Source organism: Nylanderia fulva, unplaced genomic scaffold (assembly GCF_048542155.1).
Source record: "Nylanderia fulva isolate GAGA-0341 unplaced genomic scaffold, ASM4854215v1 Scaffold199, whole genome shotgun sequence".
NCBI lineage: Eukaryota > Metazoa > Arthropoda > Insecta > Hymenoptera > Formicidae > Nylanderia > Nylanderia fulva.
In genome coordinates this window covers 26,003-144,803 of record NW_028190259.1, presented here as the reverse complement: position 1 = coordinate 144,803, position 118,801 = coordinate 26,003, and the positions used below count along the sequence as shown (strand labels likewise).

Sequence of the window (118,801 nt, the reverse complement as noted above, 5' to 3'; positions counted from 1 at the left end):
ACATTATATCCGTCATACAATCAAAGGTACTATAGCTATGCAATGTAGATGTGCGAATTGAGTGTTAAACTTAGTCAGGGACAGTTTAGAAATTCATTCCTGACACAAACTCTCTATCAATTTACGTATAACTATGCAATGTAAATGTAAATTGATAAGTTTTAACTGTCCAATGCATTTTATTTCAAATCGCAAATTCTAAGAGATAATACCTAAATATCGTTTATTAAGTAGTACACTATAATGATGAGATAATTAGGTATGAAACACGCTTTATTATGTGAATTCGGCTTTACTCTCAAGAAACATCTAAAAGATTCTAGAAGGTTCTAGAAAGACGGTTGAGAACCGTTACATTCCAGAAGCATGATGCAATGCATGATGCAACGCTGAAACACGTTGCAACCTGCAAACCATTATAGAAGGACCGTTAAGAAATATCACTACCAAGAAGAAGATAAGATAAGTCGGAGCGCATAGCCAACAAAGACATACCACCATCGCTACCGAGAATAGGATAAGGAAAGTCGGAGCGCCCGGCGATGAGTCATCAAAGGAACACCGCTATCGCTACTAAGAAGCCATCTGTCCGGGACTTAACCGTCGCAATCTCTACCAGGAACAGATTGTCTCCGGTACTTCCCCGGCACATCTCTCTTGCCATTGGCTAAGCCGCATCGCCCGATGGAAGGAGCGAGCCACATTTTACGGTATATAAACCCTGCACCCGGCACGGAACGGCAGTGATTTCGTCGCGTGGTTCCAGTCAACAACAGAGTGCTGGATTGTTGTTGACTGGAACCACGCGACGAAATCACTGCCGTTCCGTGCCGGGTGCAGGGTTTATATACCGTAAAATGTGGCTCGCTCCTTCCATCGGGCGATGCGGCTTAGCCAATGGCAAGAGAGATGTGCCGGGGAAGTACCGGAGACAATCTGTTCCTGGTAGAGATTGCGACGGTTAAGTCCCGGACAGATGGCTTCTTAGTAGCGATAGCGGTGTTCCTTTGATGACTCATCGCCGGGCGCTCCGACTTTCCTTATCCTATTCTCGGTAGCGATGGTGGTATGCCTTTGTTGGCTATGCGCTCCGACTTATCTTATCTTCTTCTTGGTAGTAATATTTCTTAACGGTCCTTCTATAATGGTTTGCAGGTTGCAACGTGTTTCAGCGTTGCATCATGCATTGCATCATGCTTCTGGAATGTAACGGTTCTCAACCGTCTTTCTAGAACCTTCTAGAATCTTTTAGATGTTTCTTGAGAGTAAAGCCGAATTCACATAATAAAGCGTGTTTCATACCTAATTATCTCATCATTATAGTGTACTACTTAATAAACGATATTTAGGTATTATCCCTTAGAATTTGCGATTTGAAATAAAATGCATTGGACAGTTAAAACTTATCAATTTACATTTACATTGCATAGTTATACGTAAATTGATAGAGAGTTTGTGTCAGGAATGAATTTCTAAACTGTCCCTGACTAAGTTTAACACTCAATTCGCACATCTACATTGCATAGCTATAGTACCTTCGATTGTATGACGGATATAATGTTATTATGCATATTGCATATGATTTTTGTCTCCTAATTTATAAATGAGAGTTTTAAGGTTAATAATATATTTGTTATAGGCATTCTTATTGGCTGGTAATGTTAGACCTCATATTTGTCGTTGGTCGGTAAGGTAGTTTTCTACCTTATCATTAGTGGGCAAGTTTCTGTTTTATCATTGGTCGGTAATGTTGATTTCTCTATAGTCGTGTGTTGGTTAGTGAAGTGCCGTCTAAAGAAAAGTTCTACATATTCGTGACTGTATGAAGTGTGTAAGACACTCAGGGGTTAGAGCGTACGACGGGTATAGTATAATTAGGGGTTATGGACATACAATGTGTACGGTGCCTAGGGGCTCGCAAGTATAAATGATGTAGAGTATACAGGGGTATTAGTAGCATGCAATATGTACGGTGTTTCAGGGGTTAGAACATACATTCGTTGTCTGATTTAGGCGCGCTTATTCTCTAACTTTTGTTTCCTAACGAATGATCTAGAGCGGAGCACCCTTGTTAATTATGCCTTTTATGATAGAAATATTATTTAAAAGTGGGTTGCTGCTCCCATTGTCATTGGTGAGAAAACATGTTTTAACTTATGAGTAATTATATGTGTAATTAAATATTCGTTAATACTGGTCTTACATGTAGGTTAGAGATTGTCATGACTAATATGTTAAAGGATAAATTTTTGAAAAAGATTGAAATTTTGAAATTCGTCTGGACGTTACACAACCCTTTCAATCATGTCTTTCGGGAAACATTTATTGAAATGCTTTTCACTATATTAATATTAGCATTTTGAAACCGATTATCAGATAATAACACCGCATAGTCCACCAAATTAATTATTGTGTTCATTTTATAATTATTGAAAGGATAGCCAGAAAAATAGTTGATATACCGTCCAGAATATGTCGACTTACGGTACCAATTAGTGTATAATAAATTGTACTCTCTGTGAACCGAAACATTTAGGAAATTCAAAGTACAATTCGATTCAATTTTGTATGTAAAATGTAACCGAGGATGATAACTATTAAACAAGCCCAAAACTTCTACTAATCAATATTTTCTTTAAAAAAGGCATATTAAGTCGATTCTCGAATGTATCGGTTTATCTCGACAATCTCGAAGTATTGTTGCTCTTTTCTGCGATGCCAATTGGTTCTGTTACAGCGTTTACTTCGTGAGCGGCTGTCATTGCATATTTTGACAGTTGTATGTATGAGGGGTTAGTGTAGTGATAGTAACGTATATTAAAGGATTTGGAGTATATAATAGTTAAAATCTGATAAATAATTGTTTATTAATTTTGTGATTGAGTGGTTTCGACTTCAGTTTTTTGTCAGTTAGAAAGAGAAATAGAAATTCGGTGATTTAAAATTATGTATATATAAAAATTCAGTTAATTTATACATAATAGAAATGCAACAAATTGAAATTATTTACACAATAGAAATTCGGCGAATTAAAACTATATACATAATAATAATAAAGAATTAATTTTATGTACAAAATAAAAATTCGACGAATTTCCGTATTTACATCGTATGTATATATATTTATATCATATATATATATATATATATGATAGAAATTCAGCAAAAATCTATTATATATAATAGCAAATTTCTATTGCAGTACATTTCTATTATATACATAATTTTAATTTGTCAAATTTCCATTATGTACATAATTTTAATTTGCTGAATTTCTATATTTTTAATTTTGATTCACCGAATTTCTACTATGTACAATACATAAGTATTCTTGAATTTCTTTTATATATATTATATTCAATTGGCCAAATTTCTATTAGGAACAATTAGTTATTTACATAATATGTAGAAATAGGGTGAATTAAACTTATGTGCATAATAGAAATTCAAGACTTAAAATTATGTATATAATGGAAAATCAAAAATTAAAATTATTTACGTAAAAGAAATACAGCAAATTAAAATTATGTTTGTGATAGAAATTAGGCGAATTAAAATTATGTAGAAGTTCTAGAATTAAAGTTAAAACCTTAGTATATAGATGTAATAATATCGTCAAGATTTTAAAATTATTAAGTCAAAAAACCCTTAGATCCAAATTCGGTCGTTATCAAGCGACGAATTTGTTGGTCAGGAATGGACTGTTTTTGTCAAAAAGAAAAAAATTCAATAATTCCCTAGTGTCCTTAGTTGTTAAATTAGTCTTCAAATTAAAAATGCTTACCATCATGATGGAAATATCAAAACATTGTCAAAGCAATCACACAAGATCCAATAGGTAGTTAAAAAAACAATATATTGAAAGTGCGACGAAACATGTATCTATTTATATAGTTGTTTATCTGTTAGAAATTTCTTCTAGAATATCAAAGTATGGCTCATCAAGAAGTTCAGTATAAATTTAAACCGTTTTTTTTTGTTCTTTTATGTGTAGCATTTCTGAAACCGTTTTTTTATGATAATTAGATTCGGAGTCCAAAATTTTTACATTATCCCATGCAAAAGAATGATGTGTATTCATGTGTATTATATGTTCAGAAATGACTGAGAGTCTAGATGAGTCAGCTTTGATATTATTAACATGTTCTTTAATTCTAGTACTTAGTTTTCTTTTTGTTTGGTCAACATATGTGGCATCACAGTCGTTGCACATATGACTTTATAAATGACATTTGAGTTCGAGACATGTTCGTTTCTATCTTTATGAACCCTTATGAAACGATTAAGTTTGTTAATACCACGATATCCTATTGTCATATCTGATTTTTTGATCAAAGATGCAACTCTGTTTGAAATTATGTCTATATATGGTATGCCAAAGAAATTTTTCCTTTCATCATTATTTTCTACAGAATTTTCAAATTGCACCATTGATTTATTATTGTTTAAAGCCACTGATTTCTTATTTTTGAGATGTTTTATCCTGCGATTGATAAAAGTAAAAATAAAATCTAGAGGATATCCATTGTTAAGAAGTAAATTAATAATTAAAATTAAAATCTTTTTATGAAATACAGAGTGTGATAAAAGAAATGCTCTATCAACTATTTTTATTTTATCTTATTTTTATGTGTCAATAAATACCTAAGTTCGTAATAAATATTAAATGTTTTTACTTGCTCGTTACGTTGGCCCAGTTCTTTAATTATTTTTAGTCATTTTTCAATAATTCCTGGCATTTTGAGAGGATTTTTGTCTAATTAATTTAATATCTAAATAAGAATTAAATAAAATTAAAAGGCTATAGCCGGATAAGGGGATGAAAAGTGCTCCCGCGCGAAATAACTTAAAAGCATTTGCGCTGTTTGTATACCAAGAGAAAGTTTTTTAGCGCCGTTTATAACCCCCTATTATTCTCTTCTTCTCCTATACATAGTAAAAAACTGCTTTTTAAATTTAATTTTTTTTAATATCTGTGTTTATAAATTCTTCATATAAAAATTATATTAATAAAAAAAATGCTTTTTCTTTACAAAAGTAATTTCTTTAATTGTTTTACTGTCACATTTTAATTTAAAAAAATGCATGTGAAAGATAATATATTATTGCTGCTAAATGAGAGCAACATCCTACGTTCGTCTGCGATAAACATTTAAAAATAAAAATATTCAGATATAATAAATAATCGTATTATTAATGTGTTTTTCTGTATTTGTACATTTATTTATTTTTATATTTTATATTATATTTATTCTTGATCGTAAGTTTAATTCTGCAAAAATGTAACTTTATCTTACTTTACTTTTTCGCATTAAATGATTTTTTAAATAATGATTTAGTATTTTTTATTAGATAGTAGTAATACAAAAGCTAATGTTAATATTATTATATAAATAAAAATGATAGATACAATACGTTGATTTAATAAAATAAAAATCGGGATATATTGAGTTAATATGAATATATATTGAGTTAAGGGGATGCTGCAGGTATGTTTTACCGACCGAATGCAAATATTTAGTTTTTTTATATATTTTTCTATTGACTATACTGATCAATAAATCCTTTTCCATGATTAAAGTACTTATAAAAACGGACCGCGCTTATTGTAATACACTCATCGAATAAGGTAACAAATTACCTACAAGGTAACGATCCCGGGATCAATCTCTTATCTGATCCATATATATCTCGAGATATAGTTCATTGATTCATATTTGTTGTACTGTATATGTGCTTGCGTGTTGGACATCTTTCATAAAATACGTTGAGATAATATTCCTTGATATTATATACATACTGACTTTTGATTGAGATAATAATTACATTTCCTTTGATATTCATATAATTTGTACGTATCCACCTGTTTTATTGTCATATAGAATAAAGAGGACATAACTAGACACGTCACACGCATACACATGTGTTCGCGAACGCGCTGCGTAAGAAAGGGTCGCGCGGCACGAAGGATGAGTCACTTTTCTATCAAAAGAATTTAATTCTCTAACACACTTAATGACAAATACACTTTAACAAACTTCTTACAAATGTTAATTATTTTACATTGAAATCGTAATCAAAAATCAAAGTGCGGAATAAGCGGCGGTCGTCAACGAATTTTTAGCGGTTTTACAAGTATGCGGTTTGCGTTATGCGGTTCACGGCGGAAAAGCGATAAGGCTGCTAAGCCGGGTGTGAGCTCTTCTTTTATAATTTGTAGGATGGAGCCCACCTTCGCGTGAAGCGCCAATAGTTTTGCGGATTTCAAACGTTGCGTGAGGTGACCTGAGCGCATTACGCGTAATTGGCCGCTGTCAAAATTAACGGGACGACGGCTGGCAGAAAGCATGCGCGAGCGGGCGATCGCGATAATTATTGGTGAAAAGAGGCGCCCGTGATAAGCCGCGCATGCTTACTGAAAATAATTATTCGGCAGAACGGTTGTGGTACCGTTAATTGTTGATGTTTTGAGAGGTTTTTTCCGAAACAGAATGATTTATGTCGCGGTGTTTTTTACTCGAAAAACATATAAAAACGATTTGCTGAAAATATCGATTGGTCTAAAATCTTCTAAAGTATTCTGTTTGAATATAATATTTTATTATACTGATAATATTTTCTGATGCGTTTTGAACATTCCTGCCCGCCTTGTCGCGCAGTGACAACAAGTTGTCGAATTTCGGCCGCGGAATCTCAAGTCGATGATGTGGTGCGGAGCGATCAGCCGCGAGAGTGAAAACGCGTGTTTGATTTGCAATAAATTGTGTGTAGTGCAATGCGGTGATGATGAGACGAATGAGATGCGACAAATGTTACAGCGCATGTGATGATTATGTGGTGAATGAGTGTCGCAAGATGAGAGATGAATTACGTGCCGGCGGGCGGCGTGTCCGCGTTATTCATGCCCGGAATACGATCCGCGCCCGGAAGCATGACCAATTTAACGATCGGGCGCACGAGTTCTGATGTGGCGGTGCGGACTGAGACCACGCGGATGATACCGTCGTCCCCGGGATGCAGTCTCGTGATCCGCGCGAGAGGCCATCGGGTCGGAGGGGTGAGCTCTGAGCGGATGATGCAGAGGTCCCCGACGTGAGGTTGTGACCGAACGGCATGAGGGAATAGCCCTCCACTCGACTTACCAGCCAACAGACGCCCCGCTTTCACCTTAATGGTCGCCACTTACTTTGACCTGGATAAGTAAGAAGATGTATGATGTCGATATGTTTCCTTTATGGTAGGTACGATCACAGACGCCGCTGTGACTTTGTCGTCCTTGATGTGTGCCGCGCCGCTCATTGAAGGTGGCCGCCGCTGCGACGCAAGTCGGAATTGCGTCAGATGATTGCGAACAATGAGATGTCGCAGGAAATCGACTAATCCTTTCTCTCCTTTATTTTCAGGTAACCGCTGGACTTGTTCTTCGCCCAAGATACGGATTCACACCCGATGGAGGATCGACGTGGGAAACGGATACGTGGGTAAGTATAGATCACTGTTTTTTAGGTTTCACAAAGAAGTTTATTCTATAGCGTCCTCAGCTTTTACTCTATACAACTTTCGACGATTTACACTCGTTGTTAGTCCGCACGACGGATTTCTTTTCACGCTTTATTTTACACTAGGCGTTACTAGTTGTACCGCATACAAACACTCGCGATTCTATTCGCTCGCAGCACATCTCATGCCGCCTATGAGTTTGCGCATTTGAATTACGGCAACAATTCGGCGACGTGACTATTTATCGCGGACTAGATCGGCCGAAGCTATTCTAGCAGTTTTCACGCGACTGCACGTTATAACCGAATGTTAATAACGAGACAAAGGGTTGTCCCGGACGGGTCGCACTTACGTGACGGTTAAATCCTATAAGTCCAACTGTGTCGAGCGATCTTTGCTCGCGACTCTTATAGTTGTCGGCTGCCGCACGCTCGCCCTTCCCTTGGCCCACCGGCCAATCAGAGGACGCTGCCCCACCGCTGGACTCGGGGCGAATCGCCGCGCTGTTGTGCACTGCTGGTTTATCGAGAGTTCTTATTTTCGCTTGTTCGGCTATAAGGTCTACTCAACTAGAGTTCCTTTTTCTTTGAATAAACTTTCAAACTACAAATGATGGTCGTAGGATGTTCTTGATCATCATTTGAAGTTGTACAATAGTTTTTAATAAATAAAAGTTAATAAATAAAATAAATACCAACTTATTAATCGTTAGACAACTGATTTTAACTTAACCGATCGTTAGTACTTTTATAAACTCATTTGACCTTGATTTGGGAATCGTTTGAACATAAAATGAATTGACTTAAGTCGACTCCACAAATCTGTCGTAACTTAAAAATTTAACTTAGCTAATATCGCATATCGATTCTGACTGAAACTAAAATTATTCGCACTCGAAAAGGATGAGCTAATTGAATCGATCACAACGAAACTAATCTTGGATAAATTATCCACATCACATGCTTAACTTATCTATTATGTTATTTTTGTTGTTCGTCATAACGGGTGTTCGAATTATAATTGTTCTGATCCTTTTAGGTTAGAAGGTTTGGATCATGCTACATTTATTTGACTTCATTGATCGTTCGTAATTTCATTATTTATCAAAGTCCAATGACTCTGGGTCTGATCTACCTTCCTTAACTTTGGACTTAAGTTCAAAGTTATCCTGGAGGTGATTTCTCTTTTGAGATGTTTTTTCTTACGTTTGAAAACTAAGTTACGATTGATTTTGTAACCCCAAGTGTATTATCACGATCGAAGTCTTTAGCAACCCTCGAACGCTCGTTAGGACTAAACAGAGTTTAGGTTTTGTGTTTTTTATTATTTTTACGTATTTTGTGATAACAATACAAAATCTAATCCTAATTCACGTCCAAGTAATATTTGACTAAAATAATAAAAAATAAGTAATTCTGCCGCTTAACGCGCTGGAACAGTCTCCGCCTCGGGTCCGCACTCGCGCTCTCCTGGATGATAAGTTCCCGTCATGTCTGACTCCCCATCCCTGTTGGATAGTTTGCCGAAATCAGCTTTCGTGCTGATTGAGCTGGGATATTATTTAGCCCTCTGACTTACTTGCATGTTGATCACGAGTGCGAACCCGATGCAACGACCTGCTCAAGCTAGATACGAAATAAAAGAAGTTTGGCGCTTTAACCTAACCTTTTTTTTTTTTTTTTTTTACGCAGTGGGAATCCTCATAGATACCACCGCTCTCCGGGAAGAGAGCGGATGGTTATGTGGGACTTCTTGCTCCCCTTGGCCGATCCACGAATGGATCGGTCAGGGGGCTCAAGACATTGTTACGTCCCGTTCGCAGTCGCGGCGTGTTATTCGCGAGTGTATGATTCGCGTTGCACGTGCTCGAACTATTGCGCGAGACAACGTCGTATTACGGAAATTTTTCCGGGGATACCCACGACGAAGGGTTTTCCGACAAAGGTTGCACGATGCGGTGGGAGGGGGAAGAATGTATTACCCTTAAGGTAGCAGTTACGACATGGAGCCTAACTGTAATTCTACAGTTATGATTGTGGTTCCGTCTTCTATTCTCGCCGGAACGCTATCTGGGTTACGCGAGTAGTCTTCGTATATAGACTCGCAAAGTTCGCATAAATCACCCGCCCGTGAGAGGGTGAGGCGGTTGCTGCAAGTTCCGCAAACTATCCCAACCAGTAATCCACCTATGGTTAGGCTATGTTTCCGGATCCGCGTCCAGAACAATTTAGAAGTTCGAGGTAACGCGGCGAAGCATGAAAGACAAACAGCGGCTTTAGTTTCAAAATGAATGTACCCGATACCGACTTGACAGTAATACGGAGGCTCGAGAGGTATTAGGAGATTAACTCCTGGGAGAGGGGTTACACCTCTAAAGGGGATTGGGCACATCTATAGCTGCCACGTAAGTTGTATTTTAAAAGATCATGCGTTGTTCGCTCGTAGATGGTTGATGAGACCGGACGTTGTCGAGAAGTCGATAAATGTCGGTAAAATGAGTCGATGTGGCGTCGATACAACGTCGGCAGATGTCGGTAACGAACGTCGGTAGAGACCGTCGATAAGTGGTCGGTAATCGTTGGTAACGAACGTACGTCGGTATAATGTCGGTAACGTCGGTAAAAGAACGTACGCCTGGTATAATGTCGGTAATGTCGGTAAAAGAACGTATGTTGGTATAATGTCGGTAATGTCGGTAAAAGAACGTGTGTCGGTATATTGTCGGTAAATCAAGAGTGTTCTCAATTGATTATTGTTTAAGTGACTATTTTGTTGTACGGATTTTACGAGTTATTTCTTGAGCCACGAAGATTTTTAAGAGATTGAATTATTTGCGTTTTTCCGTGTTAGAAGTTCGAGAGTTGCACCGCGTTGTAATAGACGACCCTAGTTTTATAGCCTGACCCTTTTTTTATAGCTTCCGCAGTGACGATGGAAAAGAGGAAAAATGCGTCGGAGATTTTTCTAGAATGTTCTCTTCTACGTGGTAAAAGCGTCTCTGAATTTGCTAACACGCGCGATTCCTTAGGTTAACATGAATTTCACTTACCTTTAGTAGCACTTTCTTGATCGTGTCGGCTCGTACTTGGAGGTAGTGCGTGCGGCGAGGGTCGTTCACTGGGATGTTTGGCGGCGGCAGGCGTCGTGGTTGGAACGTTATTGGTATGCACTTCCACTTTAGGAGTTTGTCGTTGTTATTATTTTTAATGTTGAAAATGTCCTCGTATTCAGGATCGGCCTGATACTCCACTCCGAGGAATTGAGAATATTCCTCGGTCGCTGATTCACGATAAAGTCGGTTTAGTTTTCGTAATTGATTCTTCCTTCCCGCGCGTCGCGTCTTAAGCATATTGAATTTGATGCATCCTCTGAATGATTACTCAAATAAGGAGGGTTGATATGCGGCGGACCTCACTATCAATTCCTTATTTTGGCAAATGCTGAGAATGTTAATTCTAACTGTGATGAGCGGTGGTCCGCTCCAAACACAGTTTGAATTATTCTGAATTCAAACGCCGTATGACAAATTTAAACGCTATCGTATTTTATCACGGGAGTGGAAGTTTTGAAGAATACTGAACACTAGTTTTCACACATGAATACACTGATTTATTCGTATAGTAGTACAAAATTCGAGACTAAAACTTAGAATTAGAATTTAGATTTAGACTTAGAACTTAGAGTTAGAATATTATACTTAGAGTTAGAATTTTAGAATTAGAGTTAGGATTTAGAATTTGGACTTAGAATTTAGAAGTGCGACTATACTGTTCGGTGTCGCGCAGAGAACTGCCGAAATTCAAGACTGCTCTGAGGTCCTTCGTTTCGGCGGCTCGGGCCTGCGGCGGCCTGGAGAGAGGGAACTCTCCGGAGTAGGGGCTCTCACTGTGGTGGGAGATCCTTAGGCGCTACGAAGCGCCACGCTTAGTTTCTAGGCGGAGTTGAGCGTCATGGCCGGCTTTGGCGCGCTTTTCAAATGATGTTTGATAGTTTTAGGATTTATTCCTTATAGATGGAAAAAAATTTACATACCCGGACATAGTAATAAGGCCGGACGTGACAACATACCTCACTAAACCCACTGCGGATACCTTCTCGGGCGTTTAAGGGGGACGGCGAGGATGCTGGGATCCCATGCCGTCTCGCCGCCCCACCGCCTTATCCCTCCTTGGGAGAGTGTTGCGGAAGGCAATACTCTCCCCCCCGCGAATTGCATCGTGCGGGGTCCTCGCGGTTGCGACGCAGGGCGGTATCAACCCCACGTTGCGCCCTCCCAAAAAGTTTGGGGGGCGGGGTCACGGCTCGAGTGTCCCGCTCGAGCCGCCACCCCCCGCCTCCAGAGTGGTGCTCCCTCCTCCTCCCGAAGGGAGTGGGGGATTCGGCATTCACTCCGAAGGCCCTCACCAGGGGGTCCCTCTCAGAAGGAGAGAAACCCGCTCCGTGGACGACGTTGCCCTCCCACCGGTGCCATGTGGCTTCCGGTGAGAGGGCCCCGTGCATCACGTCTTCGTCAAAGAGGGGGACCCAGGCGCCCCGAGCGGGAGAGCAATGCCCACCCGCCGGGGACACGTGGCCCCCCCTCGGTCCCCCCGGCTGCGACTCCTTCCGCTCCCTTAGGAGTTGGGATTCGGTCGCAACCGGGGGGATTTTCCTTCCGGGTGCGTAGACCCACCCCCTTGGTTCTCGTGAGGCTCCAGGGGGGGGCATTAGGGACTTAGTTGTCTCCGCCCCCCCCCGCGGGAACTTCATCCTGCGTCAAAAGTTGACGCAGGTGTGTTGGGGGCGGACCCCCCCCGATCCGCGCCGCCGCAAACGAGCGAGCTCGCCGACGGCGCGAAAAGGGAGGGCCCGGCCCCGCCCTCCACGTCTGCTCTCCTTTTTCGGAGGTTGTACCTCCCCCGACCCCCGCCACCACCGACGGGCAAGCCCGCCGAGGGCGGGGAAGGAGGCACACCTCCCCCCTCCGTGTCTTCTCCTTCTTTTTTTCCTCCGCTGGGGGCGCGCCCCCCCCGATCCCCGACACCACAAACGGGCAGGCCCGCCGGTGCCGGGGAAAGTTGGGGCACGTCCCCTTCGCTTTAACCTAACCTTTTTTTTTGTTACTCTGGGGAAACCTTATGGTACCACTCACCTCCGGGTAGAGGTGAGGGTTATGTGGGACTCCCTGCCCCGCCTGGCTGGTCCGCCGTAGCGGGCCGGAGAGCCGGGACAGGACCTACCGCACTAAAACCCCAATCCTACCCGGGGCGTTGGATGGGGGGTGCCGAGGATGCTGGTAACCCATGCCGTCTCGGAAACCACCCCCCCCCCCGCCCATTAATCTCCGGGGAGCCGCCTCAACCTTGCGGCCGAGACACCTCCCCGACCGCACAGTCAATGACTGTGCGGTGTCGACGCGGTTGCGGCACGAGGCGACATCGACCTCATGCCGCGCCCTCCCAAAGAGTTTAAGGGGCGGAGCCATGGCTCGAGAACTCCCGCTCGAGCCATCGCCCCTCGCCCCCCCAGTGTCGTAACCCCCAGACCCTCAAGAGGGTGATCCGGTTCGGCGGTTCACTGAGGGAGCCCTCATCAGGGGGTTCCTCTCAGAAGGAGAGAAGCTTCCTTCCGTGGACGGTGTTGCCCTCCCACCGGTGCCTTATGGCTCCCGGTGAGAGGGCCCCACGCGTCACGTTTCCGTCCTTGAGAGGGGCCTAGGCGCCCCAGGCGGGAGGGTAATGCCCGCCCGCCAGGGACACGTGGCCCCCCTCGGCCCCCCAGTTGCGACTCCCACCGCTCCCGTAGGAGTTAGGATTCGACCGCAACCAGGGGGGTTCCCCCTCTGGGAGGACGAGCGCCTAAGCGCGGGAAGGACGGCCGCCCCCCCTCAAGAGGCTGCCGGGGGGCAGAACGCGAGCCTATGCCCGCGCACCCCCCCCCCCCCGACACCCTCATCCGGCGTCGAACGTCGACGCCGGGATTTTTTGGGCGCCCCTCCCCCGATCCCCGCCGCCGCAAACAGCCGCACTTCGGGGTACGGCTGCCGACGGCCGGGAAAGGGGAGACACGCCCCCGCCCCTCGACCACGTCGGAGGTGCCCTACAGCACCCCTGTCCTCACAGGACATGCCCCGCCGGCCGTCGCAGATCCACACAAAGTGAACAGCGCGGGCCGGCGCGGCAGGCCCGTGCGATGTGGCCAGGAGCCCCGCAGCGATAGCAACGGGAACTCCTGTCCACGGCCGAGGTGCACCGCCGCCACATGTATCCAGGGCATAGGCACCGGTAACACCTCGGCTGCACCTCCCTCCTCTCTCCCGTCCGGTCCTTCTTGTCTGTCTCGGTCGCAGGCTTCCTTGGCGTTGTTGTAATCGCCTCCTCCTTTCGCCTGCGACGACCGACGACCCTGGACCACGCCTCCCCTCGGACTTCGGTCTCCATCTCCGAGCCCGGTGACAAGGTGTCGAGGGTTGGAGAGGCCTCTCCTCCTTCATCACTCTCCTCCCCCCGACCCTTCTTCCCCACCTTCGAAGCATCCGGGATCCGAGCTGCCCTCACCGTGCTCTTTACCCCTCTCGCTCCTCTTCCGTCCGCAGCGTCCTTCCTCCCCTTCTCTCCTTCCGCTTGCGGGCGTTTTTCCCCCGTTTTCTCCGCGAGGTATTTTCTCCACTGAGAGTTCCTCTCCATCTCCTTCTTCATGGCGCATCGCAGGTCCTTCATCTCCTCCTGCAACTCCTTCGCCCATGGGGGAGGATGTTCCTGCCTTGTCTTTTACAAGGCCCGCTACCTCTGTATTGGTTCCCCTGGTGCTGGTGGTCGGCAGCCAGGGGTCCAAGCCGATATCCCTCCTCTCTACCAGAGTGGAGTTGCCCTTCAGGTGAATATATGCATCCTTCAGGGCCGCTTTGTCCCGCTCCATTCTCTCCACTCTCAGCTCTATGAGGTCCATGTACCTTTTCACTCTTGTGAGCCGGGTCTTCCAATCCGTCAGGTCCTCATTAAGCACCTCGATTAGTTCCTCCTCCTCCATATCTTCCTGCTCTATTTTGATTCTCCGGAGAATCTCAGAGCAGTCCGTACTGCATCGGTGCAACATGCGTGTTATTAGCATGCCACCTGCTTCTTCTTCGCCCTCCGTTTCGCATGAATCCCCCGACTCGTATAAATCGGAAGATTCATACGAAACCTCCATAGCCTTTGCAGGCTCTGTCATCTGCCCGTCGTGTGATGACGACGGGGTGGGGGCCGGGACTATACCCCCCTCCTCGCCGGGCCCTGGGGCATCCGACTCCCCTGGGCCGGTAACGGTCTTTTTTGATCGTCGTCCGTCCATATTGTTTGGTTTGGTTTTTTTACTTGGTGGCCTTCCAAGGGTGGCGGGCCAAAGCCCTATGGCCCCACCAGGCCAGGTGTACCTCCATAGGAGGTACAGACCACTCTTAGCACCTCTCGCAAGGCTATTCCCTTGCGAAGGGTGAGCCCCCCCACCACAACAAGGTGGTGGTCCACGGGGGGGGGCTTTAACCTTGCAACCGACAGGTGAAGTTCCGATGAGCGGACCTTTATCTGAGGTAGCAGGCGCATCAACGTCAAAGAAAAAGCAGACCAGCGGGGACATCGGTGAGCAGCAGCAGGAAGCGATCAACCGAGAGGAAGCCGCAACAATCAAATAAGCGAAAAACGGTAATCGGAATACAGTTCCGACACCAAAAGACACCTACACGTGCAGTGAAACAAAGGTGATAACGCGATTTGCCAAAATTATTAGTTTACGCGGAAATGCGGTTAGAATTAAGTTAAAAGACTCAACGATTGCGTAAGATACACAAAAAGCGCAAGCAAATTAAGTTAAATAATTTATTTAGTTATTTTAGAATATTTTATTATTAGGCAAAAACGAGAAAACATATTTAAGTTAATTTATATCATTAAATTTCAAATATTATTCATGTTACTAGTTCATGTAATAAGTTATAAAGATAATCTCATTTATTATATTAGATTAATTATAAAGTAACTCAAACAATTAAATAACAAATGGTTTTTGATTTTATGTTTGCACATAAGCATATAAAGATAAGTTTATTTACTAATTAAATAATAATATTAACTTAATTGTAAGAGCATTAAAATAATTAAATTACAAATAAAAGCTTATTTTGATTTCACACACAAAAGATCAAGTTAGTTTATTTAAGAATTAAACGAAAACATTAATTTGGTTGCACAGTTATTTTTATTGATTGAATTACAAATATTATTTTATATTACTAAGTTTGATTCATGATTAATCAATTAATAATGTTCATTTAATTTAGTTACAATATCAACTTAAGTTAATCTAATATTATATCAAGGATAAGATAAAAATAAATAAAAACATAAAAATAAACAAAGGGCAAAGATTGCACAATAAAAATAATTAAAAATATTTAGGTAAACACAAAAAAGAAAAATATAACAATTAGGGTAAGTTTGTTAATTGAACAAAATTAAACAATCATATATAGTAGGCCAACTAAACGAGCAAATAAATAAGATGTAAAAATTTTTTTATTAATAGTTAAATCATTAAATTAACATTCCGTTACAGAATCGATATAAATTGTAAACGTTTCGACTGCACTACAGTCTTTATCAATACATAAAAATTAAATATTAAAATATAAAGTTAGATGTTAAAAATACAAAGTTAGTTAAATATTAAAATATAAAATTGAAACGATTCTTCGCTGTTGACCAATAGATATGCAAGGCGATTGGTCTGAGATGCCAAGTTATGCGACATTTGAGCATGCTACGGATATAATACGCGAATTAAATCAATGTCAGAAAAAATTAAAAAATCTTTCAACTTACATTATCGTTTTAACAAGTCCTTTTCCCCGATATTTCAAGTGTGTGTTGCGAAGTCTGAATACCAAATGTCAAAATAGAGAGCGTGATGTATTTATTTATTACCAATGTTTTTTCTAAATTATGATTCAGCAAATTTTTTAAGTATGTCAAAATAACTACTGTCTAACAATTCGGTGTCTGTATTTAAATTAATTCCATTTTTCTGTTCTTTAATGTGGATCATTTCAGATATTAGTCTTTTTTGGTAATTCTTTTCATGATCCATAATTTTAATATTGTCCCAGTCAAATGTATGTTGTTCGTTTAGAATGTGTTCCGTGATAACCGAATGTCTAGCAGAGTCTAATTTAATATTATTTTTATGTTCTTTAAGTCTCGTTCCTAACTGTCTTTTTGTCTGTCCGACATATGTGGCGTCACAATCGTTGCAATTCAATTTGTAAATAACGTTAGAATTCGTGGGGCAATTATTTTTGTCCTTTTGAACTCTTATGAAGTCATTTAATTTTTTAATGCAACGATATCCTACCACTACGTCAGGTCTTCTTATTGCTGAAGCAACTTTCTCAGATATTGATTCTATATATGGTATGACAAAATATTTAATGTTAGTATTAGTATTATTAGTATCTGTTATATTGTTATTATTAGGCTTGTTAAATTTCTTAGTTGAGAGATTTTTTAATCTGCGTTTTATTTCTGTGAAAATTAGATCAAGAGGATAACCGTTGGATAGCAAAATGTTAATAGCTTTCTCTATATTTTTTTTGTGAAATTGCGGATGTGATAGTAATAAAGCTCTATCTACCAAGTTATAAATTGTTCCTATTTTATGACAAGTCGGATGATTTGAAAAAAATGAAAGTAATCTACCTGAGAATGTCTTTTTGTGATACCAATCTAAATAAATTTTGTTATCTATTACTTTGATCATTATGTCTAAAAAGCTTATACAACGATTATCCTCCTTTTCCAATGTAAATTGTAGTCTATCGTTATAATTGTTGAATTCGTTCAAAACATATGTAATATTGTCAGCGGAAGTGCATAAAATAATGTCGTCTACATAACGGAAATAGAAAAAGACCTCAATATTTGTTTAAAAAAATGGTTGAAAAAAGACTTCATCAACAAAAAAGAATATTATTATTTATTTTCAAGCGACTCTCTTCTTCCTAAAGCTTATGGGCTCCCCAAGATCCACAAGGAAAATATTCCTTTTAGATTAATAGTTTCCTCAATAAATACTTCTCTATATAATATTGCTTCTTTCTTTCATAAAATTTTAAAAGATAGCCTTCCTAGAGCGGACAGTTTTGTAAATAACAGTTTTGATATATGCAACATTCTATCAGGGAAAACAATACAAGATACCGACATAATAGCTTCGTTGGACGTTGTTTCATTATTTACTAATGTTTCCGTAGATCTTGCATTAAACGGTATCAATAATAGATGGCATTTTATAGAGTCACACACAAAGATTCCCAAAAATGAATTTTACGATAATGAAAAAAATTATATATTGCCAACATTACACTGACAGATAAGAAAATGGCATCGAGCGTTAGATCATGTACATTTTCCAATATTTCACCTAAATTGGTTACATTGGTAAATTTAGTAGAAGGCCTTCCCAATAAATTAGAAAATAATCTCATGAAATGTGCACACGGTATCCCAAGTACAATGGCTAATGTACCGTTTGAAAATAAGAAGACTTTACAAGGAGATGACGCCAATTAGAAAATTGCTGTTTCCAACGAGTCATAGTGCTTTGATAAGTTTACATGTACTATAAAACCTAAAGGCGTATTGTGCCTGGGCCGTCTTTTAGGAGAAATTACAAAAAAAGTTTAGGGCAGCGCAACTATGTCCCATGTAAAGAAGAACATTCCAACCCTTTTTCGAGTACGCGTGCTTAGTTGAACCGACTAAGGCTCCGTTCCATAAGTTTTTGCGCCGTCGTCGTGCGTTCGAGTCCGGCGCCGACGACTGCTCGCTTTTTTTTTCAATTTGGATATATAAAAGACCTACATTAATCATTCTTTATTTTTTTAAATTTATTTTGTTTTTCTATTACAAATAAGGACACTTTCGGATTTTGAACGCATACGAATAAAAAACATTTTTTAAAGTCATGAACTGCATTTATTTCTCATCATGTACGGTGTTATTTTGTCAAGACATATTTGTACAATATAAACTTCTTTTATAATTTATATTTATTTACATACGAATAAAGGTTTTCCATCGCTTCGCAATGTTGTGGTAAGTTGATGTTAAACCTGGAAACATAAAATTTTTTCTCACCACAACAATGATAAATGAATTATGTTTTTTCATCTACACATGTTTAATTATAAATGTTTTAAGGAACGCATAATTGATGTCACATTTAAAAATATTTCCTCTCGTCAGCTAATTTTGGATTCATACCATTCCTTATTGAAGCTACATTTAATTTCGTCGCTGATAACGATAATGAGTTAAAGTTGTATACGAATCGCATCAGCACGAGTATTGAATTGTTGGGCTTCGTCATCTGTTGTGAAATTCTCTGGACAGTTTTGTATTTCCTTAATTATAATTTCACTTGTCGATAAAAATCAACGTCGCCGGCGACTATCGAGTACATTTTGGCAATATAATTTGTAATTACATGTTGGTTTATTATTTTTGTCGCAAAATTTTCGTTATACATTGGAATGTTTTTTTTGTTCTCCGCCAGAATCAACAATAAGAAAAAATTATCCCCGACATACGGCTTAACAACATTTTCTACATACTGTGCGTATAATGATGTTGTTTACTGTGCCCGATGTAGAACATGTAATAACATTTTTACATAATTCTAAATAATTTATCTACATCTTTTTGTACGCGTACTCCAAAATATCAGAAAATTCTTGCAACACAACAAATACTTAGTTAATAACTTCCCTATTTCGTCAGCAAATACTTGTGCGTGTATGACTGCTAAAACTCATTTAAATCGCCTATTGTACAATTGAACTAATTTTTCTCCAGTTACGTGTAAGTTCGCGAACATAACTCCATGCTCACATCCTGTTTTGTCTGTATTATTACAAAATCGATCGTAATCTGGCTAAATTGCTTGATTAATGTTTGAATTTTCCGCTGATTTTATGACACTTTTTGGTGTAATTGCTTCTTTTTTTGGAAACTATCGAACAACGCGACGATTTTGATACCGATAATCGTGTAAAATTGGTTAACCATTTGCGGAGCTACGAAATAAAAACATTTGTATGTTCTTCGCTGTCTTGTTCTTCTTTTGGCTTGTGATATTGTGCGGCTTGCAGCAATAGCCGCACTGTTGAAGCAAACGTCCGCGTAACTAATTGATTCTTATTTCTTGCTTCTGTGAACGATCGTACACATTATTTTTATTTGTATTTTAATTTGTCTCTAAGTACCCCTGACAAAACATCTTTTTTTATTTCGTAACATCAGAAGGATTGTTTTAAATATTTTCTAAATGATGCTATGTTTTGAAAGATCACTGTGGATGTTCTTGAGCTGGTCAGTAACATCTTTAATTTTGTATCGTATGGCACGACTTTATGCGTAGATTTTTTTTTGGATTTTTTGAATATGTTAGTAAGTAAGAAACCAAATACTGTATGCGAATTAAAAACACTGATATATGAATTTAATGCAAAAACGAAAATTGGCCACAATACTACTATGTAATTGCTACATTGTCTCCGCCGCTTCTCGGGCCGTTCTTTGTCGGCTCTCCCTATGAATCGTGTGCAACGCGCATTGACCTGCCGACGCTGCGTTCACTGCGAATTCTCGCACAAAATACTACTAATAAAAACGATAACGTAACCGATCGCACCTCCCCGAATGAGGGCGCTCAGCTCCCCGCGTCCTACCCGACGGTTTGTTGCCCTTGTGACGGCGCTCCAACAAGCACGTCACAAATAATGATTTTAGTTTTCGCGAACGCCCTTCGTAGAAAGGGTCGCGCGGCACAAATGATCCACTTTTCTGTCAAAAAAAGAGTTTAATTCTCTAACACAATCAACACGTAGCACTTAACACAAACCTAAAAAACTTCATACAATGTTTAATTATTTACACTGAAATCGTAATCAAAACTCCAGTGCGGAATAAGCGGCGTTCGTCACGAAATTTTAGCGTTTTACAAGCATGCGGTTTGCGTTGATGCGTTCACGGCGAAAAGCGATAATGCTGCTAAGCCGGGTGTGGAGCTCGTCTTTTATAATCTTTAGGATGGACTCACCTTCGCGAAGCGCAATGATTTGCTGATTTCGAACGGTGCGCGAGTGCCTGAGAACCTTACGGTAAGTGGCCGCTGCAAAATTAACGGAAGAGGCTGCAGACAGCTGCGTCCGCGCGGGCGATCGCGATAATTATTGGTTAAAAGAAGCGCCCGTGTTACGCCGGCATGCTCCCTGAAAATAATTATTCCGGCGGAACTGTTGTGGTACCGTTAATTGTTTGATGTTTTAGGAATGTTTTTTCGAGACAGATTGATTTATTCGCTGTGTTTTTCTCCTCGAAAAACATACAAAAACGATTTGCTGTAAATATCGATTACTCTAGAATCTTATAAAATATTATTCGAACAGAATATTTTATTTTATTATACTGCTAATATTTTCTGATGCGTTTTGAACATTCCCGCCCGCCTTGTCGCGTAGTGACAACAAGTTGTCGAATTTCGGCTGCGGGTTCAAGTCGATATGAGTGTCAATCGAGCGATGAGTCCGAGATGAGAGATGATTTACGCGCCGGCAGGCGGCGTGTCCGCGTCATTCATGCCCGGAATATGATCCGCGCCCGGAAGCAATGACCAATTTGACGATCGGGCGCACGAGTTCTGATGTGGCGGTGCGGACTGAGACCACGTGGACGATACCGTCGTCCCCGGGATGCAGTTTCGTGATCCGCGCAAGAGGCCATCGGGTCGGAGGGGTGAGCTCCGAGCGGGATGATGCAGAGGTCCCCGACGTGAGGTACGGACTCGGCCTTGAACCATTTGGTGCGGGGGTTGAGACCGTGCACATACTCAGCCGACCACCGCTGCCAAAAATGGTCTCGCATCAGCTGCAGGTGAACGCCAGCGTGACAGCGTGGAGGTTGATTGACCCGTCAACGATGGCTCAGGTACCGCGAGTAACGGTGCTCCGATGATGAAGTAGGCCTGGTGTGAGCGCCGAAGTGTCGTCTGGATCGTCTGACAGAGCCTGTAACGGACGAGAATTAAGACACGCCTCTATTTGTGTGAGGAGTGTACTAAGCTCCTCAAACGTAAGTGTAGTTTCGCCGATTACTCGACGAGATGAAATTTCGAGAATTTTACGGCAGCCTCCCAAAGACCACCGAAGTGAGGGGCCGCTGGCGGATTAAAGTGCCAGCGGATCCCTTGAGTGCTGGCGACGCGGGGCGATGTGATGGCCCTCGGAGGTCGACGCCTTGAAGAGCTCACGCAGCGTGCGATCGGCGCCAATGAATGTCGTACCACAGTCGCTGTAGATGTCCGTGCATAGACCTCTGCGCGACACGAAGCGGCGTAAGGCGGCAATGAAGGCCTCGGAGCTGTAATCCGAGACAACCTCGAGGTGGATAGCCTTTGACCAGAAACATATGAAGACTGCGATGTATCCCTTCTGTGAGCGGTGTCCGCGCTTCTTGCTGGTCCGGATAGAAATGGGTCCCGCGTAGTCCAGGCCAGTACTCAGGAATGACCGAGTCGGCGTCACTCGGTCACGAGGAAGATTGCCATAGGAGGTTGTGGAGTGGCAGCTCGCTAGCGAAGCAAGTGACGCACCGATGCAACTGCTGCTTGACGACGGTCCTTTCACGTGGCACCCAGAATCGAAGGCGAAGTAAGCTGAGTCATTTGGACGCCGCCATGCAGAGACCGACGATGGCAGGACTCGATTAGCAGTCGCGTCATCCAGGAGGCCGGCGGGACGATCACCGGGTGCTTTTCGTCGTAGGGCAGCAGAGCGTGCTTGAGGCGTCCTCCGACGCGAAGCACACCTTGGTCGTCGAGGAATGGGTTCAGCTCGACCAGTGAACTGCGTGGTGGACCAGGCCGTCCTGCGGTGGCAGCAGCTACCTTGTCAGGGAAGTGGAGCGCCTGCACCACTCGAAGCCACTGGAAGTAGAGCGGCGTCTAGCTCGTCAGGATGCAGCGGGCGACCAGATGTGACCTCCCGGCTTCGCCAGGTTGAGCCACCGACGACACCAAGCCGTAACGTGCAGTAGCTGATGGAGTGCGGAGAACCAAAGCAGGAGGTCCGGTTCGATGATGACGGAACTCCTGGTTATCAGGCTGGTGGTGCGTTGTTCTGGCAGGTCGTGTGATGTCGGCAGCTCTGAGATGTCGACCTCTGAGTTGGGCCACGCCGTTTCGTCCAGTGCTAACCAGGCAGGTCCTGTCCACCATAACGCGTGGTTGATTAATTCATCAGGAGTAATTCCTCTTGATGCGCAATCTGCAGGATTGTTCTTTCCCGGCTACGTGCTTCCACAGAGCGTCGGGAGCTGTGTCTGGATATGAGCTACCCGGTTGGCGACGAAAGTTTTCCAGCGGGTGGCGTGTCCCTGGATCCAACGGAGGGTGACCTTGGAATCGGACCACAGGTACACTGGAGTAGACGCCAAGCCGAGCGTGTTGCGGACATGCAGCGTGAGCGTGGTGAGTAGATCAGCAGCGCACAACTCCAGGCGAGGCAGTGAGAATTGCTTGACGGGTGCGACCTTGGATTTCGCCATGAGCAAATTAGCTGATGTTGTCCTTTTTTAGAGTTGCGGAGGTAAACCGCTGCGGCGTATCCTCGTTCGGAAGCGTCAGCGAAGCCGTGGAGCTGCAGCCTTGAGTGATCGATCGTCGGTGCTGAGCCAGCGGTTAACTCGTAAGGTGCTGAGCAGAGGTAGCTGGTTCAGCAGCTGTTGCCAACGGTGAACATCCTTGACAGGACAGTGGAGCGTCCCAGTCCAGCTGCTGAAGCCATGTGGTCTGGATCAGGATCTTCGCCCGAATCACGACAGGCGCGAGCCAGCTCATCGGGTCGAATAGCCGTGCAGTCTCGGCGAGGACTCGTAGCTTCGTGAACTCTGTGACTGAACGTGGATTGTATTGCGAAAGGCAAACCAGTCATCTTAGGATGCCATCACAAGGCCCAAGGTCGAATGGCTCTCTCCGTCCCATGAATGCGGTCCTTGTTGCAGCCGATGCTCTTGAGGGACTCCTGCAAGGACCTTGGAGTTGTTTGAGGCCCACTTCCTCAGTGGAAATCCGCCCGCCGTGCACAGGTGGCGTAGCTCTGTCTGGAGGTTGATGGCATCGTCGAGGTCGTCTGCGCCGGTGACCACGTCGTCGACGTAGCAGTCTCGCCGAAGTGCTGCGGCCCCTAGAGGAAATTGCGTCCCCTCGTCTGCACAGAGTTGTCGCAGCGTCCGTATGGCCAGGAACGGTGCACAAGCCATGCCGTAGGTTACTGTCCGCAGCTCGTATTCTTGGATTTCGTCCGTCTTGTTGTGACGCCACAGGATTGTTTGAAGACGGCAATCCTCAGGATGTACGAGGATTTGGCGGTACATTTTTTCTACGTCGGTGACAAATACGTACCGGTGCCAACGCCATCGCAGCAACACGTCGTTGAGCGCTGGTAGAAGATTCGCCCCTGTCAGCAGATGAGAGTTCAACGAAGTACCGGCCCGTGTGCGTTGAGAGCCGTTGAAGACGACTCGGAGTTTTGTCGTCGTGCTCGACTCCTTCAGGACCCCGTGATGCGGTAAGTAACATCTGCGATCATCCGCTGTCGTTGCAATGTTGACTCTCTTTATGTGTTGTAGGTCTTCGAACTCCTGCATGAAGTTACGATAGAGGTCGCCAAATCGAGGATCTCGGCTGCCTTTGACCTCCATGGCTCTCAGGAGGCGCTCCGCTGGTCGGCGAGTCTCGTGAAGATTCGTCGGCGGTGACGAAATTGGCAGCCTCACCATGTACCTCCCTGTGGACGTGCGTGTGACGGTGCGCACATATAATTCCTCGCACGTAGCTTCCTCGGGAGTAAGTGGGGCCCGAGTTATTGGCTTGCTCTCCTGCTCCCAAAAGCGCCGAACGAGGTCGGCGAGGTCGTGATCGGCGGTGCACCGGAATGTGCGGCGATGTCCGTTGATTGTTGTTGCGTCGTAGCCGCCGGACAGGATCCATCCCAGGCTGGTCTGCTGGGCGATCGGCATCCTTGAGTCACCCTTGCGGAGACCTTCCTCGAGGATCAAGAGTAGACCTCGGCTCCCAGCAGTAGCTCAGCTGGGTCGTCGTCCAGGAAGCGAAGATCGGCCAGCTGGAGTCCGTTGAGATGAGGCCAGCTGCGTTCTTCTCGCGAGACTGAGCCTTGCTGCAATGAAATGCGTGGCAGCACAAAAGCCACCACGCGGAGCTCGGCGTTGGTCACGTCTGACGTGACGTGCAGCGTGACCTTGCCACGAGCTGATCCTGAGCGGGTCCCTCCGATGCCGAAGATCGAGAGATCCGTCGAGACTCGAGGCAGGCGGAGACGTTGCGCCAAGGCCTCAGAAATGATCGACACCTCAGAGCATTGGTCGATCAAGGCGCGTACGACGTGTGGTGAGCCATACCGATCGGCGATGTTAAGTCGAGCTGTAGCAAGAAGAACAGCCTTATGATCTCGATCTTGAAGAGTCGTGGTCAGTGTAGTGGCGCGTGTGGTGACCTCGGCTGCCGGTGAAGACGTGGTCGCTTCCGTGCAACGTAGTGTGGTGTCGTGCGTCGCACGTAAGGCAATTCTTCTTTGACTGACAGCGAGATACGAGGTGGTTTCCTAAGCAGTTGTAGCAGAGCTTGTTCGTCTCTACAAATGCTTTACGCTCGTTGACGGTCTTGGCCTTGAAGTCTCGGCAGGTCATCAAGGTGTGCCTTTCACGACACAGTGTACAGTGCGGCGGCTCAGCTCCTTGCTGTTTAGTGAAGTGAGTTCTTGGCAATCCGTGAAGTCTCTCCGGGCGGTTTGCTGATGCTCTTCGGTCGTGCGGCATTGAGCGTCAGGATCCGTCGGCTGATAAAATCCACGAGTGCCTCGTTTTGTGCCGGCTCTGATGAATCTGACGTGGACGACTCCCATTCCAGCCGCGTGCGTGCGTCAAACAATTCGGTGACTAAGAAGTTGAAGATGTCCATTCCGTGGGTGTTAATTGGACGTCCAATGCTCTGACCATTGACGGCAGCAGTAACGGCGTTGTGAATGCGTCTCAACTCTTCTGCGGTATCTCCCTTCATCTTTGGCACGGCGATGAACGTGGCAAAGTTGGAGCGGATCAATTCCTTTTTATTGTTATAATGTTTGTCCAGGATTGCCCAAGCGCGATCATAATTGTCACTGGTGACAGGTAACGACTTGATTAATTTTTCAGCCGGCCCTGTCAAGCATGAGCGGAGGTGATGAAAGCGCTCGATGTTGGAGATCGCATTGCCACTCACGACGGAGAGGAAGAGATCTCTGAACGACGGCCAATCTGCGTAGGCACCAGAGAATGGCGGTACTTTGATGCGCGGCAGTGACGACCTTGGTGTGGCGTCGGCAGAAGGAGGTACGTTCGCTGCACGAAAGTGTTCGGCGTAGCCGTCAAGTATGCTTCTTTGATTGACATACAGATTCTCCGTATCAGCGTGCAATTCTGACTTAAAATAATCGCTCTCGCTGAACTTTTCTTTTAAGGCTGCTCGGATAAGGTCGTGCTGCGCTTCGAATTTTGTCCACAGCTGATCCAGAATTCTGGTGCGTGTGGCGATAGCACTGGTAGTGATATTAGAGCTGCCCAGCTTCTTCAAATACTCCACGGAACGTGAGATGCGGATTTGAATCTCACGCTGACAGTCGACCAGCGTGGGTACATCCATGATGGCTGCACACACAGATGCTCACTTTCTCCACTCACATGAAAAGTCACGCTCGCGAACTTGCGGTTGCCGGTGCGAGATCCGGCTCGAAGGACCAAAAATATGTTCGCAAACGCGCTGCGTAAGAAAGGGTCGCGCGGCACAAAGGATGAGTCACTTTTGTATCAAAAGAATTTAATTCTCTAACACACTTAATGACAAATACACTTTAACAAACTTCTTACAAATGTTAATTATTTTACAGTGAAAATCGTAATCAAAAATCAAAGTGCGGAATAAGCGGCGGTCGTCAACGAATTTTTAGCGGTTTAACGGGTATGTGGTTTGCGTTATGCGGTTCACGGCGGAAAAGCGATAAGGCTGGTAAGCCGGGTGTGAGCTCTTCTTTTATAATTTTTAGGATGGAGCCCACCTTCGCGTGAAGCGCCAATAGTTTTGCGGATTTCAAACGTTGCGCGAGGTGACCTGAGCGCATTACGAGTAATTGGCCGCTGTCAAAATTAACGGGACGACGGCTGGAAGAAAGCATGCGCGAGCGGGCGATCGCGATAATTATTGGTGAAACGAAGCACCCGTGATAAGCCGCGCATGCTCACTGAAAATAATATTCGGCGGAACGGTTGTGGTACCGTTAATTGTTGATATTTTGAGAGATTTTTTTCCGAAACAGATTGATTTATGTCGCGGTGTTTTCTCCTCGAAAAACATACAAAAACGATTTGCTGAAAATATCGATTGGTCTAGAATATTCTAAAATATTCTATTCGAATATAATATTTTATTATGCGGATAATGTTTTCTGATGCGTTTTGAACATATACGTTTCTATGTAAATTTATGATTCTATTACTTATGGATTTTAAATACAAAATCTGCATATTAAATTGACAAGTTATAGAACAACACAAATCTTTAATTAAAAGAAACACAATATATTGTTCAATTTGTTAGATTAATTAAATTTAATGTACCTCTTATATGGCAATGCTGTTAAAAATACAGCATGCTCTGCAGCCAGTGCGATTTTTTTGTATGTTTTGATGCCTTTTTGTTGTAGTAATATTAAGTCCAGTTTAATAATGTAAGTACCGTCAATAGTATCTTCAAACCAATAAAGACTGCCATCAATTCAATCAATGCACAGAGAAGATGCATTGTCCCCGATTTCTGCTATTATTGTATACTTTTGATTTGTTTGGATTGCATTCGGATTAAATTCCAATGTTATTAACTCTGACTTGAAAGTAATCCCATAAATCTTATGTTCCAAGGCTGAGTAAACGTATTCAGTACAATATTTATTTATATCACGTGGAAAGCCCGATCTGTAAATTTATATCCAGTACATACAATCGTGTATTATAGACGAGTAATAAAGTACTGGATCTCATGTGTGGTCCGACACGTGATGGAACTTAGTATAAAACCAGCACCCACATTTGTTATGCGCTTGTCCTTGAAATAGTACACTGAAATAGTATCAAGTTTTACTAATTTGTACGGTTTATATTGCCAATATTGGTGATATTTGAGATTATAAACAACTCTTTTTTGGATCATTTGATTCTCGATAACCAATATTGAACTGTATATTTTTGTATCACCTTCCATTTGTAAATTCTGTTCGTTCCACCTGTAGAAAATATATAAATATCAATTTTTTTATTTTTAACAAATTTCTGAAAATCATGTTAACAAACAACTACTACTATTTACACGAGACCTATACAAATAGTTTCATTTTAAAAAAATCGGGTTTTGACCTTGAAACTGATCTTCAAACGCTATCTAAAATCAAACTGATAAATATAATTTTTGAGATATTCGTCGTTCTGATTCTTTTGGTAACACACTCCATATACAAGGTATATCATATGTGGTGGACAAAATTTCAGGAATGGATTTCTTATGCTTATAGAGAAGAAAGAAATGTTATACACCCATAGGTCCGAAAATGATTAGTTTCTGGTCCGTTTCAGGTTCGGAAATTATTAGTTTTTGAGTTTTAAGATTCATGTAACAAATAATTTTTGTCTCATTTCTCGTCTTAGGAAACTTTGCTTAAAGGTATCAACGATGTTTTTCAAGTTCGCTGGCCTATGTTTACAGGAGGTGGACATTTTGAACATTTTCTCTAATTGCAAGACGAGAAATGGGACAAAAATTTTGTATTACATATATGAATCTAAGTAACTAAAAAACTGATCTTTTTCGGACCTATGTTCATATGTATACCTTTTTATCTTTTCTATAAGCATGAGGAATCCATTTCTCAAATTTTGAACACCACTTGAGAAACACCCGTATATACACTGTATATACATATTGTATTTATATACAATAAAACTTAAAACAATGAAAGTACCAGATTTAAGAAAGCAAGTATTCATTATTTATCTGAATGTCAAAAATGTCTTTCTGATTTATTTGTCGTTAAATTCCACAAATGCTCTAGGAAATGTTGCTCGCTTGGATGCTTTCTGAAGATGGTGTAGTATGTCTCCCTTGAAGCAAAATTCATACTCAATTATATGCAAGGTCCAGTATGTATGTAAATTGTTCTAGTTTTTAAAATCATGCATATATATATATATATATATATATATATATATATATATCATAGGCGATCAAATTAGTCAAAATTCATAATTTTGACTACTTTGATCGCTTATATCTCTGAAACCAATTTTTGGCTCAACTTAAAAATTAATTGTGATTGATTTTTCATCATAAAGTATCATTTGGTAAACAATACAATTCCAAATTCGAGATACCCAAAATAGTCGATTTTTGCAAAAGCTCAATTTTCCGTTTTTTGTTTTGCCCGCCATTTTGAGTCTTGCAGTTCCGAATTTGCCACACGGCATTTAAAAGTAGAAGGTTTAATGAAAATTTTAAGCACTTAAAAAGATATTTATCTCAAGAAATAAATTGTGCAGGGAAGTGGCCGTTTTGAGAAAGAATGCCCCATATATATATATATATATATATGGGGCATATAAAATTATGAATTTTGACTAATTTGATCGCCTATGATCAAAACGCTTCCCATGAGGCGTTCTTTGTGAAAAAGGCCACCCTCCTTACACATTTTATTTCTTGAGATAATAAATTTTTAAGTGCTGAAATTTTTGTTGTCCCTTGTACTTTTGAATGCTTGTGGGTCATGAGACATGTAAATGCATATATTATTTTGTCGCGGCCGTCGTGAAGGGTAACACATTACGCCCGCAGCTTTGTGCAAGCGCTCCACTGGGATTATTCTGATCCATCGAAAATCGATGTAAAAGATTTTAATGTAGTGCAAACAGTAGTTAGGATAACTACTGGAGGAAAATAGCTTGTATTCAACTCGTAATCAGCTCGTAATCATAGGCGATTAAATTAGTCAAAATTCATAATTCTGACTACTTTGATCGCTCATATCTCTGAAACCAATTGTCGGTTCAACTTAAAAATTAATTGTGATTAATTTCTTGTCATAAAGTATCATTTGGTAAACAAATCAATTCCAAATTCGCAAAACCCAAAATAGTCAATTTTGGCGGAAGCTCAATTTCTTTTTTTTTGCTTTGCCCGCCATTTTGAGTCTTGCAGTTCCGCATTTGCCACACGGCATTTAATAGTAGATTTAACGAAAATTTTAAGCACTTTAAAAGCTATTTATCTGAAGAAATAAAATGTGCAGGGGGGACCGTTTTGAGAAAGAATGCCCCATATATATAATATATATATATATATATATATAGACATATGTGGTCTGTCAAAAAAGAAATTAAATTAAATATGTACCGCATATTATGGTAACGTTGTAAAAATTATAATCATGTGCGGAATGTAAAATATAATCTTTCCTTCAAAAACTACAAGTTTTAATTCATTCAGTTGTATTTACATATGTCTCATTATAACATTTTTTGTAAGTATAAACCTCGCCTCGTTATTGTTTTCATGAATCGTTATTCAGAGAAAAATATTAAACAAATATAAGCGATAAAAGTTAATAATTAGTACTTATATTTTAACGCATGCTTAGATTATATTATTTGATAATAAATTTTGATGATTTGAAATAAATGTACATACACAACACAACATTTTGGATACATTTATATGCATATTTTTTGAAACTTATTAGATTTTGAAATATTTACAAATGGAAGCCTTTAAAAATACTTTATGAACTCTTACTGATTTCATTTCTTTCTCTCACAGTGTCGTTTTCAAAATAATAATGAAGTGATTCGATATTTGATGACACGTACTCATGGACATCGATGAGTCTGAAGGATGCGTTATCCTAGTAATAAATATGCATCATATAACTTATAAAAATCTACTATTCCATTGAATCACATGATAAACAGTACATAATGTGAGATTAGATTAAAACTTATTTCGCAAATAATTTAATAAATAAGTCATTGTAGTAATGAATGCAAAATTCCAAATAGTTAAATTAATAGATAGATAGATATATTTATTGCCGCCCCAATTGGGGATTACAAGGCGCTTTTTTTTAAAGGAGCGTTCCCAAACCTTTATTCCTTTCTTTACCCTTTTTCCTTAACCTAAACTTATACATATAACTTAACCTAATTACATATTATCCAATTTTCGCCACGCCTCTCCTCTTCGCCGCCTTTTTCATCTTTTCTCGCATTTCTGCCCTACCTACACACACACACGTTCGCCTTTCCCTAACCTTTCTTATCCTAACTTAACTTAACCTACGCAATCTTATATTCTACTTAGCCTATGTTGGACCTCCGCTTCCGGTTACCGTTATTCTTCCACTCCTTTTCTCCCCCTCCCCTCTCTCTCTCTCTCACACTCACTCTCACACTCACTCTCCCCCTCTCTCTCTCCCCTCATCTCCTACCCTCTCTCATCCCTCTGTCCTCCTTTTTCCTCCTTCTCATTCTCCCCCCTCCCCTTTCCCTCTTGCTTTCTCTAACCTTTTTAACCAATTTCCCCTTCTCCTTCCTCTCCTAATATCTTCTTTACCATTTCCTGCCAGCTCTCTTCCCTTCCCCAATCCATACATCCTCCCACACATGCTCCACGTCTCTAACCCTCTCCCACATATCCTGCACTTCCTATCCTCCTCCTTTTCCCAATACCTATTTCCCTTCATTTTATTCCCCAGTCTATACCTTGCCATCCTCCTCCATCTACCTTCCGCCACCCTTTTTTCAAATAGCCCGGAATCCCCTCCCCTTTAATCTGTTTTGTACCACTTATTGTATTCCGATTTTATCATTTTTCTCTACTTCTCTTCCCTCTGTTCCTTTCCTTCCCATCCTCAACTTCTTCCCATCTGAACTCCCCCTTTCTCTTCTTTCCTCTATCTCCCTTAATACCACACCCCTTACCCTCAAAAATTCCCTCTTTTCTCTTTCCCACTCTGACAATTCCCCTCCTTTCTTTGCCCTTTCTTTAATCTCCCCCAAACATATTCGCCAACCATCCTCCCTTACCCTCCTCTAGCCTTCTCTCATATCCCCATGCTCTTCTCCTTGTCCTTATCTTTTCCATTTGCAATTCCTCCCCTTACCATATATCCAGGCGTTTCCCCAATCCACTCCTAACATCCATCTCAGATACCTTTCTTGTATCCTTTTCAATCCCTCTCTTTCTTACCATCCCCATATCTCCACCCCGTATCCTAAAACCGTCCATACTAAACGCATTGAAGAGCCACAACCTCCTCCCCCAATTATCCCAAATTCCTCTTACCTATTCCCCATACCTGTCCCAATTGCTGCCCCTCTCTTTATTCTGTCCCTTACCTGTCCCTCTTGCCCCCCATTCTTGAATCACATATCCTAAGTATTGTACTCCTTACCTCTTTAATTTTTTTCCCTTTCAAAACCAACTAGCCTTTTTTAACCTCCCTCCCCCCCTTTCCTGCACCTCATCACCTGACACTTCTCCTTCTTCTCATTCAATCCACCCGTCCCCTTCCCCCCTCCAGATATCTCCCTAACCTCCTCCATCATACACCTCATCCCCCCCTCATTCTTGCTGCCAACAGCACTACAACGTCATCCGCGTACGCTCAACGTATAAACCTTGCCCTCTCCTAACCTTACACCCCCCCATTCCCTTTCTTCATTTCCTCCTCCAAGTCCGCCATCAACATATTAAACAGAAGTGGGCTCAGTGGGCATTCCGTCGTCCATCACCCCCCTCCCCGTCCAAAACTTCTCCCCCACCCTCCTCCCCTATTCTAACCTTGAACCCTATCTCTCCTAGCACTTCTCTCGCACCTCCTCACCGTCTCTTCCTTTACCCCCCTCCCTCTTAAACGCCGCCATCAACTTCACTCTGTCCACCGAATCAAACGCTGCTCTCAGGTCCAAAACAGTAGCACCATTTGCTTTCCTTTCCTACTTATTTGTCTGTTTATTAGATAATTAGTACATAAATATATCCACCGTTCCTATCCCTTTCTGAACCCCGTTTGATTCGGTGGTAACATCCCCTTTTTCCTCTATCTCTCCTTCATCTCTCTGCCAACACCGTCGCATATACTTTGTATAACGACGGTGTCAGAGTTACCCCCCTGTACTCCGAAACCTCCTTTCCCTCACCCTTCTCTTCAAGATTGGCACCACTAGCCCCTCACTCCCACTCTCTATCCACCCCTCCCCCTTCCATATCCTATTGCATATCTCCCATACCCACTTCTCTATTCCCTCTCCTCCAATTTCCACACTTCTCCCGGAATCCCATCCACTCCACCGCCTTTCTTTCCTTTATCCTACCTATCGCCCTCCTAATTTCTTTCCCTTTTATATCTGATCTTCTCCTCTCTCTTCTCTATCCTACTTCCTCCCATTATCACTCTCGACTCTACCCCTCCTAATAGATCTCTAAAATATCTGTTCCATTCTTCCATCTCAATCCCCTCACCCCTTCCTCCTTTTCCTTTTCCTCTTTCCCTCCTAACCACCTCCCAAACCTGCCCCTCCGTCCTAGCTTCCATTGCTTTCTTCGTCCACTCCTCATTCTCCTCCTCCTTCTTCTTTCTACATAATCTCTCATACTCCTTTTTTCTTTTCCTGTATTCTTCTCCTTTCCCCCCCCCATCTCCTCCACCTTTTTAACACCTTTGCCACCTCCCCCTTCTCTCTTCTACACTCCCTATCAAACCACCCTCTCCTTTTTCTTTTCTTTCTTCCTTTCCTTCTCTCTCATTCACCTTATCTAACCTTCCTGTATCTTCTTTTTCTTCTCCTCCCACTCCCCCTCTACACCCTCCTCTTCTCGCTCATTCCTCTGCTTCCCCCATATATTTCCCCTATCTTCTCCCTAATTCCTCCTTCCCCCTCTTCCGTCCAGTTCCATCTCCTCCTCTTTTTCCTTTTCCTTTCCCCATCCCTCTCCTTCTTTCCCTTCGAACCACACTATTAACGGCATGTGATCCGCGTCCACCCTTTTACCTATCTCTAACTTCCTGATTTCCTCTCTTACCTCCTCATTACCGATTATATAGTCTATTACCGATTTCCCCATTCGGCCCCATATACGTTCACCACCCCTTCCTCATCCCCTGCTATTCCTACCAGTCATTATCGGCCCACCCCGTTTTCCTCCAACTTCTTTATCAACCTTCTCCCTTTCCATTTACTTTTGTATTTCTTGATTTTCTCCCCTTCCCTTCCCCTCCTTCCTCCTCTCCTATCTCCACTCTTCCTCCTAAATTTTCAGTTCTTGCATTAAAGTCCCCCCCTATTATCGTTCTTATTCTGTCTCCCTCCTCCTCCATCCACTCACTCATCTCCCCTAGCTTCTTCTCCATCTCCTCATTTATGTACACTCCCACCAACATCCAACTCTCCCCTCCTTTTCCTATCATTACCTCCACCATTCCCTCTTTATCCGCCTTACACTTTCCTTCTATTCCTACCCCTTTTCTCACCCCCACTATAATTCCACCCATAGCCCTTCCTTTTTTACTCTTCCTCCTCGCATATTGCACCTCCATTTATATCCTCCCGGCATCCTCCCTTTCATCTTTTCCCACCTTTTTCATCTACTTATTGTCTCTAGAAAAAACATTACATCCCATTCTCTTACCGCTTTCCAGAAGTCCGCGTCCTTGTTCTTAACCCCGCCCAATTCCAGAATGCCACCTTCCATCCTTCCTCCCTTCTCCTTCCTCCTTTCCTTCTTTCCCTTCCCTCCTCCCCTTTGCCCTTTATCTCCCCACTTCCCTCCTCTCTCTCTTTCTCTTTTTCAACGTCTTCCTTCCCCATTCTTTCCCTCCCCTCCTTTCCCGTCTCCTGTATTGTTTCCATCCCCTTTCCTTCTATTCCCTCCTCTCTCCTCTTTTCCCTCCTCTCATCCCCTGCTCCTTCACTCCTTAGTTCTCTTCAACCTCGTCCCATCTCCACCATTTAACCTCTCATCCAAATTCCTCCATACTTCCCAACCTGACCCATTATACCGTCCTTCCTCTCTTTCTCTTATCTTCCCTCCATCGCCAACTCGTCCTAATCTCCACATCAGCCCAGCCTTCGTTCCTTTTCCACTTAGATCACTCTTCAATCCGTCTCCTCCCGGCCCTCTAACCTCCCCTTTTCTTTTCCATTATCTCCCTTTTAACCTCCATCTCTCCCAACCCTTACTAATGCTATACTTGTCCCGTCCCTTCTCCACTTCCCTATTTCCTCCTCACTTCCTCTACTTGCCCCCTACCCCTATCATCTTTTAATAATTTCTCCACCTCCCCTTCACCACCCTTCTCCTCCTTAATTCCTTTATTTATCACAATTCTTTCTCTTTTCTTCTCTTTCCTTTCTCTCCCATTCCATTCCATCCTCTTAATCCTATCTTCCATCTCCTCAATCTCCTTTCCCTTCTCCCCTTTCTCTCTCTCCCCCCTTTTTCCTATCTCTAATTCTTCCATTTTCTTTCCCCATACTCCTTAATCCTTCCATAAATTCCTCCCTTTCTCTCTCCACCTTTCTCCCTCTCCTCCATTCCTTTTTTAGCCCCCTTACCTCCTCCCTTAATTCCTCCTGCCCTCTTACTCCCTCCTTAATCTCTTCTCTAATCTCTCTTCTTATCTCTCTCATCTCCTGAATTATCTCCTCCTTCCATTCCCTCCCCATCTCTTTTAATATCTCTCCTATCCCTTCTGCCTCCTCCCTCCTTTCAACCTCTGGCGACCTTATCACCTTTTTACTTCTCCTGAACGCCCACTCCAAATCCCCTTTTTCCTCTCTCTCCTTTCTCAACCCTACTTCCTCTAATTCCTCCCTTTTCCTTTTCAAAACCTCCTCTGCCGTCCCTGTGCTCCCTCTTCTCTCCCATTTCTCCGTCTTCTTTAATCTTTCAATCTCCTCTATTTCTTTTCTTTCCATCTGTATCTCCTTTACTCTATGTCTAGTGACTTTCCCTATACCCTATTTCAGTTACTTTCTCCTCTGCTAGTGACTTTCCCTATATCCTCGACTGGTTCCTCTGTCACTAGAGACTTTCCCCGCACCTACACCTATCCCCTATCTCTCCTCTCCTTTTACACCTGCACTCCTCTTTCCTAGTACCTTCCCTCTCCCCTCGTGCCCCTGATCTATCTTCCAAACTGCCAACTCACTCTACCTGCATCACTTCTCTTCCTTCTCACTGCTCTATTCCCTTCTCACCCCACTTGCCTGCACTCCCCTTGCATTCGCCACCTCCAACTTCTCACTCTCTCACTCTTTCTCCCCCTTTCTCTCCCTCACACCTCAAATACTCCACTCAAATACACACACTGACAGCACCTCAACCTTCTCACACGCAACCGGAAACGGAAGTCTAGTTAAATTAATATATATGTGATAAATGTCCCAACTTTCAAATCAATGTTCAACTTTATTACGAGTAGAAATAGCCCTTGTTTTTCTTTCGAGATGACTGTTTTTGATTTTTTATAATTACAGAAATGACATGTATAGAGGTAAATTAAACTATTATAAAATATCCAACTAGATACATATGTAGATATACCACTACTGTGCAATATATAAAATACTGTATAATATATAAAATACTGTGTAAAACACCGTTTAAAGAAACTGTTTTTATTGTGTTTCTGATCAAAATATCTTTTTAAATTTCAAAGATTTTTCTTTGCATTAAAGAGAAAGTTGCAAAAGGAACGCAAGATTAGATTTATAAAAGTTATAAAGAATTTATAACTGTTTGTCTTACAAGCCTGGTTCTTTTTAATTGTTGAAATAGTTTTGTCTAATAATTGGGTTTTTATATGAGTTTATGTACATATGTTAACGTATACTTTAAGTGATAAATTGTATATTAATTAGAACATATAAAGAATAATAGCTGTTGTGTATATTATTGGCTTCGAAACTGTTTGATTGAGAACGCAATTTATTGTATGGAAGTTCATTATACCGATTTTCTATTTCAACATTTAGTAGTTTTGTACGCATGCAATTTATTTTTACTAAAAAATTCTAATTTTCTATATTGCTTACTTTAAATAACAAATAACTTACTAAAAATTTTATACAAAAATCAATAAATATAAATATTTAAAGAAAGTTTTAGAAATCACAAAAGAATAATGTGAAAATATATCTGTGCATAAAAAATATGATATACATACGTATGTCATGAAAACAGAAGATGAATCCCATACAGCACAAAACATTTCAGAGACTTTCGCAGAATTTATTCAAAATATTTTATATACGTCTTAAATACGTGAAAATGTCCTATTTTATAGAGCTATTTTTACACACAAATATGTTTATGAAAGATCGTATAAACATTTCAAATGTTACGTTTTCTATGTTATGTTTCTTAGATGTTATAATGATGTTTCAGTGTTACTTGAAACGTTGAAATGTTTCTGCAACATTTCTGTTGAGTTTTGTGCTGTGGGATGGAATAAATAACAAAATCATTAATATTAAAATACTTTTTCATAAACAAAACAATTATTTCAACATATGTTAAGTTTAAATATTCATCACAATTAAATTTAAATGTAAAACAATATAATCTTTAAATATATGACGTAAAATTAAACTTTACTTTTTTTATATCATTAATTTTTCATAAATAGTGACAGAGTATAAAATATTAATATCACAAACAATTAATTGTCTGAAGTGTATATAACATTTAATTTAATCGCGGGGTTTAATATTGGTTCTGTCTTACTGCGCTAAAGTTGAACATGTCCAACTTTAACGCTCTCGTTAAGGGAATAACTGAGCGACTTTAGCAGCAGCATCAAAAAACGTTCCATGTAAAGATGGTAGCAAATAAATAACTAAGCGAATAGCTAATAATTCGGTATCATGCGCATGTGCGAGACAAATTTTTGCCAAAACGCTTGCAACTTTTTTTTTATCAGCAACGTGTAAATGATTTAACGCTAGCGACTTTGTCAGCCAGAAATTCGTTTTGCAAGAGCGAAAAGCTTGCGATAAAAAAAATCAGTGACAAGCGTCAAAAGTAGCATTGTGTAGAGCACCCTTTAAAATGCTCTTATGAAGTTGCAACCGTTTTAGCAAAAATTTGTTTCGCACATGCGCAGGATACCGAATTATTCGCTACTCACCTGGTTATTCTTTCGCTACTATCTTTACATGGAGCGTTTTTTGTCGCTGCTGCTAAAATCGCCCAGTTATTCGCTTGACAAGAGCGTTAAATTTGGACATGTTCAACTTTAGCGCAGCCAGACGCAGCAAACATTAGACGCCGCGAATTCAAAATTTTAGACGCTAGCAAATAAAAAATGTGGGTCTAGAAAAAATTTTTATCAGCGAATACGCTGGCGAATTAAGAAGTTGGCTCAAAGCGAATAAAAGCAACATTGTGTAATGCACCCTTTACACGCCGCGATTTCACAATTTTATAGCGTTTTCGATTGGGAAAAAGTTAGTGCGCACCAGTGCGCACTCAGTTCACACGAACACTGGACAAGTTCCATGGGTTGCACTGAATAGTGCAGGTGAAAAAGAACACGCCGAAATTTTCAGTGCCACTTGAGTTGACTAGATTCCGGGAAGAACGAAAAAGTAACCTCGACATCTTGTGTTCAGTTAAGTAATGATTTTTATTATATGTAATTAAATATAGAAGATGATCAAGAATATCATGTATGACAAATATAAAAATTATTATTATTTAGTATAAAAATGCTATTACATTAATACATTAATTATATTTTAAAAAAGGGTATAGGTTTGATGTTTATATATAAAGATATAACACTTACGGTGTCATTATCCATTTTTTTCACACATTCTACATAATTTACAGTTTTTGGAATTATTCTTCTAGTTCGAAGAGTTGTAATTATTTTTTCTTGCTCGCTTAAACTAGAAGAAGATTCCAAAAATGTCTCCAAAATATTAAAGAGAGCCAAATCCGAATTGCTCATTATGTCGAATTTTCGTTCAAAAGAATGCCCTACTGCTTGCATGCATCCAGTGCACTGAACTGGCACCGTCAAAATATCTCGTGCCACTTAGTGCGCACTGAGTGCGCACTATGCGAGTGTTGTGCGTTCAAACGAACACGCAACACTAGCCAAGTGCGCATTGGCACTACCAATCGAACATGCGCCTGACATTCAGTGCAGCCAGTGCACCCCAATCGAAAACGCTATTAGACGCTAGCGAATAAAAAACGAGCATCTAGAAAAAAATTTTTATCAGCGGATTCGCTGACAAATTAAGAAATTTGCTCAGAGCAAATAAAAGCAGTATCGTGTAAAGCACACTTTAAGTGTAGATCAAAGTGTATAAAATAATGAATTTTCGGGAAACTGACCTGAGTTATACAATCTTCCTGATCCTTCGAAGAAGACATGAGAGCCGTCCTCATTAGCATAAATACTTTTAGTAAAACACATAATATTTTTATCGTTTTTACCATAGTAAGTTTTCTCCTCTTATAGATGTTTGCACTCGATTGGCTTTCATTCTTGACTGGTGACCAACCGCTATTAAATACCATAGAATTTTCTCAATGATTTAAATATATTAATCAAATCAATATCCCATCAATGTTTTTCGCAGAGTCGGATCTAGAGCGAGCTAAGCACTCGTCTCGGATGAAAGACATGAGAGGGCATAGAAATGAACAATAAATTAAACAATGTTTTTAAAAAAAGTTTTTTTATAAAAATGCGAAAATGATATTAACATGTAGTAGTTCAAGTATCTACCAAGCGTATGTTATTTTGACATGCGTTTGTGCGTATGTAGAGAAAGGAGACGTCAATTGCTAATAGTGCCTCGAATGAGAAAATATCTCGATCCGGCACTGATCATTCGTATAAATTAGAAATTGTTAGCTGGCGCTTCCCAGTGAGAAATGATTGGTCGAATCGTCATCGATTCGACGAATTTCTCACTGAGTTGTTTCTTACGCGCTCCGCGCACTCGGTATGTAGTTGCGGATTTATGAGTAAATAACAATTATTCGAATTTAAAATCGAAAGACTCGGGTTCAGTTTTTGATTCAACGACTTGCGGACCAACATTATTCTCGTCTTTTTTTTTACAGAAGGGTTTTCTACAGAAGGGTAGGAAGAAATAAGCGAATTTACACGTAAAAAAAATTAGCTACCATAGCTAAATTTTAGCTGTCCATATATTACACATGAAATTTAGTTATTATGCTTAAATTTTAGCTATGACAATTAATATTTTTTAGTTATAACATTCTCCGTTAAACTATGGCTAAAAAATATTAGTTACCATAGCTAAAATTTAGGCACGATAACTAAAATTCAGGTTGTTATATATGAACAGCTAAAATTTAGTAATGGCAGCTAATTCTTTTTTTCCGTGTAGTAATTTTGTATTGAGATACATTTCCTGAAATAAATCTTAGTAGTATGCTAAGAAAATATATGTGTTGGCGCACATTATTTATTTACAGCGAAAAATTAATTCTCGGTGTAATTAACTTCATCCGCGTTTGGCTCTTATAGCTTATTTATTCTTAATATACTTTCGTTTTTAGTATGTTAAAGCTTTTGTTTTTATTTATTTAAAGAATTGCGATATTATTTTTTTACACTTTAATACTTTTAAACTTGAACTAATAATCTACATATGTTAGTTTTTTAAAAATTTTTCTTTTATTTTTAATGTTTTTTAAAATTTAAATTTTGTTTTTTATGTGTTTTCTTTATTTTATTTTATGATTTGCTTTATAATTTTATATTTTTACGTGGCAAGGGGCGAGTAGATTCTAAGCCAAAGTCCTATACTTACTTACTTATCTATACTTCTATCTATATCTAGACTAATATACATATAAAGACGTAAAGTTTGTTTGTTTCATTGTGTGGGATAATTTGAGAAACTAATAAATTTTTTACTGGTGTATATCCTTCTGAGTAACATAGGCGTACAATCGTCTTGCAACTTCTAAAAATGTGCGCGTTGTACAAAAAATGCGTTCTTTGTTCTTCATATTTTCCAATAATTTAATAATTTAGCGTAAAAACTACACGATCGATTTTGATAAAATTTTCACTAGTACATTTGTATAAATATAATATGAATTATTTACGCTGCAACGTTAAATTATAAAATTGTTGGAAAAATATAAAGCGTAAAAATTTTTTTTGTATAATACGCGCACATTTTTAGAAGTTTGCAATACGATTGCATGTAGCCTACGTTACTCAGAAAGATCTAAGCTATCCACCAGTAAAAGATTTTTTCTTTATATTTGTTGCATGAAAATTTATCATGAATAATATAGATAATATATTTTAAACCACAATATTCATCTCGACTAAAGAGCCAAACGCGATGTTATTGCGACAAATTAAGATAAGAAAATTTGGAAACTAAGGAATTTGAATCCTATGGTTGGGATCTCAGAAATTCCCCCATGTTTTAATGTCAACTCTCGTAAGCGGATAACTTTGCTCAGCATTCTAGCGTGCGCTAGTAATACTCCGGAGCTTATTTTCGCTTTTCTCACCATTAGGCTTGCATCGAGTATACGAATTTTCGACGTGCAATTAGTTTCTATGAAACAAAACGTATCTTTCGAACGCACGAGTCTCAACCGCACCTCGAAGCCATTAATTAAGAATTTATTCTGATTGAAAACGTCGCAATGGAGGTGACCTATAAAATCTAGCGCGCGCCCTCCGCGTATGTAACAAGCTCGTCTCGCTATAGCGGTATTGCCTTCCGTTCCTACCGTATCGTCCATGTGCCCGGGTGTATCCGCATCTCATAAGCACGAGGTTAGATGGGAAGTTTTTGCGGGTGATGAATAATTTAACAACGCTTTGATGTACGCGCGGTACGCATAAGCGTTGTTTGGAGGCGACACGAGCTTTTAATTGAAATACACGTCGATTTGATTGAAGATGGAATGAAGAAAATGATTTACGGGGCCCATGTTGACGGCGGATGCGGCGGCGAGACCGGGTAGCGGCTCGGTTTCTACGCGTACCCGAAGACTTAGTAACGTGTGTGTGAGATCTAAATATTCTTCTCCGTGACCCGGGATGACGAATTCTAGCGGGGAGTCGTCCGAAAGCGAGGTCACGGGTTTGTAATGAATCCATTGCGAACTTTCGATGTTAGTTTGTGTGGGCGGTAAAGAGAAGAGGTCGAGCTCACTCTTTAAAGACTCGCTCGAGTGTGTGTGAAGAAATGACATTCTTTTTTATCGCCGCCCGCTCTACCAACGTTATTGTCACGGACAAACGTATTTAGAATAATGGCGATTAAGAAAATATATCGTATACTGTGCGCTTTTTACCGCTATTAGCTTTACGCCGTTTCGCGGACGACTTGAGTCTTTTTACAGTCGAGCGATTTTTCCTCGTATTATTTTTAGTTTCTTTTGTATTTGTTTTTTTTTCCCACGCGACTTGATTTTCGATAAACTTTTTTTCTTATTTGTCTTATGCCGTTTACGCGACGCGGTTACCGAGGATTTAGCGACGTGAGTCTTAAGCCTGCCGAAAGGAAACTGTGCTACATGAATTTTTTCATCTGATTTATATCCCGTACCTTTTATTAGACTACTTATTTTTTCCCTAGCTTTTCTCTTAAGATTGTTACGCGATTGTTCAAAATGATGTTTGACAGCTACCTTTAACGGCATTTTATTTTCAACATCTTCGAATATATTAACCCCGGCCCGCAAAGCTTCTTTACCCATTGCCCCTAGACCTCTAGTTAAATAAGGCAATACACGTCTGAACATTCTTCCGAGAAAACTACCTATTCCATGACCTCGCTGATAGGGTGAACCGACAAAAACTCGTGGAATTCCACCGCCGCAAGTTCCACCGTTTTGTAATTTGTTATAATACTCCGAATAATAATCCATATTAATGAACAAATTTCTTCTTTCTTATCAAAAAAATCTTTACAGAGTATTTTTGAAAATCTAATCGATACGTTTAAAATGTAAAGTCACCGTTAACGTGCCGGTTCAAATGGTATTTTTTTCCAGTATCGTCTTTTATATCGATTTCAATCCGTCGGAAATTTGTTAGGCGCACCGAGATATAATGCGGAGATGAGAAATGTTTCACTTGATTCGTTCCAAATTCGTAATCGCCTCCCCCCCCCCCCCCCCCGTGACAGGCACTATTCGGAGAAGAGGAGTTTGCACATCGCCTGTTATGTAAGGCTCGCAAATATCACAATAAACGAACAGTTTATCGAGAATACCTCGCGCCAAACTACACGCTTCGTAACTATAGAATCCCTTGCAACGTACTCCATTTTCGTCAAGAGAACCGAGTTTAAGAAAAATTGAAGTAGATTTTTCTTTGGAATTAAATTTAGATGTCGTGAGCATAGAACAAAAGTGACTTTTCCCCTTAGGAGCGTTATAAAGAAAATCAGCTAAACCGAGCATTTGCAAAAGTCTATCGGAAAAATGCATATAATGAATCAGATTGCAACCAGCAGGACACGCGAAAGAAAACAAAATACTACCGCCTGTAAATTTTTCTTGCTCTAAACGAAAATGGGAACCGACTTCTTTGCATGACGAATTAATCATGGAGACGAGCTCTTCCATGTTATTATAAACGCCACACGGTATTACGGCTTCCTTCGAAGTTAACACCTCATTTTTTTTATTTTTCTCTTTAACTTGAGGGTCGATATCGACGAAACTGACAAGGGACATGTCACAACTGTCCGGAACCGATTTGATTCTCCTTGAAATATGTTGTTAAATACACAAATCTAAAAGACACGTATTTTTTTATACGTGCGCAATTTGAGTTTTAAGGGGTGAAACACCCCTTTAAAGAATAACGGTATTTTTCTTTAGGATCAAATATCTGCTAAACTATAAGAGATATAAAGAAAAAACGTACAACAAATTTTAATGGCTTGAAGAGTACTTTAAAGTTATATGAACAAAAATTTTTTTTTTTTTTTTTTTTTTTAAAAACCCTCACCACCTAATTTTTTTTTTCAAAATTAAAAATTTTGTTTTACCTAATTTAAAGCTTATTTTTTTCCAAATTCAACCATGTGTAATAAAGTTATGTTACGAAATATCATTTTCGAAAATTAATTATAAACGCTCCCGTATATACGCTCATCCGTGCTATGTGCGTAAGTAATTACCGTCGAACAATAAAATATATAAAAAATGTTTTTGTATAATTCTTATTTATGTTTTCTATGTATTTATAACTGCGTATTGTGTATATTTAGATTTAAAAAAAAATTTTTAAATATAATTAATAAGAATTTTTTAAATATATCCCCTGCTTTCTTATTATTTCTTTAATATTTAATTTCTTCTATAAAAATTAAAAACAATTATATTTTATAATAAAATTATTTTTTAATTGAATCTTGCGAATACCAATGTCGCAATATTTGGCATAAACAAATTTTATATCTTACGTTAAATGAATCATAAGATAAGATTATGTGTACGTGTTCCAGATAAGTTATAATTTTTACAATAAAATCTTTAATACGTTAAAATAAATAATAAAATAAGATTATGTGATGACGTATTTCTGATAAGTTAATATAAATTGTTCATGTAGCAGCATAATTCTCACAGTCGGTGTAGTCTTTTCGTTGTAATAATATCTGTGTAAACTGTTCTTTTATTGCAATAGAAAGCAAAATATAACATCTTTGAATATGATTATCAATCCGCTTAACGTTGTTAGACTTTTATTGGTGTCAATAAATTCAATATATTTAACAGAAACGCCAGTAACTGAAGCAGAAGTGGAATTAAAGGAAAACATTAAAAAAATATTACTGGATAGCGTTTTTCATTATAATGGGGTGGAAGTAACGGAAGAAATATATCTCGATTATGAAGAACCTTATAAATTACATAGTTTTGAAATAATTGAAGATGACGAAGAAGCATGGCATGAAGATAGTTTAAATTCTCATCCTCATTGTTCAAATGATGATACAAATTTTGATAGTTCTTATAAAAGACGAGCTGTTGAGTATTGGCGATTTCGGGACACTGATGAAAACAGTAATGACAGAAAAAGGAATCGTCCTCTAAGAGTAGTACAAAATAAATTTAGAAGAGTTTCATCTGAACGTCAGTTAAGGCGATGGGAAGAACAAATACAATCAGGTGGAAGTCGTACAGAAAAATTATCTTACATCTCCAAATTTACACATGATAAATTTACTGCAGCTGTCGAATCAGGATTCATGGTTCATGATATTGATTTAAAAAGATGGGCTTTACAAGCTCAAGAAGAAATAGGAAATTTAAATCCTATATTTAAAGCATCTCACAGTTGGATAGCAAGATTTAAGAAGTCTCACCGAATTGTTTCAAGAAAAGTTACGAAGTTTGTCACTAGAAGAACATTAGAAGATTCTGCTGATTTGCAAAAATCAGCTGATGATTTTCTGGAAACAGTAAAACCTCTTATTGAACAGTTTGGATCTGAAAATATTTACAATTCAGATCAAAGTGGTTTCCAATTGGAACTTCACTCTGGAAGATCATTGTCTAACCAGGGAGAAAAGAAAGTAGAACGTGTCGTGCAATCCATATCATCAACAACCCATTCATATACGATACAACCAATAATATCCTGTAATGGCAATTTGTTGTCCCCTTTATTTATTGTATTAAAAGAAGCTAATGGTAAATTTGGACCAAGAGTACAAGAAAATTTATTTAAAGCAGAAAATGTTATTGTAAAAGCATCGAAATCTGGTAAAATGACATCAGGTATTTTCCTTTTATAATTACTTTTTTTAACAACCTTATTTTATTTAACAATTTAATAAGAGTCATAAAAAAACTATTAAATTAACATTTATATTTTGTACAGATCATTTTAAAATGTGGTTAGAAGAAGCTTATTTCGCAAACATTGGTCCTAATAGCGTTCTTCTTATCGATTCATGGACTGGACATTGCCCCAATATGATTTCGGATTTAACACCTCCTGGAACACATATTACTACTATGATAATACCGAAAGGAACTACAGGGAAAATACAACCATTAGATGTTTATGGATTCAGAATTTGGAAAAATTTTGCTAAAAGATTTTCAGATGCGGTTTTACTGTTGGAAAGTAATATAAACTTACATGAACGAAATAATATAATAAAATTGCAATCTTTGATACATAATCAATTGTCATCCCCACGATATCAAAACTTATTTAAATATTCGTGGTTTAAAAGTGGTTATACGAATGAAAGACCAGACGAATTCGAAAATCCAGTACACTTTAGTTTAGACGAAACTTTAACAAAATGTGATATCGAAGGTTGCAATAATATAGCTGTAGTAAGATGTTCTTGGTGCAAGAAGTCATTATGTTTGAAACATTTTTTTGTCGAATATCATTATTGTAATGTGTATAATGAGTGAATAATATAAAATGCAAATACATTTTTAAAAAAATCTAAATATACACAATACACAGTTATAAATACATAGAAAACATAAATAAGAATTATACAAAAACATTTTTTATATATTTTATTGTTCGACGGTAATTACTTACGCACATAGCACGGATGAGCGTATATACGGGAGCGTTTATAATTAATTTTCGAAAATGATATTTCGTAACATAACTTTATTACACATGGTTGAATTTGGAAAAAAATAAGCTTTAAATTAGGTAAAACAAAATTTTTAATTTTAAAAAAAAAATTAGGTGGTGAGGGTTTTTTAAAAAAAAAAAAAAAAAAAAAAATTTTTGTTCATATAACTTTAAAGTACTCTTCAAGCCATTAAAATTTGTTGTACGTTTTTTCTTTATATCTCTTATAGTTTAGCAGATATTTGATCCTAAAGAAAAATACCGTTATTCTTTAAAGGGGTGTTTCACCCCTTAAAACTCAAATTGCGCACGTATAAAAAAATACGTGTCTTTTAGATTTGTGTATTTAACAACATATTTCAAGGAGAATCAAATCGGTTCCGGACAGTTGTGACATGTCCCTTGTTAGATTACTTAATATCTAGATAGGAATCATCTTTGGCTAGTGCGCATGTGTGCGGTATAAAGTTACTAGAGAGGTAGATTACTTAATATCTAGATAGGAATCATCTTTGGCTAGTGCGCATGTGCGCGGTATAAAGTTACTAGAGAGGTGCCATACAAGGGAGAGCAGGAAGAACACGTGAGAGAAAGGAATTTGCACGCGCATTGTCACGCATGATACGCAAGTACGCACATGGTCAGAATAAAGAAAGGCAAAAATGTAGGAGATAAGGATTAAACAAAAGGCAGAGGTGAGGAAGGCTGAAGGAAGGAGAAGTAAGAAGTGAAGGGTAAAAGGAGGGAGAGAAGAGGAAAAGAGGAAACGACAGAAGAGGAAGAAAGAAGACAGGAAAGGACGAAGAGGAGATAAAAGGTGGTTAGATACAGAGAAGAAAGAGAAGGGGACAGGGAGGCTGGAGAAAGGAAGAGAAAAGAGAAAAGTGCAATACAGGAAGGTGAAGGAAAGAGTGAATGAAAAAGAAGAATGGAGGAGAGCAGGACCGGCGGGTGCAAAGAAGAAATAAGGGAGCTGAAGAGAAAGATGGACAGAGTGGAAATGATGATGAAGGAGATAGTGAGGTGGGTGAGAGAAAGAAAGAGAGAGAGTAAGGAGAAAGAAGAGAAAAGAGACAAGGAGGCAGAAGGGATAAGATAGAAGAGGAGACCCAGGGGGGAACAGAGGAGGAAATGGAAGAGAGGATCAAAGGAGGAATGCAAAAGAGGGAATGAAAAGGGAAAGAAAGAAGATTGGAAGAACAGGAAAAGCTAGAAGAAAGAGGAGAAGACTGGTGGAAAATAGTGAAGAAGGAAGAGGAAAAGAGAGAGGAAGAGGGAGAAGGGTGAAGAGAGAGGAGGATGGGAAGAAAAGAAAAAAGAGGAGAGAGAAAGAGGAAAAAGAAGGAGCCTGGGGAGCTGAAGAGGGAGAGAAACAGCAAAAAAGGAAAGAGGAAAGAAATGAGAGAACGGAGAAGAAAGATGAAAAAGGGAAGACAGGAGGAAAGGCAGAGCGGAGGGAAGGAAGAGAGGAAAAGATGGAGGTAAAAAGAAAAAGGATGCAGGAAGAAGAAAGAGAAGACAGAAGAAGTGAAGAGGAGAATATATGGAAAAAGGGAGAAGAAATGTGGAGAAAGAAGGAAAGAGTAGGGAGAAGGAGTAGAGAGAGAGAGAGAGAGAAAGAGAAAGAAGAGGGAGAAAATAGAAAGAAGAGCTGAGAAGATGGAAAGAAGATGGAGGAGGAGAAAAATATTGCATGGAGGACTGGATGGAGAAGACCAGGAGGAAAGGAGGATACTGCTGGAGAGGATGATAGAGGTGGTGCTGGATAAAAAAGCAGATATAACAAGGTCATGGGAAGTAAGAGAGGATGATGGGAGAATGATAGTGATGGTAGAGATGGAGAATGAAAAGGATAAAAGGGAGCTCTTGCAGAATGGGAGAATGATGTGGAGGAAATGGGAAATAGGAATTGAGGAGAATTTAACAAGAGAGGAAAGAAGAATTAGATGGATGATGATAAAAAGAGCGAGGAGAGAGAGAGCTAGAGGAAAAGAGGCGATGGTAAATGGTAAAAGGTTGTGGATAGAGAGGGAGGAATAGGAATGGAAAGAGGAGGAACAGAGGTTAGAGAGGAAAGGAGAATAGAAGGAGGAAGGGGAAAGGGAAAGGGGGAAGGGACTCAGAAAATTGTAAGGTCGCAAAATGGCCAGGCGAGGAAGGAGAGGAAGATCATGTTTGTAATAGGAAAAGGTGAGGAGGGAAGGAAAAAGCAGGTTTTGTATGTTAAAGGTGGAGAGAGAGGCAGGACAAAGAGAACCGAGGACCGGGACAGAAAATGTAGCTGAGCGGAGAACAGAGAGGAGGGAACAGAGGAGTAGCAAGGGAGAGGAGAGGACAAAAAGAGGAGGGACGAAGAGGGCCTAAGTATCGATGGAGGCCCAGAAGCGGAAAGAGAAAGAAAGGAGGCGAAAAAGGAGAGGAGAGAATGGAATAATTGTTCAGTGAAAAAATGTATTGTACAATGTATTATATGGAGAAAGGAGAGAAAGGAGATTGTAAAGGGTTTGGCGCATCCTTGAAAACGCCCCGGAAATCCCAAGAGAACTCGAAATAAACATTGAACTAAACATTTATATATTTGCTAACATAAACTATTACAAAAAATTATTTTACAATCAGGAGACGCGGTAGTGTCTCCGGCCATGTTTAAACCCTAAAAGACCTTAAAAGACACTACAAGTCTCCTTATCCTGCACCATCAAAGTCCATTTTTTGGGGGTGTAGAACTACTAAAATATAAAAAATTTTAAATTGCACGTAACATAACCTGAAAGGCGGCATCGCCACGAGTAATTTGAGCCAAGAAAAAATAAAATCGGTCAAGCCGTTCCGGAGATACAAGCGGTCAAAAAGTGACGTTTTTCATGAAAAATTAAGAAACGTCGTCTTCTTCTTCTTCTTCTTCTCTGTCCGCGTCCGCTGACGTCATCAGGATTATATATATATAAATCTCTTCTCACCTTTCACTCACACCTCCCTCAACTTCCACCCACCCCTTTCCCTCCCACATCCCGCCCCCACCCCCACCCCCACTCCCACCCCTCTTTCGCCCTAACTCACCCTCTTTCGTCCTATTTTTTCAGTCTTTTTGTTCTCTCTCACCCTCTGTTGTCCTCTTTCACCCTCTTTCACCCTCTTTCGTCCTCTTTCACCATCTTTCGCCTCTTTCACCCTCTTTCGTCCTCTTTCGTCCTCTTTCGTCCTTTTTCACCATCTGTCGCCTCTTTCATCCTCTTTCGTCCTCTCTCACCCTCTTTCATTCTCTCTCACTCTTTCATCCTCTTTCACTCTCTTTCGTCCTCTTTCACCCTCTTTCGCCCTCTTTCACCCTCTTTCGTCCTCTTTCACCCTCTTTCGTCCTCTCTCACCCTCTTTCGTCCTCTTTCACCCTCTTTCGTCCTTTTTCACCATCTTTCGCCTCTTTCACCTTCTTTCGTCCTCTCTCACCCTCTTTCATTCTCTCTCACTCTTTCATCCTCTTTCACTCTCTTTCGTCCTCTTTCACCCTTTTTCGCCCTCTTTCACCCTCTTTCGTCCTCTTTCGTCCTCTCACCCTCTTTTACCCTCTTTCGTCCTCTCTCACCCTCTTTCGTCCTCTTTCACCCTATTTCGCCCTCTTTCACCCTCTTTCGTCCTCTTTCGTCCTCTTTCACCCTCTTTCGTCCTCTCTCACCTTTTTTCGACCTCTTTCACCCTCTTTCGTCTTCTTTCACTCTCCTTTGTCTTCTCTCACTCTCTTTCATTTTTTTTCACCCTATTTCATTCTCTTTCACCCTCTTTCGTCCTCTTTCACTCTCCTTCGTCCTCTCTCACCCTCTTTCATTCTGTCTCACCCTCTTTCATTCTGTCTCACCCTCTTTCATTCTGTCTCACCCTCTTTCATTCCCTCTCACCCTCTTTCGCCCTCTTTCACCCTCTTTCGTCCTCTTTCACCCTCTTTCGTCCTCTCTCACCCTTTTTCGACCTCTTTCACCCTCTTTCGTCCTCTTTCACTCTCCTTTGTCTTCTCTCACTCTCTTTTATTTTTTTTCACCCTATTTCATTCTCTTTCACCCTCTTTCGTCCTCTTTCACTCTCCTTCGTCCTCTCACCCTCTTTTATTCTCTTTCACCCTCTTTCGTCCTCTCTCACTCTCTCTCACCTCTTTCACCCTCGTACGTCCTTTCTCACCCTCTTTCGTCCTCTTTCACCCTTTTTCGTCCTCTTTCACCCTCTTTCGCCCTCTTTCGTCCTCTTTCACCCTCTTTCGTCCTCCCTCACCCTTTTTCATTCCCTCTCACCCTCTTTCACCCTGTTTCGTCGTCTTTCACCCTCTTTCATTCCCTCTCACCCTCTTTCGTCCTCTTTCACTTTCTTTCGTCCTCTCTAACCCTCTTTCATTCTTTCTCCCCTCTTTTAATTGCAATGAGTTTAAAAGTAACAATTTAATTTTAATATCATTAGAATATTATTTAGCAGCGCGCCCAGTTTTTTTAACTAAAATTTTATTCAGAAATAAATATTTTTATCGGCTCTCAATATAAATAATATAAGTATGCTGTCTTCTAAGCTGGGCAATAGAGCCAAGGAAACGAAACAAAAAATTAATTAAACGGAACTGTATCTCAATTTGAGATCCCAAAGTTCCACATATAAATATTTATTTCTGAGTTTATTCACGCCTTGGGCTAATCACGGCGGTATTTACTAACATCTACTAAAAAGGCAAATGAAAAATATAGGATCGAAATGGTCTGAATAGCTTAGTTGGTAAGAGCAGTCGCCCGGAAAGTGAAAGACGCGGGTTCGATTCCCGCTTCAGCGACTTTTCGGACCTATATTTTTCTCGCTTATTTCTCCATATGTAAGTTTCGAAATTAATTTATATGTGGAACTTTGGGATCTCAAATTGAGATACAGTTCCGTTTAATTAATTTTTCGTTTCGTTTCCTTGGCTCTATTGCCCAGCTTAGAAGACAGCATATTTATATTAAAATTTTATTATTTCTTTTTATTTTATATTAATTTTAAATTTGCATAAGTTTTTAAATTTTAATTTTTGACTTGGCATCTTGCATTTTAGAGCAGATAAATTTTCCAATTTTTGCTGTATCAAATAATTTTACTTTTTTTTTTAACTTTATCGGTGTGTACACACAAAACATTTCTTTGAGTAACATAATTTTATATTATTTAATTTTCTTTCTAAAATATTTATAGCTGATTTCATAAAAATTTTAGATCAGCTTTGACATAGCTTATACATCTTTTTTCGGACAATGATTTATAAATCGCTTTTTTTATTTACTCTTATTAAAAGTACATTTATTTTAGTAGTAATAAGAAACTACAAATTAAGTAGAATATAAAAGTGGCCTCCTCTGATATTATTAATGAAGAATAATCATGTTTCTCTTGTTACATAACATGTCAAAATATCAAAATTGATAATTTATATATGCCTCCTTAAATGTGTAATAGAGCATATTATAACTTCTACATACATTTCTAAATATAAGAATTAATATTTTAATGAGAAAAACTGCTGGTCAAAAATAAACTCTTCAAGTTTTTTTGCATTACTTACAATAAATTGATATACATCTCGTTCAAAGTCAACATTTGGTAAATCTGACATCATGTGAACTATCATCACTTTGAAGACTTTAAATATTCTGATGTATTCGTATATTATGTGATATATTTTTTTATATTATATATAGTTACATATATGCAGTATTGCATATCACATGTTTAGTATATCATAAACATATTCTTTTATAAATATATATTTATATAATGATATTTGCAACTTTTTGATATTTATTAAATACTTTTATTATGTTACGTTATCATTTTATTTATACTATTTTTTCATAATAATTTTCTGCAACGCTATCCACATGTGGATAGTCCGCGACACGGGGACTAAGTTAAAACATTTAATGAAATTAAAGCTCTCGATGAAAATTCTACGAATATTTACTGTTCGTCACTCATCGATGATTACTATCCAAATAGACCTCAGGAATTAGAATCATTAAATTTGTACGATTTTGCCAAATTCTGGGAAATTACGAAACAGATGTCAAATAATGACGAAGTCAAGTGTTACAAACTGGCATCGGGTTTATTTTTAAAAAAACGAAATAAGGGTTATTTAATTAACCATTATCGATTTAATATAAAAACTGAGCCCGAAAAATACTTTTACTCGCTGCTTCTTCTGTTCAAACCATGGAGAGATTTGAGTGAAGTCAAAGATACATTCGAGACTTACACGGATGCCTTTAAGAATTCAGAGTCTGTTTTAACGAAGGCAATGAAATATCACGAAAGGCTCGAAGAAATACAGAAAGCTTTTGAGAACGTTGCTGAATTAATCGAGAAGCGCGAAAATGATCTGAAAACAGCAGACAGAGACAAATCCGATGACGATGAACTGGATTGTAATCCGATAGAAGCTGACGACGCGATGAAAGATCTGGAAGATTTTGGTAAGATTGACGACCCGATTGATTTATCGAAAATGATGTCGCAATTGAACAAAGACCAGAAAAGAGTCTTTGATGGAGTATGCCAAGTTTTACAAGATAAGAATCAGATTCTGCGACTGTACGTAAGTGGCGAGGGTGGTACAGGGAAAAGTTTTCTAATTGAAACGATTAAACATTGGATCAGAATAAATTTGGAAAAAACGACTGCCATATCTGCTCCCACGGGTATCGCAGCATTTAATATTGATGGCTTGACAATCGATAGAATGTTTCAACTACCCGTTAGTCATGAATCTACACCAAAATATACGCAATTGTCAGACATGGTCTTGAAAACTTTGAGAGACAAGTTAAAGAATGTCGAATTATTTATAATCGATGAAGTATCCATGATTTCAAATGTGACACTTATGTTTATTAATCTACGATTATGTGAAATCTTTGATACGACAGATACAGATGATGGTTTCTTTGGCAGAAAACACATTCTCCTGTTTGGGGACTTGTTGCAGCTTCCTCCTGTAAAAGGACAATTTTCGTTTGTTAAAATGTCTCGATCAGAGATTCAAAAGTATTTAGGTACCATGGGTGGATGTGATTTGTGGAGATTGTTCGAGTACGACGAACTTTTGATTAATATGCGACAAAGATGCGATAATACATATCGTGATATACTTTCTAGAATACGAATAGGTTTAGTAACGGATTCTGACATCAATGTTCTTCAGTCTAGAAGAATCAATTTTAAAGAAAGTAGTTGCGACGAAAGATTGAATGAACTTTGCACTTATATGAATCAATTACCGATTGATACAATTTGTTTATTGCCCACGTGTTATTTGTGCAAGGTTTTGAACACAGCAATGCTCGATAAAATCGACAGCGATGAAATTCTACTGATAGCAGAAGATGATGTCGACTGTGCTCCAGCAATGAAAAAAAAAGTGCATAAAATTTTAGAAGACAAAGATGATAAAGTGTCTGAAACAGCTGGCATTGAAAGAGTAATAGCGATTAAAATTGGCGCTAAAGTGATGATTCGACGAAACATTGACGTAACTTTGGGACTTGTCAATGGAACGATAGGCAATGTAGTTACAGTTAATCGCTCTGCTGACGGCAATCGTATTGATTCCATCAAAATAGTTATTTCGGGTAACAAAGAAATCGCAATAACGAAAGTAGATATTAAATTTGAAGTATTCCACAAATTAGTGGTACATCGAAAACAATTTCCATTGTCTCTCAGTTATGGAATAACTATACACAAAAGTCAAGGAATTACATGTAACAATGCAATGATGGATTTAGGAACGACTGTATTCAGTGATGGTCAAGCCTATGTAGGTTTGTCACGAGTAAGTAAATTGGAAGGCCTACATTTGATAAATTTCAATCCAGCATCAGTTAAAGCAAACTCGAGAGCCATTGTGGAATATAATCGACTGAGATCTATATTCAAATCTGAACTGCCACAAATCAATCGGTCCGAGAAAAAGGTTGTGAAAATGTACGATCGTCGATGGGCTATCCCTAATATCATTGATGATGTGCAGAATTATGATTGTGAGGAACCAGAAAGTATAGTTACGTGGAAAATATATGGCCTTTGCAATAACGATGCTGTTTCGTGTTACGCTAATGTAATATTACAATGTGCGTTTCATTGCGTACGTATTAGGCAACAAATACTGAAAAATAAAGCATCGAATGCATTGACTGATGCTATCTGCGCATATGGTGAACGTAAATATTGCAACATTCAAGCGGTTAGAAGATCTGTCGGAAAACGCTTCGAAGAACGAACACAACAAGATGTTTCGGAATTTTTTACGGCTCTAATGTCGACGTATTCCGACATCAATGATGTATTAGAACTCGAATTAAAGCACGTAACCTGTTGCTCGAATGTCAAATGTAATTACAATGTAACTAAGCTGGAAAGCAGTAGTTTGCTAATATTACCTATACATTCGACATTAAAAAGGAAAAAAGGTGTCACTCTACAAAGTTTGATTAATGTAGAATTTTCTAAATGGGAAACGATAAACGGCAATTGTAACGAATGTAAGGGTACCGTGTTGAAAAGGAAAACCGTAATCGAATCAACTTTATCCGTCGTAGTAATACAGCTCAATTTATATACTTTTGTAAACGGTGCTTCTAAAAAAATTATCAACAATCGGATTAACGCCGTGCCGACGAGTAATATCACGATTAATGAAAAAAAGTACAAGGTAATAAGCGCTATATTTCACGAAGGTGAAGAAATGAATCGTGGTCACTACACGTGTATGTTGAGAGCTGACACAAAATCGGAATGGTATTATTCTAATGATATGGAAGTGTTCAAGAAAAAATGGCCCAAAGGAGCACAAGGGGCATACATATTGTTCTTAGAACAGATTAAATAATGGCGCTGTATAAAGGCTGCCGTAAGCGCCGAAATGAAACATCGGCTGCTCTGGCGCTGTATAAAGGCTGCTGTAAGCGCCGAAATAAAACATCGGCTGCTCTGGCGCTGTATAAAGGCTGCCGTAAACGCTACATTAAAACATCAACTGTTCTAGCGCTGTATAAAAGTTGCCGTAAGCGCCAAAATAAAATATCGGCTGCTCTGGCGCTTTATAAAAGCTGCTGTAAGCGCTGCGTTAAAACGAGTGCAATAAGTTTCTAATTTGACCTAGGCTTCATGACATTTCAAAAAGTATCATCAAGAAAAAAATTATCAGACATAAATATGTATGTCGTGTTAAAATCGGAGAGACGAAGAAAAATATATGGTTGCGTTCTCACGAGAATGGGCGATGGAGGGGCCCATTCTTTATTTTCAATATTCATACAAGAATATAAATTCATTCTGTTGCAATTGAAATAAATGTGCAATGTATCGTTAAAAGTTATTACAATTATACAAACATTTACATATATGATTAAATAAAATATATATGTATACTATAATATAATTATATATTTTATATATGTACATATATACCATATATTTCAATTATTTTGAACTGTATTGCATAAATTGTTACTTATACAAAGTTATGTGATAAGAATCGAAAATACATATATTTGTGATACTTGAATTACTATTAATTTATACATGAATTACTATTATAGAAAGCTGCTCTATATATCTGTACTTTAAAAAGTAAGTGATATCCTAAAAAAATCATAAAAATGAAAAGGTCAGGCCATGTTCAAAAGAAGGCACTCAAAAATTTAAACGATCTAATAATAAATTATCACGAAAAGTAACTGATATATTATTCAAGGTGCCAGTTCAAAGTGAACATACGTAAAGTGTATATTATCTAAATTTAGTAATAATATATTACCATGAAAAATAACTGTGATATTTTATTCAAGGTGCAAGTTCACATTGAACATACATACATATAAGTAAAACTGATTACAATTTGATTCTAGAAAATAAGTGCGATATGTTATTCTTAGTGCACAAAATATAATAGTCGTTTATAGAGATTTGATTTGAAATTCATACTAGCCCGTACAATGAAAAATAATTGCTCGTAATTCCAGAGTACCAATTTGTTAATTACTCAGAAAAATAACATGGCGGCCTGCTCTAAAACTAATTTATTACATTTAATCAATATATACTGATAGAAACAATAAAGTTTAAATTAATATAAAATTATAAAAATAAACTCGAAAGTTAAAACAAATGAAAAAGCGAACGTTTCGATCCAATTTTTCGGATCTTCATCAGCGCAGTACACAAAGTAAATTAAAATCACAAAAGTCTAAAGTTCATGTTTAACGTATAAAAGTCTAATAAACATATTTAAACACGGTAACATCAATAAACGAAATAAAACGTCGTAAGATTAACACTAAGATGATTCTCACTAATCCATCACATTTACGTAACTGTGGGAAGCGCTTCTCTTTAGTTTTCTGACTACGAGGTTGGCAGGTTGTAACAAAACACCTTTCCCGACGCCACGGATCGGCTCGTCGGTGCCAGGATTCGGGAAGAGGGGAGACTCAGATTTGCAATAACACGCGGTTGTTCTGGCAAAAGTATAGTTTATTCGGGCTTCCTTTCAGGGGTTGACCCGTAGTTCAGTCTATCAATACATAGTATCGTATAACGGACGAAACGCGATCAGATGATACGGACGCGGACACGACTTATTACTAGAATTTACAGATAGGAATATTACGGACGAGACGCGACCAGATTATACGGACGCGGAAACGACTTCTAACTAGAATTTACAGATAAGAATATTACAGACGAGACGCGACCAGATTATACGGACGCGGACACGACTTATAACTAGAATTTCCAACGTGGACGCGCGTACGGGCGCCCTGAGAAGGGCGGACTCCGTCGAGCGCCGGTGACTTACGGACAGGACCCGATGCCCGAGAACACTCGGCCTACACGACGAGGACGCTCGTCGGCCGGGATGACTTACAGACAGGACCCGGTGACCGAGAACACTCGGCCTACACGACGAGAACGCTCGTCGGCCGGGATGACTTACGGACAGGACCCGGTGATCGAGAACACTCGGCCTACACGACGAGAACGCTCGTCGGCCGGGATGACTTACGGACAGGACCCGGTGACCGAGAACACACGGCCTACACGACGAGAACGCTCGTCGGCCGGGATGACTTACGGACAAGACCCGGCGACCGAGAACACTCGGCCTACACGACGAGAACGCTCGTCGGCCGGGATGACTTACGGACAGGACCCGGTGACCGAGAACACTCGGTCTACACGACGAGAACGCTCGTCGGCCGGGATGACTTACGGACAGGACCCGGTGACCGAGAACACTCGGCCTACACGACGAGAACGCTCGTCGGCCGGGATGACTTGGAGTGTGGGATTTGAGGAGTGATCCCTTAGTACGCTCGAGGGACCAGGACGGGATTGGTCGTGAAGCTTCGGCTGCGCCGCTCTTTATACCCGACGGGCCACCCCACTCCAAGACTCGCTTGGCGGGGGTCGAGTGACGGGTAGGGGCGAAAAGGCGGATTTCCAACGTGTTCATGTGGTGACCCCGAAAGGGGCCGTTTACATGAGCGCGGGTGGTTGGTTGGCCATGTGCAGCTAGTGACGGTTAATCGGGCCGTCACAAGGTGTTAAAATATAAAACATTAATCGCTAATCCTATAAATTAAAATAATTTTCTCATTACACCTCACTAATTATAAGATCCACAATCAAGTGCGTTATAAAAGAATAATCTAACAAATGGTATCAAAAAAAAATATGCTAATAAAAACTTACATATATTTATGATGTGACAGTATTTTAATTGTAACAGTAACAAAAGTGACGCTAGTGTAATCCTCATGTCAGTAGAACGGCTCAGAGGATACTAAAGCTCAGTTGGAAACGAAAAGTGACAAACAACTATAATCATTTTGTGTTTGTTATTTAACCTTAGAGTTTAGGTAGTCTCTCTATAGCTTCGATATAAATATCAGATAGACTTTCAGTATCAGTCTGTAGATTGAGACTATTATTTTGTCTTTTTATGTATATCATTTCTGATACTGATCTTTTCCCATAATATATTTCTTTATCTAAAATATTAATGTTCTCCCAATCAAATTCATGGTTAAAATTAACGCGGTGGTCCGTTATTACTGATTTAGTATTAGTATCTAACTATATGTGTCTTATGTTCAGAAATTCTTGTGGCCAGTCTTCTACTAGTCTGGCCAACGTAAGAAGCGTCGCAGTTTGAACAATTAATTTTATAAACAACGTTGGTATTATTCATTTTAGGAATAGTATCTTTATGTACTCGTATATATTAATTTAACTTATTGTTTGAGATGCAAAGTAAAATTTTAGTAAATTCTACAATCATCGATCAGCGTCAATAATAAAAGTCATGTTCCCTTTTTTGTATGTTTGTCAAAGCAAAAATATGTCATAAATTAGAACCTGTCATCACAAAACATTCTTTGCGTATAAACAATTAACGGTATCGCAACCGTTTTCGCCGGATACTTATCGCGTTAAAAGCATGCGCAAAATTGCCACGCGGCCTCAATCACCAATTAGAAATAGCGAGCGGCCGCGCGCGCATGGCAAAACGCGAGTCCTTTGCGCATCTTAGCGAAGCGGCCAATTATGAGCTGTGTCCTCGAGTCACCTTGAACACAATTTAAATTGCTCACAATAATTGGCGCTTCCCGAGAGGGTGGGTTTTCTTCGGGAAACCATAAAAGAGAGCTCGCACCCGAAATTCGCGCCTTATCGCTTTTCCGCCGTGAACCGCATAACGCAAACCGCATACTTGTTAAACCGCTAAAAATTCGTTGACGACCGCCGCTTATTCTTTTGATTTTGATTCTCTCCGCTGAAACTGAGTTAATTTTGTGTTAAATTTTGTGCGTGTATTTTGTCAAACAATGTACTATATTATTAATTAAAATTCTTTATACAAAAGTGACTTATCCTTTGTGCCGCGCGATCCTTTCTCACGCAGCGCGTTCGCGAACATATTTCTGGTCCTTCGAGCCGGATTACGTCGTGCCGGCATCCACAAGTTTGTGAACGTGTCTCTTGGTGCAGTCAGTGAGTTCGTAGATCGACATGGATGTGAACACTTTGATCGATTGCCAACGTGAGATCCAGGTCCGTATTTCACGCTCCGTGGAATATTTGAAAAAGCTGGGCACCACCAACATCACCGCCAGTGCCGTATCTACACGCACCAGGATCCTAGATCAACTGTGGACGAAATTCGAGGCACAGCATGATCTCATTCGCGCGGCTCTGAAAGAGAAATTTAGTGAGAGCGACTACTACAAGTCGGAGTTGCATGGAGATACTGAAAATCTTTACGTGACACAACGCAGTATCTTGGATGGCTACGCTGAACATTTCCGGAAGCCGAACGTATCTCCATCAGTCGACGTCGCATCAAAGTCTTCGCTGCCGCGCATCAAGTTGCCGCCGTTCTCTGGCGCCTACGCTGACTGGCCATCATTTCGTGATCTCTTCCTGTCCGTTGTGAGCAGCAATTCCATCTCGAACATCGAGCGCCTTCACCACCTCCGCTCATGTCTGACAGGTCAGGCTGAAAAGTTGATAAAGTCACTACCTGTCACAAGTGACAATTACGATCGCGCTTGAGCAATCTTGGACAAGCATTATGATAATAAAAGAGAGTTAATCCGCTCCAACTTTGTCACGTTTACCGCCGTGCCAAAGATGAAGGGAGATATCGCCGAGGAGCTGAGCCGCATCCACAACGCTGTCACCGCCGCCGTCAATGCACAGGAGAGTATTGGACGTCCTATCAACACGCACGGGATGGACCTGTTCAATCACCTGGTCATCGAATTGTTTGACGCACGCACTCGTCTCGAGTGGGAGTCAACCACATCAGACTCCACCGATCCACCACAGAACGAGGCACTTCTCGACTTTATTAGTCGACGGATATTGACACTCAACGCCGCACGATCGAGGAGTGGTACGAAAGGTCCCGGAGAAGCATCACGATTCGCCAAAGCGCACGTCACAAAACATTAAGGCACAGATTCACCTCAGTGTGCGCTGTGTCGTGAAAAACATACACTGATGACCTGCAAGGAATTCAAGGTCAAGACCGCGGTCGAACGGAAAACGTTTGTGGAGACCAACCAACTGTGCTTCAACTGTCTGGGCAACCACTTCTTGTCACAGTGTCAATCGAAAAAGAATTGCCTCACTTGCAACGCGCGACACCACACCATGCTGCACGGGGCATCCACGTCAACACCGTCAGCTGAGGCCACTTCACTTGCCACCACACTGGCCACCTCACGGCAATCTAAAAGCCACAAGGCCGTCCTTCTCGCAACTGCTTGCGTCAAGGTCGCTGATCGCTACGGATCACCACACGAGGTTCGAGTCTTGATTGACCAGTGCTCCGAGGTGTCCATCATCTCTAAGGCTCTGGCTCAGCGTCTTCGTCTGCCTCGAACTTCAACGGATCTGTCCATCTTTGGCATCGGAGGGACTCGCTCTGGATCGGCTCGTGGCAAGGTCACGCTGAACATCACGTCCGACGTGACCAACGCCGAGCTCCGCGTGGTTGCCTTTGTGCTGCCTCGCATCTCATCGCAACAAGGCACCGCTCAACGCGAGGATCGTAGCTGGCCTCACATCCAAGGACTCCGATTGGCCGACCCGCGTTTCCTGGATGACGACTCTGCGGAACTACTTCTTGGAGCAGAGGTCTACTCGTTGATCCTTGAGGAAGGCCTTCGCAAGGGCGGCTCACGCATGCCAATCGCCCAGCAGACTAGCTTAGGATGGATCCTGTCCGGGGGCTACGACGCAGCAGCAACCGACGGACATTGCCGCACGTTTCAGTGCACCGCCGACAACGACCTCGCTGACCTGGATTCTGAAAGCAGGAACGTGAGCCAGTAGCTGGGACCTTGCTCACCGCCGACGAAGCCAGATGCGAGGACATCTATGTGCGCACAGTCACACGCATGTCCAGCAGAAGATACGTGGTGCGGCTGCCATTTGCTTCACCGCCGACATCGCTCAGCGAGACTCGTCGACCTGCAGAGCGCCTCCTGGAAGCCATGGAGCGGAAGGGAGCCCGTGATTCTTGGTTCGGCGACCTCTATCGAGATTTCATGGACGAGTACGAAGACCTGCACCATATGAAGAAGGTTAGCACGTCTACAACAGCTTCTAGCCCCAGGTGCTACTTACCGCATCACGGGGTTCTCAAGGAGTCGAGCACGACCACGAAGCTCAGGGTTGTGTTCAACGGCTCCCAACGCACACGGTCCGGAGAGTCGCTGAACTCGCACCTCCTCACTGGAGCTAATCTCTTGCCAGCACTCGCTGACGTCTTACTCCGTTGGCGTTGGCGTCGTTACGTTTTCGTCACGGACATCGAGAAAATGTACCGACAAATTCTTGTGCATCCGGAGGATTGTCGCCTGCAAACCATCCTGTGACGCCACAACAGCTCGGACAACATCCACGAGTACGAGCTGAAGACCGTGACCTACGGACTGGCGTGCGCACCCTTCCTCGCCATCAGGACTTTTCAACAACTTGACGAAGAAACACGGTATCCACGCGGAGTCAGGGCGCTGCGACACGACTGTTATGTCGACGACGTGGTCACCGGTGCTGACAGCCTAGCGGATGCTATCGAACTTCAACAGGAACTACGGAGTCTCTGCATGGCGGGCGGATTTCCTCTAAGAAAGTGGGCTGCCAACAATCAGCAGGTGCTCACAAGAATTCCACCGGAACATCGGCTTCAACGCGGACCGCGCTCGTGGGAAGGAGAGAGCCACGCTATCCTGGATCTTCGATGGCATCCTCAAGGTGATTGGTTCTCCTTCACCATACGTCCACGTGCAATCACCGACCTCACAAAGAGACGAGTTTTGGCCGAGACAGCTCGACTATTTGATCCAATGGGCTGGCTAGCACCTGTCGTCATCCGAGCCAAAATTCTGATTCAGACTACGTGGCTTCAACGGCTGGATTGGGACTCTCCGCTGCCTGATCAGGACGCACACCGCTGGAGACAGCTGTTAAATCAACTTCCTTTGTTGGATCACATCCGTGTGGATTGTTGGCTCAACACCGGAGATGACCAGTCGCAATTGCAGCTCCATGGGTTTGCCGATGCGTCGGAGCGAGGATACGCCGTCGTAGTGTACATCCGCAACGCTGCAACAGAGAAAACATCAATCAATCTGTTGATGGCAAAATCAAAGGTCGCACCAGTCAAACAGGTGTCGTTACCTCGATTGGAACTTTGTGCCGCCGCATTACTTACCACGCTCATGCTGCACGTACGCACTACCCTCGGCTTGGCTGCTACGCCGGTGCACCTGTGGTCCGACTCTAAGGTTACCCTTCACTGGATTCGCGGACACTGCACCCGCTGGAAAACCTTTGTCGCCAACCGAGTGTCTCAGATTCAGACCCTGCTTCCAGACGCTCACTGGAGACACGTCGCCGGACAAGAAAATCCTGCAGATTGTGCCTCGCGCGGTGTTACCCCTGATGATTTACTTAATCATGAATTGTGGTGGACAGGACCTACCTGGCTGTTAGAGGACGAGGCTGCATGGCCTGGTGCAGACATCGACGTCCCAGAGGATGACCTCCCGGAGCAGCGAGTCACCAGTCTGGTAGTCAAGGCGCCAGTCACTGCCGAACCGGACCTTCTTCTACGGTTTCCGACGCTGCAACGGCTGGTGCGAGTCACTGCGTGGTGTCGTCGATGGCTCAACCCGGTGAGACGTGACGCCAGACCTGGCCGTCCATTGCATCCGGACGAGCTAGACTCCGCCTTGTTTCGATGGCTGCGAGTAGTGCAGGCGCTCCACTTTCCGACGGACGTAGCCGCGGCCTCTGCTGGACGCACTAGTCCACCGCGAAGCCACCTAGTAAAGTTGAGTCCGTTCCTCGACGGTCAAGGCGTACTGCGCGTCGGAGGACGTCTCAAAAACTCTCAACTACCGCTCGACGAGAAACATCCGATGATCATTCCTGCGGCATCCTGGCTGACTCGGCTGGTGATAGATTCCTGCCATCGACGGACACTGCACGGGGGTGTGCAGCTGACACTCGGCCTGCTCCGCCTGCGCTTCTGGGTACCTCGAGGAAGAACCGCCGTCAAGCAGCAGCTACACCGATGCGTTACCTGCACTCGATGGCGTGCTGCCACGCCACAGCCTCAGATGGGTAACCTTCCTCGGGACCGAGTAACGCCAACTCGACCGTTCTTCAGCACCGGCTTGGATTACGCGGGACCCATCCTCCTCCGGACCAGCAAGGGACGTGGACACCGTGCGCACAAGGGGTACATCGCAGTCTTCGTCTGTTTCTGGTCGAAGGCCATTCACTTGGAAGTCGTCTCAGACTACACCTCAGAGGCTTTTATCGCCGCTCTGCACCGCTTCGTCTCCCGCAGGGGTTTCTGTGCTGAGATTTACAGCGACTGCGGCACGACGTTCATCGGGGCAGATCGTACGCTGCGAAGTCTCTTCAATGCAGCGACAGCCGAAGGTCATCGTATCGTCCTTGCCGCCACCGCTCAAGGAATCCGCTGGCATTTCAACTCGCCAGCGGCCCCGCACTTTGGTGGTCTTTGGGAGGCTGCAGTAAAGTCGACCAAGTTCCACCTCCGTCGGATGATCGGCGAGACCACCTTCACATTCGAATTTCCAACGTGGACGCGCGTACGGGCGCCCTGAGAAGGGCGGACTCCGTCGAGCGCCGGTGACTTACGGACAGGACCCGATGCCCGAGAACACTCGGCCTACACGACGAGGACGCTCGTCGGCCGGGATGACTTACAGACAGGACCCGGTGACCGAGAACACTCGGCCTACACGACGAGAACGCTCGTCGGCCGGGATGACTTACGGACAGGACCCGGTGATCGAGAACACTCGGCCTACACGACGAGAACGCTCGTCGGCCGGGATGACTTACGGACAGGACCCGGTGACCGAGAACACACGGCCTACACGACGAGAACGCTCGTCGGCCGGGATGACTTACGGACAAGACCCGGCGACCGAGAACACTCGGCCTACACGACGAGAACGCTCGTCGGCCGGGATGACTTACGGACAGGACCCGGTGACCGAGAACACTCGGTCTACACGACGAGAACGCTCGTCGGCCGGGATGACTTACGGACAGGACCCGGTGACCGAGAACACTCGGCCTACACGACGAGAACGCTCGTCGGCCGGGATGACTTGGAGTGTGGGATTTGAGGAGTGATCCCTTAGTACGCTCGAGGGACCAGGACGGGATTGGTCGTGAAGCTTCGGCTGCGCCGCTCTTTATACCCGACGGGCCACCCCACTCCAAGACTCGCTTGGCGGGGGTCGAGTGACGGGTAGGGGCGAAAAGGCGGATTTCCAACGTGTTCATGTGGTGACCCCGAAAGGGGCCGTTTACATGAGCGCGGGTGGTTGGTTGGCCATGTGCAGCTAGTGACGGTTAATCGGGCCGTCACAAGGTGTTAAAATATAAAACATTAATCGCTAATCCTATAAATTAAAATAATTTTCTCATTACACCTCACTAATTATAAGATCCACAATCAAGTGCGTTATAAAAGAATAATCTAACAAATGGTATCAAAAAAAAATATGCTAATAAAAACTTACATATATTTATGATGTGACAGTATTTTAATTGAAACAGTAACAAAAGTGACGCTAGTGTAATCCTCATGTCAGTAGAACGGCTCAGAGGATACTAAAGCTCAGTTGGAAACGAAAAGTGACAAACAACTATAATCATTTTGTGTTTGTTATTTAACCTTAGAGTTTAGGTAGTCTCTCTATAGCTTCGATATAAATATCAGATAGACTTTCAGTATCAGTCTGTAGATTGAGACTATTATTTTGTCTTTTTATGTATATCATTTCTGATACTGATCTTTTCCCATAATATATTTCTTTATCTAAAATATTAATGTTCTCCCAATCAAATTCATGGTTAAAATTAACGCGGTGGTCCGTTATTACTGATTTAGTATTAGTATCTAACTATATGTGTCTTATGTTCAGAAATTCTTGTGGCCAGTCTTCTACTAGTCTGGCCAACGTAAGAAGCGTCGCAGTTTGAACAATTAATTTTATAAACAACGTTGGTATTATTCATTTTAGGAATAGTATCTTTATGTACTCGTATATATTAATTTAACTTATTGTTTGAGATGCAAAGTAAAATTTTAGTAAATTCTACAATCATCGATCAGCGTCAATAATAAAAGTCATGTTCCCTTTTTTGTATGTTTGTCAAAGCAAAAATATGTCATAAATTAGAACCTGTCATCACAAAACATTCTTTGCGTATAAACAATTAACGGTATCGCAACCGTTTTCGCCGGATACTTATCGCGTTAAAAGCATGCGCAAAATTGCCACGCGGCCTCAATCACCAATTAGAAATAGCGAGCGGCCGCGCGCGCATGGCAAAACGCGAGTCCTTTGCGCATCTTAGCGAAGCGGCCAATTATGAGCTGTGTCCTCGAGTCACCTTGAACACAATTTAAATTGCTCACAATAATTGGCGCTTCCCGAAAGGGTGGGTTTTCTTCGGGAAACCATAAAAGAGAGCTCGCACCCGAAATTCGCGCCTTATCGCTTTTCCGCCGTGAACCGCATAACGCAAACCGCATACTTGTTAAACCGCTAAAAATTCGTTGACGACCGCCGCTTATTCTTTTGATTTTGATTCTCTCCGCTGAAACTGAGTTAATTTTGTGTTAAATTTTGTGCGTGTATTTTGTCAAACAATGTACTATATTATTAATTAAAATTCTTTATACAAAAGTGACTTATCCTTTGTGCCGCGCGATCCTTTCTCACGCAACGCGTTCGCGAACATTTATTAAAACTAAAAACGGATAATTTAATATTCATGTCTCTAATAATATTTCTAAATTGTTCAGTCAAACCGGGTAAAAATGGTATAGTAAAAAAAGACGTTTGTTTATTATTATTGTCATTATTATTATTGTTAACGTTAATTGTGATATTTTTTAATTATTTGAATAAAATTACTAAACGCGTTGGTTAATAGTATTGAAGATCAAGTCAAGCGGATAACAGTTTTCTAAAAGTATGCTGACAACGGTAACGAGAATTTTATAATGAAATCGTGGATGTGATAATAAAACTGTTCTATCCACTAGACTGTACATAGTTCTCCGCTTTTGACAAAATGGATGCTGAGACAAGAAATGTAAATACCTCCCCGAGAATGTCGGCTTGTGATACCAATCAGTAATTATCGTGTTGTTTTCTAAAATTAATGTCAAATCCAAAAAGTTTATTTTATTATTATTGTCAGTTTCCAGAGTGAATTGGAGTCTATTATAGTAAGAATTAAAACTCATAAGTGTATGGTCAATTAAAGTCAATAGAACAGTCAATACAATGTCGTCAACATATCCAAAGTAAATCGGGGGTGTAAATTTTAACAATTGCAATGATTTAGGCTCAAGATCTTGTAAAACTAGATCTGCAATCACTGGTGAAAGAGGAGAACCTATGGGCGTTTCAAAAGTTTGGCGGTAGATAATGTTATTAAAAATAAAAAAGGTAGAATTTAAAACTAAGCCTATTCCATTTAAAAATTCTGATTTTGATAAATCACAATTCTTTGAAATAAATTCCCATCTAGAGGAAATACTTTCAAGCGCCAAATCAATAGGGACGTTAGTGAATAGCGAGATAACATCTAACGAGATTAATTTAAATTCACTATCAATGTGAATCTGTGACAATTTTTTCACTAGTTCAAAACCGTTGTCAACACGACTTTCAGGAATTGGGAGACACGACTTTTAACTATAATTTTGTGCAGGAAAGTCGCCAAGTTATACAGAGGAGCGTCAACCGATGACACTATTAATCTGAACGGGCAGTTTTCTTTATGGACTTTAGGCAAACCATATGCCCCAGGGAGAGTTTCATCAGTAAACAACAACAATCTGTATTCATTAGTTGAAATAAACTTAGAATTTTTCTAACGAACTAACAAGTCATAAAGACTGTTTATCAATTTTCTAGTAGGGTCTTTTTTGACTAACGTATATGTATTATTATCTTTCAACAAGTTCTCAATACTTTGTATATACTTATCTTTATCCAACGCTACCGTTATATTTCCTTTATCCGCACGTGTAAGGATAAGATTTTTATTTTCTTTTAAGAAATTTTTAGTAATGTGATTTAAATGTGAAAGCGTATTATTTGCTTCATTCGTAAGATAAGAATAAGTAGAAATAGATTTTATCACATTACTTGTTCCATTCCTTATAATTGTACGTTCTCTAACTGGTAATTTTTTAATATTATTTTCAATGTTCTTAACAAACTCAATCGTTAAATTAGTTCTGTTGTCAAAAGGTAAACTAAAATTACTCCCCAACTGTAAAAAACATTGGATATCATCGGGAATATTAATTGAAGACTTATTGATAAACCATTTATCTTTCAACTGTTTTAAATCCTGACATGTATTATTGAAAGAAGCAGGATCTATTCTAACGTACGTTATCTTATTCGAGGTATTCCGCGTTACTTCGTTATTAATAAGAGAAACATAATTAGGACATGATTGTATTGATAGCTTATGTTTTGAATCTGAATTATTATATTAATAAGTATAGTGTATCGAGTTTATGTCACGAATGTTTAGTTTTTTCTAAGTAAGAAATTAAATTTTTTATTGTATCTTTCATTTTCTTCTAAAAAATGAATATAACGGTAATAACGGACCACCGCGTTAATTTTAACCATGAATTTGATTGGGAGAACATTAATATTTTAGATAAAGAAATATATTATGGGAAAAGATCAGTATCAGAAATGATATACATAAAAAGACAAAATAATAGTCTCAATCTGCAGACTGAAAGTCTATCTGATATTTATATCGAAGCTATAGAGAGACTACCTAAACTCTAAGGTTAAATAACAAACACAAAATGATTATAGTTGTTTGTCACTTTTCGTTTCCAACTGAGCTTTAGTATCCTCTGAGCCGTTCTACTGACATGAGGATTACACTAGCGTCACTTTTGTTACTGTTACAATTAAAATACTGTCACATCATAAATATATGTAAGTTTTTATTAGCATATTTTTTTTTTGATACCATTTGTTAGATTATTCTTTTATAACGCACTTGATTGTGGATCTTATAATTAGTGAGGTGTAATGAGAAAATTATTTTAATTTATAGGATTAGCGATTAATGTTTTATATTTTAACACCTGCCAACCTCGTAGTCAGAAAACTAAAGAGGAGCGCTTCCCACAGTTACGTAAATGTGATGGATTAGTGAGAATCATCTTAGTGTTAATCTTACGACGTTTTATTTTGTTTATTGATGTTACCGCGTTTAAATATGTTTATTAGACTTTTATACGTTAAACATGAACTTTAGACTTTTGTGATTTTAATTTACTTTGTGTACTGCGCTGAAGAAGATCCGAAAAATTGGATCGAAACGTTCGCTTTTTCATTTGTTTTAACTTTCGAGTTTATTTTTATAATTTTATATTAATTTAAACTTTATTGTTTCTATCAGTATATATTGATTAAATGTAATAAATTAGTTTTTATATCAGTAATATTACTTCTGCTCTTATTCGCCTTTTATATGTGTAATACTTTATTTGAATTAAAGAGCATTTAATTTGTGTGGAATTGCGGGAATTCTCTCCCGAATGGGAGACGGCGCGCTGAACCTTGTGTAAAATAAATGTTACTGAGGTGATGAGACAGTCTTTATTCACGACCGAGGATACACTATAGGCTCACAGGCCACGTTCGGCCACGGTTTCGGTGCGAAGGCTCTTTGCAGCAAAGGCAATAAAGGCGCTGAACAGCGTACACGAAAACTCACTAATCGCGGCTATATACAATCAGTGGCGGAGTATCGCTTTTCTCCGCGTTTTATCGCGCGCACCGTACTGCCTTAGTCTACGAGGTACTTGATTGTTTTTTGACGACGAGCCCAGTCCGAAAACGAAACAATAGTAGAGGCTCGTCCCGGGGACGAGAGACCGGAACCCCCGTACGCATTCTTAACTACCAATGGTCGATTGCCAGCACGATCAATCGACTTCGTTATTGGTTCAGTGGTAGGATCACGCGATCGCCATCCGGCGGCTCGGCGTCACGTACAAGGAGCGTGATTATCAGGCGATCATTTATGTCGTTGAAACATAACGCAACATAATTAGTATATTGTTATTCTAAGAGTTTAGGAAATGTCCCTATGGATTTAACTATCAAAGATTATACAGTTGTGAATGTCATTGGAAAAATTCGAGAATATGAGGAAACTAAAATTTATGAACCAGTTATTATTTAAAACATTTTAAATTCTAAAACTCAATGTGGTAATTATATACTCTTTATTTGAAATGATATACGTATATATACATACATGAAGTTTGAATTAATATATTCCCACCAAGTTTTTTATTAATTTCACGATATAAAATCAAGTTTTTTTTATTAATTTTACAATATAATAAAAATTTTTCTTATAAAAATAAATTAATAAAAATTTATTTTTGGCAATAAAGTAACTATTTAAATTTCATTTATGCCTGATAGAATCCTTTCAATTTATACACACACACACACACACGCTTACTTATACGCACACTTATGCACACATATACATGTATATATATATATATATATATATATGTAGGCTGTAATTAAATATATAAGGGCTAAGGGCCCGTGGTTCTGGTTTCTTGCTCTTCTTAAGGGTAGGTTTTCCCTTATAGAATTGAAGGGTTGATCAGACTAACTTGTAAATATTAATTAATTTGCCGATAAATGAAACTGTTTACCATTACTTCGGGATAAATTTAAATGTTACGTAAGAAATTCGATGAAAGGGTAGTTTACTCCTTAAAACTAATTTTCTAAAAAAATCCTCAAACAGGTCAATTTTGTTTTGGATTTAAGTGTAACATATATTTTTTGGATATATTTTTTGGATAAAATTTGCAATTTTCCGAACATTTTTTACATTTCTGTTTTAAATACAAGGGTGGTTTACCCTTTAAAAATAATCGAATCGAATGGAAAATTTTTCTTTTTTTACATCTTTTGGTGATGCAACTATTTCATTTGGTTCGGGCCGAAAATACTAAATTTTTATATACAAAACAATTAATTCGACCCCAGATACCTCTAAATTAAAAGGGGTATTTCACACCCTAAATATGTTTCATTGCCGATAAAAAAAAATACGTATGTCTTATTTTTACGTCTACTATAACATATTCAAAAATTATCAAAATCGGCGATTTACATTTGGCTAGTGTTACTTGTAAGATTCTTGCTAACTGTTAACATCTATTTATTTCTTGCTTACTTCTGTCAGTTCTACATTGTTCATTAAAACAATGGTGAATATTGTCGATGGTATGCAGTAAATTTGATTTTTTGTATTAATTTATTATGCATTTATCTTTGATATGTAACATATTTTGTATATGAATTTATAATTATTTGTTGCGATAAAATGTATTAAAATTATAATTATTTTTATTTAACTTTTTATAGATTTATTTGAAAAAGGCTGCAATGACAGCCGAAACGTTGTATTTTAATTAATTATTTATAATAAATAATTGCCAGTTTTGGTCGACTTTTACCATTGAGGAAAGATTTTTATTAAAATTTTTTCATTATTTAAATTTCTTTCATTATTTTTAATTTTTATTTTATCTCCTATTTTTAAAATTTATTTTTTATTTCTTCTAAATATAAACTTTTTATAATTTATTTTGAATTTGTTTTTTTATATTATATTTCATATTTTCAACAATTTTAATCAAAAAATTGTAAAATATTTTATATTTTGATTAATATACTGTAAATAATAAGTTTTAATTTCAATAATTGTAGTGATTTTGGAGGCCTTTTTAAAATATAATTTTACTGAAGATACATTTGGTGAACGTGTATACATTTCATCAGTAGGATTTGAAAAATATAGATTTGAAATACGATGTAAAGATTGCAACATTCTTGATAAATTTAAAATAAAAACAAAATTACAAATATCAGGTATTCTTAGGGCTGACAGAATGCCTAATTTCTTGTTGATGGAGAATGTCTCAAATGTCAAAATTATACCGGGTACCATATCCAATGAAGATCTTGCGAAAGCAGCATTTCTCCCCAGAAAAAGAAAGTTCAATGATGATTCAGAAATGGTAAACTTTTTATTAAAAACAAAATAAAATAAAAATGTATACATTGGTCTAATCTATAACTTTTGAATATAATATAAAGTTTTATTTAAATAAAAATTAAACTAATTAATTTAATATTTTATTTATAGGATTAAATCAAAAGCTTTAACTTACAAAACATTATAAAATTGTTAAATTTGTAAGTATAGGAATTTTTTCAGAAATAAATATTTTTATCGGCTCTCAATATAAAGAATATAAATATGATGTTTTCTAAATCGGCCAACAAAGCCAAAGCACGAAAAATTAATTAATTAATTAATCGGAACTGTATCTCTTGGTTTGAGATCACAAAGTTCCATATATAAATTAATCTCCAAACTTACATATGGAGAAATAGGCGCGAACAATATAGGTCCAAAAAATCGCTGAAACGGGAATCGAACCCGCGTCTTTCACTTTCCGGGCGACTGCTCTTACCACTAAGCTATTTAGACCCTTTCGATCCTATATTTTTCATTTTGCCTTTTTAGTAGATGTTAGTAAGTCTCCAATAACTCGTCTAAGAGTCTTGACGTGTTGTCAAACCGACACTATGTTTGTTCTTGACATCTTAGAATTATAATTTTATTTTTAATTTTACAAATAAGTCTCGCTTCTTTTTCTTTTTATCATTTTGTAATATTGTTAGTGAAGTAATTTTGTTTTTTTAATGTATTAATCTCTGTCTATGTATATCTAGATCACTTGATAAGGACTCAAAGAAGGGTCGAAACATTGTGATTGAATAAATAATATTTGCCAGTACGGTCGAGAGAAGATTTTTACCTTTATTATTTATATTATTAATAATTGTTAAAAAAGCAGTTTAATTTTAAAGTTTAATAATATAAACAAATTAATATAGGTTTAACATGGCTTTAAAAGAAATAACAAATACCAATTTGTTTACAAAAAAAGAAATTTTGGAGGACATTATGGAAAACGATACGACTTTGTAAGTTATATTTTCTTAATGATTATGTATATTAATAATTAGTTATTATAAAAAAAATAAAAACTATAAAACTAAATTTACACACATCGCGCGCACACAGACGCATGCATACATAAACACACACGCGCGCGCGCGCGCACACACACGCACGCACGCACGCACACACACACACACACATGCACGCACGCACGCACACGCACACGCACGCACTCGCAACGCACACGCGCGCGCGCGCGCACACACACACACACACACACGTACACTTAATTTTCACATAAAACATACACATTATACATTTAAATATACATAGATGCACATACACGCAAATATACAAACGCATACGCACAAAAACACATATATATATACACATTATATATTTATTTACAATTATAGTTTTATATTAAATAATTTTAGCAATAATTTATAATTTTAAATTTTAATTATATTAGATATTTTAATTTTAATCAAACATTTTCTTATTTCAATAAAATAAATTCTTTCATTATAGTGAAATAACTGGCTACATCAGTTCAATATTTCAAATTAAATCAACCACAAGAAATGGCAAAACAACGCATCTTTTTAATTTTATTATGAGCAACAGTAAAATTATCATTTAAATTGCTGCCTGGAATGATTTAGCTTTTAAATATGCAGACATAATAACTCAAACAGAACAAGTAAGATATTTTTATACAATATTTATATAATATTAAAATAAGATTTTTTATATATTATTATTTATATAACATTACATTTTAATATAAATTTAACGTATAAGACGGGCAACAAGAGCCAAATCGCGGATGACAATGCGTTATCCTAACGAAACTAAATAATTTTCCGTTAGAATTAAATACCGGTGCACAAGGCACCAAATTTTACTTGGACACGGCCAAGATTTTAAATATGAAATAATCTCATATTTGAGATTTTAATTTCACTACCCCCTTTAACCCCCCTACGGAAAATAAATAAATGAATGCAAGAGAAAAATATAGATCCGAAAATCGCTGAATCGGGAATCGAACCCGAGACCTTTCGCTTGCCGGGCGACTGCTCTCGGGTTCGATTCCCGATTCAGCGATTTTCGGATCTATATTTTTCTCTTGCATTCATTTATTTATTTTCCGTAGGGGGGTTAAAGAGGGTATTGAAATTAAAATCTCAAATATGAGATTATTTCATATTTAAAATCTTGGCCGTGTCCAAGTAAAATTTGGTGCCTTGTGCACCGGTATTTAATTCTAACGGAAAATTATTTAGTTTCGTTAGGATAACGCATTGTCATCCGCGATTTGGCTCTTGTTGCCCGTCTTATACGTTAAATTTATATTTATATTACAGAGCCTTGTTAAAACTCTTATATTACATTTTAATATCTTCTTCTCTTCTTCCTCAGCCCATTTTCGTTCACTCCTGAACGTAGGCCTCTTCCATAATCTTCCACTGTTGTCTGTCATTGGCTGCCATTAGCCAGTTCCTCCCTGCCACTCTGCGGATATCGTCCGCCCACCGTAATTGGGGTCTCTCTATGCTTCTCTTTGTTATTCTCGGTCTCTACTGCATTATTCGCTTCGTCCATCAGCTGTTGTTTCGCCTCGCGATATGTCCCGTCCAGCGCCATTTTAACTTTGCTATTCGCTCGAGAATGTCTCTAACTCCAGTATTCTTGCGGATCTCCTCGTTTTTGATTCGATCTTATAGGCTAATCCCCAACATAGACCTTTTTATTGCTCTCTGAGCACTGTTCTCAGGCGGCCAGCACTGCTCTTTGTTATTGTAGCAGTCTCCATACCGTAGGTCATTACGGTAAGTATGCATGCCTCGAACACTTTCCTTTTAAGGTTTATCGGGATTTTTCTGTTTTTGAGAACGTGACTCAATTTACCAAAAGCTGCTCACGACAATTTCACTCTTCTGGTAATTTCTGCAGTCTGGTTTTCTTTCTTTGTTTGAGAATATGTCCCAGATACACATACTCTTTGACTACCTCCAGCGTGTAATTCTCCACTGTGATTTGAATAGGTTCTGAACTCATTACCTTTGTTTTCTGCATATTTATCTTCATTCCCCGGAAGCTTCATTGAGCTGTTCTAGCATTGTCTTGAGTTCTTCTGGGTCACTACTGATCAAGACAATATCGTCTGCATAGCGCAGGATGTTCAGGCGTTCAGTTCCATCCATGTTGATTCCCATTCCTTCCCAATTTACGCTTTTGAATATGTCTTCGAGCCCTAGTGTGAAGAATTTCGGTGAAATTGTATCTCCTTGCCGGACGCCTCTTCCGATGTGGATTTTGTCTGTGACCATGTCCTCTTCCATCCTGACCTGAAACGTAGCGTGTTCATAGATGTATTTTATGAGGTTCGAGTATCTAGAGTCTATCCTTGCTCTGTCTATAGTAGCCAGTACCGCCCAGGTTTTGATTGAATCGAATGCTTTGTGATAATCCACAAAGACAAGGTGGAGCGGGATGTTATACTCAGTGCACTTCTTTATCAATGTGTTCATTATCTGTAGATAGTCGATCGTACTGTAGCCCTTTCTGAAACTCGCTTGCTTGACTGGTTGGTAGAAATCAAGCTTATTTGTTAAGGTCTTTGTCAGAAGCTTATTAACAATGCAAGTACCTAAAGATAAACCTCCATATCTTTCAGTTTCGTCAGTGGAAAATGTGCAATTAATTGACGGCGAAAAAATGTCATTATTGCAAACCTTAAAAGGATATCATCCTATTCCATAAATTTTAACAAAATTATTTTCTTTACGAAGAGACAATTTGATTTTAAAAATACAAATATTTTACATATTTAAAGTAATAAATAACATATTTTAAATACTTTAAATATTCACAATAAGTAACATTATATATTTTAAATATTTAGCATTATTATACGTATTATTATATGTATTTAATATTTAATATTTAATATTACTATGTTTTACTTTCTCGTTCTCATTTGCAAATAATATATATATATATATATATATATATATGTATATATATATTGATAAAATGTTACAAATAAAATTCAGAAAAAGAATAAATAAATGATCTTCAATTAAATAATTATCTCCATAATTTTATCTTATTCAAATTCTGAATTTCTTTTTAACTAATATGTGACTATAAAAAGTTATTCATTATATTATATTATACCTATATTTTTCAGAGTATCAATAATACAGTTATAAAATGTAATTTCTTTCTTTACTTGAATAATGACATAATATGTTATTTCGCTATAATAAAAAAAATTATTTTATTAAAATAAAGAAATGTTTAATTAAATAAAATTAAAATATATAAATTAATAAAAATTTAAAATTATAAGTTATTGCTAAAATTATAATTTTACTATAAATATAAAATTATAAAAACTATCAATATTTGTAATATTTAAAAGACGTAGTTTTTGTATTTTACATTCTAAATTGTAGTTAAAATTATATACATATATAATAATTCTACTTAGTTATTTTAGTTGTAATTACGTATAATCAAATTAAATAAATAGTAAATAAATGTGAACAATTATGTGTGTAAAATATAATGTATTTATTGATAAAATGCTACAAATCTTTGATAAAATTCCAAAAAATATATAATTAATTTTTAATTAAATAATTATTTATCACATGCGCGTACTTACGCACGCGCACACAAACACACACAAACACATATACACACAACACACATGCACACACATGCACACACATGCACATACACATGTACGTACACACGCACACACGCACAGTATAAAATTAAAATATCTATACTGACTCAAATTTTAAGTTATAAATTATTGCTAAAATTATTGATTAAATTATGCTAAAGTCATAAAATTGTTATGAATTATAATAAAATTATAAAAAAAATGTTAATATTTTAAATATTTTTTAAATACTAAAAGATTATCATTTTCTACATTGTTTTTACGTTCTTATTTGTAGTTAAGATTATATAATATTTTATTTGTAGTTAAGATTATATAATAATTATAGTTATAGTTAATTATTTTTAATTCAAAATTGCAAGTTGTCAAACGAACATTGCATCGCTCATCGTCGCGCACTTCACGTCAACTTGCGTCGCGAGATCGATCGCGTCACCACGACCAATCACGATCGGAATAAAGCGGCAACAATGGGATCGCGATTTTCGGCAAACTTCCTGGTATCACAGAAATTTTACTGTAGAGAGAAAAACTAGAACAAAACAAAGCGCGCGCTTCGCGCGCGCCATTTATTCTGTTAATTATATATTTTTAATGACATATATACTTACTTTATGAACATAATTAACTTCTTGATACAGCTGTCAAAATTGAAATAACAATCGAAGTAAGTGTGACGAGGAAAGAAATAACATTTTGCAAAAAAGGCAGTAATAGTTTGATGGATTCAAGTATCCAATATGTATAGAAAAATATACAATAATTATATATTATATAAATAAACATATACATTATAGTAAATGTTCAAAAAAGTCAAGATGATCTTGTCCTGACTATGCCAACGTCATCCAATGTCAAAATAATAAGATCTGTAATTAGATCTTCATAAACTCTGCAACTTTTATCCAAAATACTTTTCTGTATAACTTATTATTTTCTATATTTTCCAGGGATTCTTTGTTCTCAGCATGTACACACACACACACGCACGCACACGTACACGCGCGCGCACGCACACACACACACACACACACACGCATGTATGTATGTATGCATGATTGTGTGTGTATATATATGTATATATAATATATGTATGCATGCTTATGTAAGTATATATGAATATATATATATGGTATATATATATATATATATATATATGTACCACACATATACAGGATGTTCAAAAAGTATAGAAGCACCTGAATTATTCCAAAAATATGCAAGATAAAAAAATGTTTTAAACAAAAGTTGCAGGATTTTAAATAAAGCATTATGTAACAATATCAGTATGACCTTGAACAGCGTCGTCAAGATCACGTAAAGATCACTTTAAATTTTTTAATGGAAACCTCCACTTTTTATTACATATTCTTATAGTTCAGTTTTAGAATTTTTCAAAACACAATAATAAAGTATTTTTTTTTTAGTTATTAGATCTGAAGTTTATAGAATTTTAACATAAAATACAAAATATCTAATAAAACATTCAGTTTTCGGTAATTTTACTTTAATATTTTTATGTACAGAACAATGAGACCAATTAATTGATATAAGAAAAACACAGAGTTAATTTTAAAAAAGTAAGTAATTTGCAATATATTTTTTTTTATATGAATGAAAAAATATTTTGTTATAGTGTTTTGAAAAGTTCTCGAGCGAAGCTACAAAAATATGGAAATGCAGAGAAAGTTACATTAAATATACCGGGTTTTTCAGGAAGAATAATTAACATTCTAGAACATAATAAATACAGATTATTTTAAGTTTATATAAGCATGTATTTTGTTCTGGACGCGGTTATAAAAATACAACGTGATCAGTTTTAAGAACGAATGAATTTATTTAAAAATAGCAAATTTTATGTTTACAGTTATATTATACATATAAAACAATTAAATTTTATAATTTTGAATAATTAATAGTAACATTTTGAAATTCTTCTCTCTTTATTCTTGTTTGCTTTTTTTCTTGATCTGACACTAAAAGATATTCTAATAAATAAATAAATAAACATATATGCACATATATGCACATATAAAATGTAATTATTGTATAATATATATGCAATTTTATATATAGTATTATGTATATAGTTATATTATATATTATATATAAAGTGTTTCAGAAAGAATGATTAGCATTCTAATGTATAGAAATATGAGATTGTATACCTTATTTTAAGCAATAAAGTTTATATAAACATGTGTTTCATTTGTGAACGTGGTTATAAAACTACAACGTGTTCAGTTTTAAGAACAAATACATTTTTTTAACTTAATAGAAGCAAATTTTATGAAACAATTACATTAAATTTTAAGTTTACAATTTTAAATAATTAATTTATATTAATATTAATTAGTAAACAATAATTTAAATTAATTAACAATAAATTTGGCATGAGTGTAAACATAAAACATTTTAATTACACCAGAAACAAAAAATTTCAAATTAACGCAAAACTTATTAAATGTGACCTAATGTTTACATTTGTATTTGGATAGTAACAGAAAACGACAAAAATTAAATAAAAAAAATTAATTAATTAATTAATTAATTAATTAATTATTGTTTCATAGTATTTATTTCTCCTAAATTAATAAATGTGTTTGATCTTTAAAATTGAACACATTGTATCTTTAAAACCGTCCAAAATAAAATGTTTGTATGAATTTTGCTTAACATAATTCATACAATCATGTTCTAGAATATAACCATAGAATATTGATCATTCCTTGAAACATCTTGTATATGTATATAGGATGTTCCACCAAAAATAGCTATTCTCTTTTATTTTTTAAACTAAAAGAGATAGACTATAATATACATATCAAATTAAATGGTCTAATCTGAATTCTATTGTAAGCATACCTAAGTAAGAAACAAATATATAAAAAATGTTTAAAACTTATTTCAAAGATATTTTTAAAATGTTAAAATAATTGGTTAAGTCCCTTTTTATATAAGTCACATTTTAAAAAAACGTTTACTTTAATGTTAATTCAATATAAATATTTATTTAACATTTATTAAATATTTAATTAAGACATTTCTATCAGGCTCTCAATATTAAATATAATACATATGATAGAAAGGCTGTAAGAGCCGAACGCGGATGTTGCTGCGTGTATTCCGACGAAAATTAATTTTTCATCGGAAATAAATAATTATATGCACAAGGCACGAATTTTACTTGGTCACTGCCAAGACTTAAATATATGGAATAATCTCATCTTTGAGATTTAATTCTATTGAATCCCCTCTGACCCCCCTTAAAGACATAAATGCGAGAAAAATATAGATCCGAAAGTGGCTGAATCGGGAATCGAACCCGAAAACCTTATATTTAAGAGAATCTAAATATTTAATATTTTATTATTAAAATATTAATAAAATAAATGTTTATTTAACGTTTATTACATATTTATTTTATTAATATTTTTAAAAAATATAAAAATTTATTAATATTTTTAAAAAATATAAAAATATATAAAATATTTAATAAACGTAAAATTAATATTTATAATACATTAACATATAAAAGTAAACTTTTTTTAATGAATAAAAAAGGACTTAACCAATTATTTTAACATTTTTTAAATAGCTTTTAAAATGAGTTTTAAACATTTTTTATACATTTATTTGTTACTTCGTAGTGGTTGCTTACTGAAGCTGTTTATGTAAACAAATGGAGAAGTTTGCACTCTCTGTTTCTCTCTACGCAGATATAAGGTGAATCAAAAATATTGTTTTCAAAATTTGTGAGTTTGTTCCTTTTTATGCAAGAATACACAAATTTTTTAAACATATTTTTGACTCACCTTGTACACATACACACTTTTAATGATGATATAATTTTTACCTTGTTGTGATGAATTTTCTTCAAATTTCTTTTTCTTTAACGTGCGATTAACATTTATTATAGTAGTCAAAGACATTCGCTCTTCTAATTTCTTAATGTCTTTTAGACTTTGTACTGAAAAGTACGGTGGATCAACTGTAAATAATTATTACACAGTTATATATAAAAATAAAATATATATGTATAATTTAGAAAAAGAATAAAGGTATTAACATATAATCATAAAAAAATTGCTGTGAAATGTGTGTGTATACGAAGGAAAGGGAACAAGGAAATCATTTTAAACAATTACTTAAATATTTAATAATGTTATTGAATTTAAAATTTGTTAATTTAATGTTGTTTGAAAATTTGTAAGTTCAAAAAATAAATGAATTTATCGATAATTCTTTAATTTAGTTGATAATCGAAGATATAAATTTATTGACATTTTTGATTTACAAAAACATTTTTAAGAAGCCCTTAAATTTATTATTATATTTTTTTGAAACACCACCCACACAACACATGTACGTCCTTTGGACGTCCAATATATGTCCTCACATGTCCCCCATTCGTGGGACGTCCAAAGTACGTTATTCGGACGTCCGATATATGTCCTCACATGTCCCCATTTGTGGGACGTCCAAAGTACGTTAGTCGGACGTCCTGTTAAAATTTCAACTGCGATGGACAGTTGTAGGACTTTAAAAAAACATATTCCGGACATCTTACAATATATCGAGTATATGTATACCCTGTAGTTGAAAACTTAATTTTTATCGATAACATTCGTTTAATACATATAAATTTTGGTTGTGTCTTTTTATATCCAAAATAAGACGTTTATTTTATGTCCTGTAGACATCCTCCGTTTAGTTCTGTGAGGACGTCTGAGCTGAAGATTCTAATTCTATTATTATTATTAATTATAATTTTCTTACAATAATTTTTATTTTTTACAATTTTTTTTAGAGTGACTTTTAATCCTGATAATTTTAGGCGCTAGTGCGCAATGCGCTGCGCATGTCCTGGTCGGCCGGGTTTTCACGTGTCACAACATGTTTCGTGCTCGTGCTCTCGTGTGCCGCTCGTATCTCTCATATCTCGTGTTATTGAACAAAGAGATATTTATTGCAGAGAATATATAGAAAAGTCTTAGTAAAAATATCAATAATACCGGATTCTGTGTAAGTCAGTGACGCACCGCCAAAATACTACTGAATGACAACAATCATAACCTCAGATTTTACAGTTTGTGTTGATTAAAAACTTTCTATGATAAAATTTTCACAGATGTAAAAATTGAACTATATAACGTACTCTAGAATTCTGAAAACAGTAATGCATGGGTTATTTTCATATTTTACTACTCTAGAAATGATAAAGGAATTTAAATTGACAAAAAACACTGAAAGTTTATAAAAATTTACACATAATTGTATACGTTAACTTTGAACACTTTAATTGGAGTTTTTATTTTAATTTTTTTTATACTAAGTAAACTGCGTGAACATATAAAAAATAGCACGTCAGTAATATATTATTTTGTTTTTGTTACACTAACATAAATTTTATAAATAAACATATTGATAATTTTGATGAGCTACTGGTTATAATGCTGAAAGTAGTATACTTAAGATAATATTGCAAAAATTATATACATGTATTTTATTGATTTAAATAAATTCTAACTATCTAAATATATAATATGGTCTTAATAGTTTTCAATGAGCATTATTGAAACATTTGTTGCGTTCAGCAGAAAAAGCAGCTCATGCGGCGACTGTTGATTCTTTAATGTGATTATTTCCTTTAGTTCTTCGTTGGATCTAAACATAGAAACTAATCACATTAAAGAATTAATAAGCACTCATTGGCCGGTATTCATAGTCAGATCTTATATTTAAGATCGTCTTAAGATCTCGTTTAACCAATCAAATAGCCGTATAACGTCATTTGATTGGTTGAACGAGATCTTAAGACGATCTTAAATATAAGATCTGACTATGAATACTGGCCATTGTGCTCTTTTTCTGTTGAATGCAGTCATTATATCCACATAATTACATACTTTGGATGTCCGTAGTAAGCACTAAGGATATCCGCTGGACGTCCCATTTATAGCCTATGGATGTTGTTAGGCGGAACATAGGACATCCTTAATACATCCACAGGATGTACACGGGACGTCCATCGGATGTCCTTGGTGCTCGCTTCGGACATCCAAATTATGTTGTAATTACGTCCATGTGTTGTGTGGGCATGATTACAAAATCAAAATATCAAAGCAGGAAAGTTTAAAATTAATGAAATTGAAATTAATAATAATAATAAATATTTAAACATTTCTTACTTGCATATTGCATCTCGCCAATTACTTTAATTTTATCTCCTTTCATAAGTTCATAATCGTTTTCTTCAAAATTTGTAATATGTACTTCTAATTTAAAGTACCCATCAGTGATGGATCCACATCCAATTTTCTTATTCAAATTAGTTTTATAAATTGGCCCAAAATTGGACTTTATATAGCCCTCTAATGCTAAAAAAGAAAAAATATATAAACATATATAAATATATAAATATATAAACATATAAATATATAAACATATAAATATATAAACATATAAATATATAAACATATATACAGAGTGAGTCTAATAGAAAATTTATTACGTTCTTCTCAAAAAGAAAAGGTTAAAGATAAAGGAAGATATAAAGAATAATATATATTATCAAAATTATAGGTTTAAAAATATCTATTTACAAATCTTATTACTTTGACCTTAAATGGTGTTGCCAAGGTCAAGACAAAAACTTGAATTTTTTAAATAGAATCACCATACTTTTTTTATACAAATCGATTTCTATAATATTCTGTATAAAAAGTTATAAGAGTAAAAAAATCAAAATGTGAATAGTTTACGAGATATTTCATATTTTAATTTGACATAATCTTACATAAATTATGAAATATATATCTTGTAAAATATTCATTTTTCAATAATCTTGTTCTAATACTTTTATGTACAAAATGGCTTCTAGTTCAAAATTACATATTTTTTCTTAAAAACAATTATGTATTTTCTCTAGACTAATCGATTTTTCTCATTATTTTATTCATAAAAATATTAAGATAAGATTATCAAAAAATGAATATTTTAAGAGAAATTTCACAGTTCATGTAAGATTATGTAAAATTAAAATATAAAATATTTTATAATCTATATATTCACTTTTTAATCATCCTACTCTTTTATAACTTCTTATACAGAATATTACAAGGAATCAATTTATAAAATATTAAAAATATATGATGATCTTATTTTAAAAATTCAAGATGTTTTTACTTTGACCTTGGCAACGTCATCCAAGATCAAAGTGATAAGATTTGTAAATCGATATTTTAAACCCTAATTTTGAAAATAGATATTTTCTATATCTTCCCCTATCTCTAATCGTTTTTGAAAAAAACGTGATGGACTTTTTATCAGACTTATCCTGTATATGTATATATTCAGGATGTTTGATTTAATCGATCTACACCAATATTTCGAAAAATATAGAAAATACGAAAAAAATGTTTTATACAAAAGTTTTATGACTTTGAGGGGGACAGACAGGATATCATTGATTTGATCTTGCATAATCGTTTGAATCTTACGTAAAGGTTACTTTTAATTTCTTAAATGGAAACCCTTATTTTTTAATGCATATTCTTGTAGTTGCTTATTTCGAGAGCTTTCCAAAACACTATAATAAAATACTTTCCTCTTAAGTACTTTTTGAGATATAAAGCTTAAAGTTTACAATTTTTTAACATAAAACATAAAATATATCTTGTAAAATATTCAGTTTTCCGTAATCTTACTTTAATACTTTTATGCACGGAATAATGAGACCAATTAATTGATATAAAGAAAACAAATAAGTATTTAAAAAAAATGTAAGTAATTTGCCACTGCAGCTGCACACTTTTTTTTAATGCAACTATGTATTTTTTTACACTAATTGATTGGTTTCATTATTCTATGCATAAAAGTATTAAAGTAAAATTGCTGAAAACTGAATGTTTCACAAGATATTTTGTATTTTATGTAACTCAAGAAATATTTAAGAAAAAAATATTTTATTATATTGTTTTGGAAAGCTTTCGAGATAAGCTACAAGAATAAGTATTCAAAAATAAGAGCTTCCATTTAAAAAATAGAAGTTGATCTTCATGTGACCTTCAAACAATTATCCAAAATCAAACTAATGATACCATTTTTCGTTTCCCTTGTAGTTATAAAACTTTGGTATAAAACATTTTTTTTGTATTTTCAATATTTTTCGAAATATTAAATAGTATTATGAGAAATGAATAAAAATAAAAAGAATAATAATAAACAATTCATGAATATGAGAAGGCATAAGATTGAATTGTAATTTACCGATTCTTGATGATGTATTCATTACATCACAAAACTCCACAAGCTCCGGTTCGATTAAATTGGTTTGTTCCATATTATATTTCCCCAAATTGAAGATTGTTGTATTACTCTGGATCTGTAGCTCGTAGGGCACATTGCCGTTATTATATCGTGAAATTTTAGGAGTACGAGCCTGCACTCCGTCTAAATGAATAATCTATAATATAAATTTTATATTAATTAAAAATATACAAATAATTAACTTATTGAATTAAAATTAAATTTGAAAAATTTCTTAAATAAATAACATACGTATATATATATATATATATATATATATATATGTATATGTATTTATTTATTTTTATGTTCCTTTTGTATGTTTCTTTCGTAAAAAATTCAAAAATTTATATTATTTAAAAAATTCAAAATTTTATGAAAAATGATCACCGATCTTCATTAAATTTAATAGCAACCATTCTTTATTCTTTAATGATACTCTATTCAAGTAAAAGAATTTACCTCGATATGTCAAAATTTATAGAAGTTAGAACAATCACAAACATTTATCGAAAAATTAAAATTGCATTAAAATTTAAAATACTATATAAATTTTTATAAAAATGGTAATAAATAAAAGTATTGTACTATTTTACATGTATGCCAAAGTGGAGTGCCGTAGCTCAAACAATTCTTGAAACGTTTAAATTTTCGGAAAAGTGAGTCGGCAGACATATATACATTATACATACATACATACACATAGATATTTTTTAATGTGATTTTTTGATGGTTTGGAAAATTCTGAACACATTATAATATAATATGTAATTAAGTTTTATATAAAAGTATTATTATACTTACCGCGTATCATTCGAAGTTTGCACTCTTAAAAATTCTTCTTTGTAATTATTTTCTCTTATTTTATTTTTGCATTGCACTGTCAATATAACCTTCGCGATGTCAAATGACAAATAGTACTTAAATAACACGAAGCATGTAACACCGTAAAAACCAATCAGAGCGACGGAAAAGAGGCAACAATACACTTCGAGACTTTCGAGAGGCCTTCGATACATTCGAGAATCGACTTAACATGCCTTTTTTAAAGAAGGATAAACGACTGTTAAACTGACACAATACAAACTGTCGACATAATCGTAACCTGTATCGCTTCGAATCGACCGCCAATCACGTACACGGAAAAGCGGCAATAATACGTGCGATACATATCGATTTCGAGCACTTCATGGTACACATGACTTTTTTTATAGTAGACTAGCACGCAGCGCGCGCTAACGCGCGCGCCATCTTTAAATAATAATTAATTAATTAACTAAATATTTAATTTATTAACTAAATGAATTACAATCTATTTCTTATTATTACTTAAATAATATAATAAAACGATAAAAAAATAATTATTATATAAAAATAAATTTTATTAAATTTAATTTAATCAATTTTTATTTTCAATGTCATTTTTTGATATCATTATAATATAATCATGTATCACTCATTCGTTTGTTATTTTATTAATCAAGTATTTCTTTGTAAACATAGTTTTTAATTTTTGTAGATAGATTATCATCCCTTAAATGAACTTTCAACGAATCCCAAGAACGAACTCGTGAAAATGCGACATATAGTTGTCCGTGATTAAAAATATCTTTTCGAAGATCTATTGCAATCTTATCGAAAGTTTGCCCTTGTGATTTATTTATTGTCATAGCGAATGCCAATTTTACTGGAAATTGTCTTCTTTTGAAAGTAAACGGATATATATTTTCACAATATAAAGTAATACGATTAAGAAAAACTATTTCTCCAGTTTTATTATCTGTTAAAATTTCACAGCGTAATAAGTTATTATTTAAATCTAGAATCAGTAATCTGGTACCATTGCATAAACCTTCGCTCATGCTAAGATTTCTAATAAGCATGACAATAGTGTATTTTCTTAAGCGTAATTCATGAGGTGGAAGACACGTTGGATTTAAAGAGTTGAGATATTCTATCGGAATTGTTTCATATATATCTTGATTATCTCCAGTTTCAAAAGTATCTATACTTGTATAAACTCTTTCTGTCGTTTCATCCAATAAACTTACTACTTTTTCATTTATTTCATTAACATCGACATTTCTTGGAGATAATATAACGTAATTAGCCATAGTTTTATATTTTTTACATTTTATAATGTCTCCGTACATGTCTTTAACCATATCCGAATTTGCGTTTGCTATACATTTTTCTGGAATATGAATATTATCTAAATGATCATTTAAAGAACCATTACCTAAATTTAGTAAAAATTGTGCAAATTCTTTTTCCTGTGGTAAAGTTCTCATATTTTGTGTCAATGAAAATATTTTAAAATACTTCCATAGAATACTAAATTTTATTGATAAATTTATAATTTCACAACGCGTAGCTCTTTCTTTTACAGGTAATAATTGTCTAAAATCTCCACCAAGAAGAACGATTTTACCACCAAAATGTAAATCATTTTGCATTATGTCGCGTAATGTTCGATCCATTATTTCTAATACATAGCGTGGTGCCATAGGAGCTTCGTCTATAATAAAAACATCTACAAGTTTTAAATTTTCAGCCTCTTTAGATTGAACTTTAATGTTTGATGTAGAATCAGCGAAAAGAGGTACAGGTAATCCAAAAACTTTGTGTATTGTTTTCCCATTTGGAAGTAATGTTGCAGCAATACCGGTAAACGCCATCGTATTAATTATTTTTCCTCTACTTTTAAGTAGATAATACAAGGTTGTATAAATGAAAGTTTTACCAGATCCACCTGGACCATCAATATAAAAACAGTTATCATTATTGTTACTTGTTGCTATTAAAATAGCATCAACAATTTCTTTTTGTTCTGTATTTAATTGTTCATATTGTCGCATACCTATCGATGTATCTTCTTCAATTTGTTCTTCGTCGTTTATTTCGTGTTCTTCTATTTCTTGTTCAATTTCAGGAAAATTAGCAATATTTGATCCTTCCTTTTGAAGTAAATTAATAATATAATTATAAACTTTCTTTATTCCTATTGTAGGTCCAAATTGTCTTGTATAATCTTCCGACATATCTTTTTTAAACTCATCCCACAACTTTTTTGGATGAACTGGTTGACAATGAATCAAAATTCGTACGAATAAATTACGAAGTCGTCTTGGCATCATCCAAACTTTTGCTTCATTCATTGCACGATACCATTCTTCATCATCTTCTATGAGTCCTAATGCTAAACATGCAGCAGTAAAAGTTTGATGTATCTCGTTATTAACTGTTTTTAATTCTTGAAAACTTGTAGCTCCTTTAACATGTAGTAAAAGTATACGTAAATGAAACAATTCTATTTGAGATGGGCTAACGGAATACATACGACCAATACAATTGAAATATCTTTGACGTTTCACCCAACGATTAATAGTTCTGCCGTTAATTATAACTTTTTTAAATACATAATGAGATGGAATATCACTATATAAATATTGTTTTGCTTCCTCATCTCGAGCATTTAACTGAAAATAATCTAATAACATTGTTACTCGTTCTACAGCAAATCTTATCGCATCATTATTAATATTATCATCTATTATAACATTATGTTCATTTGGTAAATGAACCGGTAAACGAAATATAGCGTGACTTTTTTCTTGCAAAGGTTTGCTTAAGATACGCCAACATGCTTCCACGGGCCCGACATATCGAGCTTCGATAAAATCTTGGATTTCATCATGGTTTATTGTTTTATCTATATTTTCTCCAATAACTACAGATGCAGCATCATGGCCTTTATAAATATATTTATATAAATATTTCACAGATTGTATACTTGATACTATTTCAACATTAATATGACTATTAAATAAAAGTAAGAGCGTTGGATTAAATGGAACAACGTATCGATTATCAACAACATATCGTCTAGGTCTTTCGTACAGCAATCCATTATTTCTTCGACGATATTGTGGATAACCATCTTCATCCATAGTTGTTTCAGGTCGAAATGGTTTTGGAAAATGTTTCGAACATTTATCATTTATCAAACACCAATTTCCACATGGCCCATGAATCATATGTTTCATTACAACATTATGTAAACTTTCATTTTCATTAGGATCAGGAATTTCTGCAGAAATAAATTTATCAACTATTTCAGAATTTGATATCTTACAATTCTGTTTTAATGTAATCAATAAATGTATATGTGGTAATCCACGTTTTTGAAATTCTATTACATAAACGTATGCTAAAACTTCACCAAAAAATTTTTGTCTAACGATAACATCGATTAAATAATTTTTTTTTATATTAAATACCCGAGCACATATATCTGGCCTATCTGCAGGTTGTTGATTTGGAAGTAAATTTTCTTTAATTTCGCGCCAATTTGGATTACAAGTCATAGTAATAAAGATATCCGGTTTTCCATATTTCCGAACAATAGCCATCGCATCTTGATAATGTTGCAACATATTACGCGGTGAACCCACAAATGTCGATGGAAGTATAATCATTTTTCCAATGTGAGCATCGTTATTATTGGCGGTATTTGCTAAATAATCAATTAATCCTTGATAAGTTTCAGCTCGCAATTGTTTTTGATTCTGTTTACAATAATTAATTCGGTCTTTTTCAATTTTTATATAACTATCTACCAGCCATTGCTGAAATAACCGTCTTCCCATAATGAAAACATTAAAATTATCACGTATAGCTATTCGATATTTTACGTATGCAGCTCTACTTACTCGTTTATTACTATCTTTACGTTGTAAATTATCGTGCCAACCTTGACTACCGTATGGGTAATACAATGGATAAATCCATGGTTCTACATTTGGATCCATTGTACTAACTTGTTTTAATGTTTTAGTATTTTTATTATAAATTGTTACATAGGTTTCAGGAATTTCACCATCTGCTGTAGTAGAAAAAACAGCTGCAACTTCATTTATCTTTTGTACATTGTATCGGCCACGATCGATGCCCTTTTTAGTTAAAAATCCTAATTGTAATTCACGTATATTGTTATCAGATGTTTGCTGTTGCATTTGAATTTCTTCATGCATCATTCGATACGATTGTGCAAAAATATTATTTGTACGCATTATATTATCTATTGATTGTAAAATTTCTTTATCAAGATTTGAATTTCGATGTAAACGACATTCTGTCGCTTCATTATTATCTACGATAAAAAGTTGACCATAATTTGGCATTTCGTTAGGTAAAGGATACAATGCAGTATTAATTTGATAATAAATTTGTCCTTGAATTTTAAAACAATAAGGTCCACGTCTTTGCGCACTGAAATCTGATAGGTTTGCATTAAACGATGCGAATGAAAATGTGTTATTGTAACCACGAATACGATTATAAAAATGGTTTGATTTTGGATGATTTCCAGTAAATAATTCATAAAGTTCATATGGAGGTTGAGGTAAAGAATTTAATTCAACAGTCCCATGGCTGCAACAATCGTTAAATGAATTACCTTTATTAGCTATTTTTTCAGAATTAAAATGTTTTGCACCGCAATGATCGCAATATATATTCATTTCTCCTATATAATGTTCTACAATATTTTCTAATTGAATAATATGAGGCATATTAATGTTCGTGTATCCTTTTTTTAAAGCTCGATTTTTTTCATTCCAACTGTTTTGTTTACTTATATTAATTATATTAGTAGACATTGCTTTTGATTTTTCTACTCTATTATCTATTATAATATTTTGTAATGGTACTTTCTGTGAATTAATACAATTTTCAATCCTATTATCATTTATTAATATATTTGATGTGCTAGGTATTGAAAAAATAGCATTGCTATTTAATGGAGTTTCTATATTTAAGTTATAAACATTTCTAGTTAATAAATTCATATTATTTCTAGTTATATTAATACTTTTATTAATATTAAATAATTCTATACCATCATTTATTGCATTTACTTCATTATTATTTTTTATTACATTAATAACATTTGTAATAGTTGATGGATTTGCTTGAGATGTACTTGCTTGAGTGATATCTATTTCATTTACTGAATATATTATTACATTTTTTTTAGATATTTGCTTTCCTTCTCGTCTTTTAGCTTGCTGTTCTGCCCTTTTTTCTCGTTTATTACGTTGATATTCTTCTTCTTCTTCAATTGATCGAACAATTTTTCTTTTAGGCATAATTATTATTTAAATAATTTCAATTAAAAATATATAAAAATAATAATAAATTTTTTTTTATTTTTTTAATTTAATATTTATTTAATTTAATAATTTAATAATTCAATTGAAAATAATTTTAATTCAACAATTTAATAAAAAATAATTTTAATTCAATAATTTAGATCAAAGTCAATTTTAATTCAATGCTAAATATAATTCAAGTTGAAGTCAATTTCAATATAAGTCAAAGTCAATTTTAATCAAAATTAATGCTAATTTCAATTCAAGTCAAAGCCAATTTCAATTCAAGTCAATGCAAATTTCAATTCAAGTCAAAGTCAATTTCAATCAAAGTCAAAGCCAATTTTAATCTAAGTCAAAGCCAATTTCAATCAAAGTCAAAGTCAATTTTAATCCAATTCAAAACAAATTTCAATCCAATTCAAAGCCAATTTCAATTAAAGTCAAAGCCAATTTCAATCCAATTCAAAGTCAATTTTAATCCAAGATGAAGTCAATTTCAATCCAAATTAATGCCAATTTTAATCCAAGTCAACAATTTCAATCCAATTCAAAGCCAATTTCAATCCAAGTCAAGATTAATTTCAATACAAGTCAAGGTCAATTTCAAAAAGTAAAATAAAATCAATTTCAATCAAGTAAAAATCAATTTCAATTTATTCAAATTAAGGTTAATTTTAATTAAATAATTAAATAATTAAATAATTGAATAAATAAAAATAAAATTTAATTTAATATTATGTCTAGCTTATTTTCCATTTAGTTTATGATCCCGTTGAATTGCTAAAAAAGAAAATATTAAATATTAATATAATTATGTTATTAGTAAATTTTTATTGTTTATAATTCAGAAATTAATGCAATCTTAACATTTTTGTAGAAAATCGTATTAGAAAATCTTTTATTAAATATACACATTAATATTAATAAATATTTTTGTAATATATGTATACCTTTCTTTCTATTATTTCTTCTTTTCTTTTTTTTTCTTTTTTTTATATCTTTTTTGCTTTTTATTCCTATTTTTTTGTCGTCTTTTTACTTTGTATTGAATAAAATTTTCTTCTTTCTCTTTCTTTCTTTGTCTTCTTTAATTTTGAAACTTTAAGCATAAAATATATATAAATATATAAACATATACAAAAAAGTAAATTTATTAATACATATAAATATAACTCGTAATATTAAAAGGCTATGGAGCCGTACGCGGATGTTGGACTTTTCGTTGGAATCGACGCACCAACATCCGCGTACGGCTCCATAGCCTTTATATTACGAGTTATATTTAATATTAGGACTCCTAATATAGGAGCCTTAAAAATTTGTATTATTAATATAAATTTAAATGTTTACTTAATTAAATAAATACCTTATTTTTTATCATTTTCTCTTCTTTTCTTCTTCTTTTCTTTCTTATATATTTATATTGTTTCTTTTTTTGTTTTTTAGCGTCTTATTCGCACTTTCAATTAAATAAATTATGTTTTTTTCAATTCTTTGTTTTCTTTAACTTTGAAATCTTAAGCAGAGGATATATAGCATATTTAAACATTGTATAAAAGAATAAAGTAATTACGAAAGAGATAAGGGACTGTAAATATTTGTATCTTATTATTTGTATTTTTTTATTTTGTATTTGTATTTGTATATTTTGGTGCGCAAAACATAAATTTATAAATTAAAATTGTCGCTCTCAATTGAAAAAAAATTATTATAAATACTAAAGCTAATAGTTGTGTGGTTAGAATATTTGTCATCTTAATATAGGTTTAGACACACAATTCAATATACTAACTATCCTCTGCTTTAAAAATCTTACATTATTATATTCTTTGATAAAAATGCAGTTATGATTGTGTATATATGTGTATGTGTGTGTGAATATATTGTAAGAGATATTAAATTAAATGGTTAAAAAAAATAAAAGAATTTATGCTTTATTTTAAAGCAGAGAATAATTGATACATTGAAATGTAATTAATAACTTTTTTATTAATTGAAAGCAGCAATTTTATCTTGTAGATTCGTGTTTTACGCACCAAAATACACAAAATTGTGAAATTTTAATCAAATCGATGAGAAAACCTCTCTCCTTCATAATTACCAAGAGTAACAGATATATGTTTTATTATTTTTATTATATATTGTTATTATATATATATACCTTTTGTTCCTTCTTCTCTTCTTTTCCTCTTTTTGATATATTTTTATATTCTTTCTCTTTCTATCTTTGTTTTTTGATATCTTTTTCTATTTTGAAACTGCATAAAATACATAATACAAAAATATTAGGTTGTTCGGAAAGTTCGTTTCAAGTTTTATATATTTGAGCGCGGTGAAACGGACTTGTGCAAAGTATCGGCGGGTTCTCTAATGATTACTCGAGGATTTTTGTGCACAAGATCTTTAAGAAGCGTTTCATCAATCTTATAAGATCGACCAGAGCAAGCTTGATTTTCTATATTAAAATCGCCAATTTCGACTCTTCGATATCAGTTGCGAATTATGTGAATGACACAGGCACTCTACACATATAAAGAGAACCTGAATGAGATGTTTTCTATATATGTATAGAATGTCTGCGTCATTCAGACAGTTCGCAACTTGTATCGAAGAGTCGAAGTTGGTGATTTTAATATAGAAGATCAAGCTTGCTCTGGTCGATCTCATGAGATTAATGAAACGCTTCTTAAAGATCTCGTGCACAAAAATCCTCGAGAAACCATTAGAGAACTCGCCAACACTTTGCACAAGCTGTTTCCACCGCGCTCAAATTTATATAGAAAATTTGAAGTTAAAATTGTCGCTCTCAATTGGAAAAAAATATTATAAATACTAAAGCTAATAGTTGTGTAGTTAGAATATTTATTATATTAATATAGATTTAGACACACAATTCAACATACCAACTATTCTCTGCTTTAAAAAAACTTACATTATTATTTTCTTTGATAAATATGCAGTTTTATTGTGTGATTATGTGTGTGTGTGTGAACTATATTGTAATATATTGAATTTAATGGTTAAAAAAAAATAATTTATGCTTTTTTTTAGAGTAGAGAATAATTGGTACACTGAAAAGTAATTAATAACTTTTTTATTAATTGAAAGCAGTAATTTTAACTTGTAGATTCGTGTTTTACGCACTATTTATAAAATAATTAAAATGCACAAAATTGCGAAATTTCAATGAAATCGATAAGGAAGCCTCTCTTCTTCATAATTACCAAGAGTAAACAAATATATTTTAAATATTTTCGTTATATATATATATACCTCTTATTCTTTATTGTTCCTTCTTCTCTTCTTTTTTTTCAATATATTTCTATATTTTTCTCTTTCTCTCTTTGTTTTTTAATATCTTCTTACTTTTTCTAATAAAATTTTATACTTATTTTTTTCTTTAATTATATTTTCTTTATAGACATAATATTGTGAAAACTTTTGTGAAATATTATGATATATGTATGAAGTAAGTCATGAACAAGACACACGAGATGACCTTAGAACAAATAAATTTATAGAAAGGAAATAGTATATATTTTTCTAAAAAAAAATTATTCAAAAAATAATTGTACAAAAGAAAAAGTATAGTAATGCCTATTCATCTATATAAATATGCGTTAACTTGGTAGATATGAATAATAGTTCAAAATTTCTTGGTTAAAATAGATAATTGTTTTCATATTTTCGAATAAAGTAGGTATAATTAATCTGAGATCATAAATATAGAAATATTCCTATGTCTATGTCTAAGATCGATTAATAATATATTTCACCAATCATAATCCTTTATTCTTCAGAGAAATGGTTGTGATTGGCCATATTTCAGATAGTTTTAAAACAAAGCGGATCCATTGTTTCAAATAAATGATTTATTTAAACTTATTCAACTAAATATTAGTTGAATTTAAATAATCTTTTTTTCAGTGTGTAATACAATGTATTTTATGAAATAAAATTAAATTTTATGAGAATGTTTTCGTAAACATATTGCATTATTGCATATATTCTTCTAGAGACTATACAGTATGCTGTATCAATTTTTTCCAAACTTTGACATTAACTAAAATATAATTATTTCAATAATGTTGAAAATAGATGTCACCACTCGTTACATAAATAATGATGTTTCAAATATGATGTTATATGTAATACAATGTACTTTATGAAATAAAATTAAATTTTATGTAGAATGTTTTTGTAAGCATATTGCATTATCACAATTGATAGGATTTTAATTAAATAATTAAGCAAATTTATCTATTTATAAAATAATTAAGAGAAAAAGATATAATATCATTTTACTTCAGTACTCTCTAGCCAAAATTTATGATACATTAAACTAATTATTATGTCGAAATAGGCTATCTTTTTGCTTACTCCTGAGTAAATTAAACATAAAAAACAGAGATCGATAATATTAAAAAGAAAAAGAATCCTTCGATTTGCAAAATTTAATTTTTTATTTTACATCTGCATAGAAAGTATGAATGATGATTAATAAACGACTAATCCTGTAGTTTGAAATCTGATTTAAATATAATTATTGTACTCGATATCTCGGCCATATTAAAATTAAATATGAATAATATCTACATTCTTGCAATATATAATAATACAACATATGATATACACAATAATTAAGTACAAAAATATCCTATAAATTGTCGTAATGCAATTTGCTTACGAAAACATTTTACATAAAATTTAATTTTATTTCATAAAATACATTATAATACATAACATCATTTTTGAAAAACCATTACTTATGTAACGAATGGTGACATTTATTTTTAACATCATTGAAATAATTATATTTTACTTAATGTCAAAGTTCGATAAAAAATTGATACTTGATACTATATATAGTTTCTAGAAGAGTATATAAAATAATACTTTCAAAATATTATAACGTTTAAATAACACGAAAGTGAAACTAATTATAACCAAACATTGTGAACGCGTTAAAAAAAAATTTTTTTAAATATTAGAATTATTTTCACATATTATTTAATAAAATGGAAAAGAATCATTATTTTCGAATCATTTTGCGTGGTGGTAATCCTAAATCTTCATTGGATGTTTTTTTTACAATTGGTCTTGTACCCAACAATAATTGTTGAAATGATAACTTTTCCTCTCCTATTTGCTTTATGTCTGTTGAATGATCAATCTCCAAATAAAATACGTCATCTAAATGATAAAATTATAATATTAATGACAGTTATATAGTAATTATATTTTTGGAAATTTTAAAACTTTTTCACATAGCTTACTCATAATTTTTACATATCCTTTCATTTCAATCATTTGCCCCTTGTCAAAGTAGACATCATTATCATAATTTACTATTTGTATCTCCAATTTATACATCTTATCTGTAATGGATCCGCAGCCAATTGTTTTAAAACTATTTAGAAATTTATTAAAATTCGTTTTAATGTATCCACGTATAACTGAAAAAAATTTTATTAAATTTTAGTTTATCACAAGATTCATCTTTAGTTCATCAATATCATTTTTAGTTTATCACTGTATTATAACGAATTGACTTATAGAAAATATTTAAATCTCATAATTATAAAAATCAAACAGTATAAAAATAAGAAATTATGTAAAAAATATGTATATAAAAGATTTATAAAAGCATATAGTTACATATTTATACGTACGTTTGCATACAAATGTTTATCGATATATAAGAAATACCGGATTTTAGTATAAAGTATATTATATACATATAAAAACACTTACTAATGCATGCATTAAGATGTTGAGGTACATCACACAATTCCACTAATTGTGGTTGCACCGCTTGAATGTTTTTTTTTAGGTCAAAATTACCCAACGTATTTATTGTCGTGTTGGATCGAATAATTAGTTCGTATTGAAGTGTCCCTTGGTTGAATTCAGGTATTTTTACCTTTTTAGCCTTAGCACCATCAATATGCACAATCTGCAAAATTAACAAATATTATTAAATTAAATATGTATATTAAATTAATATTATTCTAATACTACTGTTTTATATGTACTTTATTGGAATAAACTTTTTTTTTAAATATTACAACAAAATGATAATAAAAATAATAATTTTAATGTTATAAAAAATAAATTATACAAAAATGTATCGCTTACTCGATTTGGTTGTATATAAAAATTTATACGATCAATTTCTTCGTTCCAGGCAACAACTTGAATGCGATGTTTACTGTTGTTGTTCACCAAAAATTTTAATAATCTATAATGTTGGGATTTACCAACTATCTTCGGACCGTCAATTTCATCGATAAATCCAACAATTTCTCTAAATAAATTTTTTATTAAAATTAGTAATATAATAATATTTTAATTTGTTTTAATTATCAAGCTAAATTTGTTTTAATTATCAAATTAAATATTATGTTCTTTTATTTGTTAATTACAACAAAAGATAATTATTTTTTATTTAAGAAAGAATTAAATATATATATATAATGTGATCACACAACAATTGTTAATAAATAATCGAAAAGAAACTTTGAAGGTCATTGTGACATAAAAATTTTGATATTAAATATGTATATGTGTATCAAAACTATATTAATTTACAAATGAGATATTTTAATTAAATTATTCTAATAACATGCTTTAAAAAACAATACATTATTAACGAAAGCGTACTAAATATCATTTACTGATAATATTTTTCCAATGGTAGATTTGATAATTACATGTTATATAATTTCTGATAATGTAAATTTTAAAAACAATTCATTATATTGTAGTACATTTCGTTATTAAATTTTTCGTTTAAATTAATCTCATAAATATTTTATTAACTGATATGATAATACATTTAAGACATAGAGGTAAAAATTTGATAAATAATTATACAATTAAATAAAAAATTATATTATATTAAGTATAAATTAAAAATATAAAGACTCACACAGTAGAATCTTCGAATTGTATCGATTCCAACATTTCATCCGATGCCAAATATATCGTCTCCAAAACATCATTTTGATTGAGAAAAGTAATTTCCTGTCTATTGACTTCCACATCATTACTTCGATTTGGAGTAAAAGTTTCCTTTTTGTTGCAGGTTTCCGAATGACTTTCTTCGTTTAATGTCTCCTGCTGTATGTTAAGTATTCTGTAAATGAGTAGCGTATATCAATATAATATCGTGATTAATAAAATATATTTTATAAAACTTTTATGTCGCAAGTTACAAGCTCTTCCATTTAAATTATGTAAAAGATTATTATATTGCGAACTTTAAAAAAGAATCGGTAAAATAGAATCTCTTTTATATAAGAAAGCAGTTATAAAAATAATGTAAATTATTACTAAAAAGCTATCAATCGATTTTAACTAACAAAATTAGCTATTCTCTGTAACAATAATTTAAAAATTTATAAATAAAAAATGAAAATATTAATAAAAATAAGTATATTAATAAATTTACTTGTTAAGCGAGGATTCCTTTAAATTAATTTGGGACGAATGTTTATTTCCATTATTTTTTTTTTTATCCTTTTGATGTTGGTTAACTTTTTCCATTTTTTCTTTCTATCTCTTTTTCTTCCTCGTTCCTTTATTTAAAACTAAAACAAAAACGTATACTATAATATATCGCATAAAGTGTAATTTTATGTTAAAAATAGAAATTAAATCGCAAGAGTTTTATAAGAGAGCAATATTAATATCGAACAAAATTTAAAAAAAAAAATTTTTTTAAATTTAAAATTTAAAAAATTTTAACAAAATTATAATTTAAATTTTAAAAAATAATTAAGTAATGTAATAATTATTAAATTTGTTTATAATGTATAATAATTTATAAAATAATTATTAAAAATATATCAATAATTTAGCTCACCTCTTCGAACCTCCTGTAGAATTGAGAAGATATGTTGCTATGTATAAAGAGTAACATATTTTGTTTTATCGTTGCTATAGAAAATTCGATGACGTTAAAGTTGTGTTCTAAAATGTGACGTGAATTATAGATTTTCAATATTAATAGTGATTTTAGAACACAACTTTAACGTCATCGAATTTTCTATAGCAACGATAAAACAAAATATGTTACTCTTTATACATAGCAACATATCTTCTCAAATCTACAGGAGGTTCGAAGAAGTGAGCTAACTTATTGATATATTTTTAATAATTATTTTATAAATTATTATACATTATAAATACATTTAATAATTATTACATTACTTAATTATTTTTTAAATTTTAATTTATAATTTTGTTAAAATTTTTTAAATATATATTTTAAATTTAAAAAAAATTTTTTTTTTAAATTTTGTTCGATATTGATATTGCTCTCTTATAAAACTCTTGCGATTTAATTTCTATTTTTAACATAAAATTACACTTTATGCGATATATTATAGTATACGTTTTTGTTTTAGTTTTAAATAAAGGAACGAGGAAGAAAAAGAGATAAAAAGAAAAAATGGAAAAAGTTAACCAACATCAAAAGGATAAGAAAAAAAATAATGGAAATAAACATTCGTCCCAAATTAATTTAAAGGAATCCTCGCTTAACAAGTAAATTTATTAATATACTTATTTTTATTAATATTTTCATTTTTTATTTATAAATTTTTAAATTATTGTTACAGAGAATAGCTAATTTTGTTAGTTAAAATCGATTGATAGCTTTTTAGTAATAATTTACATTATTTTTATAACTGCTTTCTTATATAAAAGAGATTCTATTTTACCGATTCTTTTTTAAAGTTCGCAATATAATAATCTTTTACATAATTTAAATGGAAGAGCTTGTAACTTGCGACATAAAAGTTTTATAAAATATATTTTATTAATCACGATATTATATTGATATACGCTACTCATTTACAGAATACTTAACATACAGCAGGAGACATTAAACGAAGAAAGTCATTCGGAAACCTGCAACAAAAAGAAAACTTTTACTCCAAATCGAAGTAATGATGTGGAAGTCAATAGACAGGAAATTACTTTTCTCAATCAAAATGATGTTTTGGAGACGATATATTTGGCATCGGATGAAATGTTGGAATCGATACAATTCGAAGATTCTACTGTGTGAGTCTTTATATTTTTAATTTATACTTAATATAATATAATTTTTTATTTAATTGTATAATTATTATGCAAATTTTTACCTCTATGTCTTAAATGTATTATCATATCAGTTAATAAAATATTTTTAAGATTAATTTAAACGAAAAATTTAATAACGAAATATACTACAATATAATGAATTGTTTTTAAAATTTACATTATCAGAAATTATATAACATGTAATTATCAAATCTACCATTGGAAAAATATTATCAATAAATGATATTTAGTACGCTTTCGTTAATAATGTATTGTTTTTTAAAGCATGTTATTAGAATAATTTAATTAAAATATCTCATTTGTAAATTAATATAGTTTTGATACACATATACATATTTAATATCAAAATTTTTATGTCACAATAACCTTCAAAGTTTCTTTTCGACTATTTATTAACAATTGTTGTGATCACATTATGTATATATATTTAATTCTTTCTTAAATAAAAAATAATTATCTTTTGTTGTAATTAACAAATAAAAGAACATAATATTTAATATTTTAGCTTGATAATTAAAACAAATTAAAATATTATTATATTACTAATTTTAATAAAAAATTTATTTAGAGAAATTGTTGGATTTATCGATGAAATTGACGGTCCGAAGATAGTTGGTAAATCCCAACATTATAGATTGTTAAAATTTTTGGTGAACAACAACAGTAAACATCGCATTCAAGTTGTTGCCTGGAACGAAGAAATTGATCGTATAAATTTTTATATACAACCAAATCGAGTAAGCGATACATTTTTGTATAATTTATTTTTTATAACATTAAAATTATTATTTTTATTATCATTTTGTTGTAATATTTAAAAAAAAAAGTTTATTCCAATAAAGTACATATAAAACAGTAGTATTAGAATAATATTAATTTAATATACATATTTAATTTAATAATATTTGTTAATTTTGCAGATTGTGCATATTGATGGTGCTAAGGCTAAAAAGGTAAAAATACCTGAATTCAACCAAGGGACACTTCAATACGAACTAATTATTCGATCCAACACGACAATAAATACGTTGGGTAATTTTGACCTAAAAAAAAACATTCAAGCGATGCAACCACAATTAGTGGAATTGTGTGATGTACCTCAATATCTTAATGCATGCATTAGTAAGTGTTTATATGTATATAATATACTTTATACTAAAATCCGGTATTTCTTATATATCGATAAACATTTGTATGCAAACGTACGTATAAATATGTAACTATATGCTTTTATAAATCTTTTATATACATATTTTTTACATAATTTCTTATTTTTATACTATTTGATTTTTATAATTATGAGATTTAAATATTTTCTATAAGTTAATTCGTTATAATACAGTGATAAACTAAAAATGATACTGATGAACTAAAGATGAATCTTGTGATAAACTAAAAATTAATAAAATTTTTTTCAGTTATACGTGGATACATTAAAACGAATTTTAATAAATTTCTAAATAGTTTTAAAACAATTGGCTGCGGATCCATTACAGATAAGACGTATAAATTGGAGATACAAATAGTAAATTATGATAATGATGTCTACTTTGACAAGGGGCAAATGATTGAAATGAAAGGATATGTAAAAATTATGAGTAAGCTATGTGAAAAAGTTTTAAAATTTCCAAAAATATAATTACTATATAACTGTCATTAATATTATAATTTTATCATTTAGATGACATATTTTATTTGGAGATTGATCATTCAACAGACATAAAGCAAATAGGAGAGGAAAAGTTATCATTTCAACAATTATTGTTGGGTACAAGACCAATTGTAAAAAAAACATCCAATGAAGATTTAGGATTACCACCACGCAAAATGATTCGAAAATAATGATTCTTTTCCATTTTATTAAATAATATGTGAAAATAATTCTAATATTTAAAAAAATTTTTTTTTAACGCGTTCACAATGTTTGGTTATAATTAGTTTCACTTTCGTGTTATTTAAACGTTATAATATTTTGAAAGTATTATTTTATATACTCTTCTAGAAACTATATATAATATCAAGTATCAATTTTTTATCGAACTTTGACATTAAGTAAAATATAATTATTTCAATGATGTTAAAAATAAATGTCACCATTCGTTACATAAGTAATGGTTTTTCAAAAATGATGTTATGTATTATAATGTATTTTATGAAATAAAATTAAATTTTATGTAAAATGTTTTCGTAAGCAAATTGCATTACGACAATTTATAGGATATTTTTGTACTTAATTATTGTGTATATCATATGTTGTATTATTATATATTGCAAGAATGTAGATATTATTCATATTTAATTTTAATACGGCCGAGATATCGAGTACAATAATTATATTTAAATCAGAATTCAAACTACAGGATTAGTCGTTTATTAATCATCATTCATACTTTCTATGCAGATGTAAAATAAAAATAATTTTTCAAATCGAAGGCTTCTTTTTCTTTTTAATATTATCGATCTCTGTTTTTTATGTTTAATTTACTCAGGAGTAAGCAAAAAGATAGCCTATTTCGACATAATAATTAGTTTAATGTATCATAAATTTCGGCTACAGAGTACTGAAGTAAAATGATATTATATCTTTTTCTCTTAATTATTTTATAAATAGATAAATTTGCTTAATTATTTAATTAGAATCCTATAAATTGTGATAAAAAAAATAAAAAAAAAAAAATTAAGATTTATTTGTATTAAATATAATAAAAAGATCTGTATATATATTTATATATATACTTACTTTTTTTCATTCGTCGATCACTGCTTCATCTTATTTATGCCTTCTTTTTTATAAATATATTATTTTCTACTAAATCTTGCGTGACACGACACAAGCTCTTAAGAAATATTATATAACACATACCGAGATCACTACACATTTAACCTTTATTATCACGATACGAACTGTCATTATTATAATAACCGCGATCAAGTTCGCCCCGTACCTCGAATCGACCACCAATCACGTATACGCGGAAAAACGGCAACAAGACTTTCGACTCCAAACACGCACTTCACGGGTACACATGACTTTTTTTATAGTAGATTTTTTATTATGGATAGATATGGATGGATGGAAAGGATTCCACTATATATATTTTATCATAAAGGCTGCCCAACCAAAGTTGTTTTAATTTGTTGCTATGACATTGTTTGATCAATATTATTAGGATGAAAACCAGTTTTACTTTAGCTTGTGTTATGACAGTTACTTGGATTCTTATAGGTTTTATAAGAATAAAATAATCATAATATTAATTTTACGATTACATATAATTACAATATTAAGATATATTCAATACAAAACAATAAATTATGGCAGATAAAAACGTGAAATATCGTAAGATGCATATATCTACTATAAAAAAAAGTCATGTTTACCCGTGAAGTGAGCGTGTATCGCTTTTATTGTTGCCTCTTTTCCGCGTATATGATTGACGGTCGATGCTTTCGTGAGAGAAAAGTGTGAATGCAATTGCTGAAAGTTCGGTAACAGTTCGATGACATCCCGTGAGACATCGTTAATGGGGTTAATGAATAGGACAAAAGTTAAGAAAGGTAATATATATATATATATATATATATATATATATATATATATATATGTATATATATGTAATATAATATACACATTTAAAATATGATATATATAATATACACATATATAATATTAAATAATATATGATATGTATAATATTAATAACACAGAGAAAAAAATAGAGAAGAAAAAGAGAGGAACCTAAAAATTATAGACATCGAAGAATTGGAAAAAAGGAGATTAAAAAAGAGGAAATTAGAAAGAGAGGTGAAGCTTTATTATAGTATAAGAGGTGTAATTTTTCCAAATTTTAGGACGGTACTCAATGTACGAATCATTATATGTTCGGTATTGACATGTCATATTACAATATTGTTTATTATTCACCTGAGTACTATTTAAAGGACGTATTCCCATATTTTGAAGCCAACTGTTTCATATTTTTATAAATTTCAGTCATTTAAAGCGATAATTAAATTATAAAATATTAGGATACAATGTACAAATCATTATGTTAGATATTGACACGTCATATTTCAATATTTTTTTTATCAATCTGAGGACCAATTTCAATGACGTATTCCAATATTTTGAAACCCGATCTTTCATTTTTTAATTAGTTTCAGTCATTTAAATCTATAATTAATTTTTCAAAATTTTAGGACCCTTTATAAGAATCATTATGTTGGGTATTGACACGTCATATTTTAATATTTCTTATTATCGAACTGAGGCCTATTTAAAAAACGTATTCCCATATTTTGAGGCCCGTTCTTTCATTTATTAAATTAATTTTAGTCATATAAAGTGATGATTAATTTTTCCAAATTATAGAACCTAGTATATGAATCATTATTGATACAACATATTTAAATATTTTATATTCAATCTGAGGACCATTTAAAGGACGTATAACCATATTTTAAAGCCCGTTTTTTCATTTTTTTTTTTAATTAGTTTTATTCGTTTAAAATGATAATTTAAGATTAAAATAATAATTTAAAAAAATTGAAATGATAATTAAAATTAAATTATGTATTCCCAGAAAATTACTGCAAGTGACTTCTCTTTTTTTTAATTAATTAATATTAAATACTAGTATTAGGAAAAATAAATCTAATTTGTGGAAAAATAATATTATAATATTAGGAAACATAATACTGATCTTAGGAAAAACAAAACAAATGTTATGAAAAATAAAATTAATATCAGAAAAAATAATACTAACATTAGGAAAAATGTAATTTTGGCAAGTTCTAAAGTATTAAAAATTAATATAAAACTGAGAAATCCCTATAAGCACATGATATTATTTCATATTTAAGCAATATTCTAGGCGTATTTTTAGAATATTTAATATTCTAAGAATACGTCTAGAATATTAAATAATATCATGTGCTTATAGGAATGGCGCGCGCTACGCGCGCGCCTTTGTTTTTAATTTTAATTTTTCAAAAAATGTTTGTTGTTACTCTAACTTCCATAAATTTTAATATATTGAAATACATTTTTTTATTAATAGACTATTTATTATAAGATTGGTTTTGAATTTGGCAATAATCGATGAAAAGGTTCACTTTTTATAAAATTTCGAATATCTTGACAAAAGTCTGTAGTTGTTTTAACTTTTGTAAATTCTAAAATATTAACACAAATACTTTTATATAAATAGTCTATCGAGGAAAGCGCGCGCGTTAGTTCGGTAATAGTTCGATGACATCTCGTGACACATCGTGAAAGGGATTAATGAATAGGACAAATGTTAAGAAATGAGAGGTAATATATGTAATATATATGTAATATATATATATATATATATATATTTATATTATATGTTATTGAATATTATATATGTGCATTTTATATATATCATATGTTATGTGTATATTATATATAGTATAGTATATATATATATATATATATAATATACACATAAAATATGATATATATAAAATGCACATATAATATTCAATAACATATACTATATATAATATTAATAACAGAGAGAAAGAAATAGAGAAAAAGAGAGAGAGAGAGAGAGAGAGAGAGAGAAGAGGAAGAAAGGAAACCTACAAATTATAGATATCGAAGAATTAGAAAAAAAGGAAATTAAGAAAGAGGAAATGAGAAAGGAAGGTGAAGCTTTATATAATAGCTGTAATTTTTCCAAATTTTAGGACCCAATGAACGAATCATTATGTTAAATATTAACACGTTATTTTGCAATATATTTTATTATCAAACTGAGGACCATTTCAAAAACATATTCTCATATTTTGAAGCACGCGCTTTCATTTTTTAATTAATTTCAGTCATTTAAGGTGATAATTAGTTTTTATAAATTTTAAGACACAATGTACGAATCATCATGTTAGGTATTGACACGTCATATTTCAATATTTTTTTTATCAATTTGAGGACCATTTCAAAAACATATTCTCATATTTTGAAACCCTCTCTCTCATTTTTTAATTTGTTCATTTCAAGCGTTATTTAATTTAAGGATTCAATGCACATATTATTATGTTAGGTATTGACATTTAATTTTGCAGTATTTTTTATTATCAAACTGAGAACCATTTAAACGACCTATTCCCATATTTTGAAGCCAGCTTTTTCATTTTTTAATTAGTTTCGGTCATTTAAAGCAATAATTAATTTTCCCAAAAGGATCCAATGTACGAATCATTATATGTTTGGTATTGACATGTCATATTTCAATATTGTTTATTATTCAACTGAGTACTATTTAAAGGACGTATTCCCATATTTTGAAGCCAGTTCTGCCATTTTTTATAAGTTTCAGTCATTTAAAGGAATAATTAAATTATAAAATTTTAGGATACAATGTACGAATCATTATGTTAAGTATTGACACGTCATCTTTCAATATTTTTTTTAAATTATAAAATTTTAGGATACAATGTACGAATCATTATGTTAGGTATTGACACGTCATTTTTCAATATTTTTTTGTCAATCTGAGGACCACTTTGACGACATATTCCAATATTTTGAAACCCGATCTTTTATTTTTTAATTAGTTTCAGTCATTTAAATCTATAATTAATTTTTTCAAATTTTAGGACTCAATGTATAAATCAAAATGTTAAGTATCGACACGTTATATTTCTATATTTTATTATCAATCTGCGGACCATTTCAAGGACGTATTCCCATATTTTGAAACCCGCTCTTTCATTTATTAATTAGTTTCAGTCATTTAAAGCAATAATTAATTTTTTCCAACTTTTATGACTCAATATGTACGAATCAATATGTCAGGTATATTGACACGTCATTACTCAATGTTTTTTATTATCAAAGTGAGGACAATTTCAAGGACGTATTCCAATATTCTGAAGCCCGCTCTTTCATTTTTTAATTAATTTTAGTTATTTAAAGCGATGATTAATTTTTCCACATTATAGCACTGTATATGAATCATTATGTTAGGTATTGATACGACATATTTTTTATTTTATATTATGAATCTGAGGACTATTTAAAGGACGTATAACCATATTTTAAAGCCCGCTTTTTCATTTTTTAATTAGTTTTATTCATTTGAAACGATAATTAAGATTAAAATGTAAATTTAAAGTGTAAGACAGGCAATAAGAGCCAAATCGCGGATGACAGTGCGTTATCCCAACAAAACTAAAATTTTTTTCGTTAGAATTAAATACCTGTGCACAAGGCACCAAATTTTACTTGGTCACGGCCAAGATTTAAAATTGGAATAATCTCTACAAGAGATTTAATTCCATACATTCTCTCTTCCCCCCCCCCCCTAAGGAAATAAATGCGAGAGAAAAATATACATCCAAAAGTCGCTGAATCGAGAATCGAACCCGAGACCTTTCGCTTGCCGGGCAATTGCTCTTCCAACTGAGCTATTCAGATCCTTTCGATTCTATACTTTTTTTTGCTATATATATAATAGTGTTGGTAAAAAACGCCTTTAAGCCAGCGTATATAAATTAAGAGTTTAACAAGACTCTGTAATATAAATATAAATTTAAATTTAGAGGGGAAGAGGGGATGTATGGAATCAAATCTTTTGTAAAGATTACTCCAATTTTAAATCTTGGCCGTGACCAAGTAAAATTTGGTGCCTTGTGCACAGGTATTTAATTCTAACAAAAAAATTTTAGTTTCGTTGGGATAACGCACTGTTAAAATTGGAATAATCTCTACAAGAGATTTAATTCCATACATCCTCTCTTCCCCCCTAGGGAAATAAATGCGAGAGAAAAAATATAGATCCGAAAGTCGCTGAATCGGGAATCGAACCGCGATTTGGCTCTTATTGCCTGTTTTACACTTTAAATTTATATTTATATTACAGAGCCTTGTTAAACTCTTAATTTAAGATTAAAATAATAATTTTAAAAAATTGAAATGTAAATTAAAATTAAATTACGTATTCTCAGAGAAGTACTGCAGTGACTTCTCTTTTTTATAATTAATTTATATTAAATACTAATATTAGGAAAAATAATTATAACCTGTGGAAAAATAATACTGATCTTAGGAAAAACAAAACAAATGTTATGAAAAATAAAATTAATGTCAGAAAATATAATACTAATATATTAGGAAAAATGTATTTTTGGCAAGTTCTAAAGTATTAAAGTTCTAAAGTATTAAAAGTTAATATAAAATTGAGAATTGGCGCGCACGTAGCACGCGGTTTTGTTTTAAATTTTAACGCAATTTTAATTTTTCAAAAAATGTTTGTTGTTACTCTAACTTCCATAAATTTTAATATATTGAAATACATTTTTTTATATGAATAGAATATTATAAGATTGGTTTTGAATTTGGCAATAATCGATAAAAAGGTTTATTTTTTTATAAAATTTTGAATATCTTGACAAAAGTCTGTAGTTGTTTTAACTTTTGTAAATTCTAAGATATTAACATAAATACTTTTATATAAATAGTCTATCGAGAAAAGCGCGCGCGTTAGCGCGCACTGCGTGCTAGTTCCATTTCTAAAAAAGGCATATTAAGTCGATTCTCGAAAGTCTCAAATGTATTGTTGCCCCTTGTCCGCGATGCTGATTGATTCCGTCACAGCGTTTACTTCGTGAGCGGCTGTCATTGCATATTTTGACAGTTGTTTATGTATCGAGGAGTTATAGTGTAGTAACAGTATATAATATATAGGTATTAAAGAATTTGGTGTATTTAATATCTGTTAGTTAAAATCTGATAAATAAGTGTTTATTAATTCTGTGATTGAGTGGTTTCGATTATAGTTTCTCAGTTTCTTAGAAAAGGAAATAAAAATGCGGTAAATTAAAATTATGTATATATAGAAATTCAATTACTTTAGATTTAAATTATGTACATATTTTCATTATAAGATATAATACCGAATTTGAAATCAATATTTACTAATATTACAGATGTATTATCTATGTTAAATATAACAACAAAGGAAATCTATAACTATAATACTGACAACAAGATTTTGAAGAAAATGATTGAAAATTTAAATAATAATATAAAATAATAAATGATACAAATACACACACAAAATCGCTATGTACGATTAATTAACAATAATATTAATACTGAAGACAGTTATATTCCAAAAGAATTTAAGTTTACAAAACGCTTGATACTAATTTAACGAAACTTGTGGAAAGAGATAGAAAGTACAATTCTGGAGTTCAGTCATCATGTCAAATTGATCTTTCTTTCGAGAGTAATAAGGAAAATGATAGCTTCGTAAATTTAGAAAATAAGTTGGATATCACTAGATTTCGTATTATATGCAACTTGCATATTTTTTATTTTTGCATATTCTACAAGAACATTAATAATGTGAATAAATTATAACTTTTTAAATTAATAAACATTAATTATCAATTAAAATTTCTATTCGCTCGTGTATTGTATAAAACAACAAATGTATTCAAAAAGGCCAACTTATCGAGCAATATTTAAGATGTATCCAATTAAAATTTATTCCATAAACAATATATTGAAGTTACAAAAAAATCTTCCATAAATGTTTCAACCACACGCGGTCTTCCTCAGTATAACAGTGTTACGTAATTTATAATTTATGTGTTACGTGTTACGTAATTTATTCTTACAAAAAAATAGATCATAATATTCTTAAAATTACTAATAGTCCGTTAATTCGAGTCAAGAATTTATAAAAAATTTATGCGTGTTACAATTTGTCATATTTAATTTATAAAAGTATTCGTCGTAATGTGATCTTACGATGTTAGTCGGATCTCGTAAATTATTTCTTCGTTTTTAAGCGAGAAATTCTTAATATCCATAGGCGCTGTGATTAACAAATAAATAACGATTAACGCATGTCTACTAATAGATAAAAGTCCTTACATAAATTTATTATGCTTACTTTGTGTCACTTCTTCTCACAGTTTTAACACAGTTTTTTTAAAAAAATTAAAATTATTATAAAAAGATAAAACCAACAGTCTAACAAGACACCTCATTTTGAACTATATTTAATCGCAAATTATGTGTGTTTATATATGATCGGATAGATGTGGCCTAAACTGTTGATGTCCTATTTGTCTTATTATTATTTTATTTTTGCTAATTTGTCTAAAATATCATAATAGGACTCGCTAAGAAGCTCAAGTGTCTTTATTTAAATTTAATCCATTTTTTTGTTCTTTAATGTGTAACATCTCTGAGATGAGTCTTTTATGATAATTAATTTCCTTGTCCATAATCAATATATTATCCCAATTGAATGTATGGTGTTTTTTCTTTAATATGTTCAGAAATTACCCAGTGTCTCATCGAATCCAACTTAATATTATTTTGTGTTCTTTCAATCTCGTCTGTAATTGTCTCTTCGTTTGGCCCACATAAGATGCATTACAATTATTGCAATTAATCTTGTAAACTACATTGGAATTACAAGGATGTTTAATTTTATCTTTTTGTGTTTTAATAATTTATCAAGTTTATTAAGGCATCTATATCCTACTAAAAATTCTGTATTTTTTATCGAGAAGACAATCATTTCAGAGATCCTATTTATACATAGAATAACAAATAATTTTTTAGTTTCTAATTCTTTTATTGTATTTTCTGTTCTTTCTATGTTTGTTTGTCTTTCCGTAATGCTTTTTTTAGCAATGAGGTATCTTATTCAATGATTGATTTTGTTAAAAATAAGATCCAGGGGGTAACTGTTGCTTATAAGTATGTTAATAACTATCTCTAAGTTTTTATTAAAAAATTGTGGTGTGATAATAGCAAACATCTATCTAATAAGTTATAAATTATTCCAATTTTGTGACATTGTGGATGATTAGAAAAAATGGTAGAGTTCTTCCTGAGAAGGTTTCTTTTGGTACTAATCTATATATATTGTATTGTTCATAATTTTTATTGATAAATCTAATAAATTCAAGCTGCGGTTAATCTCCTGTTTTACTGTAAATTTTAGTCTGTCAGAATAATTGTTAAAGTTACTAACTATCCGACTCATATTGGTCGTAGAAGTGGTCAGTATTATATCGTCTACGTAACGGAAATAAAACGTGCATTTTAAATTTACCGACTTAAAAACCGTGTCCTCCAGATCCTGCATGACCAAATCAGCTATGATTGGTGATAATGAAGATCCCATCGGAGTCCCAAAAGTCTGTTTATAAACTGTGTCATTAAATGTAAAATAAGTGGATGTCAAAATGAATTTTATACCTAGTATAAACTCACTTTTTGGTATTCTAGTATTTTTTTTCAATATGTTCTCATTATCATTAATACTACAAGATCTAGAGGTACGTTCGTGAATAAAAAACGACATCTAAAGAGAACATCGTATCGTTATCATCAATCTTTTTTCCAGATAACATGCTGTACAAATCAAAACTGTTATTAATATAACTTTTAGCTTTAGGGAAGCTCATTCGTAGAATATTTTGCAAAAAAAAAAGCTAACGAGTATAAAGCCGTGTCTACCGAAGAAACTATGATTCTGAATGGATAGTTTACTTTATGGATTTTAGGTAATCCGTACGCTTTTGGTAGGAGAGAATCGCTAGAGCGTAATTTAAAAATTCATTTTTAGAGATATACTCTTCTTTTAGCCATTTCTTCGGGAAGCGTTATTTTTATTTTAATTCGTCGAAATTTTATTATGTACATAATTTTAATTCTATTTTCACTATGTACATAATTATAATTCGCCGAATTTCCGTAATGTACATAATTTTAATTCACAGAATTTTTATTATATACAAAATTTTAATTTTCTTATTTCTATTATGTACACCATTTTTATTCGTAAATTTCTATTATGTTTATAATTTTAATTTGTCGACTTCTATTATGTACATATTTTTATTTCCGAATTTTTATTACGTACATAATTTTAATTTCCAAATTTCTATTATGTACATAATTTTAATTTATTAAATTTTTATAATTTTAATTTGTTGTACTTCTTTTATGTAAATAATTTTAATTTGCTGAATTTTTATATGTACATAATTTTATTCTTGAATTTTCATTGTGTACCTAATTTAATTCTTAAATTTTCATTATGTTTTAAATTTTTATTCGTAGAATTTTTACTATGTACAATACATAAGTATTCTTGAATTTCTATTATGCGTTATAATTTCAATTCATCAAATTTTTATTGTGTACATAAATTTAACTGGCCGAATTTCTATTAGGTACAGTTTCAGTTATTTACATAATAGAAATACGGCAAATTAAAATTATGTGCATAATAGAAATTCAAAAATTAAAATTATAAACATAATAGAAAATAAAAAATTAAAATTATGTATATAAAACAATACGACGAATTAAAATTATGTTATAATAGAAATTCAGCAAATTAAAATTATGTATATGTACCGACCGGCAGAAATGGTGTCCGGCGTCAGATTTCAATGTGTGTAGTCGTGTATAACAGCAAAACTCTGTGTTTTTTAAATGGCGTTCCCCCCAAAAATTAACATTAGTAGATTTCTACGTTGAAAAAGAAATCATTTTTTATTTGAAATTTTTTCTAACTATCATTAGTTTCCGAGCTAGAACCATTCAAAATTGCGAAATGCCAGACTCCCTTTCTAATTGACGTTGACTTATGTGCGGATTTACGTAAACAGCAGCAAGAATATTCATTTACTGTCCTCATTTACACCTGACTTGACTCTATTACGCGTTCTTGTAATTACGGATCCAGTATTTCGGACTCGCTTCTCTAATCGATGAAAAGCCATATGACAGTTTTCAATGCCATAACGTTGTCGGAAGACATTACTTGCTTCGCGATAATTGTTTTGGCATTCACCGAGAACCAACAGCATATTAACTTCTGTATCAAACCGTGCCATGTCTTCTGCTGAGTGCTCACACTTCAATACTAGAGCAATTTTCCACATTCCTATCGACCTTATGTGAAATTGTTTACATCCGACCGTTGTGTGTACATACGCTCAAACGCGCCCTAACAATTTTCAATGATTTTAGCTCGAAAACTAATGATAGTAAGAAAAAAATTTGCGAATAAAAATAATTTCTTATTCAACGTAGAATCTACTAATGTTAATTTTTTGGGGGAATGCCATTGAAGCGCGCGCTTTGTTTTGTTCTAGTCCCTTTCTAAAAAAGGTATGTTAACTGTGTGAATTCAATTTGTATCGAAGTTTTGAAGCCTCTTTTCCGCGACGCTGATTGGTTGTCTCGAAATTTGTTTCGCGGCTTGAATCACAACTAAGATTGTTTGACAGTTATAGTTTGCAGTTAATCATTTAGAATAACATAAAGAAGATAAAAGATAGAAATAAAAGAGATATAAGAGAAAGACAAGATTCCCTTTCTAAAAAAAACATGTTATTTATCTCGAATGTATCGAAAAATTGTTGCCTTTAAGCCGATTGATTCCGTCACAGCGTTTTTCTTCGTGAGCGGCTGTCATTGCATATTTGACAGTTGTATGTATCGAGGGGTTAGTGTAGTGATAGTAATGTATATTAAAGGATTTGGTGTATATAATAGTTAAAATCTGATAAATAAGTGTTTATTAATTTTATGATTGAGTGGTTTCGACTATACAGTTTCTCAGTTAGGAAGGGAAATAGAAATTCGTAAATTAAAATTATGTATATATAGAAATTCAGTTAATTTAGATTATGTATATATATTTTTATTATAAGATAATACCGAATTTTAAATCAATATTTACTAATATTACAGATGTATTATCTATGTTAAATATAACAAGAAAAGAAATCGATAACAGTAATATTTACAACAATATTTTGAAGGAGATGATTGAAATTTTAAATAATATAATAATGAAATAATGACTGATACAAACACAAATCGCTATGTACAATAATATTAATACTGAAGACAGTTATATTCCTAAAAAGTTTAATAAAACGCTTGATACTATTTAACGAAACTTGTAGAAAGAAATGGAGAAGTACAATTCTGGAATTTAGTCACCATGTTAAATCGATCTTTTTTCAAGAGTATAAAGAAAATGATAACTTGTGAATTTAGAAATAAGTTGGATATCACTAGATTTCGTATTATATACAAATTGCATATTTGTTATTTGCATATTCTACAAGAACATTAATAATGTGAATAAATTATAATTTTTTAAATTAATAAACATTATTAGTTGGCAACTATTATAATTTTTCACATTATAAAAGCTGTCGTAGAACGTGCAAAAGTAACAATATGCTATTTGCATATAATCCGCAAAGTCTAGATATCACTAATATAAAGAACAAAGAATTTTTATTATGTTGAGGACATAATAAAAATTCAATGAATTAAAATTATGTTGAGACATACCTAATAAAAATTCGATAAATTAAAATTATGTCGAGACATAATAAAATTCGACAAATTAAAATTATGTCGCGACATAATAAAAATTCGATGAATTACAATTATCTCGAAACATAATTAAAAATACAATGAATTAAAATTATGTCAAGATATAATAAAATTCGATGAATTAAAATTAAGTCAAGACATAATAAAATTCGTATGAATTAAAATTATGGTCGAGACATAATAATAATCTCTAAAAACTCACCTTTAAAAAAAGGTTAAAAAAAAGGCAACCAGTTAAGGGCACGCCATTAACAAAAATTATCCATTGCAAACCCATGTAGAATCCTATCCTATTGCAAACCCATGTAGAATCCTATGAAAAATTAATCATTGCAAACCCATGTAGAATCCTAGGCAAAATTAACCATTGCAAACCCATGTAGAATCGTACCCATTGCAAACCTATGTAGAATCCTATGAAAAATTAACCATTGCAAACTCATGTAGAATCCTATGAAAAATTAACCATTGCACACCCATGTAGAATTGTATTAAAAAATTATCCATTGCAAACTTATGTAGAATCCTACATTGCAAACCCATGTACAATAGAATGTATGAAAATTATCGATTATAACCCATGTACAATCGTAACAAAAGTAATGAAATAAAAAAAAATTGCGCAAGTGAAAGTAGAAACTTGTACCAGTGGAAATTAAAGTTGCGAGACATATATAAAGTCGTATAATGAATCAGTAAATTTAATTTGCAAATGTAGAATCGTACCATAAAAAAACTTATCTTTTAAAAAAAAAAGATAAACAAGATGCCAAGTCCATGCGCCATGTGAAAAAGAAATAAAAAATTTTAGTTAAAAAAAACTGGGCGCGCTGCTATAAGTTTCAAATTACAATGCACCTTAAAGTAACATTAATTAATTTAAACACAAAACAGATTTAACTGTAATGAGTTTAAAAGTAACAATTTAATTTTAATATTGTTTAGAATATTATTTAGCAGCGCTCCCAGTTTTATTAACTAAAATTTTTTATTTCTTTTTCACATGGCGCATGGACTTGGCATCTTGTTTATCTTTTTTTTAAAAGATAAGTTTTTTTCTGGTACGATTCTACATTTGCAAATTTAAATTTTTACTGATTCATTATACGACTCTATATATGTCTGCAACTTTAATTTTCCACTGGTACAAGTTTCTACTTTCACTTGGCGCAATTTTTTTTATTTCATTACTTTTGTTACGATGGTACATGGTTTATAATCGATAATTTTTCATACAATTCTATTGTACATGGGTTTGCAATGTAGGATTCTACATAAGTTTGCAATGGATAATTTTAATACAATTCTACATGGGTTTGCAATGGTTAATTTTTCATAGGATTCTACCTGAGTTTGCAATGGTTAATTTTTCATAGGATTCTACATAGGTTTGCAATGGTACGATTCTACATGGGTTTGCAATGGTTAATTTTGCTAGGGATTCTACATGGGTTTGGCAATGATTAATTTTTCATAGGATTCTACATGGGTTTGCAATAGGATATGGATTCTACATGGGTTTGCAATGGATAATTTTGTTAATGGCGTGCCCTTAACTGGTCGCCTTTTTTTACCTTTTTTTAAAGGTGAGTTTTAGAGATTATATCATTCATTTTTGTATATTTTTATGACCGGAATAGAACAATTATTAAACATGTTTATCTAAACTTCTTTGCTTAAAATGATGTGTACAATCATATCCTAGAATCCTGATCATTCCCTCCAAAGCCCCCATTTAATAATTTACCCATATGTGTGGGGTGTGTTTATATGTGTGTGTGTGTATGTTTCGGGGTGTGTGTGTGTGTACTAATGTCGACCCTTTTTTTTATACTTTCTATTAATTTAATAAATTTCGGATTTCAAAAAAAAAAAAGTTCACAATTTTTTTCCAAACGGGCGTTTTTAAAGGGGTTTTTTAAAGGTCCCTTTATTTTAAAAAGAATTTCCTTTAATTTTTTTTTCATTAAATGTTTAACCGAAAAAATTTCAAAAAAAAATTGAAAAGGGGAAAATTTTTTACATAATTTACAAAACTTGAAAATTACAAATTTTTTTTTTTGAAAATTTCAGTTTAAAAAAAATTTTTTAAACTTTTTTAAAAATTTCATTTTACCATCTTACCCTACAACCTTTTTAGTGAAATTTTCAACAATTGGGGGTTTTTTTTATAAATTATTTTAACTCATTATTTTAAATTTGGGGTTTTACATTTTTTTTAACTTACTAACTCAAATCTCCCCTTTTTTGAAAAACTGTTTTTTCTACGATTTTTTGCTTTTTAAAAGAATTAATATTCCCTTTTTTTTTAATTTTTTTTATTTTTTTTTTCAATCTCAATAACTTTTTTAATTTAGCCAGCACGAAACAAAACGGTTCTTTTTTTTTTTTATTTTTTTTATTTTATTTTTCAATCTCCCCCTTCCCTAAACCTTTTCCCGCGGGAAATCAAACTGAGTCTTTTTTTGTATCAACTCTTTTTTTTTCCCCTTAACCTGTTTCATAGTTTAATTTTCCCCCTTCCTTTCAATCTTTCGGAGTTTTAAAAATTAATTAAAAACACTTCCCCCGAAAAAAAGTTTTTTTCCCAAAATTCCAGCAAACGAAAACTGAAAAAAAATATTCGTGGAAAAAACAAGTTGGACAGAAAGGAAAGTAAAAAAATACTTAAAATTTTCGTATTGATAACCTATATCCGCGGGGCAATAAGGGGTAGGGGGTTTCTGCTCAGCAAAGGACGTAGATTTTTTGGAAATAATTTCAAAATAAAAATAAATTTCAAAAATTTTTTAAAAACGTTCAAAAAAAAAAGTTTTTTTTTTAAATTTTGGGAAATTTTTTTTATTAATTAAAATTTTTTTTTTCTATGTTTAAAATTTTTTAATTGTATTCAAAAATTTTTTCATTTATAAAAAATTATTCTTTATTTTTTAATTTTAATAAATTAGAAATTATTATTAATGATAGTAAACTATAATTCATATAAAATTTAAAAATAGTAAATTTTAAATTTTTATTTTCTCCTTCCCCCTTAAATCCCCTTTAAAATAATATTGTATGTTTTACAGCCGCCATTTGTACTTTTATTTAATTTTGGATAGTTTTTGTATTCAATTTTATAAAAAAATTAGACAAAATAATCCTTGTTTTTTTTTCTTAATTTTTACTCAAGATTTTTTTTTTCTTAAAGTAAACCTTTAGAGTTAATATTTCAATAAAACTAAATTTTAAGTAAATTTTACATTAATGCAATAGATTTTTAATCATAATGTACTAAAAAGTACACAAGAGAAAAGTAGTGGTGGGAAATGAGAGAGTGTGTTTGTGTGTGCGTGTTGTGTAGAAAAGAGAGGAAAGAAAAGAGAGAGAGAGGGGAGAAAAGAATTAGCCAACATAACCCCCACGTGCCATCAAAGATGTACTAAATAAGTACAAGACAACAGTGAGTGAGTGAGTGAAGAGAGAGTGTTTTGTGTTTTTGTGGTGTTAAAAAGAAAGGAGAGAAGAGAGAGAAAAGAGAGAGAGAAAGAGAAATTTTTGGGGCCAAAAATAACCCCGCACCCCCCCCGATATGGCGGAGCGCCCTACCCCCTCTGTTGTAAAACTGCGAGTTTTGGGCCAAAAATTTCCATACAGCATTTTTCAGGGGTTTTTTTACGTGTGTTTATTTTGCGCATGTGTTTTTTACGTTGAATAGGGGGTGCCCATACTACATGTATGGGGGGGCAAAAGATGATAAATGTTTTTTTAATAAAGAAAAAATGGGGATAATGAAACGGGGATTTTTTTAAAAAAAAATTTTTTTTTATATTTCGATTTTTCATTTTTATATCCGGGGTTAAAAACCCCTGGGAGCAGAAATAAAGACCCTTTTTTTTTAAAAATTTCAAAAATTCAACAAAACGATTAATTTTTTGTTAAACCATTGCTTCGGGGCCCTTTTGAGGTTTTTGAAAAATTATAAAAAAACCAAAATTCCCGGGACCCCCTTTTTTAAAAACCCGGGGGCCCCCCCCGCAAAACCCCCCTTTAAAATGGTCCCCCAACAAAAAAACCCTTTCTTTAAAAATTTTTAAAAAAAAATTTTTTTTTTAGAAATTTTGCAATATAAAAAATTATAAAAATTGTAAAATATATTTTTTTTTTTATTTTTACCCCTTGGGAAAATTTTTAAATTAAATTTTTTTTTTTCTCTAACAAAAAAAACGCTTTTTTAAAAATCAAAAAAAAAAATTTTAAAAATTAAAAAAAAAAAATTTAAATAGTGGGGGGTTTTTTTTTAAATTTTTAAAAAACCATTTTATTTTTTTTAAAAAAAAAAATTTTTTTAAATTTTGAAATCTAATCAAATTTTAAAAATTTAAAAAAGAAAGGGGGAATATTGTTTTTAAAAAAAATTTACATTTAATTTTTGGGAAAATCCCCTTTTTTAAAAAAAAAATTTTTTAATTTTTTTTAAAAAAAATGTGGGTTTTAAAGTGAAAAATTTTTCTTAAAAAAATGTTTTTTTTAAAATAATTATTTTTTTTAAAATGTTTTTTTTTAAAAAACTTAAAATTTTGGGGAAAAAAATTTATCTT

The 118,801-nt window shown here is 34.5% G+C and overlaps 5 protein-coding genes and 1 long non-coding RNA gene across 7 annotated transcripts; 3 read left to right on the top strand and 3 right to left on the bottom strand.

Moving 5' to 3' along the window:
• Nucleotides 1–23,504: 23,504 nt before the first annotated feature.
• On the bottom strand, nucleotides 23,505–24,590 carry LOC146723445 (uncharacterized). Its single transcript, XM_085481912.1, has one exon. It carries the CDS (start codon nucleotides 24,588–24,590, stop codon nucleotides 23,505–23,507), a length of 1,086 nt encoding a protein of 361 aa, XP_085338038.1.
• A 35,798-nt stretch (nucleotides 24,591–60,388) lies between these two features.
• On the top strand, nucleotides 60,389–61,225 carry LOC146723444 (uncharacterized). The gene has a single exon (XM_085481911.1). The coding sequence runs from the start codon at nucleotides 60,389–60,391 to the stop codon at nucleotides 61,223–61,225; it is 837 nt and encodes a 278-aa protein (XP_085338037.1).
• A 65-nt stretch (nucleotides 61,226–61,290) lies between these two features.
• Nucleotides 61,291–64,035, top strand: LOC114938224 (uncharacterized). The gene is made up of 2 exons (XM_085481910.1): nucleotides 61,291–61,715; nucleotides 61,782–64,035. The coding sequence occupies exons 1-2, from the start codon at nucleotides 61,291–61,293 to the stop codon at nucleotides 64,033–64,035; spliced, it is 2,679 nt and encodes an 892-aa protein (XP_085338036.1).
• Nucleotides 64,036–89,974: 25,939 nt separating this feature from the next.
• Nucleotides 89,975–102,852, bottom strand: LOC146723443 (uncharacterized). Of its 2 annotated transcripts, XR_014924550.1 has the most exons (5): nucleotides 102,540–102,852; nucleotides 92,850–92,946; nucleotides 92,055–92,204; nucleotides 91,639–91,787; nucleotides 89,975–91,468 (listed from the first exon to the last, which is right to left on the bottom strand). It is a non-coding gene; the product is annotated as an uncharacterized LOC146723443 (long non-coding RNA). The 2 variants fall into 2 exon arrangements; XR_014924549.1 differs by lacking the exon at nucleotides 102,540–102,852 and having other exon boundaries at nucleotides 92,850–93,138.
• LOC114945154 (uncharacterized) lies at nucleotides 95,415–98,753 on the bottom strand. Its single transcript, XM_029321242.2, has 7 exons — nucleotides 98,556–98,753; nucleotides 98,142–98,280; nucleotides 97,620–97,826; nucleotides 96,827–96,995; nucleotides 96,443–96,644; nucleotides 95,965–96,144; nucleotides 95,415–95,881 (listed from the first exon to the last, which is right to left on the bottom strand). Exons 2-7 carry the CDS (start codon nucleotides 98,234–98,236, stop codon nucleotides 95,721–95,723), a joined length of 1,014 nt encoding a protein of 337 aa, XP_029177075.2. The 5' UTR covers nucleotides 98,237–98,280; nucleotides 98,556–98,753; the 3' UTR covers nucleotides 95,415–95,720.
• Nucleotides 98,664–101,928, top strand: LOC114930201 (uncharacterized). The gene is made up of 7 exons (XM_085481914.1): nucleotides 98,664–98,818; nucleotides 99,100–99,238; nucleotides 99,554–99,760; nucleotides 100,368–100,536; nucleotides 100,720–100,921; nucleotides 101,218–101,397; nucleotides 101,481–101,928. Exons 2-7 carry the CDS (start codon nucleotides 99,144–99,146, stop codon nucleotides 101,639–101,641), a joined length of 1,014 nt encoding a protein of 337 aa, XP_085338040.1. The 5' UTR covers nucleotides 98,664–98,818; nucleotides 99,100–99,143; the 3' UTR covers nucleotides 101,642–101,928.
• Nucleotides 102,853–118,801: the final 15,949 nt, after the last annotated feature.

What these genes read in the sequence shown, in the direction of transcription:
- LOC146723445 (XM_085481912.1), bottom strand. Translation starts at nt 24,590, where the DNA reads ATGCCGATCGCCCAGCAGACCAGCCTGGGATGGATCCTGTCCGGCGGC.
- LOC146723444 (XM_085481911.1), top strand. Translation starts at nt 60,389, where the DNA reads ATGACCTGCAAGGAATTCAAGGTCAAGACCGCGGTCGAACGGAAAACG.
- LOC114938224 (XM_085481910.1), top strand. Translation starts at nt 61,291, where the DNA reads ATGTCCAGCAGAAGATACGTGGTGCGGCTGCCATTTGCTTCACCGCCG. An exon ending in GTCACGGACATCGAGAAAAT is followed by an intron (nt 61,716 to 61,781) that starts GTACCGACAAAT and finishes ACGCCACAACAG; the next exon opens with CTCGGACAACATCCACGAGT.
- LOC114945154 (XM_029321242.2), bottom strand. Translation starts at nt 98,236, where the DNA reads ATGGAAAAAGTTAACCAACATCAAAAGGATAAAAAAAAAAATAATGGA. An exon ending in CAATTCGAAGATTCTACTGT is followed by an intron (nt 96,996 to 97,619) that starts GTGAGTCTTTAT and finishes AAATTTATTTAG; the next exon opens with AGAAATTGTTGGATTTATCG. An exon ending in AGGATATGTAAAAATTATGA is followed by an intron (nt 95,882 to 95,964) that starts GTAAGCTATGTG and finishes TTTATCATTTAG; the next exon opens with ATGACGTATTTTATTTGGAG.
- LOC114930201 (XM_085481914.1), top strand. Translation starts at nt 99,144, where the DNA reads ATGGAAAAAGTTAACCAACATCAAAAGGATAAGAAAAAAAATAATGGA. An exon ending in CAATTCGAAGATTCTACTGT is followed by an intron (nt 99,761 to 100,367) that starts GTGAGTCTTTAT and finishes AAATTTATTTAG; the next exon opens with AGAAATTGTTGGATTTATCG. An exon ending in AGGATATGTAAAAATTATGA is followed by an intron (nt 101,398 to 101,480) that starts GTAAGCTATGTG and finishes TTTATCATTTAG; the next exon opens with ATGACATATTTTATTTGGAG.